At 44.7% G+C, this 144,179-nt stretch overlaps 1 protein-coding gene and 1 long non-coding RNA gene across 15 annotated transcripts; both read left to right on the top strand.

Moving 5' to 3' along the window:
• Window positions 1-16,228: 16,228 nt before the first annotated feature.
• On the top strand, window positions 16,229-79,035 carry EMSY (EMSY transcriptional repressor, BRCA2 interacting). 13 transcript variants are annotated; one of them, XM_043527761.1, is made up of 21 exons: window positions 16,238-16,385; window positions 19,645-19,753; window positions 22,614-22,713; window positions 23,279-23,353; window positions 25,911-26,086; window positions 27,495-27,647; window positions 31,683-31,942; window positions 35,834-36,110; window positions 39,962-40,213; window positions 42,353-42,502; window positions 44,664-44,837; window positions 46,672-46,808; window positions 48,372-48,545; window positions 50,404-50,602; window positions 59,841-60,005; window positions 60,282-60,440; window positions 62,758-62,817; window positions 64,078-64,232; window positions 66,853-67,416; window positions 68,267-68,779; window positions 70,943-79,035. In XM_043527761.1, exons 2-21 carry the CDS (start codon window positions 19,684-19,686, stop codon window positions 71,135-71,137), a joined length of 4,008 nt encoding a protein of 1,335 aa, XP_043383696.1. In that variant the 5' UTR covers window positions 16,238-16,385; window positions 19,645-19,683; the 3' UTR covers window positions 71,138-79,035. The 13 variants fall into 13 exon arrangements, with proteins under 13 accessions (XP_043383730.1, XP_043383696.1, XP_037739462.1 ...); XM_037883348.2 differs by having other exon boundaries at window positions 16,239-16,385; window positions 60,285-60,440; XM_037883534.2 differs by lacking the exon at window positions 42,353-42,502.
• A 3,850-nt stretch (window positions 79,036-82,885) lies between these two features.
• On the top strand, window positions 82,886-92,705 carry LOC119565198. 2 transcript variants are annotated; one of them, XR_006285664.1, is made up of 4 exons: window positions 82,886-83,215; window positions 83,538-83,606; window positions 84,212-84,380; window positions 92,155-92,705. It is a non-coding gene; the product is annotated as an uncharacterized LOC119565198 (long non-coding RNA). The 2 variants fall into 2 exon arrangements; XR_005223842.2 differs by lacking the exon at window positions 92,155-92,705 and having other exon boundaries at window positions 84,212-84,442.
• Window positions 92,706-144,179: the final 51,474 nt, after the last annotated feature.

The raw sequence follows: 144,179 nt of genomic DNA on the forward strand, positions 1-144,179 counted from the left end.
GGCTCTGCCCACACCCACCGGCAGCCAAGCTCCCCTCTTCCCCGTCTCTTACCCCGAGCGCCCACATTCCCGCCCCTCCCAGTGCTTCCCCTGCTGCCGAACAGCTGTTTGCCGGCGCGAGGGAGGGGGAGGCGGAAAAGAGGTGGGGGGGGGCCTTGGGGACAGGGGTGGAATCGGGGCAGGGCAGAACAAAAATGGAGCCCCTGCACTCCCCTACACATACCCACTCCAGCCCCCTGCCGTGAGCCGCTCAGGGCAGGGGTCTGGGAGCACCCTCACGACCCCAGCCCCCTGCCCTGACTCCTGCATCCACCTCACACACCTGACGACCCCATGCTCTGACTCCTTCACCGCCCCCACATACCCAGCCCCCCCACACCCCATGCCCTGACTCCTGCACCCCCCACATCCCCACCCCTCGCACCAAACGGGAGCTCCGGCACCTCCCCCCACATTCCCACCTGCACCCCTCGAACCAAACAGGAGCTGCCCCAGGTAAGCGCTCCACACCCCAACCTCCTGCCCCAAGCCTGAGCCCCCTTCTACATCCTAACTCCTAGCCAGACCCTGCACCCCAATCCCCCAGCCCACTCCTGCACCCCAACTCTCTCCCAGACCCTGCACCCCCAGCCCTGACTCCTGCACCCCCTCACACACACCCCAGTCCCCTGCCCTCCCCGACTCCTGCACCCCCCTCACACACTCCCAGCCCTGACTCCTGCACCCCCTCACACACATGCAGCCCCCTGCCCTCCCTGACTCCTGCAAACCCTGGCCCCCCCACACTCCCCAGCCCCCTGCCCTCCCTGACTCCTCCAACCCCTGGCCCCCCCACACGCCCCAGCCCCCTGCCCTCCATGACTCCTCCACCCTCCCACATCCCCACCTGCACCCCTTGCACCAAATGGGAGCTGCACCAGGTAAGCGCTCCACACCCCAACCTCCTGCACCAACCCTGAGCCCCCTCCCTCACCCTAACTCCTGGCCAGACTCTGCACCCCAACCCCCAGCCTGCTCCTGCACCCTAACTCTCTCCCAGACCCTGCACCCCCAGCCCTGACTCCTGCACCCTCTCACACACACCCCAGTCCCCTGCCCTCCCCGACTCCTGCACCCCCCTCACACACTCCCAGCCACCTGACCTCCCTGACTCCTGCACCCCCCTCACACACTCCCAGCCACCTGACCTCCCTGACTCCTGCACCCCCTCACACACACCCCAGTCCCCTGCCCTCCCCGACTCCTGCACCCCCCTCACACACTCCCAGCCCTGACTCCTGCACCCCCTCACACACATGCAGCCCCCTGCCCTCCCTGACTCCTGCAAACCCTGGCCCCCCCACACTCCCCAGCCCCCTGCCCTCCCTGACTCCTCCAACCCCTGGCCCCCCCACACGCCCCAGCCCCCTGCCCTCCATGACTCCTCCACCCTCCCACATCCCCACCTGCACCCCTTGCACCAAATGGGAGCTGCACCAGGTAAGCGCTCCACACCCCAACCTCCTGCACCAACCCTGAGCCCCCTCCCTCACCCTAACTCCTGGCCAGACTCTGCACCCCAACCCCCAGCCTGCTCCTGCACCCTAACTCCCTCCCAGACCCTGCACCCCCAGCCCTGAGCCACTCCCGCACCCTAAGTCCTGGCCAGACCCTGCACCCCAACCCCCAGCCTGCTCCTGCACCCTAACTCCCTCCCAGACCCTGCACCCCCAGCCATGAGCCCCCTCCCACACCCTAAGTCCTGGCCAGACCCTGCACCCCAACCCCCAACCTGCTCCCGCACCCTAACTCCATCCCAGACCCTGCACCCCCAGTCCTGAGCCCCCTCCCGCACCCTAAGTCCTGGCCAGACCCTGCACCCCAACCCCCAGCCTGCTCCTGCACCCTAACTCCCTCCCAGACCCTGCACCCCCAGCCCTGAGCCCCCTCCCACACCCTAACTCCTGGCCAGACCCTGCATCCCAACCCCCAGCCTGCTCCTGCACCCTAACTCCCTCCCAGACCCTGCACCCCCAGCCCTGAGCCCCCTCCCACACCCTAACTCCTGGCCAGACCCTGCATCCCAACCCCCAGCCTGCTCCTGCACCCTAACTCCCTCCCAGACCCTGCACCCCCAGCCCTGAGCCACTCCCGCACCCTAACTCCCTCCCAGACCCTGCACCCCCAGCCCTGAGCCCCCTCCCACACCCTAACTCCTGGCCAGACCCTGCATCCCAACCCCCAGCCTGCTCCTGCACCCTAACTCCCTCCCAGACCCTGCACCCCCAGCCCTGAGCCCCTCCCGCACCCTAACTCCCTCCCAGACCCTGCACCCCCAGCCCTGAGCCCCCTCCCACACCCTAACTCCTGGCCAGACCCTGCACCCCAACCACCAGCCTGCTCCTGCACCCTAACTCCCTCCCAGACCCTGCACCCCCAGCCCTGAGCGCCCTCCCGCACCCTAACTCCTGGCCAGACCCCGCACCCCAACCTCCAGCCTGCTCCTGCACCCTAACTCCCTCCCAGACCCTGCACCCCCAGCCCTGAGCCCCCTCCCACACCCTAACTCCTGGCCAGACTCTGCACCCCAACCACCAGCCTGCTCCTGCACCCTAACTCCCTCCCAGACCCTGCACCCCCAGCCCTGAGCCCCTCCCGCACCCTAAGTCCTGGCCAGACCCTGCACCCCAACCCCCAGCCTGCTCCTGCACCCTAACTCCCTCCCAGACCCTGCACCCCCAGCCATGAGCCCTCTCCCACACCCTAAGTCCTGGCCAGACCCTGCACCCCAACCCCCAACCTGCTCCCGCACCCTAACTCCATCCCAGACCCTGCACCCCCAGTCCTGAGCCCCCTCCCGCACCCTAAGTCCTGGCCAGACCCTGCACCCCAACCCCCAGCCTGCTCCTGCACCTAACTCCATCCCAGACCCTGCACCCCCAGTCCTGAGCACCCTCCCGCACCCTAAGTCCTGGCCATACCCCACACCCCAACATTTTTTACACTTTTTTTGTAAAGCGCTGTTATCCCAAGCGCTTTACGATCATTAGCTAACGGTACAAACAATATTTGCAAAGATCATTAAGTGGTCTGCCGAGACCCCCAGCGATTTTCAAGTGGTCTGTGGAAAAATAAGCTGGACTACAAGAACAATCAAGGTACCTCACTTTATTTTCATTTACTTGCTATTACTTATAAGAGGAGGATGAAGGAAAAAAGAATGAAAAAACAGTGTGGGGGGGGGAGATCAGAGAATGTTCTTTTTCTTGGCTGGGTCCCAAGGAGGGGACCCAAAAATGAAGCTGAGCACAGGGCCCCACTAACTCTAAATCCACCACTGGGGCTGACCCCTCCCCCACAGCTCCCCACGCCGCAGCCAGGGGCCGACCCCCCACTCCCCGAGCTCTGTTTGCCACTACCAGGACAGGGGCTGACCCCTCCCTCACCCCAGCTCCCCGCACCACTGCCAGGAGCTGGGGCTGACACCCTCCCCACACTGCTGCCAGGGGCTGGTGCTGGCCCCTAAATCCCCCAAGCTCCATTCTACTTGGGGTTGGGACTGACCCCCCCCCCCAAGCCCTGCTGCCTGACACCTCACGTCGCCACCCCGAGGGGGTCTGTCAAGGTTCCTTCCCCACTCTGAACTCTAGGGTACAGATGTGGGGACCTGCATGAAAACCTCCTAAGCTTACTTTTACCAGCTTAGGTTAAAACTTCCCCAAGGTACAAACTATTTTGCCCTTGGACTTCCACTGCCACCACCAAAAGTTTATCTGGATTTATTTTATTAGGAAAGCGTTGTTTGGAAACATCTTTCCCCCAAAATCCTCCCAACCCTTGCACCCCACTTCCTGGGGAAGGTTTGATAAAAATCCTCACCAATTTGCATAGGTGACCACAGACCCAAACCCTTGGATCTTAGAACAATGAAAAAAAGCATTCAGTTGTTGAAAAGAAGAATTTTAATAGAAGTAACAGTAAAAAAAGAAGTAACAATAAAAAAAATCACCTCTATAAAATCAGGATGGTAAATACCTTACAGGGTAATTAGATTCAAAACATAGAGAATCCCTCTACGCAAACCTTAAGTTACCAAAAGACACACAGACAGGAATATCCATTCTATTCAGCACAGCTTAATTTCTCAGCCATTTAAAGAAATCATAATCTAACGCATATCTAGCTAGATTACTTGCTAAATTCTAAGACTCCATTCCTGTTCTGTCCCCGGCAAAAGCATCACACAGACAGACCCTTTGGTTTTCCCTCCCCCCAGCTTTTGAAAATATCTTGTCTCCTCAGTGGTCATTTTGGTCAGGTGCCAGCGAGGTTATCCTAGCTTCTTAATCCTTTACAGGTGAGAGGATTTTTCCTCTGGCCGGGAGGGTACCCTTCCCTTTGTATTTATGACAGGGTCACACCGGACTTTTTTGGTAAACTGGGTATCACGGAGTCCCCAGGCGATTCTCTGGAACTGCTCCCTACGAAGCCAGGCAGGACTCTGGGGAAGTCTCCTTTCTATGAGCAGACTGTCTGCAGGACACACAGCTCACACAACTTCCACCTTCCTGGGTCTGACCTCGGAGCATTCAGCATCTTCTGCCCCTCCGTGCGCTTCCCACAGCGAGTCCGCCCAGGCGGGGTCCTGGGGAAACCAGGGGGCCCTGCACCCCAACTTCGCAGTCAGATGTGACTCTCAGCCAGCCAGTAAAACAGAGGGTTTATTAGATGACAGGAACATGGTCTAAAACAGAGCTTGTAGGTGCAGAGAACAGGACCCCTCAGCCAGGTCCATTTTGGGGGGCAGTGAGCCAGACAACCACGTCTGCACTTCACTCGAAGCCCCCAGCCAGCCCCCAACTGACTCCCCCTCCAGCTCCTCCTCCTCTGGGCTTTGTCGCTTTCCCGGGCCAGGAGGTCACCTGATTCCTTTGTTCTCCAACCCTTTAGCTCTCACCTTGCAGGGGGGAAGGGCCCAGGCCATCAGTTGCCAGGAAACAGGGTGTTAGCCATTCTCTGTGTCCAGACCCCGGCACACACCTGCCCTCTAGGGCTCTGCAACGATCACACACCCTTATCCCACCACCTAGATACTTAAGAACTGCATAGAGGAAACTGAGGAACCCCCACAATATTCAGAGGAAACATTAAGAACAGTCCCGCTTCGTCACACTGGGCATTTGTTCATTTGCTCTTGCCACCTGATCAGTTGGCAAGAGCAAACAGGATAAATGCTTGTTTTTGTCAAAAAAGGATGGCTGGGACAGAGCTTAAAAAGGGATCTGTCCCGGCCAGACGGGGACGTATGGTCACCCTATCTCCAGGCAAATGGGTCCTGAGGGAGTCTGGCCAGGGTGGGGCAGACCCTGCCCTGGCTAATAGCGCCACTCCCGAGAGGCGAGAGTGATTCCCCACCCTGGCACTGGACCGGCCCTGGCTGCACTGCCAGCTCAGCCTGGCAGATGCCGTCACCTTCTAGCAGGGCTGGTGAGTGTGGCCAGGGGGCAGGGTGTGAGGGAGTGGGTCTCTGGAGGTGCGTGAGGGGCTGCTGGCTAGTGGGGAGTCTGTTGGGGGGGCAGTGGGGGAGGTCTATGTGTTGGGATGCTGGGCAGTGGGGGGTCTGAGTGGGGTGCTGTGTCGTTGTGGTGGTGGGCCGTGGGGAAGTGCATTGGGCAGTAGTGGTGTGGCTGTGTGTGAAGGGGTGCTGGGCAGGAGTGGTGGTGCGCAGGCTGCTGTGCATTTGCGGTAGAGAGTCTGTGTGGGGGGCTGCTGGGCATAGCAGTTCCAGGGGACGCTGGGCATAGGGAGTCAGGGGCTGTGTGGCACGGCCTGGCCCCATCCCTGAGGGGAAGGGGCACGCTGGCAGCACAGGGCTGGGCGGGCCAGTGTGCATCTGGCAACTGCCGGTTTGTATACAGTGCCCTTGTACTGGGCTGGCTGGAGCGGGGCCGGCCCCACCATGCTATGCCCCATTGCCTCTGGCTGGCTCCTTGCTTTGGGGACTGACCTCCGCACACCATACTCCCACAGATACGTTTGGCGCCGGGCCCACAAAAGGTTAATTTGGCCCTGACCATAATTTCATAGCCTTGGCTCTGCTCCAGCTAGTTTGCACTGCACTGATGGCACAAAGTAGCCAGAAAACTCGTGAATCAGGCAGTTCCTTATTCCCCACCCATGAGACAATTTACAGGTGATGCAAAGCTGCTATAATGCTTCTTGTGCCAGTCCTCCTCGCCAGTGTATGACTAGCAATCTTACAGTCAAGTGATCACTGGCACACAGAAGCCCAGACTTGTGGGGCAAAAGCCACCTTTTGCTTCCTACTGCACATTCTGAGCTACAAAGCTCAGCTCAAACACAGCCAAGGAGCTGAGTTTAGGTTTCAGTGAGAAGTAACCATCCCAGAGCTTTAATCTTGTGAAGTTATATCACTTTTAACTACTAGATAGAGATTCAAAAAAAGCCTTTAAAACTTTTTTCTCCCCATCTTCAAATAACTCAAACTGGGTAGATATATTTTTGCTAAAAATTAAGAATCTGTGTATTCCCCTATAGGCAGATTCTGAATGACATTGTCCTTACTTGATGTAAGTACTTTTCAGTAGGTATGGACATGTGAAAACAGAGGTTTACTTGGAACTTTCAAAGGCCTATATCCAAAGGGATGTAAGCGTTGCAATGCTCAGTGCCACTGCACCTAACTTTTAGGCACGTAGAAAGGAACAAAACTGTAACCCACAAAGCCTGAGTTAAATGCCTATGTTCTTTGTACAGTGAAGAGGGAAAGACAGGCATGCTACAATGCAACAAAAGCCAGCATGGTTAGGTGGGGAGCTGCCTAAGCTAACCACCGGGACTGCCAATGAGAGGACAGTGTGCTGAGCCCTACCCCTCTCCTGAAGCAAGGCACCTAATTCAGGGATGTAGGGAAGTGCCTATCTCTGCTAAAAGAAAAGGAGTACTTGTGGCACCTTAGAGACTAACCAATTTATTTGAGCATAAGCTTTCGTGAGCTACAGCTCACTTCATCGGATGCGTACTGTGGAAAATACAGAAGATGTTTTTATACACACAGACCATGAAAAAATGGGTGTTTATCACTACAAAAGGTTTTCTCTCCCCCCACCCCACTCTCCTGCTGGTAATAGCTTATCTAAAGTGATCACTCTCCTTACAATGTGTATGATAATCAAGGTGGGCCATTTCCAGCACAAATCCAGGTTTTCTCCTCCCCCCCACACCCCACTCTCCTGTTGGTAATAGCTTATCTAAAGCTATTGATAACACCATCCTGGCCACTATGGATGTAGAAGCCCTCTACACCAACATTCCACACAAAGATGGACTACAAGCCGTCAAGAATACTATCCCCGATGATGTCACGGCTAACCTGGTGGCTGAACTTTGTGACTTTGTCCTTACCCATAACTATTTTACATTTGGGGACAATGTATACCTTCAAATCAGCGGCACTGCTATGGGTACCCGCATGGCCCCACAGTATGCCAACATTTTTATGGCTGACTTAGAACAACGCTTCCTCAGCTCTCGTCCCCTAACGCCCCTACTCTATTTGCGCTATATTGATGACATCGTCATCATCTGGACCCATGGAAAAGAAGCCCTTGAGGAATTCCACCATGATTTCAACAATTTCCATCCCACCATCAACCTCAGCCTGCTCCAGTCCACACAAGAGATCCACTTCCTGGACACTACAGTGCTAATAAATGATGGTCACATAAACACCACCCTATACCAGAAACCTACTGACCGCTATTCCTACCTAAATGCCTCCAGCTTTCACCCTGACCACACCACACGATCCATTGTCTACAGCCAAGCTCTGCGATACAACCGCATTTGCTCCAACCCTCAGACAGAGACAAACACCTACAAGATCTCTATCAAGCATTCTTACAACTACAATACCCACCTGCGGAAGTGAAGAAACAGATTGATAGAGCCAGAAGAGTTCCCAGAAGTCACCTACTACAGGACAGGCCTAACAAAGAAAATAACAGAACGCCACTAGCCGTCACCTTCAGCACCCAACTAAAATCCCTCCAACGCATTATCAAGGATCTACAACCTATCCTGAAGGACGACCCAACACTCTCACAAATCTTGGGAGACAGGCCAGTCCTTGCCTACAGACAGCCCCCCAACCTGAAGCAAATACTCACCAGCAACCACATACCACACAACAAAACCACTAACCCAGGAATCTAGCCTTGCAACGAAGCCCGTTGCCAACTGTGTCCACATATCTATTCAGGGGACACCATCACAGGGCCTAATAACATCAGCCACACTATCAGAGGCTCGTTCACCTGCACATCTACCAATGTGATATATGCCATCATGTGCCAGCAATGCCCCTCTGCCATGTACATTGGGCAAACTGGACAGTCTCTATGTAAAAGAATAAATGGACTCAAATCAGATGTCAAGAATTATAACATTCATAAACCAGTCGGAAAATACTTCAATCTCTCTGGTCACTTGATTTCTGATCTCAAAGTGACTATCCTTCAACAAAAAAACTTCGAAAACAGACTCCAACAAGAGACTGCTGAATTGGAATTAATTTGCAAATTGGATACAATTAACTTAGGCTTGAATAGAGACTGGGAATGCTTGATTCATTATAAAATGTAACCTATTTCCCCTTGTTTATTCCTTCCCCCCCCCACACTGTTCCTCAGACGTTCTTGTTAAACCCTGGATTTGTGCTGGAAATGGCCCACCTTGATTATCATACACATTGTAAGGAGAGCGATCACTTTAGATAAGTTATTACCAACAAGAGAGTGGGGTGGGGGGAGAGAAAACCTTTTGTAGTGATAAACACCCATTTTTTCATGGTCTGTGTGTATAAAAACATCTTCTGTATTTTCCACAGTATGCATCCGATGAAGTGAGCTGTAGCTGACGAAAGCTTATGCCCCCAAAAATTGGTTAGTCTCTAAGGTGCCACAAGTACTCCTTTTCTTTTTGCGAATACAGACTAACACGGCTGTTACTCTGAAACCTATCTCTGCTAAGTGATCCATGAATGGGAGCCTATCTCCTGAGTCAGCAGCTTATGCATCTAAAATCCTTTTTGCAGGAATTAGGCAACTGCCTTGCTCCATACAAAATTGTCTGAAACACACCAAAAAAAAAAAAAAATCTACAAAAAGTGAAAACTAGGTCAAATTACAAACGATGAACAATCAACAAGTATGTAGGAAAAAAATTAGGAAGGTCAAGGCACAAAACGAGATTATTCTACAAATACGTTAGAAGCAAGAGGAAGACCACGGGCACGGTAGGCCCATTACTCAATGAGGGGAGGAAAGCAACAGAAAATGTGGAAATGGCAAAAGTGCTAGATGACTTTTTTGTTTCAGTTTGTACCAAAAAGGTTCATAGCAATTGGACATCTAATGTAGTGAATGCCAGTGAAAATGAGATAGGATCAGAGCTAAAATAGGGAAAGAACAAGTTAAAAATTACTTAGACAAGTTAGATGTCTTCCAGTTTAGCAGGGCCTGATGAAATACATCCTAGAATACTCAAGGAGCTGACTGAGGAGGTATCTGAGCCATTATCAATTATCTTCAAAGAGTCATGGAAAATGGGAGAGATTCCAGAGGACTGGTACTATATTTGCCCTCTTCCAATCAATGAAAAGGGGAATAAGGACAACCTGGAGAATTACAGACCAATCATCTTAACTTCAATAGCTGGAAAGATAGTGGAACAAATAATTAAGCAATCAATTTGCAAACACAAGATAATAAGGTGATAAATAACAGTCAGCATGGATATGTCAAGAACAAGTTGTGTCAAACCAACCTAATAGCTTTATTTGACAGGGCGACAAGCCTTGAGCATGGGGGTGGTGGTGATGGGTCCCACTGGGGTGCCACCAGGAACTGAGGTACAACTGAGCCCTTTTTCACCAATCTGGGTTCCCTCTTGCACTGTGACAAGCTGCAGAGCCCTCCAAGCTTCCACTCACACCAACATCCACAGGCAGGAATCATACCCAGCTGTGTTTATGAATGCTCTAGTCAGCCACTCATGAACCCACAATAGAGAGGCTACAGTCAAAATACCCCCAGCTCAGGACCCCAGAGCTGGGAATCAGAGGTATCTCTTGAGCTGGGTTCAATATGCAAGAGTCAGAGTCAGGGATAGTATCAGCCTGGATTTAGGAGGCAAAAGTCAGGTTGGGATCAGAGATGGCGAGGCGCTACCACAGGCCTGAAATCTGTGTGGTTGTCGAAACGAGTTCCTGGGGCAACTCTCCAAGATTAAATAGGGTGCTTGGCCAATTAGAGGGCTGCAAGGCACTGTCACTCTGGTTTTCTTGGGTGATACTTCCTGTGCTGCCTACTCTCCACAGAGCTTCCTGGGGGGAGCTCTGTATTGTCTTCTGGTGGCACTATGGGACCATTAGCTGTCCCAGGCTCTACAGACCTGGGTTCTAGTCCCTGGATCTTTACAGTATGCAGTTTTGGTTGCCCCATTTTAAAAAAAAGGTAGATTAAAATCAGCAAAGGTACAGAGAAAGACAACAAAAATGATTGGGAGTATGGAATAGCTTCCATATGAGGCGAGATTAAAAAAAATGGACTGTGCCGCTTAGAAAGGTGACAATTTATGGGGGACATAATAGAGATTTATAAAATCATGAATGATATAGAAAAAATGAATAGGGATGTGTTATTTACCCTTTCACAAAACACAAGAACTAGGGTCACCCGATGAAATTAATAGGCAGCAGGTTTAAAACAATCATAAGGAAGTGCTTCTTCAAACAAAGCACAGTCAACCTGTGGAACTTGTTGCTTGGGGACACTGTGAAGGCCTAAAGTATAGATAAAAGATTGAGATAAATTCATGGAGGATAGGTCCATCAATGGCTATTAGTCAAGGTGGTCAGGGACACAACCTATGCTCTTGGTGTTCCGAAACCTTCAACTGCCAGAAACTGGGACTGGATTACAGGATTGATCAGTCAAAATTTCCCTGTTCTGTTTGTTCCTCTGGAGCATCTAGCACTAGCTTGTTGGAAGACAGGCTACTGGGTTAGATGGACTATTGGTCTGATCCAGTATGGTCATTTTTATCCCAGGTGAATGCGCTAATCTCTGGGCTCAAAGTTATAAGGTGGGCACTAACATCTTCCTCCTCCTCCTCCAGCTGGATTTTGAATGGAACCTGATCCAGTAGTGGGCTCTGAGCTTGCCAACCTGATTGAGCACTGCACATGAGATAGGTATTCACTGCCTATCTTCCCTTGGTTCATGGATCTTTCTGGGCTCAGGTGGGAGACTGGCATCCCATCACCCAGAGTGACGCTGCAGAGCAAATGCCCAGAGGCAGAAATTCTTACCCTGAAAACTTAGACGCTGAGTGAGTTTTGGCACCTACAGCGTTCAGCTGGAGTTGTGGAGATCGCAGTGGAGGCTAAAACTAGGATCTTAGGCATCTAAACCCAAGACCTGGCACCTAAGTCTGGGCTTTAGGCACCAAATACCTTTGTGGATAAGAACTAAAGTAACTAACAATAGCATTTACTTTTAAGGCTACCTCTACGCTACATGCCACTTTTGGCAGCTCAGAGGGTATGTCACAGTGAAAAAAGCAAGCTCTGTCCACAGTGCATGGACTGTTACTGTGTGTAGCTGCAGGTGTCAGTGAAAGGCTCTGGGAGGGGGAAACTCTGAGCCTTTCCCCATTGCCTCAGTCCTTATCTGTGGCAGAGAGGACTGCAGCGGAGCCTTTCCCACCTGCCAGAGCGCTGGAGCGTCCTGCTGTCTCCCAGCTGATGGAACTTTTTGCTGCAGCAGGGAAAGGCTCCATCAGCTGGGAGACACCAGGACACTCCACAGTTAAAAATAGCACGCTAGACAGGAAGGCATGGCTTGGGTGAGTAGAAAGCTGAGTAGGGTATATGCTTGCGTACATACCCACACCCATCAGGCATGTCTGTAGTAAGCCATGCCTCACTATGTAGACTGCTACTTAAACCCATGCCGGGGCGCTACCCAAGTACATACCCCACCGAAAGACATGTGCAGTGTAGACGTACGCTGAGGCTCTGGTCCTGCAATTATTCAAGTCAAGGCAAAGCTCCCATTGATTTTAGTGGTGCAGGAACAGACCTTAAGTGAACACGAAGGTTCTGATTATGCCAACGCTTTTTTGCACAAGCTTAACTTTAGGTAGGTATGAGGAATCCCACTGAAATCAAACAAACTATTCATGTGCATAAAGTTAAACATATGCATATTTTCAGGATTGGGATGCTCATCAAGATGTAGTTATTTTTAATGCGTCTATTTCTATTCAATGGAAAGGTAGATCAATTTTTAAAGTCCTGCTTGTTTTCGAAACCTGTCAAGATGATCAGAAACATTTCTTTTCACCACAACTTGAAAAAAATATGAAAATATCTTTTGTAACAGGCTTGGGCCAAATTCTACTCCTATTTATTAGTATGATGGCTTTCAGATGTGAATTTCTTGAAAAGAGGGGGAGTGCAGAATGTACATAGCCCATTAAAGATATTTGTTTCTATTAATGAGGCTTTTATAGTATATGTATGCTGTATAAAAAGCGAGGAAAAAAACTTTATAAACCCTCTAAGTACCTTTAGTATGATTGTTCTTCTATTTTAACAATTAACAGTATAAGACTTACTCAAAATATAATGTTGTTCAAAAAGGCTTTTACAGATGTGTCCACATTCCATTTATGTTTAGTAGGGACTGTTTCGGTCTTGTCATTGTACATATGACACTCTCTCCTTATCCTTTTAAAAAACCTTTTATTAATGAAATTGTGTGTGCTTAGTTCTTAATTATGTTATCATTCTTGAGTTTTCTAACATGTCTAAGGTCAGCATTATTTCACTTTCAGATCTCTCTACGACTTACTAATGGTTGCAAGATAATACTTTAAATGCACTTTATGGGAAATGATCTGGCTGTCCTTCATATCTTTGAGTGAAATCTAGCCTGGTTGTTGTTTTTTAAATTATACTGTTTAAGTACAATAAATTATGCAGGTTTCCTGCTATTAAAATGCAAAGCGTATTTGCAAGAGGAAATCGGAAATCATAAGAAAGCTTTTAGTAGCTTTATTGCTAATCATTATTTATCTCCCGACACAAAAAAGGGAGAAATTCTCTTCAGTGTGCAAGGAGAAAAAGGAGAGCAAGTTAAACTGCAAAGGAGTGCACCTCCAGAACTGTATCCCTTTTAAGATGTGCTCAAATGTGTGGTGGCAGACAAAAATCAACAAACCCTGACATCTGTTGGTTGACCATGATTCTGGTGACACCATGAAAGCAAAAGGATATGGCATATATAAATATGGGAGAGGAGAGTTAAACTTCCAGACTAGTTGCGTAGATAGAATCATAGAAATGTAGAGCTGGAAGGGACCTCAAGAGGTCATCAAGTCTTGCCCTCTGCGCTGAGGTAGGACCAAGTAAACCTAGAGCATCCCTGACAGGTGTTTATCCAACCTGTTCTTAAAAACCTGCAATGATGGGGATTCTCCAATCTCCCTTGGAAGACTATTCCAGAGTTAACTACCTTTATAGTTGGAAAGTTTTTCCTAATATCTAATCTAGTTCTTCCATGCTGCAGATTAAACCCATTACTTCTTGTTTTACCTTCCATGGACGTAGAGAACAATTGATCACCATCCTCTTTATACCGGCGCTTAACATATTTGAAGACTTAACAGGTCCTCCCTTCAGTCTCCTTTTCTTGGGATTAAACATTCCCAGTTTTTTATAGTCTTTCCTCATAGGTCAGGTTTTCTAAATGCTTTGTCATTTTTTGTTGCTGACATCTGGACTCTCTTCAGTTTGTCCACACCTTTCCTAAAGTATGGTGGCCAGAATTGGACACTGCACCAGTGGAGGCCTCACTAGTCTTGAGTAGAGTGGGAGAATTTCTTCCTGTGTCTTACATACAACACTCCTGTTAATATACCCCATGATTTTATCCCTTTTTGCCGCTGCATTACATTGTTGGACATCATCTTACAACATCAGCAGGAAGACAGCAGCTGCAGCTTCAGACAGAACATATTTCAGTATCTTTCTTTTTTATAAAACAATTTTTGGGCAGAAAGTGCCAAATGCATTTGTGTAAAAAAAAATGTATTATGGAAAATCCTTGCTGTCACTGAATGAACCACAAAAGGTTGTCCTCCACCATATTCATAGGACGTTTTGGGCCTGATCTTGCCAAATTGTCTCACTGACATCACACATGAGGATTGGCAGCATCTGGCCCAAAGTTTGCCAGGGCAGGGTAGTGTTGGCAAAGGGAAGTGCAATTTATACCCCCCTGCACTAGCTTTGCTGAATCTAACTGAATTCGTGCAACGTTTAAAGCCAAATTCTTCTTTCAGATAACGTGTACAGGTGGCTCTACTTGCGTGCACTTTGGCTCTTTTCTAATACAATTTTTATTTTTAAAATAAGTGTAGTAACTCTGACCTTGGCATTTGCACCTGCTGCAGCTATGGTACAGCAGCCTCGAATGCTGTTTTGGGGAAAGAAATAGCCCATGAGAGGAGCTTAGAATCTGCATCAAGGGGGTAGTTGGAAGCTGGTTAGAGAAGAAGGTGAAAAGAGACTCTGCTGGGGTGAAAAGGGGCTTGATCAGAGGAAGTTGCATTAATGGAAGCTGGACCATGAAGGGCCATGTGTAAGGAGTCTGGTTGCAAGGGGCACAGAGCCTATGACCAGTGAGGTTAACCACTGGGATGCTGACAGAGGGAAATACAATGGGTGTGGCTCTCCAGATGAGGGGCTGTAGTTCACAGGTGGACCTGTTTGATAAACGTGCAGTCATCGCAGGGTAAAAGCAAAGGAGCATCACAAACCAGATAAAAGTGGAAGCAGGACAGCAGGGGTGAAGCTGGACTTTGTAGCCAGGGAGAGGAGGAGTTGATTCCCCTACGGTGACACAGAATGTTTTAGAAAAAACTTCTTTTATAATGATGGTAATTTATAGTTTATTTTCCTAAGCAAGTACCTTATATTATTCTATTATGTATATATTATTGTTCCTGCCTAATTTCTGGGTTTTTCCTTTATAAAGTTTAAAATTATCTCCATTGTATTGGTTTCCCTCTGCCTCCCCCCACAGTAGGCATAGCCCCTAGCTGAGGCTTGGGTCACTCCATATCCAGGATGAGGGTCTGAAAACAACATTCCTGGCTTTTGGGACCACATGGTCACTGTACTCACAGTTGATAGGCACAGGGAGCCCATAGAATGGAGTACAACTGGGGTGGGAAGGGAAGGAAATTGTTTTATCTTATTTTTTTCATAGGAGAGAGGTATGTGGAGATTTTTTGCCCATAACACTTACACGACTGAGGGTGATTCAACATTCACAGCACCCACATTTTATCATAAATAATGTAAATTTGTGAGACCTACCCAGAATTTCCCATGAACCTAAAACCTATTACCACGGAGATAAAGGAAAAACCATATGACCAAAGCAGTATGGCGAGCCCCAAATGTTCAGAAACCACGCATCAAGCCCACCCAAAATCATGAGATTGACTTAAAAAACCTTGAGATTTAAAAAAAAATAAATTCAGAGTTCTTTTTATTGGCCTCCGGTTGTGGAGTTTTCGTCTTTAGCCATGAGGACTTTTTTTAAAAAAAAAGTGAAAGCGGAGGCTCATACTGACTCCAGGAGCTGAGGGTTTAAGGCAAACAAATATCACAAGACTTGTGAGAGAACTAAGACTTGTGGCAAGGCTGCAGGGCCTTTATTCCCTGACAGCCTCTCAGCCCGGGTACCAGGAACGCAGCCCCCCCTCTCCCCGCTATGCAGAGGGCTCTGGCTAGCGCCTGGGTGCGCTTCGCCCCTGGGTGCCAAGTGGAGCCCCCAGGACAATGGCGCTGGGCAAACACGCTGCAACTTGCTTTGCAGCTCCCCTCCCTTCCGAGCCGAGCCGCGCAACGCGAGCAGGAAGTCTGCCCCCTCTCGCGCTCCGTCGTGCGTTCCAAGCCGCTGGGCGTGGCGGAAGGCTCCTGCCGGCGCTCCGTTGTCACACACAAAGGGACTACACCTCCCAAGCGGGCGCCGCGCGGCGGCCTCAAGCCACCATCTTGGAAGCTGACCCGCCCCTTGTCTCGCGCAACGGCCGCGGGTACGTCGTGACGTCTGAAGCGGGCCGTGGGCAGGGCGTCGATGAGGGGCAACTACAATTCCCACACGGCCCCGCGCGGCCGCGCATGCGAGCTGCTGTTTTGCCGCCATCTTGGCTGGACGGAGCTGCCTGCCGCCGCCACTAAACAAACCTGAAGCCACCCGGGCTCTGCCGCTGAGGAGCCTTTAGATGTTCCCGGAACGGCCGGGCAGGTGGGTCCCCTCCCCGCGGGGGCGGGGGCGGGGGCGGGAGGGCGACTGGCCCCTCCGTGGGCTGGTTGGGTGCTGTGTCCACGTCAGTGAAAGGCGCAGGAGTGGGCAGCTCCCGCTTCCCCCCGCCCGGCGGGCGGAGGGCGACGCGTCCGCCCACCGGGGTGAGGGGGAGGCTTCCGTCCGGCCCCCTGGCTGAGGCTGAGGGAGCCGTGCACCCCCCCCCACACAACACCCCCTGGCTGTGGCTGAGGGAGCCGTGCACCCCCCCACACACAACACCCCCTGGCTGTGGCTGAGGGAGCCGTGCACCCCCCCCCACACAACACCCCCTGGCTGTGGCTGAGGGAGCCGTGCACCCCCCCACACACAACACCCCCTGGCTGTGGCTGAGGGAGCCGTGCACCCCCCCACACACAACACCCCCTGGCTGAGGCTGAGGGAGCCGTGCACCCCCCCACACACAACACCCCCTGGCTGTGGCTGAGGGAGCCGTGCACCCCCCCACACACAACACCCCCTGGCTGAGGCTGAGGGAGCCGTGCACCCCCCCACACACAACACCCCCTGGCTGTGGAGCCGTGCACCCCCCCCACACACACACACACAACACCCCCTGGCTGTGGAGCCGTGCACCCCCCCCCACACACACACACAACACCCCCTGGCTGTGGAGCTGTGCACCCCCCCACACACACACACACAACACCCCCTGGCTGTGGAGCTGTGCACCTCCCCACACGCACACACACAACACCCCCTGGCTGTGGCTGAGGGAGCCGTGCACCCCCCCACACACACACAACACCCCCTGGCTGAGGCTGAGGGAGCCGTGCACCCCTCCCCCACACACAACACCCCCTGGCTGAGGCTGAGGGAGCCGTGCACCCCTCCCCCACACACAACACCCCCTGGCTGAGGCTGAGGGAGCCGTGCACCCCTCCCCCACACACAACACCCCCTGGCTGAGGCTGAGGGAGCCGTGCACCCCCCCACACACACACAACACCCCCTGGCTGTGGCTGAGGGAGCATGCACCCCCCCACACACACACAACACCCCCTGGCTGTGGCTGAGGGAGCCGTGCACCCCCCCCACACACACACAACACCCCCTGGCTGTGGCTGAGGGAGCCGTGCACCCCACACACACACACACAACACCCCCTGGCTGTGGCTGAGGGAGCCGTGCACCCCCCCCACACACACACAACACCCCCTGGCTGTGGCTGAGGGAGCCGTGCACCCCCCCCCCCCCCACACACACACACGCACAACACCCCCTGGCTGTGGCTGAGGGAGCCGTGCACCCCTCCCTCACACACACACAACACCCCCTGGCTGAGGCTGAGGGAGCTGTGCACCCCTCCCCCACACACAGACACAAACACCCCCTGGCTGTGGCTGAGGGAGCTGTGCACCCCCACCACACACACACACAAACACCCCCTGGCTGTGGCTGAGGGAGCTGTGCACCCCCACCACACACACACACAAACACCCCCTGGCTGTGGCTGAGGGAGCTGTGCACCCCCACCACACACACACACAAACACCCCCTGGCTGTGGCTGAGGGAGCTGTGTACCCGCCACACACACACACACAACACCCCCTGGCTGTGGCTGAGGGAGCTGTGCACCCCTCCCACACACACACACAACACCCTCTGGGTGTGGCTGAGGGAGCTGTGTGACACCACACACTCCCCCACAACACCCCCTGGCTGTGGCTGAGGGAGTAGGGAGGTGTGGGGCCCCCCCCCCCCACAACACCCGCTGGCTATGGCTGAGGGAGGGGGGAGCTGTGCCCCCCCCCAGACACAGAGCACCCCCCCAGCCAGCTGAGGGAAGAGGGGGCGATAGTGTATATCTCCCCCGACCCCGTGGGAGCTGTGTGCTCCACCCCTCCCCCACAAAGCCTGCACCCCTCGGGCTGAGGAAAGCGGGAGCAGCTCTGTCAGCTGGGGGTTGAAGGAGCTGTTCCTGTCCCTTCCCCCAGTTTATGGAGGCTAGAGGAGGCATTTCACTTCCTCCATCTTGGGGGGTTGTACTGGGGGTCACTAAGCTCCTGCCCACCCCTTGACCATCACCTCTTGTTGTTTGTGTATGGGATCATTTGTTTTCACTGAGGCCAGGACAATTACAGGGTAGTGATAATAGGCACAATGAATTTGGGAGTAGGGGTAGGTGCATCCTGGTTCTGCTGTCACAGTTTCCTGTGCGTGCTCTGCCAGATCATCTCGTGCAAAGTGTATGATGCGATCGATGCTTTGTTTTTGTTCATGTTGCTAAACACAGAACCGTAATCACTGCTCTGTGGCGCTTCAGTCTAACGGCCCAAGTGCAGGACAAGTATTGGCACGGTCTTGCACAAGTCTGTTAACCTGTCTGCCTCTGGCGAGTAATTTTTTTAGTGCGTGGATAAAATCATTTTAATGAGCGGTTTTCATCGTTGTCAGGATGTGGTTGGACAAGCTAGATACTGTGCCTGTATTGTGCCTGAACAAGTACATTTTCATGATGTTTTTGCCAGTGTGCAACATAACAGACAAATGCCAAACGCATTCCCATGGATTGTAGAGTCACTGTAGCTGGAAGACTTCCTATAATAGATGCTCTGTGCATAAGGAGAGGGAGGGGGCTTTTACATCAATTCAGAGATAGTTCCAGATGTAAGAGAGAGCATGGCATGAAAGAAGGTCTGAGAAAGATATAGGCATCTGTCGGGAGAGAGGCTAGGATGACCCTCAGGTGTATCTACACTAAAGAGACTATACTAACATAGCCCTCTGGTAGAGCCATACTGGCATAGCCCCACAATGTAGATGCAACCTACACTGACAGAAGAGGTTTTTCTGTCAGTGTAAGAACATCACTTCTCTGAACATTAGCTCCCTCAATGGAAGCACTCTTCCATCGATATAGCTTTGTCTGCCTGGGGGTTATGTTGGCATAGCTACAGTGCTCAGTGGTGTGGTTTATTCACACCTCTGACTGACGTAGCTATCCAGTATAATTTTCAAGTGTAGACCTAGCCTGAGGAAATGGTTATAGGAAGTCAATGTCTGGAGTGAAGTTGCAGAATTCTTTTATAGTGAAATGGCAAGCCTTTTGCAGGGGTTCAGGCAGGGGAATACGTGGATGGAAAGGAAGATGACCTTGGTGAAGTTCTGAGCAGGCTGGAGGAGGGGAGAGATTGCACTAATCAAATTCTAAGATGTAGAGCATGGACTTTTACTTACAGTATTTGTATTCTTTTTCAGGGAGGTTGAGCTCTGTAGGAGCACAAACACAGGGAAAGAATGCCTGTTGTGTGGCCAACCCTTCTGGATCTTAGCAGGGATGAATGCAAGAGGATTCTTCGCAAACTGGGTACAATTTGTGGCTCTCTGCTTCCTCCATCCACCTGGCTGCTGGAACTTTGTGTATCTATCTCTGTTTAAAGAATTTCCAGCCCAGTGTCTTCATTAAACACTTTCATATGTTTGCAATCAACATATAAGATACAGAAAGTGATCAGTAGGTGTCAGTGTTTGTTTTCACAGCTCTTGCTTTGATAGTATTTGGTAGGGGTGGATGCTCTTTATGGATTCAATGAATAGAGCTGGTTTTAAACCTAATTTCATAGAATCATTTTAGTTGGATGGTACCTACACTGCAAATTATGATGTTTTCATGCACATTAATGTGTAATAGGAGACATTTCTGTCAAAAGTGAGTAACTCCTCAGTTTGCTATGTCTGATTAATTTCCTACCTCCTTTTTTGGTTTTATATAGAGAAAACATATGAAGGTCAAAATGAATCTTGCAATGCTACCCATGTTTAGTTGTCACAATGGTTAGAGTTACATCAGTAAAACTACTGTAATGCAGATTCTTAATGAAAGAAAATGTTCCGCAATACAATATTTCCAGTCTTCAATTACAGGAGGACAGGAACTGGCTGGGAGAGGTGAAAACAATCTCAATTAGTTTAATGGTCATAACAATAGGAGCCTATTGAATTGCTGTAGCCATGCGTCGAATTCTGGATGCTTTGCCCAAATGAAAAGGGCTATCTGTAAGAAAGTTTCTGGGAATTACATCCGTAATAACATGAATATGTAGTAAGGCAATTATACTTAATAGTTTTTAATAGCATTTTAATATTGGAAGAAGAAAAATCTTAGTTTTCTTTTTAGACTTTCATTTAGGCAACATAGTCTAGTGGTTAAACACAGTAGAGGGAGTCGAGATTTGATATTTGAGACTTTTCTTCTGACTTCCTGCGTAACCTTGGGCAAATCACTTAACCTCTCTGGGCTTTATTTTACCCATCTATAAAAAAAGTGAAGTACTGTACTACATACCTTGCATCAGAGGCATGAAGATTAATGTTGTAAAGTTCTTTGAGGTCTTCAGATTATGCTATAAAACTATTATTATTAGAGAGAGAAAGGGGTGAAACTATTTTCTCTCATCTTGCTCGGTTATCGTGGGGAGGGGGTTCTGTTTTTAAGAGACAGCACATTGAGTATAGAATCTGAACCATTATTTTTATTATTTAAAAATGTATTACTTGTATTGTGGTAGCACCTAGAGGCCCTAAATGAGATTGCAAGTGTACAAACAGAGACAGAGGCTTATGCTATCTGAAAGAACTTTGTCTAAATAGACAAGATAGACAAGGGAGAGGAAATGGAAGCACAGAGAGGTGAAGAGACTTGCCCTGTCTCAAGGTCACAAAGCAGGTCAGTGGTAGAGCAATGCATATAGCCCATGTTTCCTGACTTCCAGTCCAGTGCTCTATCCATTAGACCACTCTACAAGGCTCAGATACTCCATAGTAAATTAAACGCCATAGCAGATTTTAGAAAAATGTGTCAATACTTAAATCATATCTTAGTGTGATATCTAGCACTGCCCTGAGACCTTTGCAGTACATAGCTGAGGAAGCATGAAATATGGGATGACGTGGCAGCCTTAAATTTGAATTTGCTTGTTTTCATTTGTTTGTTAAACCTAATTTTATACCTTATTTCGGCCATTTAACTGGATTTCCCTTGACTGAACAGAGACTGCACCGGTTACAATTTGTCTGTACTACTTAGGGATAGGAGTGAGGAAGGTGGTGACATAAGAATGGCCATACTGGGTCAGACCAAAGGTCCATCCAGCCTAGTATCTTGTCTTCCAACAGTGGCCATGATATTTTCTGTCTTATTATCTATCCATCCCTTTCTTAATGATTCCCAACATTCTGTTCGCTTTTTTGACAGCCGCTGCACATTGAGTGGATGTTTTCAGAGAACTATCCACAATGACTCCAAAATCTCTTTCTTGCGTGGTAACAGCTAATTTAGACCCCATCATTTTATATGTATAGTTGGGATTATGTTTTCGAGTGTGCATTACTTTACATCTGTCCTGTGATCTTCACTGTCTGCTATAATGCTAAAACATACAGTTCAAGGTCTTAATATACTGGCTCTCCATAAAAATACAACACCCTTAACTCAGACATCGAGTGATTACTGAGTAAAGTAACTTCAGAGTCTAAGCACAGAAAAATACTGTAGTATCTCTCGTATTACTGTGTGGTACCTTAGCAAATGTTGACTTTAAAGACAGCAATTGGGTTTGTATATAAAATGCTTTATTATCTAAGCCTTAAATACTTAAGCACTTGTGTGTCTTCTCTGTTTTCCCCTAGGTTTTGTCAGAACTGGGCTGGGTGCAGGAATTGTTTTGGGCATGGTTCTCTGGTTTTGTAATTTGGGTCCGCTGGACTCACTTGCTGACAGCTTTTGAAAACAATGCAAGTCTTGCTTATTTTGGAAGCTCTTATCTGACTGCTATCTGTGCACTAGTCGGTCTTTTTTGTTACTCTTTCTGTCCCTATTAATACTTATTTTTATGTTAACTGGGATTTGATTTTGTTGGTTTGTATAGCTATGTATAGTGTGGAAAGGGTTTAGATTGCTAATTTAAAACAAGATTTTCAGTCACACTTTTTTTTGTGAAATGTTCAATAACTAGAACAATAAGTCATTCTCTCGATGTCTGAGTTAAGGTTGTTGTATTTTTATGCAGAGCCAGTATATTAAGACCCTGAAATTTACGTTTTATCATCTTAGCAGATAGTGAAGATCACAGGATAGATGTAAATCTACTGAATTTAAACCCATGATTTTATTTTTCCCTTTTTGCTGTTAATGGTTAAGAGCTAATCATATTTCTATATTTCCTTAGAACTGGAGGCATATGCTGGAGTTATCAGTGCCTTGCGTGCACAGGGGGACCTTACCAAGGAAAAGAAAGACCTTCTTGGAGAACTCTCCAAAGTGCTTAGGTAAACCTCACACTACTTATGGTAAATGTGGTGAGTGTATAATTGGTTTATGGCCTGTTTTCTTTTAAAAGCATTGCACGTACTTCCTACCAGAGGCATCTTCAGCTCTTAAAATGAATTCATAATCAAAAAAGAGACTCCACAAACAATATAGCGGAGATTCCATATTTATTTGGAACCCGTATTTATTTTCCTTTCAATGATTCCTGGTCGCATTTGCTTAACTTGCAAATGAAATTTTTTTCCTCACTTCCATCCTTGTAAGATTGGAATCCAGAATTGGAAATCCCGCCATGTAGCCACTAATGTAATGTCTGGTAACTATGGTGAAATCCTTTCTATTCTCTAGGCCAGAGAATTATCTTTTACCTTCTGAATAGTAAAACACTTCATTTTCACTGTCACAGGGGAGAGAAGCAAGTGGCAATCTCTAAAATGTAAATGCTGACCCCTCCATCCACCAGAGTGGTGCTGTTTCTAACATTTTCATTTTTGCTAACAGGATCAGATAAATATATTTGTCTTTCCATATCTAAAATATATTGGCTGCTTTCTTTTATGACAGCATTTCCACTGAGCGCCATCGTGCTGAAGTTCGGAGAGCCGTAAATGATGAACGGCTAACAACTATTGCGCATAAGTAAGCTATTACTCATACTGAACATGACTTCCATAAGTTAGCAAATAGTCTTCGCATTGGGCAGTCCTTTATCTTTTAAACCAAATACTAGAGATTTTAAACCACTAGCAACCTTGAAGGAATAACACAGCTGACAATTGTCGTAGTACATGTAACTATACCCTCAGCTGATGCAGATCTGTAGAATGTACTACAGGAAAATGTGTGGAAGTTGTTGAAATCTGCGGTTAATGAGTCACTGTTTTGTTCATTAAGGTAGTGCTTAGGAGGCAGCTGAAAATGCGGCCCTATTGTGTCGTATATAAACATAGTATAAGAGAGAGTTCCTGTCTTGAAGAGCTTACAGTCTAAATAGATAAGACAAACAGAACGTAGGGAAACTGATAAAATGTATATGGAGAGTGAACAATGTGATGGCTGCAAGCTTCATGTTTTGCCATGATTTTAGTTTTGTTTAAATCCTTTTGATTGGGTTACGTTAGGAGAGGATTAGCTAAATGGAAGGATAAAGGATCTTTGGTGACCTTGAGGGAGGGGGTCAGAGAGGGTGGAGCAAACAGCCAGTCAACACTGGGGAAAATGTTTGGAGTGAAAATTTCAGAAAGCAGTGTGACATCATCACTGTCCATTACTCCCTGCTTGAACTGCCCTATGCAGCTGCTGTGGCAGTGTCAGTTTTGGCTGGCTCCTCCCTGTGTTTTCTTTCCCAAAGCTCACAGTTGCTATGGAGAAGGGGATGCCCCCTGGGTCCTAGTGCCCTAAGGGGTGGGGAGTGGTATCAGTTCTGGGTTCTGGAGGGAAGGGTGGCCTGGCTGGGCCATATTTATCCCCCAGTTCAGCAGGACATGGTTGAACTGCTTTCTGCAACTGTTGTGCCAGTTTCAGTCTCTAGCTAGCTCCCTACGGTTTTTTCGCCAAAGACCACATGATTGGGGGAGAGAAACTAGTGGTCACTTATCTTTAAGTGAGATGCTTAGTACTCTTAGTATCTAAAAGTAGTTTTCAGAATGAAATAAATGGCTTGAGAGATTTTATTTTATTTTAAGGGGGAAAGAAATGCCTTAAATTATTTAATGTTCAGCTAGAGTATAAGAATTTCTCTTTATTTTCATAAATTAATATAAAACAGCTATTGATTTTAAGTGTGAATCTTACAATTCTGAAATTATAGGGGAAAAAGCAATAAAACAATCATGTATAAGGAGCCTATCATATCAGTTAGCAATATTTTGAACTGAGGCTTACCAAAAGGCATATTCTTTTGTAAACTGTCATAGACCCATAGATATTAAGGTCAGAAGGGACCATTATGATCATCTAGTCCAACCTCCTGCACAACGCAGGCCACAGAATCTCACCCACCCGCTGCTACGAAAAACCTCTCATTCAAATGTTTCAGGTTTAAAGGCTTGGAAATAGTCTGGCCTATTAAACAACTACATAGCATAACAGTTCAGATTTTTTTCTTTAAAAAAAAGTGAATAAGGAATAGCTTATTTAATAAAACAATCAGGATTGATTTCTTAAATTGAATTTCCTGTTAAATGCTGATGATGATGTCAGCAGTTTGCAAAACTCATCCAGTTTCTACCTCAAGGGGATTAAAATCTAGAACACACAGTAGGAAACCCAAAGGAGGTGCTAGTTTATGGAATGCCATATCTTTTTGTAAATCTCTTTTCTATCTTTCACATTAAGAAATAATATAGCAGAGAGCTCATTTGACTGATGTGGATTAATTCTTAGTGATGCTAGGAAAGTGCAGTATTGCCATTAGATATACTGGAGTTAGCACTCTTAATATAAACTCGTTTGCAGTTATTTTCAACAAAAATTCTACCTCAACTGATGCTAATCAGTAAGTACTGTAAGAAAATTTATGGAAGATGCTGAAACAAATCTGGTTTTAACTGAGAAATAGACTAATTAGCGCTAATCTTTTTACTAGTTACTTAGTACTGTTAGCCAGAGTTAAAAGTAGTTCTTCAGTATGTGGTAATAAGTTAAATGAAACTCTCATTGAAAATTATAGTCTACAATTCTGGCTTCATTGATTCAGTGAAATGGTCATACAAAACAGAAGCATTTCTGCCTAGCAGAAAAAGGGGACAACATGATTCTTAAGTATTCTATTTTGTCTTCAAACTTTGAGGCCAATTAGAAGTTAAGACCAGGTGGTTGGCCTCTGTTAAGGGAAATGCATGAGCTGAGTCATCTGACATGTTGCAATCTTGTTTGGGCTATTGTGATGGGGCTTAGAATATTTTTAATTAAGTAGAATGAGATCTGCCTTAGAAACGATTATTTCTATAGCACACTTAGTTTGATGGCTGTTTCATGAACATTGTGCTTCTGATATTTTTAGCTAGTTAGAGGAGTATAATATACACTAATTTGCAAGTCTACTTTTTTAGTTATGTTTTACTGTACATATTCTAGGCTGTCACTAGAAGAGAAATCCTGTTATCTAGTAGCTTTTCTCTGTTGGAAAAGCATATTTAGTCAGTAAATGTGCTGGATAAGAGAACACTTTCACATAATATGCATTTCTGTTTAGTATGTCTGGACCGAACAGCTCTTCAGAATGGTCTATAGAAGGTCGTCGACTGGTGCCGCTGATGCCACGGCTGGTTCCACAAACAGCCTTTACTGTAACAGCTAATGCTGTTGCCAATGCAGCTATTCAGCACAATGCATCTCTTCCAGTTCCTGCAGAAACTGGGAACAAAGAAGGTGAGGGAATCCCAGTATTTTACTGCAAGTAGTGAGGATGTGAGAAGAACAATTTCACATTTTAAAGGGACACCATAAGCTAGCTTAGATCCAAAGTGTGTAGGTTATATTTAAAATAAAAAACAAAAAAACCCCTTCGTTTTCATACAATATTAATAGAAATGTTTTCATGAAATCTGATTGGATTTGAAGTCCCTTTTGGAGTTTTTGCAACCTAAGGTGTCGCAGCTCAGGTTACAGGCCCCCTGCCTGGGGCTGAAGCCCTTGAGCTTCGGCTTTGGGCCCCCCACCCAGGGCAGCGGGGCTCAGGCAGGCTCAGACTTCAGTCCCCCCTCCTGGAGTCATATAGTAATTTTTATTTTCAGAAGGGGGTCGCAGTGCAATGAAGTTTGAGAACCCCTGTGTTAGTGCATTAGGAACCGGAATATGAAATTGACCAAAAGCACAAAGGAACTTGACTGGTTCACTATCTATGCGAAGGAAAAAGCAAAAATGTAAACCACATATGTTTTAAATGTTCGGAAGATGTAAAGTAGTTGCAGTTGCTATAAATGGTGCAAAGTTAAATTCCTAAAAATGAAAGAAATAAAAAAAGTTGTTGTTACAGGCCCCTTTAAGGTACAGTGATACTCAGAAAGGTGACTTTGCAAAATGACGTGGATCTCCATTCTTATTTTGTCACTCCAGATCAAATGTTCTAAATTAACAAGTCAAAAGATGCCTCCCCCATCCTGCCCGTACCCCCTACAAACTCCATCTAAGCTGCAAAGTTTTATTTTACTTTGTTTTATGGGTTTAATTACAGTATATTTACACAGTTACAGAAAACCTAACACTTCTTGAATTAGTTTTTTTCTGACAGATTTGGGAAACGTTATACCACCTGCTTTGTCTTACTAATGCTTGTAAACATCAATGTTACAGCAATTAAACAAGGAAAGCTATTTTAAAATACATTAATCTGTCTTAATTTAAAGAGGGTTTTCAGATTGATTCTAGGACTGACATGCCACTGAACACAATGCAATAACAATTTTATATTTATATTACTGATCTACGCTAGAGTCCTAAGCACATTAAAACAAAGTTAATTTAAATACTAAACATGTATAAGATAAACTATAATATAAAACACACAGTCAGTAGAGAAGAAAATAATATCAATGGTGTCTCTAAGGTCTTCTCAAATAAAAACGTTTTAAAATCTGCTTTGAAAGCAGCTAATTCTATGGTCATTCTTGGGTCAGAGAGGACACCACTCCACAGTAGCAGCACCGCAGAGGCAAAAATGTGGATAGTGACCCAATAAGCCTTAGGCTTTAATTTATCTTCAAAGCTGTCAAAATAGTGCTAGGATAATGGAATTATTTACTGTAGTTATGTGGAAGGTGTCTTCTCTCCTCTTCAGTGGTGGTTTGCTATTCCTACACAAGTACCACTTCAACCCCAACATCTACCCCTGTTCCAAGTGGCAGTGTAGCAACAGTGAAGTCCCCCAGACCTGCCAGTCCAGCCTCCAATGTAGTCGTCTTGCCAAGTGGAAGTACTGTTTACGTCAAAAGTAAGTGATACCAGTAACTTTGATTAACAAAACAGAAAGGGGATGGTCTTGTGGTTAAAGCACAGGACTCTGACTCAGGTAATCTGGGTTCTAGACCCAGCTCTGCCTCAAATTTACTATGTGACTTTGGGCAAGTCACTTTACTGATAAATACACTAAGGCACAAAGATGTTAAAGTGGGATTAATACTTCCCTTCCTCAGGGTATGTTGAGGCTCAGTTCATTGATGGAGATATTTTGATGTCTGGGATAACAGAAGTGCAAAGTATGAAAAATAAAACCTAGGAATTGCCATGCAATAATGGATCATTTGTCCATCTAGTTTGGAATTTTGCCTCTGATGTGGTCATAGCTAATGCTTCAGAGGAAGGTTTCCCTTTCACCTCTTCCCCAAAGTATGCACCTGGCCGACTGCTGTCATTTGAGGGAGTGGGAAGGAGGAGAAACCCTTTTTCCCTTCTCAGATGAGCAGGAGAATTTCTAGGAATATCATTTTCCTATAAGCAGTCATGTGCCCTAAAGCAGCAAGTGATATGGCATGTCAAGGTAAAGTGCCAAATCCTTACCTGATCTAAATCAGGTAAGGATTTGGCCCTTTATGGATATTACCAAAAGAATATAAATTTAAAATAATATTGTTTTCTTGCTGTTTTTTTCTGAGCAGTAGCTGAACTTTTAAACAAACTACACAACTAACCTCACCCAGGGATTCTATTACAATTTACTTGCACAGTGCTGTGGCTTGCATACTCCCATAGTTTTGCACTGTGTTGGGAAGTACAGGCTTAGAAACCAACTACATCATTTTACTATTCCTACTGTCACGGCGGATAAAAATTGATGACTTCAAAATAATCAGAAATCAGATTTTTTTATTTAAATGTATATACAGTTTTGTTTAAAAAATAACCCTATCTAAAATTAAATTTGAAATTGATAACCTGTGTTAGAGTGTCAATGTGCTATAATCTACTGAAATAATTTAAATAGAAAATATGCTGCATCAGTGAGCCCTCCTCAGATTTTTATTCTGTTTTTAATTACATACAGAATCAGAGAGAAAACAGCTTTTGAGGTCAACTCAAGCTTTATAAATGTCACAATGTAATGTAATTAAGTAATTATCTGTTGTTGTTTTCAGTCTTTATAAAGGAGTGAATGCAATTTACATTTTCCAGAAAAGCTTTAGCTGTAACTAAACTGAAACCAAAGGTAATTAGCAAGTGCAGAGAGAATATTTTCTTCATTTTGACTAGTTCAGTCAAAATTTAGAAACTGATTGGGAGTTGAAAAAGGAGGAAAGTTTGTCTAAAAATAAAAGCCAGATGGGAGATGATGAGATTAATTCTAAATACTTGAAGGATATGAGGTCAGATTTTCAAAAGTATTTAGGTACCTGAAGATGCAGGTAAGTGTCTGCTGGGATATTCAAAAATGCCCAAGCAGGTTAGGCAGCTAACTCGTACTGAAATCACCTTAGAAAGGCATCTACACATCTTTGCAATATTTGGCCCATGGTGACCAGAAACAAGCCGTCAATTCACTAACAGTTAATATTTCCTTTGCTTAATAAATCAGTTTAAAATGCAAACATGTTTTGGTAAACTTGTTTTCTTATGTATCCAACACATTTAAGGTAATTTTACTTAACGAAGTAACAATTTAAAAATGCTGCTTCTGTACAGTTTTAATTTAATTCCAGATTCCATTCAAGTGTAGCATCAATAAGATTGCATCAATTCACCATTTTCTAACATTAAAAAAAAAAATTAAAATTAAGAATTTGAATAAATGTATGTTAAGCCATATGAATACTAAAATAAATGTACAGATATAGTATATCCTCCTGGTTAGCAAAAAGAAATACCAAATTTAGTCTAAAGGTTTTATTTGGTGGGAAATCAACATGTTTTAATGCTTATATCAACCAATGAGAATAAACCTTTCTTTAGGAAAATAATTGAAAAGTACAAATGCAAATGGAGATTAAAACTGATTATTTAAATCAAGGTTTCCTACTTGCAGTTGTAAATTACTTGGATTTAAATCAATCTGCCCGACCTACTCTAGAAAGGTACATTATTTCAGATGTAAGATATAGAAAAATTGATGTTCTCTTAGCTCAAACAACTGAAATCTAAACCTTAAAAAAATGCTATCACATAGTAATGACTCAGCCTATGATTTGGTCATGAAGGTCGCGGAAGTCATGGAATCCGTGAATTCCGCAGACCTCCATGACTTCAGCCTGCAGTGGCTGGGAGCTGCAGCGCACCCCAACTGCCTTTGGTGGCCGGGAGCTGCAGGGTACCCCTGCCGCCCAGAGTGGCGGGGGCCCTGCAGCTTCCCAGCCCCACAGGTGCAGGGGGGAATATCCCAGAGGTCCCCAGTCTCCGCAGGCGGGGGTGGGAGGGATCCCTGGCAGTTCCTCAGCTGCAGGCAGGGGAATCCCCCGCAGCTCCCCAGCCTACAAGCGGGTGGCAGGGGAATCCCCCGTAGTTCCCCAGCCTACACATAGGCGGCAGGGGATCCCCGGCAGCTCCGCAGCTGCGGGTGAGGGTCCCTCCCAGCCACTGGGCAGGGGCCGCAGTTCCAGCCACAGCAGGGCGGGTGCTGGACCCTCCTTCCTCCCCATTTTGTCGTGGACATTTTTAGTAAAAGTCAGGGACAGGTCACGGCTTATGTGAATTTTTGTTTATTGCCCATGACCTCTCCGTGACTTTTACTAAAAATGTCCATGACAAAATCATAGCCTTAGTAATGACTATAAGACTGGTCTGGATTCAAACAAATGATACAGGGATGAAAAAATCTCATCAATCCCCAAAATCATCCAATCCCTCAATTTTTTGCATTTGAATTTTTACTGAGAGCAGATTTAATTCTTCTTTTGCAAGATGAGGGTCTGACCATGAGCATCTCCAGTCATCTTGTACAAAGGTGAACTGCAGGCATTTAGCATGTTTTTCAACTCATCGCCTTTGACTTATGTTGTTGCCCATAAGCGGCATCATGGCTGTATGCGATATTGTCAAAGAGGGTTACAATACACCTCCATGCATATAATGTCTGACATTCTGTGACCCTTTTGGCCAATTGAAGTAAGACAGTCTTGGACAAGGTCTAGTATTTTATGAAAGTAGCGCCATACTGCTTATCAAGATCAACAGAGCATGTTCTAGAAAGCTATTGTCAGTGGTTCAGCGGAGTGTTACAGCAGATATATTTTCTGCACCTGAGGTAGGTGATTGTGGGGGTGAAGAAACTTTTTTGAGGCAAAAAGTTTCTTTTGCAGGATTGCATATTGGTAAAAGTTTCAAAATATGGGTAAATGTGTCAAAATAGTCACTGCTTCAAACTGCTAAAGGCACAAGTTGACAAAGTGGGATGTGGTCTTGGCATCAGGAATGCATCTCATGATAAATAGATCTTCAGAAGGTATTTGAAGGAGAAAGGGATGCTGCTGAAAATGTACTGGGTTGCATTAAAGAAGGCACAAGGGGTAAGGGGGCATGGTGTGATGAAGCAAAGGGGGAAGTTTTAGTTACATGTGGAAAATTGCCATAGATGAAAACTGCTAGAAAAGCTGAATGTGGAGTTCTGAACAGGAACGCACTTGAAAAATGTCTTCCCATCCCCCTCACACATGTGCAGTCTCATTAGTGTAACTTCTGCCATTTTTACACAGAATAGCAAAAGCCCCACACATTCTTTTAATTTCTTAACCAGAATTAAACTGCAAAATTACTCAATACCCTTGGTGTTCTGGTTTTTTTAAGAGAAATTCAGTATTATGAGAACAAGTGTGATCTGTGGGAGGGAATTGGAACACCTGATTCTGTTCTCAGGTCTGTCATGGACTTGCTGTGACCTTTGGAAAGTTTTATCTTCTCTCTGCCTTGTGTTTTCCTATTTGAAAATAGATGTACGACTTAACAAGCTTAATGTTATTAGAAAGCACTTAATGTTATTAGAAAGCAGGGAGAGATGGTCAGAGGAAAAGTGCTATAAAATTGAAAAGTCCTGTTCTTCCAGGTGTCAGCTGCTCAGATGATGATGAAAAGCCCCGTAAAAGACGACGAACTAACTCTTCTAGTTCCTCTCCTGTTCTTCTGAAAGAAGTGCCGAAAGCAGTCACTCCTGTCACTAAAACTATCACGGTGCCTGTAAGTGGCAGCCCCAAGATGAGTAATATCATGCAGAGCATTGCCAACTCCTTACCGCCACACATGTCTCCTGTGAAAATAACATTCACTAAACCCTCAACACAGACGACAAACACAACAACACAGAAGGTACGTGGGGGAATTCGCCAAGCATTACGTAATTGTATTTCTGTCAATGAATAAGACATGATATTTAGCTTTTTCCTTTCTACAAAGTGTCAAGCTATATTTTAAGGATTGTTCTTTGGGTAAGATAATCCCTCTTTTTAAAACAAAAATCTGGTGTGACTGTAGTGCACCTTCGCGTGAAGGGACCTGGATTGACAGCCCTGGAGACTGAAGCCCTTTTTTTATCCACAGAACAGGCACAGCACAGACAGTGGGAGTGCAAGCTTCCCCCACGCTGCCCCACCAATGTGCATCAACCCTGACCTGAAGGGATCACTTCTAGGGATGAGAGGGAATTTAGTCTCCATGCTCACTCAGTTATTGGCCTCTCTGGTGAGACTGCCAACAAGTTGCCAGTTAGTACCTTTTGTGGTATTGGGTTTTGTGATATGGGCACTAGTCCACTGAGAACTGGATCACATAGGCCAATGAACAGCCATCAGATGGTAACAACTTTTGGTCAAAGGTAATCTTTCTTATTTCTCTTTTCCTTAATTTAAATTATTCTACTTTTGCAGTAGTAAGACCGCAGGAAACTGGGCTTGGTCTTTCCATGGCCCACTCTACTTCATGTAGGAGATCATGCCTCCAAGGAGGCATTAGATTTCTCTTTGGGCCCAGCAGGACTTGTTGCTAGATCTGAACAGAGATTGTGGGGACGTTATTTTCCTCTTCATTCTACTTCCTTTACATAGTGTTGTGGCAGTTGAGATCAACTGAGGTACTCAAACTAACAGTGCCCAAGTTTGACCATAATGGGGCTGGAGGCAAGCAGTCCTCAGCTGTAGAATATTTTTTAAATGGACCCTGCATTTGTTGATTTCCAGATCATGCTGCAAGACCTACTTGTTCCCTCAGGCTTTGGGGGAGGGTTTTAGATGTTGGACTGGCCCTCCGTGACATTTTGTTTTTGATTTTGTGGGTCCAGAGTATTGGCTGGATGTATTTTAATTAACTAAAATAAATCATCTTTAAATTTAAACACAATAGTGACAGTGGAAATACTGCAAACCAAATTCATCTTTGGCGTATGTATTGATTTCAGTAGATTTACATGAGAGGTTAATTTGACCTTGACACAGAGAGCATTGATTTAGATTGGCCTCTAGAAAGCATTTCTCAAATAATGAGAGATTCTTGACTTTTGAGCCCAACCTCCCCACCATAATCTTTGTGTCAGACTCATAAATTTACTTTCTAACTTTATGTGGATTAGCACACTTCCCATGTCCTGATTTTGGACGCTTAGTTCAGTGGAGTAACTTCCTACATTTTAGTGTGCAGATAGTGTGTGTGTTCCTGGCCTTTCATAATGTCTGTTCAGTTGTGTAAAATAGGGGATGCTTTCATTTAGTTCCCTGAAGTCCAGCAGTATCACTGCTCAAACAAATGTCTGCTGGAAAAGCATTCTGGTTAATGGCATGCAAATGAGCATGAGCACATCAAATATAAGGTCTTGCTTTCCATGCTGCAAATATTATTTGGATTAAAGTCTGATTTAACCGGTGACAGAACACTTGTCTGGATGAACACAGGTTTTGCGTTGAAGTAATTTATTGTTTGTACTAAATATAACTAGCTTGAAGAAAAGTGGGGGGCTTGGTGTACTCATCTACATATCATTATCCAGGTTTTATTCATTATCCATACTACTTATACAGCTTATTCCTTTTTCAGAGCAGGTGCTTTGAACTCTGTAAATACGCAGAGTTTTAGCCTGTGCTTTAGTATCCTTTATATTCAAAATGAAATTGAAAAGCATAGATTATAAAGGAGGATGTAGTAGTTCAAGATGAAATAGACCTGCAAAGGCAAGGTACAGGCACAAGATAGGACATTAACCTATTACAATCTGATGATTCACTGTCCTTTCTGAATGGAACAATAGGTGCCATCTTTTTGAAAATGGAAATATTGTTAATTTTATCTTCTTTCACTCAGGCCTTTACAGAAAGGTATTTGTCATTTGTTCTCAAAAAACCTTCAAACAGATAATATTTCTCATTTTGCTTTATATGCACGCTTCAGTTTATAAGTGAAATCTCACTCAGGTCCCATGCTAATTCACAATGACAAGATCTAAACCTGTTCTAATAGGAAGTGTAGTAGTTTTTGTATATTGCATAATTTGTTACCATGATACTCTTTTAAATTGAGTTTGTATATCATACTTTCCAACCAAAGTGATAATGCTGCTTTAGTAATTTTAAAGGGTTATTGAGGTTTGGGATTAGGCTTGAATTTGATATGCAGTTCCTTAAACAATAAGTGATGTTGAATGTGGTTCTTGAATTCTTTTATACCAGTTTTCAGGATTGTAGTGATATTTCAGTAGGTTGGAGGAAAATTCATAGATCCCACTGAAAGATATCAATGCTCTTCCATTTTTCTATTGCATAAAGCTTTATACAAAGGAGGACAATCTAGTAACTACTCTTACTAGTCAAGTCCAGTGGCAACTGTTACCCTCACATCTTTTTTCAATACCTCTTGACAAAGTGATTAGAAGACCAAATTTTTGGCATTTCTCAAAACTGCCAAGATTAGCTTCAGTATATATTCAATAAATGTCTTTAACAAAATAAACAGATGTTCCTCTTAAAAATCTGAATAACTTATAGTTGGTCAGCTAATCAAATAACCTTTTACCAGTGGAAGGATGCTATGCAATTTCAGTATTCCTCCCTAGATTCATTTTATCATCTTTACATATTAGAGAAAATAGTATCAAAAAGTATAATCGTTTGGACTCTCACTCCTTAATAATTGTACTTTAGAGAAATATTCTGCTTTCTAGTGTCCCACTATATAGGACAGATGAGTATTCCTTAGGTTTTATGTGGCTTATACAATATATGTTTCTATTTTAACTTGTGTGTACATATGTAATATATAGCATGTAGTATATTGTGTATGCACATACACAGTAAGATCAAAACAAAATGTTATGTGTATGTATATGTTATATATCTGTATCCAGATCATAAAACAATCAGTTTCTCAAACCAGACAATTGCATAAGAGTAAAATCTCTCTCTTGAAAGGTCAAAATGAATTCTAGGTATTTCAGTGATCAGTCAGTCAGGTGCAATTGTAATTCACTAGGTATAGCTTTTTTTTTATCTGCAGACAAGTGTTGCCCCGAGAGGAAGGAATTTCCTGTCTATTTAAAACATCCATAAATAATCAGATAAATTGCTTCTGATCCCTAAAATGGGTTGTTCACTGATAAGTATTAGGGAGGGGCAAACTTATTGCACTGATGGGAAATGTAATAATCATTTGAAAAATAGTTTTTGATCCATATAGCTAAATGATCAACTGTTGGCAAATAGTTAAATAGGTTATTAAAGGAAGAATTTATGCTTCTTGTGCTCGTTGCCAGATCTTGGGATACGTGCAGGTTTGGGAGAATGAAGGTTAAAACCCTCCTGAAATTCCAGCCATGGAGCAGTTTTGAGTGATGGTGACAGTCAGGCTTCAGACTTTGTGCCCCAGTGAGATGAACTGGGTCAGTTCACACCTGTCTTGTTTCAATTTGTCGGCAACATCAGATAACACTACTTTAGCCACATACATGCTGTTTTCTTCTTAACCAAAAAGCAAAAACATATCCATTTTAAATGAAAATATAGTCCCTTCAGAAACTGATGGATTAGCTGCCCGGCCCCCAACCAAGATAAACTTTTTATTTGTTGCTGGCAAGTGTATTCAGATTTGGAAAAGGAACTCTAAACTAAGATCACTAAAACTAAATACCTGTGTGTGTGCGCGCGTAGTGTAGTGTATTACAAAGTTGCTATAAAACTTCTGAATACATGTGAGTGATGAATTAATTTTTTGTTGTTTCAGGTGATCATAGTAACCACCTCTCCAAGTTCAACGTTTGTACCCAACATTCTCTCCAAGTCTCACAACTACGCAGCAGTCACTAAACTTGTTCCAACGTCTGTCATTGCCTCAACTACTCAGAAGCAGCCAGTGGTTATAACAGCGTCTCAGTCCTCTTTGGTCAGTAGCAGCGGTAATGGCAGCACCTGTTCCACTCCCTCTTCCACTCCAAATACCATTGCTGTGACTGCTGTGGTGTCATCGACGCCGTCAGTGGTGATGTCAACGGTAGCACAAGGTATGGCCGTTGTTATGTTTATCAAAACTTTTACTGGTACAGTAGTCCTTGTTTGAGCTTCCTTTATTTCCCTGTCAGCTTGATGATTTTGTTTATTGCCTAAATGTTAATTGAGCAGAGCACACATTCCCTTTGTTTGAGACAGACTTGTTTGCCGCCAGTCTCGGTACATATACTTTGTAAAGTGCATGGAACATGGAAGACACCTCTAATTCTCAATGCAGCCAATCCACTGTATTCTGTAACCGAATCCTTAATCCAGATTTCTTCTCTTCCCCCTCAACAATTAATATATGCAAATTGTATAGTTCCAAAGAGAATCTTGTCAGAAAATATTGTATAGGTTTCCACTGTGAACGTGACTTAACTGCAGTATTAAAAACTTGTAACTGCAAACTGACTTGTATTAACCTTTAATACACTCTCTGTGATAAATGAAGTGGGGGGATAGCTTCTTTTTATGGACAGCCAGCCAGCCAGTTAGCTATAAAATCCCTGTTAGTAGCTGTTCTCTACTTGCTTTACCTGTAAAGGGTTAAAAAAGTCCACAGGTAGAGGAAGGGAGTGGGCACCTGACCAAAAGAGCCAATGTGAAGGCTAGAACTTTTTAAAATTGGGAAAAAAACTTTCCCTTTGGGTCTGTTGTTGCCCTCTGGGGAAGAGGGGAACAGGGCAGCAGTTATGCTGTGAGAAGCTGACGGCCAGGTATGAAAATCATCAGAATCATAGCTAGAATTGCTTATTTGGAACCCAGATATGTAAGTAGATCAGAAAATGTATAGAAAGATGCGATTAGGTTTATTTTGTTTATTTCTTATGGCTTGTAGATTCTTCTGTGTTAACCCCAAATACTTTTGTTGCTTGTAACCTTTAAGCTGAACCCCCAAAAAACTATTTTGGGTGCTTAATTTTTGGAATTACTCTTTTAAAAATCTAGCAATAGCCTGAGTTTTCAGATGTATTTTCTTTTTGTTTTTAATAGAATTTACCCTTTTTAAGAACAGGATTTGGATTTTTGTATCTTAAGTGGTTTGTGCACATGTTTTTTAGTTAGCTGGTGGCAACAGCTGATTTCTTTGTTTTCCTTTCTCGGCTCTTCCCTGGGGGGCGAAGGGGGGGCACTAGAGGGTACCCCTCAGGAAGGAATTCCCAAGTGCGCCTTCCTGGGTTCCAAGGAGTTTTGCATTTGGGTGGTGGCAGCATCTGCCCATTCAAGGTCAGAGAGAAGCTGTAACCTTGGAAATTTAATACAAGCCTGGAGTGGCCAGTATTAATTTTTAGAATTCTTGCAGGCCCCCACCTTCTGCACTCGAAGTACCAGAGTGGGGAATCAGCCTTGACACTCCCCCTACCCATCCCAGATATGAAAAATAACTAAGTTTTCTGGGGGTAATTTTTTGGGGAAATTTCTTTTTGTTTAGACAGGCTCACAAAATGAAACCCAAAAATAGATATATCATAATACTTGGCATATCTAGTCTTCAGATTGCTTCTTGAGTTTTTACCAGTTAATCCTCATAATGTTTCTATGAGGTGGAGAAGTATTTATAAAATTTATCCCCATTTTAGAGGTAGGGAAACTGAGTAGAGAATGGGTTACCCAAGGTCAGAGGGAATCTGTCGGAGCTGGGATTGGAAATCAGGAGTTGCTGGCTTCTAGTCCAAACTAAATATGCTAGATCACACTGGCTGTCATAAAGTACTTCTTCAAGGCCCATATTCTTCATTTTCTTTCCCTTCCCCATTCTCTCCTAAGAGTGTTCACAGCCTCTTTTGGAACCCAAAGATTCCCCTGCTGTTTCCCTGCATTTCCTACCTTATCTTTTCCTGTATTGCCATGAACTTTTCTTTTGGTGTAGGACGATTTGATATAGGTTCTTCTATAGTTCGTCTGCATTCTTAATTTTGGTCAGAGAAGTTCAGAAGATAGTGATACAAGGCATTTTTTTTCTCTTACAATATTTCTGAGGAAACCTTTCCGTTTATTATTTTAACTACTTGAAGCAGGAAGATAATTTTCACACTCCACTTCTTGCATGGCACAGTAAAAAAATGTCTGATGACCTCCCAAAGGTCTGGCAAAAATGTGTTGCCTAGTGGAGGTGGTCTTTAGAATTATAGATTGAGCCAGATTCTACTGGAAACCTGGTGGGAGGGAGGAATGGAAATTCTTTAAAGTGATTGCTTAAAATTGGAAGGTGGGATTCTTATTGCAGGCTTTGTTTTAATCACTATTAAGGCTGCGAATCTGTCACAGAAGTCACGGATTCCATGACTTTCTGGGACCCTCCGTGACTTCTGCAGCAGCCAGTTCAGCTGGCCCAGAGGCGACCTGAGCAGCTCAGGCAGCCCCTAGGCCAGGCGCACTGGCCATTGCTGGAGAGTACCACCATGCCCCGCCCCCAGCAGTAGCAGGAGTTTGGGTGTGGGAGAGGGTTCAGGGAAGGGGGTTGGGATGCGGAAGGGGGTGAGGGATCTGGGTAGTGCTTACATGAGGGGCTTCCCGGGAAGCAGTGACACGTCCCTTGGCTCCCAAGCAGAGGCGTGGCCAGGCAGCTCTCATTGGCCCCCTGGCTGTGCCTCTGCCTAGGAGCTGAGGGACATGTCGCTGCTTCCGGGGAGCCACATGAAGCCAGGAAGGGAGCTTGCCAGCCCCCTTGCCTCCCCAGCTGCGGGGGTCCTGGGTGTCCCCCCACCCCAAGAGCACCCGTGGTGCCCCTGACACCCTCCCCGCCCGCCCGCAAGTACTCAAGATTTAGTCGGGGTATATAGTACAAGTCATGGACAGGTCACGGGCTGTGAATTTTTGTTTATTGCCCATGACCTGCCCATGACTTCTACTAAAAATACCCATGCCTAAAATGTAGCCTTAATCACTATTACTATACAGGATTGTTATACCTTGATAAGTAGACTTGGATTTGCTTACCTTGGTCAAGACTGCTCCTGATTTCCAAGTTATGTATTGCACGCATACAGTGAAATAGAGGGCGTTAGCTGGTTAGCCTTCCTAGGACTACCACACACATTGTCAAACATTCTCTGTTAGTGTTAATGCTCTTGATGTCCCCATATTTTCTTTCAATCTCTAACAGTTTTTATTGCACTATAAATTTTTTATTGTCTTGCAGTTTAAAAAAGATCAGCCTTGAAAGGGGGTTATGTTAATTATACTACAAAAAGTACACAGTAGACTGCAATATTCTCTGCATTAACTATCTCAGTGGTTCTCAATCTTTGCAGACTACTGCACCTCTTTCAGGAGTCTGAGTTGTCTTGCATATCCCAAGTTACACCTCACTTAAAAACTACTTGCTTTTACAAAATCAGACATAAAAATACAAGTGTCACAGCACACTATTACTGAAAAATAGCGTACTTTCTCATTTTTACCATATAATTATAAAATAAATCAATATAAATATTGTACTTACATTTCAGTATTTTGAGCAGTATAAACATCATCTGTATGAAATTTTAGTTTGCACTGACTTTGCTAGTGCTTTTTATGTAACCTATTGTAAAACGAGGCAAATATCTAGATGAGTTGCTGTATCCCCTGGAAGATCTCTGCATACCCCTAGGGGTACGCGTACCCCTGGTTGAGAACCACTGAACTATCTTTCCCTGTTGTGCTCACACATTGATAACTTCTGTAAAGTTTTCTTTGTCTCTAAATTCGGATACTTTGGAATTGAAAGATGGTACTGCATCTTGTCAGATCCTATGCACACTTACACGTGCTTTTCACAATAGTAAAGGCAATGGAAAAGTGGTTGTGTTGCATTTAAAGAACAGAAATTTGTTCACTTGTTTCATTGTTAAATCCACATTTGTTTGTTCTTTCACAGGTGTGTCCACGTCGGCGATTAAAGTTGCATCCACCAGACTACCTTCCCCAAAAAGCTTGGTGGGGACCCCAACCCAGATTCTAACACAGTTTCCCAAACAGCATCAGCAGACCCCAAAACAGCAGCTGCATCAAATACAACAGACCCAGCAGCAGCTGTCACAGTCTTCTCCAGTAGCACATCAGCAGCAATCACAACAGTGTCAGTTGCCACCTGGCATCAAGCCCACCATTCAGATAAAACAAGAATCAGGTAGCTGGAATTAATCGTGGGCAATATTAGTAATGAGTGAAGTCTGACTACCATACAAGAACTAAGGGCTAAATTCTGCCCCAAATGTGCACAGGCAGCTCTCGTTGACTTCAATGGGAGGCACTTCAGGGCAGAATTTGGCTTTGAAACTGGAAAAGGTGGTTAACAGGGTATGTGTAGGTAATAATTTTAGTTTACGTTTGTGGAAAAGTGTTTGTGTTGTTCTGTCCCGTCCGCCCCCAGTAGAAAAGAGAATGAACTCTTATTAAATAGGAAGTTTTCTTCCTACCTTTAGAGATTGTAAAGAAAGGTATACACATGCCCTGCTGGCAACCTGGAAGATGGCAGTTTTCTGAAGATTTAAACATTTGAGCAAACAAACAGCTTTTCAGCTGTATCACTTAAGCTTAAAGGTAATCCATCCACCCATCTCTTACTGCTACTATTGGTTCAAAAACCAAAAAGTTACACTGACTTTTGTCATAGCAAATGCAGTACTTAGAATCCAGTCCAACTTTCAGTTCTGTTTCCAACACTGATTCCTTTGATATTTCCAATTCTGTTTCTAGCTCTAGTTAATACAGTTGACTTTGGGCAAGTCAGTCTCTCTGCATCAGTTTGATCTGTTTGTAAAATAGTTTACTAATACCTACCTCATGGGGAGTTGAGAAGTAATGTTTGTAGAGCTCTTAGAAAATTTTAAGGAAAAGTGCTATAAAAGTGCAACGTATTATTCTGTCCTTGTTTGTTTTATATTAATGCACATGAAATCAGCACTGTAGTAAGGGAACATGCATTTTTTTCAGTTCTAGACCTTTTAGGTCAGAGTACCTAAAAAGATAGGACCGCAGGGTGGTGGTGGGAATCTGTGATAAAATGTCTCGTGAATTACGAGACCATCGCTTAGATAAAAGTTCATTAATGAACACTATAAAATGCCTCCACCTTACAGTCATTGCTCACCACTTAATCAGTAACTATCATTTTTGTGTCTGCTTGGTACAAAGAATTGGTACAGAAGGAGTAGCAATTACAAAAGAAGTTCAAATTTAAAATAGCTGCATTGTCTTTTGCTTCATTCTTTACCTTTTACTATGCTTTTAAACTCAAGATTGTTATAACCTTTTAAAATCACTCACGTATAGTCACCTTTAGCCTACCTTCTAATACTTATTTGCTCTGGAAAGCTTAGGTCAGATGTTTTAACTGAGATTTTGCTTTTTATCTAGTTTTCCCTCTGTATTGACTCAATGAGGGTCAAATAACTCAGCCAACAACACAGTGCATCTACTTAGCACAGAGCAGAACTCAGGACTCACTTGGCTCGGATAAACTCTTGCTCTGACTTCTAGATCATTACTACTTGAAACCTTTGGTTGCAACCCAAAAGTATATCCCAAATCGGTATTTGCTGGGTCGTGCCCCACAGGTTAGGAGTAGGGAAGGGAAGACAAATCCTCCTAGACAGTAGGGACCATTAGAAGGGGAGAGGAGTGACTTGCTCACTCCCTCACTCTTTGTCTCTGGTCAGTCCCTGTCCCATCCCAATTCCATAGCAGCTCCAAGGCAGCACCAGCTCAAGAGATGAGTTCAGAATGGGAGGGAGAAGCATCCTCACCCCTAGCTCCTGAATCCAGTGTCACCATCACTCCCTTGCTCCAAACGGCACTCTCATTTTTACATATTTTTGATTACTATCAAAATGAAATTTAACAATTCTTAATAAAGTATATGATAATGAAGAGACTTAACTGACAAATGTGTGGATGCATTTTTTAGATATTTCATTGGTTTTGGACCAACTTGATATTGATTAACATAGTGGGTCCTGGGGAGATATATTTGGTCACGGACCAAAGAAGGTTAAAAACCTCTGCACTAGATCACATGACTTAATGGTGCCACAAGCACCTGTGGTGATCGGAGTAGTTTGGAAGTGGTAGCAGGCACGTGAAAGGTGAAGGTGGTGGTTGTCTTGGTACTAGCAAAAAATCTAAATATTTTCAGGCTTCGGAATATATTGGCTCAAAAATAAAAGCCTTGTGCAGCTACTTGCCCATTAGGGTTTGGTCTGGGGAAACATTTCAGCAAGTAACTTTTTGTGCCTGTATGTTAACAGTGACCTTTCTCCTTTCCTAGGTGTTAAAATAATCACTCAACAGGTGCAGCCCAGTAAAATCCTACCCAAACCAGTTACAGCGACTTTGCCCAGCAGTAGCAATTCACCTATTATGGTGGTTAGCAGTAATGGGACTATCATGACAACTAAACTGGTCACTACTCCCACTGGTAAGTTACTGTTCTTAGAAGGGAAGGGAGGGTAAACCCAGCAATACTGATAATAAATCCTGTTTAGCAGGGTTAAATAGCATTTTGTTCATTGTTTATTTAAAAAAAAAAGGGTATAACAGCAAATTTGTAAACCTTTTGATAGTCACATACTAGGTTAGGACATTTATCCTTGTCATACACTAAAATGCTGTATTATAAACTCAAGTTTACCATTGAGTGGTCTTTTATTTCTCTTGTACTCTCTTTGACTTGACACACACAAGTATAATCATTCCTTTCCCACTGGTTGAGAAAGAAATGTCACTGAAACCGATGATGATGATACTTTGCACTTCTGTAGCACCTTGTATTAGAGGATGTCAAACAAATGAATTAAGCCTCTCAACATCCCTTGAAGGTAGGTAAATATCATTATTCCTGTCTTATGGATGGGGGATTTGAGAGACAGTTGAGTTTCTCAGGGTCTCACAGTAAGTGCATAGAGGAGCCAGGAATAGAACCCAGATCCCTCAACTCTGTTCTGTGTATTCACCAGTAGATACACTTCCTTTCTATATCAGTAATGTTACAGACTGATGCATTAGGGTAGTGTTGGATGTATGAAGACGATTTAGGGGCAAGGCTGAATTTCTTTAAAGTTTGGTCAAAATTCATTTCTTTGCTAAGTGCGCCACACATGTTGGGGTAGGTGGTATAAATCTGTGCTTAACTCAATTTTTAGTCCAACTTTTCAGTTCACCTTTAAATTCTTTACCCAGATAAAACATTATCCTGATATATTTTAAATAAGTGAATATAATTTTTTGGGAGGCTTTTTTCATGTTTAATTGGTAAATCTTGACTAGGCCATTTGCTTTCTCTCTTCAGACCAGTTCTGAATATTAGGGTTCCCAATTAAATCTAGCTGTTTTGTATAATAATTTTTAGCAACAAAGCTCTGCAATGCTTAGTCTACAGTATGTGCAGAAGTACAACTGGAGTAGAAAGTTACCCTTCCTTAACTAATACCTGTTAATCGTAGTGGTTGAGAGGACTGAGCATAGGACTGGTAGTCAGGAATTGAGTTCATATTCTACCTCTCCCACTGACTCACTCTGTGACTTTGGGCAAGTTCCTTAACCTCTGTGGGCCCTGTATTGCTCCCATTGAAGTTAATAGGAGAAAGGAAACAAACACCAGGTTTATGTATCTTTTGGGTATTGAGAAGATTAGCTTGAATTCATAAATACTTCTAAAATGTATAGTTGTATTTATTATTGTAGCTATTGTATTCTAAAGAGTGATGGTGTAACTTTCGCAAAGCGAAATTTAGGCTGGTTGTCGATTCTGTTAAGCCATTTCTATTGGCTTATGTGCTCTCTCCCCACTCTTCTTAAAGAGGAAAAGATCGCTTCTAGCAAATTCCATCCAATAAATCACACTTTGGCAGGTAATAAAATAAAGGACAAATATTGAGGGAGAATCTAAACACCTTTTGAACAACAGAGCCATGAACATAAAGGACATCAGTTTATGAAGAACAAATCCATTACAAACTAGAATGGTTTTAACTTGAAACATGATAGACAAAACATTTGACGGTGCTTTATGAAATCTTTAATTTAATTTAAATTGGCATGTATCTGAACGTGATGCGGACTGAAAACTAGCTGGAGGATCTTAAAGGGTAATGATAAACAGTATCCAGTCAAAGGCTATATGGGGATATGGTTGCTCTCTATGAATACATCAGAGGGGTAATGGCAGGGAGGGAGAAGAGCTGTAGAAGCTAAAGGACAACGCTGGCCCAAGAACAAATGGGTATAAACTGGCCATGAATAAATTTAGACTGGAAATTAGAAGATGATTTCTAATCATCAGAAGAGTAAGGTTCTGGAACAGCCTCCCAATAGGAGTAGTGGGGGCAAACCACCTAACTAGTTTTAAAATGGAACATGATAAATTTACGAATAGGATTGTATGATGAGTGTGCCTGTGATAGCAATGGACTGGACTTGACCCAGGTGATGTCCCTTCTTCTCCTCTGTTCCTATGTTCAATTTCTTATAGTGGAACTAAATACTTCTCTTTGATCTAAACCTTCTTTCACAATTTGCAATACTCATGGTGTTTCGTATTTTAATTGCAAGCCTGTTTTTATTGTTTTACTTTGAAATAGGGACACAGGCAACATATACTCGTCCAACGGTAAGCCCCTCTATTGGGGCTCGGATGGCTGGAACTCCAGGCGCTGCCACTTATGTGAAAACCACCAGTGGCAGCATCATTACGGTAGTGCCGAAATCGCTGGCTACACTGGGAGGCAAGATTATAAGCAGTAATATTGTTTCTGGTAGGTGTATTGATATAAAGTCTTATCTGAGATACAAAACTTCTAGAGACATGCAAATACTTTAGGCCTCACGTTTGATTTATCTCTGTGGGTACAAAGACAAATTATTTTGTTACATGTTTGAAAAATATTTTTTCCATTTAGGACCAATTATTGGAAAAGGGTTATTCTCCTTTATACATATCAGAAATGGCTGATTGATAAGAGAGGAACAGGTTAGAATTGAGAGAAACCCTACTTTCACCATCTTAGAATTATTTCCCTTTCTCAAAATTGGTACAAATTAAATGAATTTTTAAATCTGGAATGTGTTATGAGGTAGCTGCCAGGCATCAATGATGGGTTGAAGTTGATGACCAGGATTCTTTGTTGGCACGCACGTCAGCAGCTAGGTATGATGTCTTTACAGATAGTTGGAACTATTTTTAGGGAAAAACAGAAGTGGTAGTTATCTGAGCAGAAAAGTAATTATTGAAATGGGCAGATTGATACCACTGGTGACTTGTATGTTCTGTTAGCCATTGTGAGGAGCTGTTTAGAAAGGGTCATTGTAAATAAACAAGAAGCCACTAAAGGCAAGTTATTATATGGTAGGAGGGAAGAACAACAAAAAGTTCATCAGTAGAAAAATGTCTTCTGAACTCTGGGCTTCAAAAGGAAAGAGGTTTGTTGTTGTTTTTTAAATAATGCTGTGAAAGAAACCACAAGTTTGTCTTATAATTCCAGTAACAGAATTCTGTATTCCCATACATTAGCCATAGTAAAAACCTGGCTCCCTTTGTGGAAAAGAGAGAAAATAGTGTTAATGTGTTCTCAGCATATGAACAGCTTTCCACTGAATGGGAAACCTCCCTTTTATAAGATGTAAACTCTAAGATTTTTCTCTTGCAAAATCTGCTACAGATAGAATTGCTTGATCTACCATTTTCAATCTTTATTTCTATTTGAAGTAATTTATTTGGTAGACAATTTTCTTTTAGCACAGGGATGCCCAAAATTTGCAACACTGAGAGCCAGAGCTAATGCGCATATTTACAGAATATGTCAAAGATAAATGCACACAACCATAATATTTGTACCTATACCTTTCGTGGTAGTTGTTCAGAAATTGTCCTTTGGTTTGTATCAACCATAAAAACTGTTCAGCTCTGTGCTCCCCACACAGCACGAACAGTTGTTGTGCACCCTACGGGCCACACGTTAAATGTCGTGTCTTTAGCAGTTTAACTTTTTTCAGTTGCATTTAAACTTGCCATGATGGTAGGATTATCTTTAGGGCTTCTGTTTTTCAGAGTTTATCCATTTCATTTTTCAGGGTTTATGTTTAGCAATTTTCAAATTTTATGTAGCTTTCCAAAAATCAGGGGGGTTTCAGGACTTTCTCTTTGTACACATTGTAATGAATCTCTTTATAATGTCCCTTAGTGTTCTTTAACATAGTAGCACTATATTAAAGCACATTAAGGAACCTTTAGTGCACACCAGCAGGGCCTACCTGGACCACATAATGTGCAACATATTAGCATGTTTTAGAAGTCACATCCCTTGTCCGTTTTACTGCTCTGTACAAACAAGCCCTTATATACAAGTAACCATTTCTGGTGTTTTTCCAGTGTTTATTGGATAAACACTGTTTTCAATTTTTTTTTTGATATCCGGGGTGTTTTATTGGTGTTTACTGATTAAAACTGAAAATCAGAGCCCTAATTATTTTCCTTATGCTGCACCCAAAGCGTGTTTATAAAGATTCTAGAGTTGCATGAAATATATACATAAAAATAACTGAGCATCATCACTTTTAACCCAGGCCTCTCTTCTTCCCACTTGCTTTAAGGAACTACAACCAAAATTACTACAATCCCAATGACTTCCAAGCCCAATGTGATTGTTGTGCAAAAGACTACTGGAAAAGGAACAACTATTCAAGGACTTCCAGGCAAAAATGTTGTTACAACATTGTTAAATGCCGGGGTAAGCAAGAGTTTTAAGCTTGGGCCTAGGTCAGGGATGATTGAGGGGCTAGTATGCTCTTTGGGACTAGAGCAGTTAACAAAAGCGGGGGTTCAATAGGGACTGTTAAAGTTGGGTTAAAGCCTCATATCTTCTCCTTCTTTGTGTTCTCTGTCCAGCTGTCTCTGGGTTACAGAGGCTGTCCCGTCCAAAAAGGGTGGAGTCATACAAAATGACTGGAATCTTGTACCAGTTCTTTTAATATGAGAATGGGATTGTCTGATCCAATGTGTGAAGGGAGGGTCCTTTTTCAAATATTCTGCACGTTTAACATAGTTTGTAAAATTTGATATCCATCTGTATATCTGTTAATTATGTATGCCCTTAACTTCTAAGCTTTTCAGGGCAATTCTGAATTAGGATAAAAAGCTGAACACTCAGATTTTCACTAAACTGAAATCCTACAATATTTTGGAAACACCAGAATGTGATGTTCCAAAACAAAATATGCTCCCCAGCATCGCCTGCAGCAGAGCTAGGGACCCTGGAAGCCCTGGCAGCTGCTGAATGAAATTGACAGGATTCTTGACAGTTTTACTGCTTCCAACCACTAAATGGCAGCAGTGAAACTGAGGAGACTTTTGTTGTCAAGTTAGCAAGAGTTTCGTCTGCCTGGGGTCCTTTGGAAGTTCACTCAAATAGAACCATTCCCGTGAAAAGGTTCAATTTTGACAAATCAGCATTTTCTGATTTAAAAAAAAAAAACATTTTGTTGGAAAATTCCTGACTAGCTGTACTGGATACCCCAGTGATAGGCATAATAATGTAAGACAGATTAAAGAACAAACTGTCAAAAAATTGTAAACTCCAGATTTAGGTTTGGTAAAATTCTTTATAAAAAATAATGTTAAAAAAGATTTGGTATTTTTTTAACTTTCTTTTAAAGCATGTTTGCAAATGAGTTGCAAAGGATTCTATTTTCTGTTCTGTGAATTCTTTGAAGCAGAGATTATCTTGATAGCTATCTTATATAGCATCTGTATGTGCTTAACCAATTAAAAGTGAACATTTGCTTGCACTGCTGAAAGCCACCTTTTCCCTTCACCATACCTAAAAGAAAACCACACGAGAATTAGAAATAAAACTGGCCAAACTAGTTTCATTGTGGAAACCAAAATAAATTCATAACAGCACAAATTGTAAAAGGTAAATAAAATAGTAAAATATTTCCAGTTTTAATAATCTAAGATGTTGCTACTGACAAAAAGCAACTCTTAAAAGTTTTGAGTATACCTTTAAACATCTCATACAATTCTACTTTCCCAGAGAAGAAAGAGTTTTTTTTCTTAATGCCACATAAACTCTTACTAGTCTTTATTTTTGTGCTTGGTTTTTGAATTTACTTCCTATTAAATGCACCTACTCCTTGAAACCAACCTGATGATGAAAGAAATTGGTTGGCATGTTACAGAGCAACTGTACTGCCTCTTATGTGAATTTTACCTATGTTTAGATAGGAGGGTGTTATATATCACTGAAGAAATTGCATTGCAAGTTAACATGTACATTTTGCCTTTACTTCAGGGGGAGAAAACTATTCAAGCAGTGCCAGCAGGAGCAAAACCTGCCATCATCACTGCAACCAGACCCATCACAAAAATGATTGTCACGCAGCCAAAAGGAATAGGATCTACTGTCCAGCCAGCCACCAAAATCATCCCAACCAAAATTGTTTATGGGCAGCAAGGGAAAACACAGGTACAGCAAGGACTCCTTCAGTCTTATGAAAAACACTTAGATTTCTATAAAAAGAGAAACAAGCCTTCCTGGTGTTGGCAGTCCTTTGCACTTCAAAGCCTTTGGTGTGGCGTGAAATTGATCTGGTTATAGTAATGTGTATCTTATGCACTTCATGAAGTAGGTCTCTCCCTGGAGCCTAACATAGATTGGCAGTTTGGTGCTCCATTAGCACACTAGATGGGTATTTAAGCACATTACTTTCCAGGGGAAGAAGCCTAACTCACCTTTGAGGCCAGAGCCTGTATTTGTAAAGCTCAAGCAGAATATTTTAAGATTGAATCATTCCGGAAGATTTATACAGTTGAGCAAACATTCTGTGCAACAAAGGTCCCAAAAATCAGATAAGGCATGAAGCTATAATGAGGAGGAGAGAGGATTACAGGTATGGAAGGGAAGGTTATTCCATATGAGGAGAGATTGAAAGGACTGAGATACAGTTATATGGTAGAAATATATAGAGAAGGCCAGTCAAGCACTATTCAGTCTTCTGTTTTATGATAGAAGACATGCATGATGAAATTAAAAGGCAACACATTTTAAACATTAAAGGAAATACTTATTAAGCAATGTGTGACTAGCTTGTGGAATTCACTGCTTCAGAGTAGTAAGGCAAATCATATATGGCTAAAAATGGCACGTGCAAGAACACGTTTTGTGTGGAATAAAGATCACCTCATTCTTCAGGGCTGCTCATATTCCTGAAGGGAAGCTACTGCTTTGAACTGTAGCCTAAAGAAAATACGTAGCCAGGTATGAGGCCATGAAAGATGGGAGGAATCGCTCCATAATCTGTCAACCTGAGGGACTGGGAAGAAGCAGGGTGAATCCTGCGCTATGGAGTGACTTTGAAACATCTGGCATCAACAGGATATCAGAGTAGTTAGACTCTTAGTCTGTTCTGATATGGTGGTAATTATCTTCCTTTTGTCTGCCAGAACCTGTTCAAAACAATCTGATATGATGATTAGATGTAGGAACTTAAGTACTGTGAAGATAGGTGCCATAAAATTGTTTGTTACCTTTTTTTATGATGATTATGTCTGAATTTACTGCTCATAAAATTGATGGCTTAATAGCAGTGGCTTGAGCCAAGTACAAAGTAGGCAAGGTCCTTGCAAACGTCAATTCTTCTAATGAACCTTAGTCCTGACTCCTGCTATTCAGGTCCTTATGCCATTGAGTACAGATTGACAACTGTAGTACACAGGCATGTAATATGGTCACTAGGCTTCTCAACTTGAAGTGTATATTCTAAAGTTTATGCCTAAAATTAGACTGTAGAGTTAAAAGACTAGTATGTTAGCCCTCTGCACCCTGTGTTATTGAATCTATCCTAATTCTGGGCACTCTATACGTCTAAACAGAGTTCAAGTTTAATCTTGTATCAATAAATGAAAGAAAGTTGTATTCATATACAGGCTTTCCGAATTTATCTGAATTGGTCAGAACTAGAAAAACCTGTTTTATGTCTAAATAAATTAGTGCCCAATCCCATAAATCACTTGTGTTAAGCACATGCTTAAGTACTTTACTGGATTAGTTCCTTATAGCATAATAATCAGTAGCTTGTGACCTTAATAATAGACCTTAAATTAGATGATCTATATAGTTCTTAGTATTCACAGATGCTAAGTGGTTGTGTAGGAATTTGCCATGCTCCTGTATGGACAGGAACATACAAAAGAGGATTATATAGAGGTTGTATATGCTGTCTTGATTACATATCAGGAGACAGTGCACTCAAGAAACCCTGATAGGTGTTTGGTCCTTTCTTGAGTGCTCTTACTGTAAATAGAGAAATTGTTTTTTCTCTTAGGTTCTCATAAAACCAAAGCCTGTGACATTTCAAGCTACGGTTGTGAGTGAGCAGACAAGGCAGTTGGTAACTGAAACATTGCAGCAGGCATCCAGGGTGGCAGAGGCAGGAAACTCTTCTCTCCCAGAAGTGAAAGAAGAACCACAGAGCTACACTGATAGCAGCTCCTCTTCTACAGAGTCCTCCCAGAGCTCCCAGGGTAAATATAATCACTTTGTTTGCTAAGTAATAAGCTTTGATTCCCTCTCCCAAAGACGTAAGCTAGTTTTTTATAACCTGTTGTATCTCTTTATTATGTTTTAAATGCATGGTCATCTGATCTGGTTAGGTGACTGGAGATCAGGACTTCTGAAAATTGCTTCCAAATACTGACTTTTTGTGAGTCCTGTAACCCCTTGTCTCAGTTCCACATCTGAAAAATGAGGATATTACTACTTGCAGGGGTGTTGGGGATTAACTTCTGAAAGCATGTTGAGATTTGTTGATGACATATTCTAGAGAAGTATGTAGTATTAATCAGAAATGTTTTACTTTTCACCTCAAAATCATCAGTTCTCTAAATATCAAATTTACTTTTTTTAAAAAAAAATCAATGGTTCAGGTCTTCCTTTGATCCCCAGCTAACCTGGGCAGTGACATCCATTGTAGCATTAGGAGATTTGCGCACTCATTAAGAGACTGGATACACAAGTATTTTTAAGCATGTTCTTTAGATAAAAACAAAATGGTCAGTTTATATCTGCAAACACCTTTTATCTTTTTCATATACATAGCCCTCCTTTTCCATTCATCCCTTCAATGTAACTTTTTAAAAGTTGTTGTTCTTTGTGTAGTGTCCCTGTGGATGTTCCACTTCAGGTGCGCCTGTGCCTTAGATTGGAGATTTTTGGTGGTAGTTCCCGTTGGGCCCAGCCATGCGCCTCACCCATGTTTGTGCTCCACACCAAGGCTAGAAGAAGCTGCACAGGCAAACTGCCCCTCAGTTCCTTCTCAACCGCAATCAACATGAGATGGCATTTACCTGTGCTTGTTCTCTCTAGTATTCAGCAATTAGCTAGCTAGTTAGCATATAGTCTGTGACCTTTTAGTGTTTTTAGTTGTTGGAACAGGTGTTCCCCTTTTCCTTTCACTGAAAAAAAGAAAAACAACACCTCCTCCCCCCCCCCCAAATTATTCATAGATACAGTTAGATGTTAAGATTTTTCCCCTTTATAGGGGGTCAGTTTTTGTTTGTTTGCTCAGGAATGCTGCGCTCCCAGGAATTCAAAAGGTGCCTATCCTGCCATGAGGCTACTCTAATCAGTGTCTGGCATTCTCAGTGCCTCCACTGTCTGGGTGGTGCTCATGTCCCCAGTAAGTGCAAGATCTGCACTTCCTTCAGGGGTAGAGCCCAAAAAAATTGGGAAATCAACTTTAAACTCCTGATAATGGAACCATCTTTATGACCAGCTTCGGATCCAGGGGGTGGAGGAACCTGTGTACATAGACCTCCTGGTGTAACACTAGTGCAGCATCCACATCAAGATCTTGGTCAGTGGAGATTAGTCTCAATATCTGCTTCTAAGCAGAAGGAGGCAAAGAGTAAATCTCCAAGAAAATCTGTCACCAACACACAAGATGACTACAGAGATCTTAGGTCCCAAGGGGAGTTCCTTGCAGTGATGCCAGTACCACAAAGGTGAAGAGGAGTCAATCATCTAAGCCAAAGTCGGTACTGAGTTCCTAGAGTGGCAGAGATGCAGTTGAAAAGAGGCTAAGCACATCCCCGAATAACATTAGAAAGTAAGTGGTACCAAAGACTGCTCATATACCTTCTGTTTACAGGTTGAGCCTATTCAATCCCATGCCAAGCACTTGGTACCAACTGCATCAGTACTGAAGCCATCCTCCACAGGTTCTCACTCGACCCAGTCTATGATACCTTTGGTCCTGCAAAAATTTAGGTAACCTGAAGACCTGATAACATCTTTGGAGCCAGAGTCTCCTCTGTTTATCAGCCTCAAGACTCTCTCGGTCACAGACCCCTCTATCTCCTAGAGTGCCATATTCACCCTTGCCTAATTCTCAGGCAGAACAACTATTCCCCTCCCACCCTTTTCCCTTGGAGCATGTGGAAGAGCACTCCTCAGACTCTCAAATATTGATCCAGGGTTCCCCTGGGATTCTAGGTCACATCCCTCTCCCTCCTACACTGACATATTTCAGGAGGATAGATCTCAAATGACAAACCCATGGTGGGGACACAGATGAATGCCTCTACCTATGCCATTGGTCCAAGGGCCCTCTCAGTGGCCTTGCTGGGGCATGTAGGCATTCTGTTGTCAACAATTTTCAATTAAGTCTCCATACTGCTGGAGGGAGCAGAGAAGGGCCCACTCTCCTCAACGTCCTCTATCACCACCTATGCCAAAGGAAGAGACCTTTGAGGAGCAAGAAACAAGGGTGGATAAAGAGGTGACAACTCTTACTAATATTGCCTCCTCATCACCTAATGAAACTGATGCTTCCACCACCTTCTATGGCCAATGACTTCAAGCAGTTTCAAGAACTGATGAACCAAATTATTGACCTGTTACACATTCCCTCAGAGGAGGTTCAGGAGTCCCACTATAAACTCCTAGATATTTTACACACCTCCACATCTATGAAGATTGGAAGCTCTTCTGGAACCTGCTAAGACTGTTTAGCAAACCCCAACTACTGCACCACCTACCTGCAGAAGGATGGATAATAAGTATTCTGTCCCTGCCAGAGAGTCAGAGCTTCTATTTTCTCACTCATCTCAAAATTCCCTGGTAGTGAAGGCCATTAATGAGTGTGGCAGACAGCATAGCTCAAAGTCCACCCCGTACAGTAAGGACCACAAGAGGCTCTGTCTTTTTAGTCGCAAATCTCACTCTTCATCTACACTTCAGTTCAGAATAGCGAACCATCGGGCATTCATGGCCAAATACGACTGTTTGAATTACAACAGATCTAATTCCTTTATTGAACACCTGTCAAAGGAACTGACCAATTTAAGGCGATTATACAAAGACATTGCTCCAGGCCTCCTTGGAGGCTGCAGATACAGCAGCACAATCTATATCCACTGCAGTGGTCATGAGAAGAAAGTCTTGGCTGCAGCTGTCAGGCTTTCCAAGAGAAGTTCAGAGCACTGTCAAAGGCCTCCCTTTTGTTAGTCGCAAGCTCTTTGCAGACTCGATGGATACATCTCTTTGAACTTTAAAGGACATGAGAGCCACACTGCAATCTGTAAGGCTCTATACTCCTGTAAATAGGAGATCATTAGGTTTCAGATGGTACAGAGAGCACTCCTAGCCTTATATTCAGCTTACCATAGACCATCCTGCCATAGCCTCTATCTGAGCCACTATCCAAGAGGCCAAGATACTTTAAAAAGAAACCCCCTTCAGCTACATCTGCATCTTCTCAGCCATCTGCAACCTCCAAGCAACAGTTTTGATGGATCTGCTGAGAGTCTCAACCATCCAATCAACAAGGTTTTAAAGCTGCAACATTCTCCCTCCTTTTAGATGCCACCTCTCCCATTTTCAAGCTGCATGGGAGAATACAACATTGGACAAATGAGTTTTGGAAGGCATAACATCTGGTTACACTATCCTTCCTACCCATTCCTCCTCCCAGTCTCTTTTCAGGGACGTTTCTCATGATCAATTACTGGTGCAAGAGGTTGCCTCACTTCTGTGTTTAGGAGCAATAGAACAAGTTCCTGTACAGCATGGGGGAGGGAGATTCTATTCAAAGTACTTCCTGATCCCCAAAAAGAATGGAGAGTGGAGACCAGTTTTAGACTTCAAGTTTATAAACAGATATGTAAAACAGTAGGGATTTAGGATGGTGACTCTTCCAGCAATAATTGGCTTGTTAGAATTAGGAGATTGGTTCATGACAATCAGCCTGCAAGACTCATATTTTCATGTTGCTATTTACCCTTAACAAAAAAAAGTTTCTTTGTTTTCTAATCAACAGTGAGCAGTACAAATACAGGGTGCTCCCTTTCAGCCTATCTTCTGCCCCAAGAGTATTATCAAAGATTCTGGAATTAGTTGCCGCCCACCTATGTCATTTGGGTGTAATAGTTTTCCAGTGTCTGGATGATTGGTTGATCGGGGCAGATTGTATCATGAAGTGTTAATGGCAGTGAAGATGATGTGTTCTCTGTTTCACAGCCTGGGCCTTCAAATCAATCTCAAAATCCATTTTGACTCTATCTAGACATCATAGGGGCTTCGCTGGATGCACTGACAGGCAGAGCATACCTTCTCCTCAGAAGATTTCTCACATTAATGAATCTCAAGGATTCGGTGCAGTTCTCAAGTAACAATAGGAGATTGTCTTCAACTACTGGGACACATGTCAGCTTGCGTCTTTGTAGAGCAACATGCCAGGTTACATCTCAGAGGCCTATAGGGATGGCTTTGAATGGTTTACAAATCACAGAATCATAGAATATCAGGGTTGGAAGGGACCTCAGGAGGTCATCTAGTCCAACCCCCTGCTCAAAGCAGGACCAATCCCCAATCAAATCATCCCAGCCAAGGCTTTGTCAAGCCTGACCTTAAAAACTTCCAAGGAAGGAGATTCTACCACCTCCCTAGGTAACGCATTCCAGTGTTTCACCACCCTCCTAGTGAAAAAGTTTTTCCTAATAGCCAACCTAAACCTCCCCCACTGCAACTTGAGACCATTACTCCTTGTCCTGTCCTCTTCTACCACTGAGAACAGTCTAGAACCATCCTCTCTGGAACCACCTCTCAGGTAGTTGAAAGCAGCTATCAAATCCCCCCTCATTCTTCTCTTCCGCAGACTAAACAATCCCAGTTCCCTCAGCCTCTCCTCATAAGTCATGTGTTCCAGACCCCTAATCATTTTTGTTGCCCTTCGCTGGACTCTCTCCAATTTATCCACATCCTTCTTGTAGTGTGGGGCCCAAAACTGGACACAGTACTCTAGATGAGGCCTCACCAATGTCGAATAGAGGGGAACGATCACGTCCCTCGATCTGCTCGCTATGCCCCTACTTATACATCCCAAAATGCCATTGGCCTTCTTGGCAACAAGGGCACACTGTTGACTCATATCCAGCTTCTCGTCCACTGTAACCCCTAGGTCCTTTTCCGCAGAACTGCTGCCTAGCCATTCGGTCCCTAGTCTGTAGCTGTGCATTGGGTTCTTCCGTCCTAAGTGCAGGACCCTGCACTTATCCTTATCGAACCTCATCAGGTTTCTTTTGACCCAATCCTCCAATTTGTCTAGGTCCCTCTGTATCCTATCCCTGCCCTCCAGCGTATCTACCACTCCTCCCAGTTCAGTATCATCCGCAAATTTGCTGAGAGTGCAATCCACACCATCCTCCAGATCATTTATGAAGATATTGAACAAAACCGGCCCCAGGACCGACCCCTGGGGCACTCCACTTGACACCGGCTGCCAACTAGACATGGAGCCATTGATCACTACCCGTTGAGCCCGACAATCTAGCCAACTTTCTACCCACCTTATAGTGCATTCAGCCAGCCCATACTTCTTTAACTTGCTGACAAGAATCCTGTGGGAGACCGTGTCAAAAGCTTTGCTAAAGTCAAGAAACAATACATCCACTGCTTTCCCTTCATCCACAGAATCAGTAATCTCATCATAGAAGGCGATTAGATTAGTCAGGCATGACCTTCCCTTGGTGAATCCATGCTGACTGTTCCTGATCACTTTCCTCTCATGTAAGTGCTTCAGGATTGATTCCTTGAGGACCTGCTCCATGATTTTTCCGGGGACTGAGGTGAGGCTGACTGGCCTGTAGTTCCCAGGATCCTCCTTCTTCCCTTTTTTAAAGATTGGCACTACATTAGCCTTTTTCCAGTCATCTGGGACTTCCCCCGTTCGCCACGAGTTTTCAAAGATAATGGCCAATGGCTCTGCAATCACATCCGCCAATTCCTTTAGCACTCTTGGATGCAACTCGTCCGGCCCCATGGACTTGGGCACGTCCAGCTTTTCTAAATAGTCCCTAACCACCTCTTTCTCCACAGAGGGCTGGCCATCTACTCCCCATGTTGTGATGCCCAGCGCAGCAGTCTGGGAGCTGTCCTTGTTAGTGAAGACAGAGGCTAAAAAAGCATTGAGCACATTAGCTTTTTCCACATCCTCTGTCACTAGGTTGCCTCCCTCATTCAGTAAGGGGCCCACACTTTTCTTGGCTTTCTTCTTGTTGCCAACATACCGGAAGAAACCCTTCTTGTTACTCTTGACATCTCTTGCTAGCTGCAGCTCCAGGTGCGATTTGGCCCTCCTGATTTCATTCCTACATGCCCGAGCAATATTTTTATACTCTTCCCTGGTCATATGTCCAACCTTCCACTTCTTGTAAGCGTCTTTTTTATGTTTAAGATCCGCTAGGATTTCACCGTTAAGCCAAGCTGGTCGCCTGCCATATTTACTATTCTTTCAACTCATCGGGATGGTTTGTCCCTGTAACCTCAACAGGGATTCCTTGAAATACAGCCAGCTCTCCTGGACTCCTTTCCCCTTCATGTTAGTCCCCCAGGGGATCCTACCTATCCGCTCCCTGAGGGAGTCGAAGTCTGCTTTCCTGAAGTCCAGGGTCCGTATCCTGCTGCTTACCTTTCTTCCCTGTGTCAGGATCCTGAACTCAACCAACTCATGGTCACTGCCTCCCAGATTCCCGTCCACTTTTGCTTCCCCCACTAATTCTTCCCTGTTTGTGAGCAGCAGGTCAAGAAAAGCTCCCCCCCTAGTTGGCTCATCTAGCACTTGCACCAGGAAATTGTCCCCTACGCTTTCCAAAAACTTCCTGGAAGTTTTCCTTTCAAGAAAGCACAGCCTAGGGAGATTACAGTCTGTTTCCCAATGGGTTCTACAGTCACGCAACTGGTGGAAGGACTGACCAAAATCTGTGAAGGTGTGACATTCTTTCAGAATCGCCCTCCTGTAGGGATAACATAAGACACTTCAGTTTTGGGTTGGGGGCACATCTGAAACCTTACAAGGTTCAGGGCAAATGGTTACTACCAGAGTAGCTTCTTTATATCAATGGTTTGGAATTGGGACCAGTCAAAAATGTTTGCCTACACTATTTTATCTCTAAACAGATAAATGTCAGTAAAGATAGTGACAGACAACATGGCATGAATTTATTATATCAATCCCCAGGGAGGAGCGGAGCACCTTCACCATCTCTCTGTGCTCTCAGAGCAATAAAACTCTGAAATTAGTGCATTGCCAAATCGATTGTCATCTCAGCTTCATACCTGCCAGGTATTAGAACACCAGATGACCTCAGCAGCAATTTCTTTCTAAATTATGAGTGGGAACGTAACTCTTGAGGAGTCCTCAACGTGGTATTAACTTGACGGTTCCTGGAGGTCAATCTGTTTGCCACGGCAGCCAATGCAAAATCCATCAAGTATTGGTCCAGAGGTGGTCTTGATCCCCAATCCCTGGAAGATGCTTTTCTCATCTCATATGCATATCCACCAACACCATTACTATTGAAAGTTCTCAACAACATCAGGCCAAAGTCATATTCATTGCACCAACGTGGTCAAGACAAGTTTGGTATCCCTATCTAATCACTCATCTCTTGCCCTCCGGGGCATCTACGGATCACTCCTCACCTACTGACTCAGGATGCTGGTCTGGCACTCTCACCCCAGCCTGCAGATTCTGGGTCTCCAAGCGTGCTTCCTCAATGGCTCTCAGGAATAGAGGGATCCTGGTCATCAAAGGTACACCTTTTTAGAAAAGAACCTGCAGGAATACTTACCTCCAGAAATTGATGAGATATTGTCTTTGGTGTAACAGTTGTCAGATTTCACTCTTTTCCCAGGGGTACTGGATTACCTGTTGGAATTGAAAATGTTGGGTCTTTCTCTGAACTCCATTAGGATACCCTTAATGGCAATAACAGCTTTTCACACACCCATAAAGGGATTTTTGCTCTTTGCTCGAGGTTTGTCGAATCTCTCCCCACAAATAAGAGATCCTGTGTCTAGCTGGGACCTAAGCCTAGTCCTTAATTGCTTTTTAAAAGCATCCTTTTGAGCCACTGGCTATGTGTTCTTTGTTAAACTTATCAGTGAAGACAGCCTTTCTGGTAGCTATCACTTCTGCCTGAAGGGTTGGAGAATTGGGAGTTTTAATGGCAGATCCTTTCTATTTATGGTATTCACCAGAGAGAAATTCTCACTATGGGCCTATCGAAGATTCTTAACTAAGGTCATGTTTTTGTCCCAAAGCCACATTGGACTAATGAAGAAGCCATATTCCATACCCTAGATGAGAGGAGGGCATTAGCTTTTTACCTAGATAGGATCAAACCTTCTAGAAGATTTCCTAGACTATTTGTATCCATCGCAGACAGAAACAAGGGTTTGGTAATTTCAAAACAGGATATCAAAGTGGATCTCTGAATGTATTAAGATCAGTTATGACCCAACTCATGTTCAGCCCCCTGTGAGACTGATAGTGCTCCTGTGGAATATACTATCTGCATCTATAGCCCAATTTAAGGACGTACCAACTGTATACATCTGTAGAGCAGCAACTTAGTCCTCTTTTCATACTTCTGATCACTATGCCTTCTTGCCTGCTGCAAGATCAGATGCTATAGGCAATGAAGTTCTCTCTCCTGTATTGGACTCTACTCTGAACCTCTTGCCTCCTTAGCGGATGCTCCCCAGGAGTCACCTGAGGTCAGGAATCCACAGGGACACTACTCAAAAAAGGAGAGGTTACTCACGTTTTTGCAGTAACTGGAGTTCTTTGAGATGTGTCCCCCTGTGGGTGCTCCACTACCTGCCCTCCTCCACCTCTGCTTCAGAATCTCCTTTGGGGGACTTTGGTGGAAAAGGAATTGAGAGTGATTCGCCATATAGCCTCAGCACAGGGCACTAGGATGTGTGGGGCACATACACAGGCCGAACAGGCACTGCTCCAAAAATCTCCAATCAAAAGCGCAGGACGCATTGGCACCCGAAGTGAAGCACCCACAGGGGGACACATCTCCAAGAACTCCAGTTACTGCACAAGGTGAGTAACTTCTGCTTGCACATTGATAGTGTTTTTTGGGAACTCCTGGTTTTCAAGGAACTTAATGTGATCAAATTTAAAGAAATTAAGGCTTGTTTTGTTCAATATTCGAATATTGAATAACTTGAATATCTGAACAGCTGAAATTTTCCAAAAAAAGTCAGCTTGAGGCAGACACTAAGAAAAACTTCAGTTTGAATGGTTAAAGTTTGGCAAGGTTTTATAAGCAACTGAAAATAATATTTTATAATGGAAAGTATTAGGCAACCTTAACAATAGGTGTTGCTACCACCACCGCCTGTAATGAACACTGAATAAAAATGTTATAGTTGGTTGATTTGATTTGTCCTCATTTTTCTGGGTAACAGATTCCCAGCCTGTCGTTCATGTGATAGCATCTAGAAGTCAGGATTGGTCAGAACATGAAATTGCTGTGGACACCAGCCCCACAATAATTTATCAAGATGTATCCAATGAATCGCAATCAGCTACTTCTACAATAAAAGCACTGCTGGAACTTCAGCAGACAACAGGTATGTGGATGTTTGGGATCACTTTGAATCATGTTAGTCAATTGCATTGTTAAAATAACTATATTTTACATTTTTGTAGATGAAAATTCTGTATTTTTGCTCCTGCAAGTGTTCAGCTTGGAAGTACGGTATATCTTGATTATGTCCCACTTTCTTGGGACGGTTTGATTCTCTTATCTTTCTGTGTATTTAACTTTAGTTGGAATCTATTTTACTAAAAGGTGCATTTCCTCTTCTCTTCTCCCCCCCCTCGCCCCCCCCCCGCCCATCTTTAAGCAGTGAAGGAGAAGTTAGAATCAAAACCAAGACAACCTACCATTGACCTGAGCCAAATGGCAGTTCCTATTCAGATGACTCAGGAGAAGAGGCATTCTCCAGAAAGCCCTTCCATTGCTGTGGTAGAATCAGAATTAGTTGCTGAATATATCACAACTGGTAAGTGGCTACAAAACATACTATGAATGCTAGAATTAGGATGGCTGGTTTTCAGTGGAAAGCCTTTTTGTTGTTTTTATTGTTGCATGTGGGGCAGGGGATCAGTATTTTCTGTCTTCCTTTCATTATAGTATTTCTGTATAGGAAATTCATGCTAGTCTTCTTCCACTACTTTGAGGACACATCAAGGGGCATGGGATGCTTTCTACTCTTCCCTGGTAGATCAGAGAATGTGCATCTTATCTATTTCTGGTGTAAAATGAAACAAAAGATCATCGTTTCAAGGCATATCATTTAAACATACTCTGATCTGGTGGTGAAAGGGCAAAGTGCCCTTGTTGATGTCTTTGGGGAAAACTCTTGGGAAGGAAAAGTAGAAAATGAAGCTCAGGATTCATTATATGGCGTATCTGTTGTGAAAGGGTAAAAGACTTCTTGCAGAATTAGTTCACCCAACTTTGTGGAATTCAACTCACTTAATGGTACTGAGCAGGTAGCCTTTTTTTGGCCAGGTGGGCATTTTCCATTATAATTGCCATCCTCATGATATAGTGGGTAAGTACATTTTGTGTTTGGGCTGGTAAAGTTTTCTTTATCTGTTTTGCAGTGCCAAATTGCAAGTTTTAGGCAGAGAGTAGGTCAGTTAAGGTTAGCGAAAGCTGAATCCCAATAATAAGTGTGATGTGCCAGTTTGAAGCATCTTTCTAGTCCTCATGTTGCATCAATCCTTCAGTGTTTTTCTCTGGACATGTGTCTAATTAAACTACATCTCCCATAAACTGGAACACTCTCGTCTGCCCCTAGACATTTGCACCATTTAATAAATTCAGTGTGAAAGGGTTAGCATGTTTAGCTTCTTAAATTCAGCACTTGAATGAATACTCTACATGCTTGCATTTTGCTTTTCCCAATTAAGTTTTAACTGTGGTGAAAATGTCTGTTTAAAAACAGGATAAAGCTTGTTTATATTCAAATATATTTAAAATATGATTTCAGTGTTTTTAGTATTCAAGTCTAATCTGGTATTTCCATTTTTCATTTTCCCCTCCCTCCTTCCCCCTCCACTTTTGCCCCCTGGTATCCAGATTTAAGTTGGATGCGACTTTTTTTTTATACTGCTTACTGTATCTGGCTTCAATTGTGAGTGAGAGAGTCATAACTCCAATGGATCCCTGGTGGGAAAGCATTGACTTAATATTAAAATGTTGTTTGAATAACAAGAAGTATAATAAGTATTTAATAACAAGTAAGCGTACATTATAACATTATTAAACTGATCACCAGTTGTTTGAAGGTCAGTCATATTCCCTGACATCACCATACACTGTGTGTTGTACGTTGTATTCGAGTTTCAGAGTAACAGCCGTGTTAGTCTGTATTCGCAAAAAGAAAAGGAGGACTTGTGGCACCTTAGAGACTAACCAATTTATTTGAGCATGAGCTTTCGTGAGCTACAGCTCACTTCATCGGATGCATACTGTGGAAATCGCAGAAGACATTATATACACATATATATATACACACACACACACATATTTCATGGTGTCTGTGTATATAATGTTTTCTGCGATTTCCACAGTATGCATCCGATGAAGTGAGCTGTAGCTCACGAAAGCTCATGCTCAAATAAATTGGTTAGTCTCTAAGGTGCCACAAGTCCTCCTTTTCTTTTTGTTGTATTCGAGTGTTCAGTTTCCTCCAAGATCTACGGGAAAAGTCAAGTTGAACTATGTATATATTTTAAGTCAGTGCTTATAAAAGATCCCCATTCAATATTCGTGTAGTTTGAAGTCCTCTTTATGCATAGATCCAGGATAACAGATGACAGCAATTAACGCTTCCCTGAACTTAAAATAATCAGTAACTTAAAACTGGGGTTTTTTTTACAGAGCTCAAAGTGATTTACAGAATTACAGGGAATGTGCATGGTAGGGGTCATTTGCTTTTCCTACCAATTAAATGCAACCAACCATGGGTTGGACAGCAGCAGCCTTCGTAACAGCATACAACTACAGTTACTTCACCAGTTCCTTCCCATTTGAATTTAAGAAACGGGGGTCATTGAATGTGTATATGAAACAAATAAGTATGCCACTAATCCCACAATAGGTAGATTTTCTGCTAAAATGATAAGCAGTGAAATAATGTACTATACTGACAGTTATATGTTGTGAATTTTGATACATGCACCTAGAGCAAAGGTTTTAGGTACATTTTAAATAAATCTAAATAGCTGTTGGGCTTCAGTATTAACACCCATTGAATTGAATGGGGCAGTTCACACCTCTTAGTATTATCATTTTTTGTCTGTCTGCAGACTCAGGAAGACAACTCTGTATTGGTTCACATTCGGAAGAATTTCTACACAACCATATAGGTTAGAAACTTTATTTTTAAATGAAGTTTTAAATTCTGTAGAAACTGTTGGGGATATCCAGTAATAGCTGGTACAGCATGAAAGGCAATGCTGCGTTTATCCAACCCCATCTCGGAGTGGCAAGTTAACTTTCCATATTCATCCAAACTTTGGCCTCCCTTCTAACTACCAGAAAATATTGACTTCTAGTCACTGTCAGTTAATGTGGATATAATCATATTCCTCTGAGCCATCCAGTACCATACCATATTTTCCAGTACCTGATGCATTTAGGAATAAGTTAATTAAAGCAGGTTTCAGAGTAACAGCCGTGTTAGTCTGTATTCGCAAAAAGAAAAGGAGTACTTGTGGCACCTTAGAGACTAACCAATTTATTTGAGTATGAAGTGAGCTGTCGCTCACGAAAGCTTATACTCCAATAAATTGGTTAGTCTCTAAGGTGCCACAAGTACTCCTTTTCTTTTTAATTAAAGCAAATATCTACATAATGGTATGAGTTGGTATAAGCTAATTTGGGTTCTTCATTGATGCTGTTGTCTTATGCTGTTGACTGTTTTGTTAGATAATAGAATAAACTGACTTTAGGACTATTTCACTTTGCCCACCCATCTGGTTAATTATGGAGCCAAAACTGTAGCCCCAACGTTGATGTGGTTCTAGTCTGATAAGTGACTCTGATATGATGGGTCTATGTTTGTTGTCTCATTGACTTCTGAGAAAATTTGCTCAAATTCTTTACAAGTAAACACTTTCTAATTGCCAGCCCTGTACATTTAATGTAAGGTTTGAGAGTCCTAAAGTTCTCTCATTCTCACACGTGATGAGTAATTTTCTGTAATCACATTTTGGCATTTTCAGTTATGTCTGTGCAACTGCATTGCCTTCAGTGGAGTTACAAAAATGTAACAGCATAATTTGGACTCCAGAATGGTCCATACTGATGATGTATGAAAGAACCCGGAGCACAAATTTAGTTTGCAGGACTAGCATTTGGGAGGCGGGGGACATTTTAAAACTGAGCTCACACTTGCTCAGAAATCACTGAAACAAACACCAGACCCCATGATGCTATTTTTAAGATCCTTCTCATAGTAGATCTACACTTTAAGATTGAAGCTAGCATACAGTAAAGGACTTATTTCATACTCAGATTTTTATTTCATCCATATTTGCTTTCACTTGAAGGTAAAACAACAAAGCAAGTAGCTTTAGCTACTACAGTTAGTTCTGGGGAAGTGCCATTGACCTCTTTACTTTCAGTCAGTCATCGGTCTCAGCCCCACCAGCAGTCATCCCAGCCCCAGAGGACTCTGCTGCAGCATGTGGCTCAGTCGCAGACAGCAACACAGACTTCTGTTGTGGTGAAATCTATCCCTGCATCTTCCACAGGCGCAATTACCCATATCATGCAGCAGGTTGTACCTTTTCTTTTCCAAACAGTCTGTGAACATAAGTAGGCTATGTGAATTATCTAGGGCCAGGTTTTGATTTGAATGCACGTCATGTTGGTTTGTCAGTGGAAACCCAAGCATAAGGACAGAATTTGGCCCATTGTGAGTTGCTGTTCCTTGAGTGTGGGACTAAAAAAAAGACTATCTAAGAATATCTTCCATGGTTGATTGCAATGCTGATGTAGCCATGTTGGTCCCAGAATCTGGGACAAGGTAGGTGGGCTAATATCTTTTATCTTGAAAGCTTGTACCTTTAACCAACAGAAGTTGGTCCAGTAAGGTATTACCTCATGTATCTTGTATAGTAAGCGGAGGAGTTGTTTTGTATATGCTACATGTTTGCTGTTGGCCATTTTGAAAGGATGTTGCTGCCTACATGAGCCCTCCCTGTTTGTGTGGAGTCCATTTGACAGCAGTGTAGGACTTGCCTGTCTCTGTACACAGTAATGAAAGGGGGAAGGGCCCTAAAGGTTCTATGTTAGGCCTTGTCTACAGTACAGAGTTTTGTCAGCAAAAGGCAGCTTTTGCCGACAAAGCAGTGGAGGTGCACACACTACAACGCTACTTTTGTCGGCAAAATAAAACCACCTCAACGAGAGGCATATAGAGCTTTTTGCGATGAAGTTAAAGCGACAAAGCGTCATTGTAGACGCTGCCATTCGTTGTCACCATAACTGGCCTCTCCCAGTATCCAACAATGCCCACCATGATGCCTCTGCTCGCTGTTTTGAACTTGGCTGCCCTGCATTCCAGCTACACAGGCATGCGGCTCTCCCCTTTCAAAGCTCCGGGAAGTTCTGAAAGCTGAGCATGCTGGCAGCAAAGAGCAAATCATTAAGTGGAATTCTGCTCTTCCCCAGCACTAGGAACACAGCAGCAGGCAGGGGAGGTGGTGTGTGAGTGACTACAGTGCTGTGCAGAGCCAGGAAGGGGGGCAGAGGCTGATGGGGGTGTCCCCCTCCCCGTGTCTCAGGACTGAATGTTTCCGGCCACTGTCTGAACTTCGAGACAGCATGCTGACACACTCACTCTCCCACAACCCACTCTGTCTCTCTCCCACACCACACATACCCCGTCACGCACAGTCGCTCCTCCCACACACATTTCAGTTGAAAAGCTGCTGGCAATCTAGTAGGATTCCCATGGAATGATGGGATTGAGAAACCTGCATCATGTGGTGCTGTACCTGCCCCATGAGGCATTGCAAACCCTTCCCAAAGCATTCTGCAGCCAGCTGCAAAGTGGGATAGCTACCCACAGTGCTCTTCTCTCTGTTTCAGTGTGAGAGCTGCTAGTGTGGATGCACTCTGTGAACACAAGGAGCACAGTGTGGACATGCAACAGTGGTTTAATTAAAGTGGCATAACTTTTGTTGACAAAACTCTGTAGCTTAGACAAGACCTTAATCTTGAAGCAGGGGAAGGAGAAGGAGCAGAATTGGAGACCATAAAGAAGCAGGATGCCTTTGATTTGGAGCTTGGCTTTGTAAGGTGCCAAACTGCAGAGGCCTCTGGCAAATTCTCAACTTGCGAATTCGCAACTGAGAGACTGCTTTAAAATGTGTGGTGAACAGCCCAAGTGAAAGGGACAACCCAGTAAAAAGCAGAGGAAGAAGCCTGTGGCGTGTTCTTGTTTAAATAGTTTAATTTTCTTATCTAATTCAAGAATTAGCATTTCTGTTATCTGTCAGCAGTAACAAAAATAAAGCTACTCTAGTTTTGTGAGGTCCCCTGGGTAAATGTACACCACTCACTTTTATATATAGTTCATATTTAGATAAGGTCTGTCGCAAAGCCTCTGCAGAGAGCATCTATAGAGGTAGAATTTTGCTGAATGAGGCTACTTAGTTATTATGTAGGATTGTGTACACAACATGTAATAAGACAGTGTTTGTGTCGTCCCCCCCCCCCCAGGAACTTAGTCCAACTCTAATGTGATATACGGGACTGTAGTTTTGGTGTGTGTGAAGGTACAGACATGGCAGTGGTGAGGAAATCAACGCAGGAAGAACTGGGTCTGAAAAGGAGAGAGATTATGCTTTGGTGCATGGGAAATGGGGCATGTTCCGTGTGTAAAAAGTAGTGTAGAAGAAGTCACCAAGAAGCATGAGAGGAGACAGTGTTAGGAAACAGAATCAAAATCTCTTAAGATAATAGGTTCTTGTTAAAGCTAGGAACCATCTATTCACCAACCTAAGATCTCTGTTGAATTAGCCAATCCTTTCCATTTCCCATTCAGACATCATGGAGTTTGAGGTGATCTGAATCTTAATCTTTCAAATGTAAGAACAACCTAAGCTTCACTGAGGGCAAGACATCTACAGTTAAAAGGCAGGTAGTGGGTGGAACACCAGGGCTTAGCTTGTTATGGTATAGAAATAGCCATTGAAGTGCTATGGCTTTGGGAACTCAGCATCTTAGGTATTTCTGCTTTTATACATGAGTTGGATGCCTGAAGTCCTGTGACCTATTCTGCTTTTAAAACAGTCCAGTTTAAATATTCTGTAATGTCACTAGATTTGTGTATTCTGCAGTAAATTAGATGATGTCTCATAACTTTTTCATTTGTAACTTTTTTTATTAAGGCTTTAAGCAGCCACACTGCATTTACCAAACACAGTGAACAACTTGGAACTGAGGAAGGAGAAGTGGAAGAGATGGATACCCTAGATCCTCAGACTGGTCTGTTTTACAGATCTGCCCTGACGCAGTCACAGGCACAAAAACAGCAGAAACTGAGTCAACCACAGCTGGAACAGACTCAACTGCAAGTGAAAACTCTGCAGTGCTTCCAGACTAAACAAAAGCAGACCATCCACCTGCAGGCTGATCAGATCCAGCACAAACTCCCACAAATGCCCCAGCTTTCTATCCGGCATCAAAAGCTAACCCCACTTCAGCAAGAGCAAGCACAGACCAAACCAGATGCACAGCACACCCCACACCACATGATGGCCAAAGAAAGGCAACTCCCCACCTTAGTGGCACAGCCACAGCAAACTGTAGTACAGGTGCTTGCAGTAAAAACCACGCAGCAGCTGCCCAAACTGCAACAGGCACCAACGGCACAAAAAATCTACGTGCAACCCCAACCCCCCCAGAGTCAATTGCAGCTACCTGCCTCTTCAGAGAAACAGCCCGCCAGCCAGGTAACAGAATATTGATAGCATGCAAAATAAAACGTCGCTGTTCAAGGAAAAATCCAAACACCAACCCAGTTGCTGTAGCCGTGTTTTCTCCTGGCAAGAGAGAACTCCTCATTACGCTGGTATTAATTTCCCCATCAGAAGGTTGACACTAGGAAAGAGAAGCACATGTTGTTATATAGGGAAAAAAATCCATAGAGCTCACAAGTCAATTTTGTTGGACAGTTTTTTGTGAATTTCTGCAACCAACAGTGCATGGAATTTGCCCCTAATTTCTTTTATTTTTTTGGGTATAACATATTATTGATTTCCGTTCCCGTAACATTTAAAAAAAATGCGGTGGAAATAAAGACGAATACAGTGCAGTCTCCCAAGGATCTCCATTGTACGTCTTCCTTGGTAGTTTACATCACCATCACCCTTCAGTTAAATAATTTTACCTAGAGGAGCAATTTTACTTTCCTTGGGAGGGGAAGATGTAAAGACTGAGGAAAATGAAATACTGTATATGTATTTTAATTAACTCCAAAAACCTACTACTCCCCAGCCCCTTGAAGCATATATAAAATAATAAGAAGGGATTAATATACATCACATGGGGATATAAATCCCAAAAGAAAATGAGGCTGCTGTGATATTCTGCTAGAAACTTTGTCTAGCAGTCCAAACACTACCTTCCCCAGGCTTCAATTAAATGTTATCATATCACTGCTGATTCCTTTCTTAAAACACTGAGCTTCAACTGTCTTCCTAATAGCAAGTATGTTGTTTGTGCCGTATTGTCCAGATAAATATTGATTAGGTTTAAATAAAAAAATAGCTGTAACATGCACAACAAAAATTTGATTTTCAGGTGCAGCAGCCAATTATAACTCAAGGATCCACTGTTACAAAGATAACTTTTGAGGGGCGACAGCCTCCTACTGTTTCAAAGGTAGCAGGCGGCAATTCTGTGCCCAAACTGGCATCGCCAGTTACAAGCCTATTTCCCATGCAGGCATCTGTGAAGACAGCAGTAGCAGACATTTTGAAAATGTCTATGATGGAAGCTCAGATTGACACAAACATAGAACATATGGTAGTGGATCCCCCAAACAAGGCCATGTCCACTAGTAAACTCGCTAGTGAAGCAGAATCATCACCTTGTATCCAGGTGCCAAGGGTGACTGCAGTAGGCATGACGGCAACTTCCATCTCTCAGCAACTGAAATGTAAAGAGTCCTGTGCAAGTCCTCCTGCTGCTGATCCTGCTTTAACAGAGAAGAAAATGGACGCACAAGGAGTGCCTTCAACAAACCAGTTTATACACATTCAGAATATATCCCAAAAGAAAACTGAAGAGATTTCATCTGAAATTATTATCCAGGTAAGAGAAGAGCAGAGAAAATAAAGGTAAAAAAAAAAAAAATAAAGCAGCTATTTCTAGGTTTACGTGACTAAAGCCTACATAGCATCTGAATAATGTTCAAGTATTTTTTTTCCTTATTTTGGTTCTCCTCCACTCCAAAACAGTACGTGATTTAAGAATATAAAAATGTTTGGCACTTGTTTATTAAATTGGCAATGAGTTGTTAAATACAATTTCTCAAACATGCTGGTCACTGCATTCCTATTGTCTGTCTCCTGAGCATTGTAAGTGTTCTGCTTTGCTTTCCCATTAAGGAAACAAACCAAACTTGCTAGATATTCCAAATCACCTTCTAACTGAAATGCTTGAACATGCAACTTTTGCTGTTACCATGGAGATATGGTTTGTGCCCTGTTTTTTTTACAGTGTCTAATAGTCTTACCTGTTTTTTAGTGTAAAACTTTCTTCAGCATAAAGGCGATATAGTAGAATCTCATTAATTCAAACTGACTGGGAGACCTTTTGCAAATTAGTAAATAAGGGCCAGATTCATCAAAGCACTTAAGTACATTATTAACTTTATGCATATGAGTAAGTCTCATTGATATGAAGTCAACAGGACTACGTACATTCTTAAATTAAGCAGATGCTTATGTGCTTTGATGAATCAGGACCTAAGTGAACAAATGTGAAAATGTTCATTTATTCAAATTTAGTTTTATTTTAATACTTTTTAACGTACTATTGTATTCCGTAGTCTAGATTGTCAAAGTATTGAAATTTTAAAAATCTGAAATCTCACTTACAGCCCCCTAATTATACATAAGTATAAGTACATAAAAGGTTGTTACAAGGAGAGGGAGAAAAATTGTTCTCCTTAACATCTGAGGGTAGGACAAGAAGCAATCTACTTAGTGGCAAGGGTAATTTAGGTTGGACATTAGGAAAAAATTCCTAACTATCAAGGTAGTTAAGCACTGGAATAAATTGCCTAGGGAGGTTGTGGAATCTCCATCACTGGAGATTTTTAAGGGCAGGTTAGAAACACACCTGTCAGAGATGGTCTAGATAATACTTAGTCCTGCCTTGAGTGCAGGGGACTGGACTAGACTAGATGACCACTCGAGGTCTCTTCCAGTCCTACACTTCTATGATGCTATGATACTGACTCATTGCAGAGAAATGGACAGAATGCCATTGTGTTTTTATGCAGTGTTTGAATTAAGATTTTATTGTATATTATATACACTTGTTATGGTGAAAAATTGTAATGAAAACAAATTTGCCAGCTTTGATTTATTTATAAATTTTACAAATGTTTTGAATTATTTTGTAATATTTTCCTTGAAACTAAGTAGTTTTTCTAGGAAATACTCAGGTTTTTGTATCTCTTGAGGTGTGAGGGCTAAGAGATTGATTATTTTACTCTACTACATCTGAATATCATAGATACTATGGTGATTAGCATCATATAAATATTTAGGTGTGGTTGTGATGTCTGGGTAATTTCAAAATCAAAATACCTATCTGATGATCAATTTAATAATTAAAATGTAGATATATTTTCCATATGATCTAGAAATTAAAAACAAAAAACAATTTAGCCATTTATTATATTCGTTTGTTACCATAGTACTTTTATCAGTCTAAATCTATTATTCTTTCTTTGTATTAATCCAACCAGTTTCAGGAACCAATTGTGCAATATGTTGTACATACAACAGTCAGAGAAGTCTCGACCCCAAAATACTTAGTCTAAATAGACAGAACATACAGAGAGTGAGTGTGTGTTACCCCTATTTTACAGATGGCCCCGATAGCAAAGGGATTAAGTAATTTGTCAAAGGTTACACAGGAAGTCTGGCAGAGCTGGCAACTGATCCCAGATCTTTTGAGTCCCAGCCAACTGCCTTAACCACATGACTATCATTTTTTTAACTGTAATAATTTCAACTTATCCTTCAGTGAAAAAATCCTGCAAAATGATCCTTTCATGCTACATTTAATTTAGCAATATTGTAACAATAGGGTGAAAACAAACTTATTGACTTTGGGAAAGTGTTTCTGGGATTCTTACAACTGTTTAATAGGCATGAGTATCTTTTTTCATTTAAACATACAAATCCTTAACTCACTTAATCCAAAACTGCATATTAAAACTTCATTTTTTCTTTCCTTTAGACTATCCCTCAATACTCCATCCCTTGTCACTCCAGCTCCAATGTGGTAGTGGAACCCAGTGGGCTCCTGGAGCTCAATAACTTTACTAGTCAACGTCTTGATGATGAGGAGACAGCAATGGAACAAGATGTGGACAGCAGTACTGAGGAAGGCACTGAGCCCAGCCCTTCTCAAAGTTCTGCTGAACAATCCTAATGAATTGGGACACTGGAGTGCACTTTAAATTCATCTTGGCAATTGCGTGTCCAAGATGTCCTTGTATTGTGATGTATTAGAGCACTTTGCCTATTAGAGTTGTTCATTGGACCCTTGAAGCATCAGTGTGTTTTAACAAGACAGTATTGCAGAAACCACATCTTAAAATTGTTTCCAAAAAGATGTAGTTACCAAGATATGGTAAACCTGTGACAGTGGAATGTATGTCTTTAAAAAAAAAGAAAAAAAAAAAAGGCAAATCTACAGTGAATTGAAAAGATTGAGTAGAAGTTCTTGCTATGAAGCTCTTGACCAGATACTGAAACTTTTCAGTAAAAAGGGACCTTTTACTTTGCCGTGTCTTTCTTTTTGTAGCTATTGAGCGAAACACCATCACAAAGAATGTTTAGTGGATATTTGTATTTGTAAATAGCATGTGAGATAAAAGGTATCTGACCGTACTGGAAAAGCCCCAAGAATTTCTGAATTGGTTAGTGTTCTTGCACTTGAGCTCAATTAATGTTCATATTTTTAATAAGCATAAAATATAGTTTATTTTTTTAATTACTTGTTGGTGAATGTTTGGACATAAGCAAAATCACTAACAGGTAACATGGTTTAGTGGATTTTGTTTTCATATATTGCAAGAAATATGCTAGTTTAATGTACAAAACATTTCTTTTTGTGTCACAAGCACATGAAATGCCCATTTAGTCTAATTAATTAACCTCTGATAATTTATTTAAATGCAATGATTTAAAACCAGGCCAAGTTGCTTAACTAGTTCCTGTTAAACAGGCAGATGTTTTCATTCTAATGCTGTGGGGTAGCAGAAATGTATTATGGTTTAAAACAAATGTTTAGAGTTTGGGAATATTTGGTTCATTATCTCATAACTTCAGCCTGTTGTATTCAGATGCAAGCTGAGGCTTTTAAAGATCTATATTTTACTCTTACATGCTGTTTTTTAAATGACCATTTTGGGGATTTAAAAGCTTAAATTGATTAGTTCTATGTTTCAGAGGTAATCCTCAGCCTTATGACTTGACTTGTTCAAGCAATATGTTGGGTTTTTATGATAGTTACAAGCCACGGAGAGAGATTTGGGTGCAGGTGGAATGACAGGAGAGGCTGTTTTAATACGTTCTGGTAATGAAGACAATACTTTTCTTTTTTTAAAAAAATGTATATAGAAAAGTTTTTTTAACCATTTTGTATAGATTTCATTATAAATAAGCATTTTAAGACTTTGACATCTCATTCAATTGTACATACATCTATCAGCGTAACTGCCCATTTTTGGTGCTGAAGTACTACTGTAAGTATAATTCATCCAAAGTATAATACAGGTTTTGCGTCAGTCTTTTTTAAGATGTGATTTTACTGTTGATATTGTAGTTTTTTAAATTCCAATAGAAGAAATGCTCATCAGACTAAAATACAAAGCCTAAAAAGATTAACATATTTGTCCTGAACATCTATGTACATAACAACACTGCAGTCTCCTGTAGATGGTGCTATTGGTTCTCCTTTTAGCCACTGTTAGCAGTTGCTTCATTTATAAAGTCCTTGTGACTTTCATTTTTGTTCTGTTTTGTCTGTTAATTATAAGCCTAAATGGCAAATTTTTATCTTTTATGATGGCAAAGAGAAGTGTTCAGTCTGAATATTATGGAAAAGCTGTACATAGTTGGGTAAGAATTGGATTGTCTTCTCTGCATCACCTACATGTTACAACATTGAATACTGTGACAAGCACTTGTTCCTCCACTTTATTTTACATAACATTAGAAGCACTCAGGTTGGAGAGAAGAGAGAATATATGAAATGGAAAATACCTCACGCCTTTTTTTCTAGTTAAAAATTAATACAGAAATATTGTCAGTCATTCTAGATGGTATTTCGGTTTTAATAGCTGTGTGTGTTTCTAGAACTGGGGTACTTAAAGTATGGCCACAGCCACCAAAGGCTGTGACAACAGAGCTTATCAACTGCAGATTTTATTGCTAGTAGATTCAAGCAAGCTGTCTTTTCTAGTCATCTGGCATTGAAGGGGTTAGTATGAGCCTGTTCTATATATTTACTGTTCATAAAATGGATGTAAAATTCTGTGCAGATGAGATGAATCACTGTGGCTTGTGCCAAGCTGTTGTCACTCGTGGTCTTACAGTATATTGGATGTCCCTGTCATAGGCCGAACTAAAGGGAGGAAAGAAGAAAGCCCCTGTCAGTATTTCTATTGCCTCACTACAAAAAGTTTACAACTTTGCCATAAAGTATGGCTCCACGCTTAAATTCATTGTCTCTATGTAACTTTAGATGGCTGCTCTCCTTTCTACAAACAGATTTTAAAAAATCAAATGAAGTGTTAAATTTATCAGCACTCATAGCATATTACACAATTGAAGTTCTGGCCCAATTGTGGTTTCTTGACAGAAAAGTTTATATTGTGGTGGTCTTGTTTTAAGATAGCTGCAAAGAAGTTTTTAGAGAAGCCCATGAAACAGGGTTATATCTATAGTGAAATTATATTTTGCACTTAGAGTGTCATTTCCTTTCATTGAGCCTTTACAAACATGAAGACTCTCAACACCTCTGTTATGAGAGGTAGATACTTTACAGATTGGTAAACTGAGACACGTGTTAACTGCCTTGCCCACAGATATACACAACGTCTGTTGGGTAGACAGGAAAAGAATGCTGATATCCTAACTCCCACCTTTATGCATTAACCTTCAATTCAGATTGCCTTCTTTCCTAATCCTTTCCCAAACCAGTTGTGAATTGAGGCCCAAAATTGTTTGGTTTATGATCTTTGGTGAATATGCTGGAATTGGTAATAGTTTCATTACAAAGAAATTTACAAGTTAACAGGCTTTGATTCAGCACCTAAAGTCCAGACTATGTTTTGTGTTTCAGCTACAGTAGCTGAAAGTAGAGTGTCATCCATTAAATTTCCTTTGCTTTCGTGGTTACTCTTCACATCCTTATCATAGCTATACTGAAATAAAACATGTACTCTTTAAGTTGCCATGTCCAACAAACAATCGCTGTCGCTACCTGCCAAAGGTATATGCTTGAAATTATTTTCAGTTCACTCTTGCCAGATAAGTTGCATCTTCCTTAAATGGAAGAGATTTGATTTCCTGCCTGTCTTTTGCAATGGAATAGCTCAAAAATGAGCTGTGTAGAATTGCTTATTTTTGTTTATATTAATAATTGGTGTGTTGTAATCAAAGGAATGGAAAATTCCTTACCAAATTTCCTTTCTGCTAGGAGTATCTCCCACAATTCTGCTACACATGGGCTGTTTCCCTCCTCTCTGGAGTTCGCAGAGGTGGTTCAAAGCTGCAGCCCAGTGTGTGCTGGCCATCCCCCACTTCTCCTGCTTGCTGCCAAATTAGTCGTTCCAAAACTGTAAAATTCATGAAAGACTATTAATAACAATAACATCATGCCAATTCATTATGTACAGTAAATGACTGCCTACATAGTAATAATCCATATAAAATGCTGACCTTTGGCTGTAAAGCTATCCACGGTGGGTAGAATTGTGGGAGATGATGCTGCTAATAGAAAGGAAATTATCAGGCAAGACATTTTCCATTGTGCCGCATGGTGTCTCCCACAATTCTGTCTCAAAAGTGTGCCACAGCTTCTTGGTCAGCTGCTGTGGTTTTTGAGCAGAATGAAGGATAACCTCCTGTCAGGTATGAAAAGGAGGTTTCATTTTGGGGAGAAAAGGTCCTGGCGTTCTCAGCACCACTTTGTCATTGTGGAATATACAGTAATGTCCCTGCACAGGTAAGTCTGCCAGCTCAGAAACTTGCTTAGCAGATGCAATGGCAACCAGAAAACTGGTTTTGATGGAGAGAAGAATGCTGATATTGAAGCCAGAGGCTCAAAAGGGTTGAGTGGTCAGGGTGTTCTGTGCTAAGGGTAGATCCCAATTAAGAAAGATTGGTCTGATGGCTGGTCTGGCCAGTCTGACTGCTGAGAAATCTAGAAACCTGGGGGTTCGCTACCAGGGATCCTGAGGATCCTGTGAATAGAATGCTAGTAACCACTGATACCTGGAGTGCTATGGTGTTGGGTTAAAGACATTAATACACACCCTTGGAAAAAGCCCAGGATAGCTGGAATCCCTGGGTCTGTGTGCCCCTGGCACCAGATACTGAATTTGGTCCAGATGGAGAAATGGGCACTTAAGGTGGAGATTCCTGGATGAGAGCGAAGCCCCAATCACCCTGGAAGACAGGCCAAGTGCTACTGATGTTTTCCTTTCAAAAGCTAGGCTGTTAGATGAAGATGGTCTGGGTCCAGGTGGGGAAATAGACCTCACAAAAAGAAGTCTGGTATTGCTGGTAGCCATGACAGTGGTTCCAGTTCTATCAGATCAGCAAACCAGGGTCTCCTTGGCCAGTATAAAGCTAACACTGTCATCTTTGCTTGTTCCCACTTTATCTTTTGGATCATTTGCTCTGTGAATGGGAAAGGGGAATGAATACAGCAAGCATCTGTTCCTAAGAACTTAGGGTATGCTTCCTTGGCAAAGTACTTCAGATATTTTGCATTCGGGTGCTGGAAGACCAAACAACTGCAAGATCAGTTTGAAGACTTTCTGGTTCAAACGCCATTCTGAGTTGTTAACTTTGCATTTGCTGAGCCTATCTGCCTTTTGGTTCAGCTCCACTTTTATGTGAATCGCTTTTAGGGAAGGGACAGACTTTTCTGCCTTATCTCATTATTTCTGCATGTAGTGCTGGGTTCCCTGTTCTTATAACCTACTTATGTATGCAACTGGAATTATTTTGTCTGACTGGACCGGGACATGATTTTCTACTAGATGGTTCTGGCACCTTCATAGGGGCAGTCTGAAGGCACAGAGCTCTAGGAGACTGATCCCATGGTCCCTTTCTCTGGTGGTTCCAGATGTTTTGAGTGGTTCCAGGTCCCAGATGTGCTCCCCAGCTCTACAGGCTGGCATCAGTTGTGTGAACCAGAGGGTCTGGAAGGCATATGGGAATGCGCTTGTGAGCATTCCTTTGGACTGCCCATCATTTTAGGGAGTTGAGTACTTGCTTTGGGACCAGCATGTGATCCTTCATGCATTCTAGGGAGTGGTCCCATACTTTCAGTAATATGTCAGACACCTTATGTGCAGTCACACTCTTGGGATGATCCCTATGCATGTTTATGCAACCAGGGGGCCCACTAACTGAAGACAGTTGAGCATTTGTTGGCCTCATGCACTTTTGCAGTATAGATATGAGATACTGGATCTTCTGGAATCTGTCAAATGATGGGTAGACTTTGCCTTCAAGGTGTCTGTGTTCACTCCCAGGTGAGTTATCCTTGTGGAGGGAATCAAGGAACTTTTCTTGATGTTTATTATAAAGCCATGCACTTACAGGAGATCCAGAATCCAAATCATAGCATTGTGCTCTCCAGCCTGGGTCGCAGCTCTGATCAGAATGTTGTCCAGAAATGGGTAATGGTGAGTACTCTGCAATCTGAGTCCGGCTATGATCACCACTAGCATCTTTGTGAAGACCCTCAGGGGTAATGAGAGACTAAATGGCAGCATTCGGTACTGGCAGTGATCTGTTCCATAAGCAGATCTCAGTAGATTGTGGAGCATTGGCATATGGGAACACTGAGATATGTATCTGCCAGGTCCACTAAGGTTAGGAGGTCCCCTTAAATTAGGGATGAGACTGTGGAATCTAGGGTCTCCTTGCAAAATTTTGTTTTCTTCCACTTGTTGAATCTCTTGAAGCTGATAATGGTCTCTCTACCCCCAGTGCACTTCTGAACAATAAAGATGATGAGGTAGATCCTGGAAAACCTTTCTTCTAAGGGAGTTCCTTCTAGTGCTGCTATGTCCAGGACATCTCATTCTGGACCAGTTTGTGCTTGGTGGAGTCACTGGAGCTGGGAAACTGGATAAAAAGGGGTGGGATGGAGCCTGTAGTTTATGGAAGTATTCCTGATTCACTCTCCCTCTCATCCATTGGTCTATAGTCAATGCACTCCTGTCCTCTGAAAAGTGGGAAATTCTGCCTCCTAGATTCAAGTTGAGCCAGAGGCACATTTCCTCGTCATGCTGGGCTCTTGGGCATTGTGAGACCAACTGTGGGTTTTCTGCTCAATCCTGGGTTCTGAGACTTGCCCTTGATAAATCTGCCATTCTTCCTCTGGTGGTACTCTGAGGAGAATAGGCGAAAGGAGTGTCTCTGCCTAAAAGCAGGTTTGTACTCTCAGAGCACTCTGCAGAGAGGGGAGGACCTAGCTTAGATTTAGCAGCATTTTCTGCCACTTTGTAATCTAGTTTTTCTCTAAAGAGGAGAGATCCTGTGAAATTAGAGGAATGTAGGACTTGTTTGGAGTGAGCATCTACTTTCTAGGGGTGGAGCCATAGGTGTTGCATGGCTGCTGAGCAGGATGCTATAGCCAGGGCTGAAAATTGCATCCACTGAGGCATCAGCCATGAGTACTGTTGCCTGGGAAGTTTTCTTAAGAATGGAGCTGATGCCAGGGTGATCTCTGTCCTCCAGGTTCCTAGGGTCCTCCAGCCAGGATATTGTAACTCTCACAAAGCATGTGGCTGTGAGAGCTGTGCTGGTGAAGCTTCGAAGTCCCTTTGTTAGGGTAGCTGCCACCTTCCTGTCTGTTGGGTCCTTAGGAAGAATTCTTCCTTCTGATGGGATAAGCATGTCCTTTGGTAGGGTGCTACTGTGTCATCAACCTACAAGGGCAGCACCTGCATTTTGCCTTCTCTCCAAGGGCTTTGACCAGTATATTGCCTGTAGTTATAAGTTACCATACAGCTCCTTCTAAGCAGGCATATTTATTCTCAAGGTCAAAGTATTACAGAAAAAAACATTAAAACAATTTTTAAAAAACTACACACCAACAAAAATGTCTACCAGAGGGTACCCCCCAACTCCAACCTCGGGCTCTGGTAGGTTTTAGTCCTTCAAAACCCACAATTCATTTTTTTCTCTGGTTACAAGTTCATCCATCTTAGATCCAGAACACAAAGCTGGCCAGATCTAAGGCCTTTCTGCGGACAATGACCCTTTCCTCACAGCATAGCTTCCAAAGGCAAGGTTTTTGCATAATTGGAGATCATTTGCATTAACCTCTCCCTAGGGATTTTCCAGGAAATCCACTTAACACCTATTGTCCCAAAAGTTCATATTTGTTTGGAGCATTTTGAATATAGTCTTTTGAATTCCCAGGTTTCACCTCTGTCACATCTTTCCCTAGAGGGATTACATACAATCCTGGCCCACAATAATATGGAAACTTCATACAATAAGGTCTTCTGAGGATATTGCAGGAAACTGCTGTATCTGTCACAGTTCTGACCACTGCATTACTCAAAACCCAGGCAAGGAGGCTTGAATTAAAAATAACACTCACTCCTGGCTGAAAACAGCTAAAAATAACAAATATAAAAGAAAAGGATGGGAGCAAAGTGAGCTGCCACTTTGCTGCTGTGGAGGCAGAAAATCGGGTGGCAAGTGGGAGAGGGGGCATGGCCAGTTTTGAACAACCTGCAGGAACTGCAGTGCAGAACGGTCCACGTGTAGCATATCTGTGGGAGGTGCTGGGCTGCAGAAACTTGTTCAACAGGAGCTAGTAGAAAGTTGGAATTTTAGTGAAGCTTAGCGTTCGTAATCATGGGCCACTTGGATTCAGCATCTTATGGAAATTGGATCACAGACGGCAATAGTTACCAAGTATTTAATTTTCAAGAATACGGTTTAGGGAAATCTGGTGGAACATGCAGCGGGCAAAAGTATTAAAATGCATAAATGTGGTCGAGATCTGGAGAATTTTAAGACACCATGTTCAAGCCACAAGAGCCTGCATTTCCTCTGAACTTTAAATAAAAAAAAAAAGTAGCAAACATGGCTGAATCAGGCTCAAAACATTTTTTTAATGGATTGCTAAGGGGCGGGGGAGGAAGGTGAAAGGAATGAAACAAAGGTTTCTAGGAAAAAGAAAAGGTCTGAAAAAGTTACTTGAAGTGGGGTAAAGACTTCCACAAATCTATTGGGAAAGCAAAAGTTGGCTGATTAGCGAATAAAGGTGGGGAAATAAAAGAAACAATGATTAAATGGGTGGGATACTGAATGTGTGCTTACGACAGTGTGCAGATGAAGGCTTTCTGTTCCGATGAGCATACATTGAATACCAACAGTACCAGTTGGGCATGGTGTACTGGATGATGCAGAGTACAGCTAAAGCTGCAGCTAGGCCATGTCTACAGTTACCGGTAGATTGGCACTGCTGTAATCGATGCAGTGAGTGTCAATTTAAGTGGGTCTGGTGAAGACACACTAAATCGATGGGAGAGCACTCTCCCATCAATTTGTATACTCCACCTCCCCAAGAAGCGTAAGGGAAGTTGACAGAAGACACTCTCCTGTCGACACAGCACAGTGTAGACACCGTGGTAAGTGGATCTAACTACGTCTACTTCAGTTACATTCACTGTTCCCTCTAAGCTGTGCGTGTGTACCCGCACACTGCAAAATACTGCACGCTCAAAAATTTGCACAGAAGCGCAACAATCTGCACAGAAGAATTTTTTTGCGCACATGGCCTGTCAAAAATTTGCACAGGAGACATGTTTTGCGCACACGGACTGTCAAAAATTAGAGGGAACATAGATTACGTTGTTCACGTAACTGAAGTTGCGTAACTTAAATTGATTTACCGCAGTAGTGTAGATTAGCCCAACTACCAGAAAAGTCATGTTATTGAATAAATATTGACTGCATTGGTAAAATAACATTCAGTAGTTAGTGCTATTTGGCCACTACAAAATACAAACTTAGTTGGTTGAACAGCGTATTCACTGTATAGTATTCAAACATCTCTAGTTCAATTTTAATTATGTTTTTTAATTAGGTAGGTTACCAGTTTTTTTCCTACTGTGCTGACGTGCTTTGAAGAAGGAATTAATGTTCTCAATGATTTATTTTAAATCAGAGAAAGGAGAAAATACCAAATTCAAAAAAGCCAGTGTGGTACTACTGATCTTACAGCTGATCTGTCAGTTGTTATAGGTAAGTCCAACTTTGTTCCTTAAAATGGAAAATGTGCCTCACAAGAGCTAGATATGTTTAGTGTATGAAAAGAGAATGTTTGGAAAGAGGTGATGGGATATCATGGTCTACAAGGAGAAGATAACTGGTATTCAGGACCCTTTAATCTAGCAGATGGACATAAGATTCAAAGACTGGAAATTGAAATTAGAAAAATTCAAATTGAAAATAAGGTAGAGAGTAACTTTTAGAATAGGTTTCCAAGGAAAGTGATAAATTCTCTATTGCTTTGTGTCTTTAAATGAAGATTGGATGTCTTTCTAAAAGCTATGCTGTAGTTCAACCACAAGTATAGGAATTACTGAGTGAAATTCAGTGACTTGTGTCATACAGAAGGTAAGATAGGTGATCATAATGGCACCTTCTGGCCTTAAATCTATAAAAAAATATTAGAACCAATATAAGGAGAAATTTATAAACAGCTAGAAGTGACATAGTGAGCAGCAGATGTAAGGAAACAGCAGATGTAATATCTTAGTAAAAACATTCAGCAGTCTCATAATTTTACTTGTAGAATTCAAATGGGGCTCAAAAGTTACTGAAAGTCTGTAAATAAGGGGTAATAATTAAACGACAAATATATCACATTGAGGTCAGTTTGGATACCCCAAGGATTTGTTGGGTCTTAATTAACAAATGGTTTCTAGAGAGATGAATATCTGGGCATCATTGGATGGGATTGGAGGATTAGGTGATAGCTGAGAGTTTTTGAAAGTGTTATTGGAAACGGTGTCAGCTTGGCTCTAAATCATTGTTAGAGCTTATAAGGCTGGTCTAGATAATATTTAGTGCTGCCATGAATGTCAGTAACTCCTGCTGTAGGTGACATTCCCCTCCCAATGCCAGGAACTGAACCCAGGAATCCTGATTCCTATTATTCTGTTTCTAGCAAATATTTGTGTAACCCACAGGCAATGTATGTCAGGTCCCTTTTAGCGACCATGGGCCATATAGGGTCAGATACTCCTTTTGCTTAGTGATAGAGGCCTCTCGTAGGTCTAATTTGCAAGTCCAATATGTAAATCTTGATGATGACTCATAGAGATTCTTCTGTTTGCAAGAGATGGAACTTCTGTTATTTCCCCCCTCCCCAGTTTCTTTTGTAATAATATTTGTGGAGTTGGTGTTCCACCATAAGAGAAGATACATGAAAAAGGAAGTAGACTTGTTTCAGCAGGGTAAGTAATGATGTTAGCAAGGACGATTTGGGTTCAATTCCCAGCTCTACCACAGACTTCCTGTGTGACCTTGGACAAGTGACTGAGCCTCTGTGCCTCTGTTCCCTATCTGTAAATGGGGATAACCTTTTTATACAAAGGTGAGGTGAGGATACGTACATTGAACATTGTAAGGTGCTCAGATACTGCTAAGATAGGTAGGTGTAAATCTAGGTGTGTTTCCAGGTTTGTGTCTTTCTTCAAGTGCACTTCTTTGAGGCAGTCTGCAGAAGTGCCCCCGAGTGAGAAGTACATTGAGATTGTAAGATCTTTGGTGCAGAATTAGCTGTTTGCTCTTTTATCTCTCAAAAGGATCTCTCAAAACTGGGTGACTGGGCAACAAAATGGCAGATGAAATTCCATGTTAATAAATGCAAAGTAATGCACATTGGAAAACATAACCCCAACTATATATATAGAATGATGGGGTCTAAAGTAGCTGTTACCACTCAAGAAAGAGATCTTGGAGTCATTGTGGACAGTTCTCTGAAAACACCCACTCAATTTGCAGCAGCAGTCAAAAAAGCGAACAATATTGGGAATCATTAAGGGATAGATAATAAGACAGCAATTATCATATTGCCTCGATATAAATCCATGGTATGCCCACATCTTGAATACTGCGTGCCTGTTGCATCACCCCATCTCAAAAAAATATATTGGGAAAAGGTTCAGAAAAGAACAACAGAAATGATCGGGGCATGGAACAGTTTCCGTATGAGGAGAGATTAATAAGACTGGGACTTTCCAGCTTGGAAAAGAGACGACTAAGGGAGGATATGATAGAAGTCTATAAAATCATGACTGGGGTGGAGAAAGTAAATAAGGAAGTGTTATTTATTGGCCACTGTCAAAGACATGATATTGGGCTACATAGGCCTTTGATCTGACTCAATATGGCCGTTCTTATGTTTATACAGCACTCTAATAATTAATTAATGATGATAATACTGTGTGAACTTCTTTGAGTGTTGGTGTTTACATGAGTGGAGGCATGTCTGTGTGCCCATCTGCATATGCTTTTTATTGTTGCATGCCTGGGGGTCTGCAATGAGGGGCAGGGAGTGGAAATAGTTCAGATCAATCCACCCCAGACAAATATTCATTCCCTTTCACTGTCCCCTGTGCAGTAACAACAATGTGACTTTTAGAAAGAGCATAAAGCCAGGGCAGGGCAAGATGAGAAGACACCCCTCTGTGTAAATCCCTTACGGGATCCCTCTAGGTTGTAGTATTGATCATAGGGGAGGCTTCTGGATGGCCCAAGATATTTGATGGTGAAGATGCATGATCCCCTAGAACAGTGGTTCTCAAACTTTTGTACAGGTGACCCCTTTCACATAGCAAGCATCTGAGTGCGACCCCCACCCCTTATAAATTAAAAAACCCTTTGTTGTATATTTAACACCATTATAAATGCTTGAGGCAAAGCGGGGTTTGGGGTGGAGGCTGGCTGCTCGCGACCCCCCCCCCCATGTAATAACCTTGCAACTCCCTGAGGGGTCCCAACCCCCCAGTTTGAGAACTCCTGCCCTAGAATATCTGGGGACAATGACCCATTTCTTTGAGTCTCCTGACCTCCATTTTGTGCTCTTCGTTTCAGCTCTTGCCTATTTGCTATTTGACGAAGAACTCTCAATTGGTAGAGATATCTTTGCCATCTTTGAGGAGATGAACTGGCCTGCACCACACAGACAGTCCTCCACACTGAGAAGTCACTTCTACTACTGCTTCTCATGGTAACTTTAAAAGAATGGCAGCTGTTTAATCCGTCTGAGGGGAGTCACTGTTGAGCCCCTCCAAGGTATTGGAGTAGCTGACAGTGAGGATACAGGGGGGCACTTGGGCTATGTTGTGTTTAGATCACTGTGAAAAGGAAGAGGGTATTTCTCCTAGAGATTTTGGGGGTCTTTTTGCTTTAGTTCTGACCTATATTTCCTCTTTGTTACCACTCAAGGGTTTGTAATTTATCCTGAAACTCTGTCCATCGCACCTGTACCGCTACACATTTATACTACACTCATTATTGTAGTATCTGAACATGCCCTTTGTTTCCATCAGATTGGCACAGGAAGCCAGAAGGAATTGGACAGTCTGTCTCCTGAAAAGGCTCTCCTCCTGCTTCTGTTGGTAAACTTTATTTCATGCATTGTAAATGAGTAACATGCATTAACAACAGCACCAATTATTGCCAGCATTGCCAGAACTTGTCTAGTTTATTTGTCAGGAAGGTTTTGCTGTAGTAATCTAAAGTCGAACCAAGGATTTATCATAGACATATTCTAGTTGAATTGCTGTAGAATCAGGCCTAGAAGTGTTTTGACAAATGGCTGCGTGCTCCCCAAAGCATTCTAATGCATTCTACTTGAGCTCATTTCCCAGACCACTGCCTCATTCCTTCAGTGCAGCTGCAGGGTGAGCCCTGAGGGGCTCTCGCTTCTGGCTCCAAGTGCCTGGCACATGCCGGGCATGACACACTCCAGTGTCAAGTGGGGAGTTTGACTGGGGTGGTAAAACTGCCAAAAGCTAGTGAAGGTGTCCGAAGGCAAGCTCAGGGAGGACAGAAACCTTCCATGGAGCAGAAGGGCAAAAAGCTCAGTGTAGCTGCAGACACGCCAATCCTGGTGCTCAGCATGTGTGTTTAGATTAACATTGTTCATTTGTTCTCCTATAAACCCTCATTCATAAGAGGATTCTTTCCCCTAACAGTGTCTCTTATATTAAATCTTCTCCAGACCAGGGAACAACCACCATGGAATACCCGCACATGGGGGAGTCAGCCCTGCCCCCTATTATAATGCTGCCTCATCACAGAATGTAAAGCAAGAACATCAGTGTACAACAGAAGGGGATGGACTGTCAACTTGCCAGAAGGCTGGTAGCTGAAATTTAATTTATAGATAGGTTTGTATAAACTTTTGCACCTTTCTGATTTTTAATAAAACATGCCCTATTTATTTCCTTAATTTTGCTAGTTGTGGTGTTGATGTTTGTGATGTGGACACCCGTCTTTATTTAGAACTAGACTAAGATCACCAACTCAAACCATGAGTTGCTACTGTAATAAAAATGATAAATAATTTCCCTTAGGCCACCAGTTGTCAGAGGCAAAGACTTTTTGCTGACCTGGGGCAATCTGCCAGATACTGCAGGGTCTGAAATTCTCTCTATCCTGTTGCCAGTTCCCTTCCTACCAGAACCCTGGCTTAACCCTCTGAGTTGGGAGTTAAAACCCTTCTAATAATTTCATTGTTATGGAAGACACAACTCAGTGGCATTCTCTGCATATGAAATAAGTAGGTGGTTTCAGTCTGGTTCCCACTGGACAGATAGGTGAACACAAGAACAGCGATACTGGGTCAGACCAAAGGTCCATCTAGCCCAGTATACTATCTTCCAACAGTGGTCAATGCCAGGTGCCCCCAAGGGAATGAACAGAACAGGTAATCATCAAGTGATCCATCCCCTGTCGCCCATTCCCAGCTTCTGGCAAAAAGAGGCTAGGGACACCATTCCTGCCCATCCTGGCTAATAGCCATTGATGGACCTATCCTCCATGAACTTATCTAGTTCTTTTTTGAACCCTGTTACAGTCTTGGCCTTCACAACATCCTCTGGCAAGGAGTTCCACAGGTTGACTGTGTGTTGTGTGAAAAAATACTTCCTCTTCTTTGTTTTAAACCAGCTGCCTATTAATTTCATTTGGTGACCCCTAGTCCTTGTGTTATGAGAAGGAGTAAATAACACTTCCTTATTTATTTTCTCCACACTGGTCATGATTTTATAGACCTCTATAATATCCTTCCTTAGTCGTCTCTTTTCCAAGATGAAAAGTCCCAGTCTTATTAATCGCTCTTCATATGGAAGCCGTTCCATACCCCTTATCATTTTTGTTGCCCTTTTCTGTACCTTTTCTAAGTGCAATATATCTTTTTTGAGATGAGGTGACCACAACTGCATGCAGTATTCAAGATGTGGCATACCATAGATTTATATCGAGGCAATGTGATAGTTGCTGTCTTATTATCTATCCCTTTCTTAATGATTCCCAACGTTCTGTTAGCTTTTTTGACAGCCGCTGCACATTGAGTGGATGTTTTCAGAGAACTATCCACAATACTCCACTTTCTTGAGTGGTAACTGTTGCTTTAGACCCCATCATTCTGTATGTATAGTTGGGATTATGTTTTCCAGTATGCATTGCTTTGCATTTATCAACATTGAATTTCATCTGCCATTTTGTTGCCCAGTCACCCAGTTTTGTGAGATCCTTTTGTAGCTCTTCGCAGTCTGCTTGAGACTTAACTATATTGAGTAGTTTTGTATCATCTGCAAATTTTGCCACCTCACTGTTTACCCCTTTTCCCAGATCATTTATGAATATGTTGAATAGGACCAATCCCAGTACCTTTCTCCATTCTGAAAACTCACCATTTATTCCTACCCTTTGTTTCCTATCTTTTAACCAGTTACCAATCCATGAGAGGACTTTCCCTCTTATCTCATGACAGCCTACTTTGCTTAAGAGCCTTTGGTGAGGGGCCTTGTCAAAGGCTTTCTGAAAATTCAAGTACACTATAGCCACTGGATCCCCCTTGTCCACATGCTTGTTGACCCCCTCAAAGAATTCTAGTGGTTTGGTGAGGCATGATTTCCCTTTACAAAAAAAAAAACCATGTTGACTTTTCACCAACAAATTATGTTCATCTATGTGTCTGACAATTTTATTCTTTACTATAGTTTTAACCAGTTTGCACAGTACTGAAGTCAAGCTTAGTGGCCTGTAATAGCCGGGATCACCTCTAGAGCCCTTTTTAAAAATTGGCATCACATTAGCTATCCTCCAGTCATTTGGTAGAGAAGCTGATTTAAATGATATGTTACAGACTACAGTTAGTAGTTCTGCAATTTCACATTTGAGTTCCTTCAGAACTCTTGGGTGAATGCCACCTGGTCCTGGGGACTTGTTACTGTTTAGTTTATCAGTTTGTTCCAAAACTTCCTCTAATGACACCTCAATCTGGAACAGTTCCTTAGATTTTTCACCCAAAAAGAATGACTCAAGTTTGGGAATCTCCCTCACATCCTCAGCCATGAAGACAGATGCAAAGAATTGTTTTAGTTTCTCCGCAATGACCTTATCGTCCTTGAGTGCTCCTTTAGCGTCTTGATCATCCAGTGGCCCCACTGATTGTTTAGCAGGCTTCCGGCTTCTGATGTACTTAAAAAATTTGCTATTACTTTTTGAGTCTTTGGCTAGCTATTCTTCAGATTATTTTTTGGCCTTCCTAATTATATTTTTACACATCATATGCCAGAATTTGTGCTCCTTTCTATTTTCCTCACTAGGATTTAACTTCCACTTTTTAAAGGATGCCTTTTTGTGTCTCTCTGCTTCTTTTACTTTGTCATTTAGCCACGGTGGCACTTTTTTGCTTCTCTTACTATGTTTTTTAATTTGGGATGTCCAAACAACTGAATAGGCCATGGACGCTAAACCCCCGTCTAACATCTAGAGATGGCCCCTTCTTCTCTAGATAGATGTATGTTGGTGGGGGAAGCTTGCGTTCGTGCTGCCTGTACTGTCAGCATGTTACCACAAGATTTCATTTTCTGGTACTATTCGTCTGGCACTGCACTAAAATTCACTTTTGAAAAACATTGTTTCTCCATTCAGCTGGTCTCTTGTCTGACTTCCATTTATGAGCCTGGTCCCCGTAGGTCTCACTAGAGCTATCGGGCTATTGGAGAAGAGCAGTGTTAAGGTCTGATCCACATTATGGTGCTTTGGAGTTTGCAGCCACGCCATTCAGCAGCAGCCTGACCAGAACAAAAAGAAGGATCGATCTCACAGTTTTCTTGCTGCTATCTTTGGACCTGAAAAGTTGTCTTGTAGGAGCAGCCACAGCAGTAACTCTGGGAATGGAGGCTCCCTCTTGCCTCTGGCAGTAAGTGAATAAAAATGTTATCACCTTATCCCCATGACAAATGTTCTGCATTAAGCAGTGTCCTATATCTGGGCTGAGTGGGATCTTCTCCCCATATTTTTGCCTCCCCTTCTGCTCCTGCTACATTTCAACCCTCCTCATGCCCATGCCACGCTCATCACAGCAGAGCCGGGTTGTGGAGAGGGACTTAGAAATGTGGCTAAGCAGAAGTTTTCCCCTGTATCCCCTGTTGGAAACTGGGATGAGTCATACTTAACAGACTGTGACTTTACTCCCTTCTGTGAAGGGGTCAGAGGTTTTCTCTCCTCACCATAAGCCAGAGTCTTCACTCCCCATCTCCAAAAGAGGGGCAGGAGAGGTTCATCCTGGTGACTTACAGGCCAGTGGGTCTTAGAGTAAGTGAACTCATCATACAGCCGCTGCTGCCTGTTCTTGCTCTGCAGAACTGGTCTAAGTGGACCAAGCTGAACATGAAGAGTTTGGTTATCACTGAGCCCAGGCCAGCCCTATGACCAGTGCTAGATGCCAGTTCACCGAATACCCATCTGCCTCATCTGAACCCAACTCTGTCAAACAGAAATAAATGCACTTGACTGAATTGCTCAGTGAGCAACTCTAGGGAAGTACCCCAGCAGCTTCTGTTTGTTAAACCCTCTGCTCTAGCCAAGGGCAGATGAATCTCTATGCTGAACAGAAGGGCTACACTCTGGGCTGTTCTCAAAGATGGTTGAATGATACAGAGGACAGGGTAGCTGTGGCTCCAGATAGCCAAAAATGTCCTGGGGAGAATACCTTGAGGATGCGGGGGTATTTGGGATATTGCGGGTAGGTGGAAATAAGGAAACGTGTAAGCAGAGTCAGGATGAGCTCCACCCTGACATCTGGTGGTGAGATGTGGCAAGTTGTGGAAAAGAACTTCAGGGGCTGATCTCATTTGCATAGGCACACCCACCCCGCCTAGAATGAGGCCATAGCTGCCCAAGTAGTCACTTTGGCTGCTGTGGGATCCCCAGTCTCTCTGTTATTGGGGCAGGAAGAATAAATTGTTATTACCCTGATTATGGGAATCAAGGACAGTGGAACTGTACTTGCCCTTTTGTTATGATGGAGGGACTCACCATCAACTAAGTAGCACTCGCTAGGCAAGGGACATGAGTTCCAAAACTCTGTGAATTGAGAGAGGTTGGGAACAGGTATTAATACCTGGTGGCATGGGCCCCCTGGTGAGGGCCTTACATGCTAATTGCACTTCCTCCTCTCTCCACTGTGGAATATCAGAGCTAATTTTGATTCCATTAGGAGTCTAGTTACAGGCTGCTGAGCTGAATTCACTTTGGGCTAATGGTGCACCAGCACTGTGGCTCCCCTACTACAAGCTGAAATCACAAAAGAGCTGAAATCACTGAGTGTTGTGTTAAGTAGTGGGGGAGCCTGAAGCTATATGGTAGAGCTGTTTGCAGCATGGTGAGCGGAGCGGCTGGCGGAGCAGTTCAGTTTGCGGGACGGCGAGCGGAGCGGAGCCGTTTGCGGGACGGCGAGCGGAGCGGGACGGCGAGCGGAGCGGGACGGCGAGCGGAGCAGAGCCGTTTGCGGGACGGCGAGCGGAGCAGAGCGGCTGGCGGAGCAGAGCCGTTTGCGGGACGGCGAGCGGAGCAGAGCGGCGGGCGGAGCAGAGCCGTTTGCGGGACGGCGAGCGGAGCAGAGCGGCTGGCGGAGCAGAGCCGTTTGCGGGACGGCGAGCGGAGCAGAGCGGCTGGCGGAGCAGAGCCGTTTGCGGGACGGCGAGCGGAGCAGAGCGGCTGGCGGAGCAGAGCCGTTTGCGGGACGGCGAGCGGAGCAGGACGGCGAGCGGAGCAGAGCCGTTTGCGGGACGGCGAGCGGAGCAGAGCGGCTGGCGGAGCAGAGCCGTTTGCGGGACGGCGAGCGGAGCAGAGCGGCTGGCGGAGCAGAGCCGTTTGCGGGACGGCGAGCGGAGCAGGACGGCGAGCGGAGCAGAGCGGCTGGCGGAGCAGAGCCGTTTGCGGGACGGCGAGCGGAGCAGGACGGCGAGCGGAGCAGAGCGGCTGGCGGAGCAGAGCCATTTGCGGGACGGCGAGCGGAGCAGAGCGGCTGGCGGAGCAGAGCCGTTTGCGGGACGGCGAGCGGAGCAGAGCGGCTGGCGGAGCAGAGCCGTTTGCGGGACGGCGAGCGGAGCAGAGCGGCTGGCGGAGCAGAGCCGTTTGCGGGACGGCGAGCGGAGCAGAGCGGCTGGCGGAGCAGAGCCGTTTGCGGGACGGCGAGCGGAGCAGAGCGGCTGGCGGAGCAGAGCCGTTTGCGGGACGGCGAGCGGAGCAGAGCGGCTGGCGGAGCAGAGCCGTTTGCGGGACGGCGAGCGGAGCGGGACGGCGAGCGGAGCAGAGCGGCTGGCGGAGCAGAGCCATTTGCGGGACGGCGAGCGGAGCAGAGCGGCTGGCGGAGCAGAGCCGTTTGCGGGACGGCGAGCGGAGCAGAGCGGCTGGCGGAGCAGAGCCGTTTGCGGGACGGCGAGCGGAGCAGAGCGGCTGGCGGAGCAGAGCCGTTTGCGGGACGGCGAGCGGAGCAGAGCGGCTGGCGGAGCAGAGCCGTTTGCGGGACGGCGAGCGGAGCAGAGCGGCTGGCGGAGCGGAGCCGTTTGCGGGACGGCGAGCGGAGCAGAGCGGCTGGCGGAGCGGAGCCGTTTGCGGGACGGCGAGCGGAGCAGAGCGGCTGGCGGAGCGGAGCCGTTTGCGGGACGGCGAGCGGAGCGGGACGGCTGGCGGAGCGGAGCCGTTTGCGGGACGGCGAGCGGAGCAGAGCGGCTGGCGGAGCAGAGCCGTTTGCGGGACGGCGAGCGGAGCGGGACGGCGAGCGGAGCAGAGCGGCTGGCGGAGCAGAGCCGTTTGCGGGACGGCGAGCGGAGCAGAGCGGCTGGCGGAGCGGAGCCGTTTGCGGGACGGCGAGCGGAGCAGAGCGGCTGGCGGAGCGGAGCCGTTTGCGGGACGGCGAGCGGAGCAGAGCGGCTGGCGGAGCGGAGCCGTTTGCGGGACGGCGAGCGGAGCAGAGCGGCTGGCGGAGCGGAGCCGTTTGCGGGACGGCGAGCGGAGCAGAGCGGCTGGCGGAGCGGAGCCGTTTGCGGGACGGCGAGCGGAGCAGAGCGGCTGGCGGAGCGGAGCCGTTTGCGGGACGGCGAGCGGAGCAGAGCGGCTGGCGGAGCGGAGCCGTTTGCGGGACGGCGAGCGGAGCAGAGCGGCTGGCGGAGCGGAGCCGTTTGCGGGACGGCGAGCGGAGCAGAGCGGCTGGCGGAGCGGAGCCGTTTGCGGGACGGCGAGCGGAGCAGAGCGGCTGGCGGAGCGGAGCCGTTTGCGGGACGGCGAGCGGAGCAGAGCGGCTGGCGGAGCGGAGCCGTTTGCGGGACGGCGAGCGGAGCAGAGCGGCTGGCGGAGCGGAGCCGTTTGCGGGACGGCGAGCGGAGCGGGACGGCTGGCGGAGCGGAGCCGTTTGCGGGACGGCGAGCGGAGCGGAGCCGTTTGCGGGACGGCGAGCAGAGCGGGACGGCGAGCGGAGCGGAGCCGTTTGCGGGACGGCGAGCGGAGCGGGACGGCGAGCGGAGCGGAGCCGTTTGCGGGACGGCGAGCGGAGCGGGACGGCGAGCGGAGCGGAGCCGTTTGCGGGACGGCGAGCGGAGCGGGACGGCGAGCGGAGCGGAGCCGTTTGCGGGACGGCGAGCGGAGCGGGACGGCGAGCGGAGCGGAGCCGTTTGCGGGACGGCGAGCGGAGCGGGACGGCGAGCGGAGCGGGACGGCGAGCGGAGCGGGACGGCGAGCGGAGCGGAGCCGTTTGCGGGACGGCGCGCGGAGCGGTTTGCGGCGAGCGGAGTGGAGCCCCATGGAGAGGTGGGGCCATCAGTGTTGGACCACATAAGGTGCCTCTTAACACCCCCCCCGCCCCCCAATCTCCATTCAGGTTGGGAGGTAAAAACTCTGCAGATAAACTTTTGAACTCTGGGGCTGCCAAGGACAGAGACTTTTGGGTCGTTGGACTTTTCGGACTTTGGGTGATTTTGGGTTGCTGGACTCAAGAACCAAAGGGAAAGGACATGCCCCAATTTGCTTGGGGTGGGTTTTGCTCGTGGGTTGTGTTATTAATCCTGTTGGTGATGTTTCCCCAACATAATGCCACATTGTTTCTCTCTGTTATTAAAAGGCTTTTTGCTACACTCAGACTATGTGCTTGCGAGAGGGGAAGTATTGCCCCTTGGAGGCGCCCAGCGGGGGTGGTGTATATATTTGTCCCAGGTCACTGGGTGGGGGCTCGAGCCGGTTTTGCATTGTGTTATTGGAATGGATCCCCTAGATACTGAACCTGGCCCTTGTTGCTGCCAACCCTGACAGGCAGAAGGGTTACACATGGATATCAAGAGTAAAAGCAAGTGGACATTAGAAACTTGCATTGGTGCAGCTATGCCGCTGTAGCGCTTCTGGTGAAGATGCTCTAAGCCAACAGGAGAGAGAGCTCTCCCATCGGCTTAGCTCCATTTCCCCAAGATTTTTCACACCCCTGAGCAACATAATTATACTGTGGTAAGTATGTAGTGTAGACCTGGCCTTAATGACAGTAAGTAATGCAGGGGCATAACATCAATAGGTTGCATTGAGCAGGTGAAGGCCGTTTCCGCATTGGACTTCTCTTGTTCTTTGTGCAGTGGTTTTGACCTGTGTTGTGTTTTGTTTCAGCTATTGTATAACCTGTTTACCACAAGATAAAAATAATCACAACAGAACATGAATATAATAGAAGAGAGACAGCAGACGTGGGTATTCAAGAAAGACAGAGACGCATTGACTGGATGCTTCAAATTCTAAAACCAAGATACGTGACTTTCAAGGGAAATGTGGAAGTGAGGAAAAAATGGCTTAGGTATGGAAATTTAAATTAAATGTAATGGAAATACTATATTTCCAAGATCATTTATACAAATATTTAATTGGTATTGCAGAAAAATAGAGTGAAATAACTGTCATAGGTTTCAGAGTAGCAGCCGTGTTAGTCTGTATTCGCAAAAAGAAAAGGAGTACTTGTGGCACCTTAGAGACTAACAAATTTATTTTAGTAACCTATATGAAGTCAAATAGAAATCAATTAAAGTCCTTTCAGCAAGTTTCGAAGCCCGTTCTTGTTACACAGAAATTATAAGCCATCTACACAGATGTTACTCATGAACTGTAACTGGTAAACCATTAAATACCAAGCCAGAACAGAACATATTACATCCTCTCGTAAACAAATTTCCATGTGAAAAGCAATAAAATTTAACTATCACTCTGTTTTGTTACTGCTTGGGCCAAAAGTGGCCTGTGACCATTTTCAAGATCTCTTGCAAAAGAAAATGTCACAGCTTCATCAAGTAATTACAAAAATATTCCTAAATTTATTTACATTTATTTACATTATTTACATTGTTTGCTAAACTAAACTCATATAGACTCTTCATATTGTTCTCTGACTAGCAAAAATGGAGAGAATGGAACACCTCTTTAAAGCTGAATTTGTAGCTAAATTATGTAAATAATAATCATTTTATATAGTTCCTAGTGCACCTTGCAAACTGTACAGAGGAACGATGCCACCATCACATTCTACCCCTAGTTTCTTGTTCTGGTTCCCATTACAAAAGCGTCTCAGTGACTTCCAGGAGTAAACAAACAACAATGATCCCCCACCCCCTTCCTTGCTTGTGAGAGGCAGGCTTAGTTTTTATACAAAATCTGTAACTGTTTAATGGTACAGAGCAAAATTTTGCAACTGTTTAATAGGAGTCTTGAAGAATTATTATTATTATTTCAAAACAGGCATGTAGAAAACAGAATGCACTGAGAAATCCACAGCTGAGGATTCATTGGTGGTTTTTTTCCCCCCATAATTATTGTAATCTGACTTCTTGTGCAAATGATTTGAATGAGGAGATGATGGCAGCTTGGTGTAGTGGAATAGGGCTCCCATTCTAAGCACTCGGGGCAGTGTGGAAAAATGTATAGACATGTGAGACAGGAACAAATGGGATATCAAGACTGGCTGAGCAAAGAGATCTTTGAATCCCCTGAATTTACCATGAATTTATATAGGCAGAATTTAATTGCTCAAACTGAATTTGGTTAGGACACCACTTCTCTCATGAAGAATGTAATGGGATCTTTGAGGAATGAAACTAAGCAAGGGAAAATTTATTAGGCTGAATATCCGGAAGTATTTTCAAAGTGTGAGAGCTATTACAGTGGTTCTCAACCAGGGGTCTGGGACTCCCTGGGGGAATGCGAGCAGGTTTCAGGGGGCCCGCCAAGCAGGGCCAGCTTTTGACTTTCTGGGTCCCAGAGCAGAAAGCTGAAGCCCCACCACATGGGGCTGAAGCCTGGGGTCCTGAGTCCAGCCGCCCGGGGCTAAAGCTGAAGCCTGAGCAACTTATCTTCACATGGCCCCCTGTGGCATAGGGTCCCGGGCAGTTGCCTTGCTTGCACTCTGTAGAGAGCAATCTACAATCTTGCTGTGGGCCTCAGAGATGGGCTTAGTGCCCTTATAGGTCATTTCCATATTTGATTTCTAGGATTATGGATATACAATTCTACTGGAGGAGAAAGCAATCGAGAAGACTCTTCTGGAGAGTCAAACATCTGCTGGGAGCAAGGAAGAGTGGGGAGGAAGGGAAATTTCAGACTCATATGGAGGTTAAGTGTAACCCATGCTTTTTCATTCTCTAGTCGCTAGACTCTGTAGGGAAATTTATGAGTAGCTACTGTCTTCGTGCTGGTAGACTGTCCTTTTGTCTGAGCAGCAAGAGATCTGTGATTTTTAGAACCAGAGGTCCTGGGTTCAATTTCAGCACAAGTATTGAACCTGCCCATTTCTAAACCTGCAGAGAGACCCTGCTGAGTTTGGGGATGTTGGCTGAGAATACCTTGCAAGAATGGAACTGTTCTTGTGGTGTAGCGCAGCGGTTCCCAAACTTGTTCCGCTGCTTGTGCAGGGAAAGCCCCTGGCGGGCCGGGCTGGTTTGTTTATCTGCCGCGTCCGCAGGTTCTGCTGATCGCGGTTCCCAGTGGCCGCGGTTCGCTGCTCCAGGCCAATGGGGACTGCGGGAAGCAGCAGCCAGCATGTCCCTCAGCCCCCGCCGCTTCTAGCAGCTCCCATTGGCCTGGAGCAGCGAACCGCGGCCACTGGGAGCCACGATTGGCCGAACCTGCGGATGCAGCAGGTAAACAAACTGGCCCGGCCCGCCAGAGGCTTTCCCTGCACAAGGGGCAGAACCAGTTTGGGAACCACTGGTGTAACGTATAGGAATTGGGTAGTATTTCTTTAGTTTGATAGCCCTTTAGTGGGCCTCCCCTTATCTTTGATTGCAGAAGCCACTGCAACATAACAGTGCAGTAATATACATATGTAGCTAAGCCGTGTGTGTATATACACACACACACACAAATTAGCGGGGTAAATACCAGGCAGGGTGAAGAGCTATTTAAGCTAAATGGCAATGTTGGCACAAGAACAAATGGATATAAACTGGCTATGAACAAATTCAGACTGGAAATCAGAACAAGGTTTCTCACCATCAAAGGGCTGAGTTTTGGAAGAGTCTCCCATCAGGAGTTTCATGTGCAAACAGTTAGATTTTAGAGAGAGGTGGACATGTCTGAGTGTGATTGTATTACACAGTTGCTCATGATGGTAGGGGGCAGACCTCAGCAGCCTTGGGGCTCACTTCCAGTTTGTCTTATATTCCTAAAAGCTCATGCTTCAAGGTTTCAGCTGGCCACCTGCAGGTTTCCCCTTAAATGTGTTCTGTTTTTAATCTCCTTCTTCTGAAACATCAGGGATGGCCACATCTGGAGATGGGACATTGGATGGGGAGGACCTGGGCTCTGAGGTGGCACCAAGCATTCTCTCTCTGATGCTTGGCTGGCTAATTCTTGTTTGCATGCTCAGGGTACAACTGATCACCATATGTGGGATCAGGAAGGAATTTCCCCTCCGGTCAGAATGGCAGTTACCTTTGGGGTTTCTCACCATCCTCTGCAAGGTGAGGGTGCTGGTTATTTGCCAGGATTATCTGGGTATATCTCACATACTTATTTCCCTGCCATTGTAGGGGGCCTTGGATACTGGTGCACATGGGTCCCTCTTATTCTCTGCCTGTGGCACATATTAGTCTAGTTTCTTGTACACTGTAATACTTTGATTTAATTTCAGTTGGTTTAGTGTGCAGGTGTGGGGTAGTGATGGTGGCCTGTGATATGCAGGAGGTCAGACAAAATGATCTGGTGGTCCCTTCTGGCCTTAAAGTGTATTTCTCTATATAGTTAAACACAGTTATTTGGAACCCAGCTCTGTCTGTGTGGTTTCCTCATATTCTTAATTTTTACTCTGAGAGCAAAAATACAAGATATATGGGATCAAGGGAAATATGCATGTGTTAACATGGATAAACAAATATAATCTACTTCCTACTAGTGCCTGGATGCCAGGAATTCCCATCCCTCCTACACTTCTTTCCCTCCCCAACAGAAATGGCACCCTGAAATGTCAAGATTGACAACTATTTCACTGCTGATCAGTCTAGCCAAAACATCCCCCAAACCACCCCCTCACCTTCCCTGATGCCAAAAGCCCCAGCTGTCCCAGCTTCCAAAACATAAGCTTTCCTCTCTCATTTGCCGTATAAAATTCTGCAGCACACTGGAAATTAATGATTTAGGTGCCAAGTAAAGTTATGTGACCACTTTTTGACAAGAGTGGCCAGTCAAAGTTTGGGGCCCAGTTAGTATCGGAAATTGTTGATGGAGTCTGGTATTTTCTTTGATGCAATCTTGTTTATTTACAAGGAATGTACAAAGTCTTGCTTCTCCAAAAAACAGCAAGAACCACAAACAAAATCAGTAATTTCTTAGTTTACGCGCCCCCTCCCCCCCACCCCCCTGAACCTCTCTCTTGACTTCTCCCAAGCCTGCACTGTGCTTTCACGTTGCTGTTCGGCTTTCTTCCTCTGCCTCTGAGTGTAACGATGCTGCCTCTGGCGGAACAGAACTGAGAGCATCAGTTCAGGACAAATTGCTTAGAGCAGGGCAGTTACAGCCCAAAGCTGGAGTTCCTTTAGGCAAACCAGACCAGCCAAACAGAAAAGACTTCAGTCTCACCCCACTGGCTAACTATAAGTCATACAAGCAATTCCCTTAGACGCTCCAGTTTCCACCACCAGTGTCACTCATTATGGGGACAACTGGTTATGAAAACCAATAACCCAGTAAAAGAAAAAAGGTTCTCCCGATCCCAAAGGACCAAGCCCCTGACCGATGTCAATATACAAGTCAGATCTTACCCACAAATCATGCTGTTGCCAATCCTTTTGCATCTAAAGGTTTATTCATAAAAGGGAAAAAAAAATGAGAGCTAAAATTGGTTAAATGGAATCAGTTACATACAGTAATGGCAAAGTTCTTGTAGCAGTGATGGAATAAACTGCAGGCTCAAATCAAGTCTCTGGAGTACATTCACAGCTGGAATGGGTCATTCAGTCCTTTGTTCAGAGCTCCAGTCAGGCAAAGTTCCTCCAGAGGTTAGAAGCAGGATTGAAGACCAAATGGAGACGATCCAGCTGCCTTTTATAATCCTTTTGCCATGTGGCTTGTGCTTCCTTTGTTCCAAACACAAGCTACCCAGCACATGGCACGGAAAAACCTTAGAGTTCTGGCCAAAGGCATGTCCCTGCATGCCTTGCTGAGTCACAAGGTGTATCTGCCTTCTCTCAAGGGGTCAGTTGTATAGTTGATTGTCTTTAATGGGCCATCAAGCAGGCTAGGCAGTGTTGATGCCAAATTGTCTGGGGCGTCACCCAGAAGCATGGCACAAGTTTGAAATACAGACAGTGTAGAGCCAATACTTATAACTTTAAATACAAAAATTATACATGCATACAGATAGCATAATCATAACCAGCAAATCATGACCTTTTCATGGACGCCTTATGTGACCTTCTTTGTACAAGATTTGGTGCCATTATAGGACCTTGGTTGCAACAATGATCTATATGATCACAGTTCGTGTCAATAACATCACACCCCCAATGCAAAATTGATGCAGGAAGGGATGACACAAACATTGCTGACTGCATCCCAAGAGCTCCCCATTCTTGGTTCTCTCTTACTACAGCTAGTATTGGGTTAGAAGCCATATCAGAGTATAACAGAAATGGTTTATCAAAGTCATGTTCAATAACATGATTGAATCTCTTTACAAACTCAAGGTAAAACTTGGTTAGAACAATAGTGGATTGGACCTGCTCTTGCAGCATGGTTCCTGTATGTCTCATGTGATCCTGCCAAGAGCTAAAGAACATAGCTACTTTATCCATACAAGCTCTGGCAAATGTTTGGAACCCAATTAATAGAAAGACAATGTAGATATTAATGTTGTCCATAGTATAGGAATATTGGTATTTAGCCATGAAAGCAATATGATAGTGTGCCTCAGTTTCCCTTTGCATACAACACCTAGCTCCTGCACAGCTGCGCCTCTGCTGGCAGTGTGGGGATCCACAGATCCCCATTTTGTCATGGATAATTTTAGTAAAAGTCACAGACAAGTCACGGTTTCCGCAAATTTTTCTTTTTTGCCCATGACCTGTCTGTGACTTTTACTAAAAATATCTGTGACAAAATCTTAGCCTTACTTATAAGTTCACTGTCCAGTACATGAACTTGGCAAAGTTGTTGCTAGTGTACTAGGCACTAGATATTTATGTAAATATATTCCAGCTAGTACAGTGTAGCACAAGATAAGATGGTTTGACAGAATAATGAATAGGGATATTTTGTTTAAGATATCAGGAACAAAGGGAGGTAACAAACATACGTCATGAAATACGTAAGGTGGTGTGTAAGTTGTGTATTTTAGTTGTTTGTTTTAGCCTATAAATGTCAGGGTACTTCACCATAATCCTTTGTGTGGCCTAGGGACAGCGGAGACTTCCACTGCTGATTGAGCCATGCCTTGCCATGGGGCACTCGTGTTAGCGTACCTGTAACCACAGAGCCAGGGTGCTAGGCCTGTGCCTCGAGGGCAATAAACCTGGCTGAGTGCGTTTGTCACCGAACCGTGCCTGTGGTGGTTGTTTGTGAGTAATGTGGAGGTTTGCTGAATGAGCGGCTGCCTTATCTGCTGTTGATAATAATAATAATAACAATAAATTAATTAATATTGGGGCTCCAAGGACAGCCTGAACAGCGTTACTAAGGCATCAACATTCCAGCCTTCAGCACTTAACAACACTGGGTAGTACTGTCGAGTTCTGCTAAACCAGCTATCTGCACGGCGCTCGACAGCATGCTGACAGAACACACGAGAGCCAGCTGACAAGCAGGACTTCCATGTCACTTCACTTCGTCAGGAAACTAGATTAACTTCTTCCCAAACTGGCTGCTTGATAAACAAAGTCATGGTCGCTTTGCCGGTGTGTAACTGAGCAATCCCACCATCCTTCCAGAGCCTTCTTTCTGGTCTCTAGAACATCTCAGATTAACTGCCAGTATATAATAGATTGACTGCCACTTCCTTCCAGAGCCGCCTTCCCAGTCCTCTGCAACATCCCTGACCAACTGCCATCGCCTTCCTAACCCTTCCCGCTAGCTTCTGTGACACAGCTGACTAAGTTTCAATATGTAACAAACTGACTGACTTCCAGGATTTTCCCCCCAACTTCTCTCTATCATCTCTGAATAGCTGTCTGTCACTGACCATCTGCCACTCTTTTCTAGAATTTCCTCTGGCTGCTAGTTTGTCGATTAGGAATGCTTGAAAATTTTCTGTCAAAACTGTTTTTGTCAGAAAATTGGGGTTTTGAGTAAAATTTCAGTTTTTTGTTGAAATATTTTGAGAGAAAACTGAAATATTTTGGCTGAAAATTGGAGTTGTAGAGCCTTATGGTAATTGTAGTTTGTCCTTTGGTCCTCATTCTTCTCTATGGGCTGGGATCCACAGCTGGACTACATCTCCCATAATGCACCGTGGCCAGGGACTCCAGGAGCCACAGATTCCTCCAAGAGGGGAGACTGTGATGCATTATGGGCAATGTAGTCTAGCCCTACAAGAGCCTGGGGACACAAGGAGCAAATAGCAACTTTCATTTTGGACCAAAGTACTTTTGTTTTTTCAGGTTTTAGACCAAAAAAAATTGAAATTTTCCACAGAAAACTTGGGGGAAAAAGTATATTTTTCATTTTTGTTGAAAATTTTGATGGAATTTCTTTTGGATGAGCTTTGGTCTTAGTGGCTAACTGTCTTCATCTTCCAAAGCCTTCCCACCAAGTCCCTGGATCGTTCCTGAATAATTACTAGTCTGTCACTGACTAAGTGCTGTCCTTGAGAGGCGGAAAACCCTTGTGGTTAAGCCACTGGACTGGACCGGACGTTACAAGTCTGGGTTCAGTTCCTCGCTCTATAACAGGTTATGTGACTTTGGACAGGTTACTTAATCTACACTGTGCCTCAGTTCTTCATCTGTGAAATGGGGATAATACTTTCCTACCTCACAGGGGTCTTATGAGGATAAAATCTATTAATGAGTGTGAGATGCTTGCATACTATGGTGATTAGGGCCATACAAGAGCCTAGATAGGCAAATCCTCTCCTAGAATCTTCCCTCAGATCCCTGTAATATTCCTGATGTAACTGACCAACAGCCACCCTCCTGTAGGGCCTTTCCTCAGGCCTGACTTACACCCCTAAGTGCCAGTCTGTCACTGACCATCTGGCATCCTCTTTCAGAATCTTCCCCTACGGCCCTGTAACTTCCCTGACTAATTAGCTGCTTTTAGTCAAAGAATGGCCACCCTCAGGTCCTTGCACATCCCTGGCTGACTGCCCAGCTGTACCATACTGACTGACACCTTCATCCAGGGCCTTCCCACAAGGTCTCATAATATCCCTGACTAACTGTCCTTCTCACTGACCAACTGCCACCCTCTTCTAGAATCTTCCCTCAGGTCCCTGTAATGTTCCTGATGTAACTTCCCATCAGTCAGTGGCCACCTCCCCAGTGCCACTACCACCTCCAGAGCCCTGACTAACTGCTGGTCTGTCACTGACCATATGACATCCTCTTCTCGAAACTTTTCTCCACCTCACTGTAACTTCCCTGGCTAAATGGCAGCTTTTAATTGACCACCTAGTAGCCTCTTCCAGAACATTCCCTCATGTCCCTATAATTGCTCTGACTTCCAGTTTGTTGTTGACTGACACCCTCTTCCAGAACATTCCCTTTAGTTCCAGTAACATCTCAGACTAACTGGCAGTCTGTCAATGACCATGTGCCATCCCCTTCCAGATCCTTCCCCCCCAGGGCCTGTAGTCCCCATGACTGACAGTCCGTCTGTCACCAACCGTCACTTGTCTTCCAGTGACTTTAGGTTGGTGGAATGTACTTGCCCAATTAAAATTTGTCACTATTCTTATAAAGGATGCCATGTAATCAATGACCACCTATGTTCAGGATCTTGGTTTTAAGTCTTATTAAAAAAAAAATCATCCCTAATATTCCTGCGGTTGCCTGGTACCGTTATGTACCAGCTCCTGCTACTGAGCGAGCTATTCCCAGTTTTCCATAATTTAGGGTAAGTGAGGGGCCATTTTATCTATGCTAAAGGTCATAGGCTTACTATACCTATGCTAACTTGCTTAAGCCAATGTCTAACAGGCTACAGGCCTGTAGGTTCTTGCATTACTGCTGAGAAAAATAAAAGGCGAAGCTAGCTCTCTGGGCTACAGTTCCTGTCCCCTCACACCTTTTGTAAAAGTAAACACTAGTTTCCTTTGCTAGATTTTCCTTCTCCTTCTCATTGTCATACTATACTCTGGCTGGGCTGCCACCTCCTACCCCAGAGAGTCTTCATTTCAGTGGTGCTTTCTGTATCCATTCAGATCACATATTAACTGTTAGGGGGCTTATTCCTTCACCCACTTACTTCCCTGGTCCTTCTCGCATGAACAGAGAGCAACAATACCCGAAGTTCAAAGGTGCAAACAATTCAACGTTTATTGGGGAGAACTTCCAGCAAACATGATTCCAGTTTCCTTCCTTAGTGTCCCCCTTCCCAGCTCTGACACCACAGAGCCTTACACTTGTGTCCCTGTTCCCATTCCTGCCCTTAGCTAAACATGATTCCAATTTCCCCACCCCCATTCCCTGTTCCCATTTCCCCCCCCCCCACACCCCCACACACTTCCTGATTGACTGCAGACTATATAGTAAAACTTGAGTTCTGCTTAGCTATACCTTAACCAATCATTTTCCTAAAATTTAACTAACCAATCCTAACATATTGTAACATGATTATGTAACCAATTATATCCCACCACCTTAATTAGTTTACACCCAGCAAAATTAATTATTACAGCAGACAAAAACAATCACAGAACCAGACAGAGATTATACGGACAAACAATAGGGAAATGGGGACTACAGTGATAGAACAACAAAGAAATGAGGATTTCACATCCCAGCTATTGATAAGTGAGTTCTTGCCAGACAGGATGCTATCAAACTGTTTCCTTTTACATCTTCTAGGCACTTCCCTTTCTCTGGAGGCGATAGACATACAAGGATTGATAATGCCTAATAGCCCAATAGCACCTTATTTCAATGTGACTAGTTTGGAATGTGAGGATCTGACCATTCGCTTCCCAGCTTATGGCTGCCTCTGCTGCTTAGCCAAAGATCTTAGCCTAAGCACAGGGCCTCAGACTGTCACAGTAAGAGAAGGACCTTACACTGGCAGACAGTGATTTTGATTCTTTCTTTTATACCTCTATAACTAGCTAAGTGATAAGAATACACCTAAATTCGTAGAGTATAGGCCTTTACAGACAGGCCTGAATATCTATATCCTAACATTAACCTACTCACGTTTCCCACTAAAAGTAAATAGATTAAGGTCCCAGACCGACTGTGGAGCATAGTTAGGGTGTCTTCCCACTTTATCTTCCTTCTAACAATCTGGCTCAGTCTTTCTTGATCTGTTATAGACACAGCTTGCAGACATGGTGTCCCAGTAGATGTTGGTTATATGTTTATATCATTATCAATTGGCTGGAGCCACATTTCCGTTCATAAGTTATTCATATTTTTTCACTCATTCCGTTCTTTTACTCTTCATAAGAGGAAATTGCACTGGATTAGAACTCAGGAAACTTGGGTTCAGTTCCTGGCTTTACCACTGAGCCAGTCACTTAATCTCTCTCTGCCTGTGTTTCCCCTCCTACTCTTTATCTATTTAGAGGGTAAACTCTGGGACAAGGAATTATCTTTTGTGTGCGTGCAGTGCCTAGCATAATGGGGTCTTAATCTCAGTTGGAGTGCTGAGGCACTACTGTAAAGAAGAGCTTTGTGTGGCTCGAAAGCTTCTCTCTCACCAGCAGAAGTTGGTCCAATAAAATAAATTGTGACAGAATATACCTGTGTCCATACCCTACACACTATTGTAATAATATTTGTATAAGGTATGCCTTGTGAGGTATCCTTTAATAACTCCTAATCTGCTGATCAATAATATTATGGCAAAATGCACGTAGCAGCGTTATATGTGAAGTTATAAACATAAGATGAGATCGTGACTAAAAGTATGTTTTCCAGATAAGTCTGGGGAGTGGCCAAACCAGTTCCTCAGAGACAGGGGCCAAGCTGATGCCTCAGCCAGGTGTAAACAAGAACCTGCTAAGTGGAAAGGAGGCAGGGGCAAAATTCTACATTTTAGCAAAGAAACAGCATGGAGTTTCCTTCCACACAGACTGCTTGTTGCTTTGCTCCTCGCTGGAAACATTTTTCAAGCGGGGTACTGGAACTATAAAAAGAAGGGGCAGACACCCCTCTCTCTTTCCCTGCCTATCACATTCTCTGCACCTGAAAAGACAAAGCAGCCATTGGACTCTGGGGGACGGGTCATGACCTAAAAGTTTGGTCAGTAACGCTGTTGAAAGCACATGGTGAGAAAATTTTGCTTTGAATCTAATATAGTTTGTTAGGCACCAGTAAGTGTTTTCTTTATTTTTTTCTTGTAACCATTTCTGACTTTTATGCCTCGTTACTTGTCCTCGCTAAAATCTCTCTTTGTAGTTGATAAACTTGTTTTATTGTTTTATATAATCCGGTATATTCAAGTGGAAGTGTCTGGATAACTCCATTTGGGGGAACAAGTTGTGTGCATATTATTCCCTTAAAGGAATAATGAACTTAATCTATTTGTACTGTCCAGGAGAAGGCAGTACAGGACATACATTTCAGGGGGCAGGGGGAAACCTGGCTTGGGAGTGTATGGGCATCATCCTGTGGTAATCTTTAAAGCTGGTAAAAGCCAAGGTATGGCTGGCTGACTGCAGCACACATACAGACATCACTGGGAGTAACTTACATGCTGGAGGGTGTTTGTGAGCAGTCCAGGTTGGAGGCTACAGCAGCAAGCAGGGCCGGATTTACACTTTATGCACCCCTAGGCACAGCATCTTCAGTGCCCCCCCTGCCAACAACGGACCTTCATGTTTTCTGTAAAAAGTGAAACTTTTAACCCATTTTTAACCTTTAGGCGCCCCCAGGCAGGTGCCTACTGTGCCTAATTGGAAATCTGGCCCTGGCAGCAAGGCATTGTAAAAGGCACCCCAGGTTACAGGGCAGGGGTAACACAGCTACTCATTGGTCTGGATTGTACTCTGGTATGTCACAATTACTTCACCCAACTTGTCTCTCTACTTGAAGTGAGGAATATGATGATATACCTCTCAGTAAAATATTTTTTCCAATACTTATTTTGTGAAGAAGCAAGATCCTGAAGTTGGAATCTAAGCCTGGGAGTGATAAATTAAAAATCCTAGCATTTATTTTATAAGGAAAACCACTTCCTCTACAGTTTGCACTCCAAGTCTTTGTTTGAGCAGTTAAGGGTCTTCGCATGGGACAAAAATGCAGGTGACAAAGATGGTACATAAAACAAAGGATGTGAAAGGAGTTAGTACTAATTACGCAACATGCATTTTCTTCACTGTTGTTGTCATGCTGTCTGGAGTGACTCATGACTGAATGCCAACCTCAGGGCAGACTGTGAAAAGCAGGGCAGACACCCCAAACTGGTTATGTTCTGTTTCAGAGTAACAGCCGTGTTAGTCTGTATTCGTAAAAAGAAAAGGAGTACTTGTGGCACCTTAGAGACTAACCAGTTTATTTGAGCATGAGCTTTCGTGAGCTACAGCTCACTTCATCGGATGCATAGCATATCATGGAAACTGCAGAAGACATTATATACACACAGAGACCATGAAACAAAACTTCCTCCCACCTCACTCCCCCGCTGGCAACAGCTTATCTAAAGTGATCCTCAAGTAGAGCCATTTCCAGCACAAATCCAGGTTTTCTCACCCTTCCCCCCCCCCCCCCACACACACATACAAACTCACTCTCCTGCTGGCAACAGCCCATCCCCCTTTGAAACCCCTCTTTATAATGCGCATGATAATCAAGGTGGGTCACCTCCAGCACTAATCCAGGTTTTCTCACCCCCCCCCCACCCCCACCCTTTTTTTCCAAAAACCACACACACAAACTCATTCTCCTGCTGGCAACAGCTCATCTTACAATGTGCACAGCAATAATCCAAGTTTAACCAGAACGTCTTGGGGGGGGGGTTTGCAGGAAAAAAACAAGGGGAGACAGGCTACCTTGCATAATGACTTAGCCACTCCCAGTCTCTATTCAAGCCCAAATTAATAGTATCCAATTTGCAAATGAATTCCAATTCAGCAGTTTCTCGCTGGAGTCTGGATTTGAAGTTTTTTTGCTTTAAGATAGCGACCCTCATGTCTGTGATTGCGTGACCAGAGAGATTGAAGTGTTCTCCGACTGGTTTATGAATGTTATAATTCTTGACATCTGATTTGTGTCCATTTATTCTTTTACGTAGAGACTGTCCAGTTTGACCAATGTACATGGCAGAGGGGCATTGCTGGCACATGATGGCATATATCACATTGGTGGATGTGCAGGTGAACGAGCCTCTGATAGTGTGGCTGATGTTGTTAGGCCCTGTGATGGTGTCCCCTGAATAGATATGTGGGCACAGTTGGCAGCGGGCTTTGTTGCAAGGATAGGTTCCTGGGCTAGTGGTTCTGTTGTGTGGTATGTGGTTGTTGGTGAGTATTCGCTTCAGGTTGGGGGGCTGTCTGTAGGCAAGGACTGGCCTTTCTCCCAAGATTTGTGAGAGTGTTGGGTCATCCTTCAGGATAGGTTGTAGATCCTTAATAATGCATTGGAGGGGTTTTAGTTGGGGGCTGAAGGTGACGGCTAGTGGCGTTCTGTTATTTTCTTTGTTAGGCCTGTCCTGTAGTAGGTGACTTCTGGGAACTCTTCTGGCTCTATCAATCTGTTTCTTCACTTCCGCAGGTGGGTATTGTAGTTGTAAGAATGCTTGATAGAGATCTTGTAGGTGTTTGTCTCTGTCTGAGGGGTTGGAGCAAATGCGGTTGTATCGCAGAGCTTGGCTGTAGACGATGGATCGTGTGGTGTGGTCAGGGTGAAAGCTGGAGGCATGTAGGTAGGAATAGCGGTCAGTAGGTTTCCGGTATAGGGTGGTGTTGATGTGACCATCGTTTATTAGCACTGTAGTGTCCAGGAAGTGGATCTCTTGTGTGGACTGGACCAGGCTGAGGTTGATGGTGGGATGGATGTTCTATAATTAGATTTTACCAACCCAGTCACAAATGTGAATGGATCACTGTAACCATCTTATCATGGAATCACAGACCGTCCCCTTGAGCACTCCTGTCTATCTTGCCACCAGGCAAACTGGATAAATAGTGATAAATGGTCACTAACACTAAAAATCACAAAATATTCAGGTTGCTCCCAGTACTAAAAGTCCAGCCACTTACCTGACTTCAGTTTGTACCTTAGCTCTCACACCAAAGACAACACTGGCAGTTGGCGGTGGGAGGTTCCTTGTCCTCCTCCCTCCCCCAGCATAGCTCCTGTGGTGGGGGAGGGGATGTTCCTCTCCCCTCCCAGCGTGGCTCCTGCTGGGATTGGGGGGCTCCTTTCCCCTCCCCCAGCGAGGGCTTCTCTTCCCCCTAATCCACCACTGCACACACTAGCCCTAGCCTAGCTGGGTTCCCTTGGGTCACCTGACACCTGCTGTGGCTGGAGTGGAGCCTGGCTGGGAGGGAGAAACCATACAGATGGATGCCATGGCCACCAGCCCAAGAGGTGCGGGGGGCAGCCCCAGGTGAACAAGGGCTTGCTACACAGCTGCTGATAGCCCTGCGCTCCCACCCACCCCGAACCCTAAGGCATGTGTTGAGACTCACTCAGTCCTTGCTGGAGCAGGGAGACGGGAAACAGCTGATCTGAGCCTGCCCACCAAACAGCTGTTTGCAGCTGCTGCGCACAGGCCGCCCATTCCAAACAGCTCATCTGCCAAGGCACTTCTGTGCAACAACTGATCCCTGGCTGCCAACAACTGGTCATCCCGGTGGGTGCTGAGCACCCCCTTTTTTCCCCATGGGTGCTTCAGCCCTGGAACATCCACAGAGTCGGCGCCTATGCCTTGTAGTGTGGGGTACAGACATTACAAGTAAGATTAATGCATGCAGCAACATACCAGCATTTCATAGAATCTAAACACATTTTTACAGGTTCAACACCTCTCTTGAACAATAGTAACACATAGGTGAGCTGGCCTGGTTTCCAACTATGAATTTATCAGTGCTCAGCTGACAGCTACAGACTTGACGAGAGCTGGAACCTGGCTTTACCAGCCTCACAGTTATATCCTACCATTAGATGTAACAATAACATTCTAGGGAAAATGGGAAAATGTTTTTTATTTCAGTCATGTAAATATACTTTTGTGTGCGTGCGTTTGGACGTGTGTACATGTGCACACCCAAACAAATGCTTTGGATCCATTAGATTATCATCTGATTCTCCTTTCTAATTTCCTTTCTTTCAAAATGTCTAGCACCTTCTCTGTTCTTTCACACAGGGACTTGAATTTTGGCAGTGGGGGTCACTCTAGTGTCAGAGATGTGTTTTTGTTGTTCCAGGGAAACCTTGTCTGTCCTTTTAAAATGTATCTTTTCTGCAATTGGTGGAAAATCTCAATTTTTTTCAGAAACACTCTGGAGAAAAGCCACCTTTAATAATATGAATTGAGTTTCAACAAGAACTAACATCTCTCACTGTTAAAAGCTTTCCTTTAAAGTTAATATATTTTAAATTTCAGAAAGGGTCTAAGTTTTTAGTAACAAGGAGTCCAGTGGCACCTTAAAGACTAACAGATTTATTTGGGCATAAGCTTTTATACCGGACTCCTTGTTGTTTTTGTGGGTACAGACTAATATGGCTACCCCCTGATACTTAAGCTTTTAGTGCAGCTTTTCTTCACTTGAGATACTCAGCCCATATGTAGGAATTGCAGACTAAGCTGTAGCAGCTCATATCATTGGGATTTTCTACCCCAGGGGTTGCTTAGGACCCCACTCTTACCCTGTTCACTCACCGTCTACTGCCTTAAAAGGAGCTGCTGTGAACATGAGCTGAACTCCATGCAGGGAGCGCATCCCCTTGCACAGACTGTCCCCTGCTCACACCCATGTGCAGCAGAACTGCACTAATTTCTCTACCAGAGGGGACGAGAGATGGAAATCAGTTGTCACAATCTGAACTGCTGGTGTTGTGAGAACTCACCGTCTACTGCCTTAAAAGGAGCTGCTGTGAACATGAGCTGAAGTCCATGCAGGGAGCGCATCCCCTTAATACTTTGCATTAGCGTAAATGGTTAAATAAGGTGCAGAGAATTGATGAATGGGGTCCCAAGTTGCTCAGATTGGGGAACTGAACCCTAGTGAATTCAACAGGGGACCCCAGCACTTGACTTGGCACTGAAGTGACACTCAGGTATGGAACATATCAGGAGAGAAGGGAAAGGAGGTGATGTTGGCTGCAAGCTGCTCAGATACTTCTAGACCCACCTTCTACCAGCAATCTACACAGTGACATTTCTGTAAACCTTGGAGGAAGAACACATGAAGTCTGCGTCCTACCTGGTTGGATGTGTGTGTCTTTGTAACAGAATTTTTCACCACTGGTTGTTTCTGAGCAAATTTATAAAAAAGGCTCTTCTGTTGAACCAGGACTCTTATCAGTAACAAGGATAAGCACTGCATGTGCTAATATTCAGGTCTCCAGGAACATCTGTTACCATCATCTCCAAGGGTTTGTCTACACTGCGAAATTGTCGACAAAATGTTTATCTTTCACGGGTACTTAAAAAAGCACTCCCGCAAAAGACAAAACTTTTGCCAATGCAAGTGGCAGCGTGAACATGGCTTTGTCGGCAGGAGTGCTCTCCTGCCGACAAAGCTAACGCTGCTCGCGGGGCTGGAAGTATTTTGTCGGCAAAAGTGCCGACAAAGTACTGACAAAGAGCGTTTACACACGCTGACTTTTAGCAACAAGGCTGTGTTGACACAGCCTTGTCGCTAAAAGCTGCGTGGTGTAGACAAGCCCCAAGTGTCTTTGGCCCCCTGTCAGTTCTGCCTCCTGACACCAAGGAGGTGGCACTTCAGCCTCTCTGGTCACTCAATTTCAGACCTAAAAGTTGCAATTCTCCAACAAAAAAACTTCAAAAACAGACTCCAACGAGAAACTGCAGAACTGGAATTAATTTGCAAACTGGACACCATCAAATTAGGCTTGAATAAAGACTGGGAGTGGATGGGTCATTACACAAAGTAAAAACTATTTCCCCATGCTAATTTTTCCCCCTACTGTTACTCACACCTTCTTGTCAACTGTTTGAAATGGGCCGTCCTGATTATCACTACAAAAGGTTTTTTTTTTCTCCTGCTGATAATAGCCCACCTTAATTGATTGGTCTTGTTACAGTTGGTATGGCAATACCCATTTTTTCATGTTCTCTGTGTGTGTGTGTATGTGTATATATATATCTATATCTTTCTACTGTATTTTCCACTGCATGCACCCGATGAAGTGAGTTTTAGCCCACGAAAGCTTATGCCCAAATAAATTTGCTGGTCTCTAAGGTGCCACAAGTACTCCTCATTTTGGGGGTTTTTTGTTTTTTGTTTGCTGATACAGACTAACACAGCTACCACTCTGAAACCTGTCTTCTTATAGTGAGTTAAGCTGTGAATAGAAAAATCCCTCTAACCTTAGCTTGAGTTGCATTTGCTGCATCTGAGCCAACAGGCCAGTCAGTTGAACAGGCAAACATCTGTGAGAGTAACAGAAAATAGACTTCAGGGGAAGTTTCTGTCTTGGGGCTTGTCTGCACATGGAAACTAACCAGAACTGTTATTCTGCAGTACTTACAATAACTCCTTGTGTGAACATACTTATTATTCCAGAATAAGAGTGATTTTTTTTCCAGTTTAGTTTAATCTTCTTTGGAAGTGGATTAAAATAAACCACCAATAAGCACTTTATTCTGGAATAAGAGTGTCCACTTAGGAAGCTATTCCGGAATCACTGCCACACTTTAAATGCACACCATATCTTACTCCAGCAAAACTTCCCAGTGTTGATATCTTCTCTCTCTAATATCCTGGGACCAACACGGTTACAACAATACCGCACACAATGATATAATGCCCTAACACTCTGTTACGATAGCCCACATGTCACTCTCAGGTTTAGAAATAGGCCATTATCTCGAAGTGAACCTTTCACTGGGTATTTTTAAATGTGTCTCTTGTGTCATGCATTTTAGTGGATAAAACACCATTTTTTAGAAACAGTTCTGCAGAAAATCCAACTTTATTAAACACGAGTGTAAAGAAAATGTTGCTGAAATTTAAAAGGGAATTACATTTCTCATTGTAAAACATTTTTCCTAACCTTCAAAAATATTTTAAACTTTAGAAAAGACTTTTAAACAGTTTAAGCTAATTTTTTCATGTTGCTTTTCACTTAAAATACTCAGTCCTTATGTAGGACCTGAAAGTGTAGCAGCATCAGCTAGTATCACTGAGGCTAGTTTGTGCACATTGGATTGTTTAGGCCTCCCATCATGTCTGTACCTACATTCTATACATTGGCATCTAGGGACCTGCTGCGGAAATCAGTTGTGCTCCATGCAAGTGCACAGTCCAAGGTGGCATGGCATATATGTACCCAGACTTGAACCATTTCTCTTCATTTGTAGGAGTGTTTTATTGTAATGTCAAGGTTTGGTTGCAGAACCTTCATTCTATTTTAGTGTTGAGAGGCCTATGCTAATTACACAGACTAGGTTTCAGTCAGTTCCTGCTTTCAGATTTCTAGGGGAAATTTGAGGTTCTTTTTCATTCTAGCTTTCAACAATGTAGAGCTAATTTGAGATGAATGTTAGTAGTATATATGTGGCTAAGTATAGAGCCACAGCGGTATGGTTTAATCAAATATGAAGGTATCACACATTTTAAATGACCCATCTTGATTTGCTGTGTAGGCTAATACCATCTGTTCATCTCCTTTTCTCTAATTTGAAAACATTTCCAGGTGACTCACCTAGCGAGCTTAAGTTTCTTAGTGCAACTTTCATTTTATCTGCCTTTGTCACAGCCTGATTTGAAAGGTTTCAAGACATTCCTTGAAGTCATGCCATGGGCAGGTGACATCTCATATTCGTAGAGGGGAATTGAAAAAAACCCTATTTTTAACATAACATCCTGCCCATCTCCTTTGACAATCACAGAAGTGTGGACTTGGGGGGATGGTAATGAACATCAAAACTTTTTGCTTCTCTGGCCTCTTAAGTACATGTATAGCTTAAGCAGATGATGAATCCCACTTAAATCTTTGCTAGATTAGGGCCCAAGTCACTGGTTCAAATTCTGCCCAAGTAGGTAATAAGCAAATGTGGCTGTTGTTCTGACGGTTTTTTGGTGGCCCATGTGAAATAAGTTGGATAGGTGTCTATATAACATACACAACAAACAAGTGACCCCTAACATAGGTGGCCCTATGTGGCCACCTTGTCCAGTTTTATACTGGACAGTCCTCTTTTTGGCTGATTTGTCCCCCATCCGGTACTGAGGCAAAACCAGATGTGGTTTTGTTTAGTATTAGACCGGGGACGCCATTTTGAACAGTGTGCAGTTCCACCCCCACCAGCATGGCCTTGTACACACACTGCATGCAAGGTCAGTCTGTTGGGGGCAGGGTGGGATGCTCTTGAAAATGGCGTCCCCGGCATGACGTGACCTCACATGCACTGTGTGTGTAGGTCGTCACGTGGAAGGGAGAGGGGTGGCACGGTCATAAAAATGGTGTCCCTCATGCAGCATGATCTTGTATTCATAGTGTGTCCAAGGTCTCACTGGCAGGTCTGGGGTGTCACAGGCAGGGGAAGGCCCACTCTATTCCTGGAAGTGCCGGAATATCCAGTATTGAGGGAACATGTTAGTGGCCACCCCACTGTAGTGGGTCAGTCTGATAGCCAGTTGGCCTACTGGTTAGGCAGTGGCTTCACAGTTCTTTTCAGATTGCCCATCTTGGAGGGAGCCCTGCAGAGTTATATATGTCAAACCTCACTCTCTCCTGTATGTCCCTGCTTCTGGCCTTCAGAGGTGGAACAGAGGGGATCGGTACAGGGAAGAGGGACCCGGTCCCTCCCACTCCACCAGGTTCTGACCTAGGGCCCTAAAGGGAGGTTGCAGTGTCTGAACCATTCATTAGCCTACCCTAAATTACTGGGCTCTGTTTGGGGCGGGGTCACAGTCTTAGGACATGTCTACACTTAAAATGCTGCATTGGTATAGCTGCACCAATGCAGCTGTGCTGCTGTAGCACTTTAATGAAGATGCTGTAACCCAACAGGAGAGAGCTCTCCCATCGGCTCTGTGGTAATAACTTCTGCATTTGTTGATCTGAGGGGTATTGTCTCGGGGTAGCATGTGGAATGGTACATAGTCCCCAAAATATATTGGTGTCCTGCTGAGCTCTTTTCCAGGGGGCCTATTAACTCCATTCCAACCATTACTAATGGCATCCTGGAACTAGAAGGGCCTTAGGGACCTTTCTTGGGCTTGTCCACTGACATTCAGGGCATAAAGTGCAAAACTCCCACACTTCTTGTGGATGTTGGGCCAATAAAACCTCAGTCACTATTTCAGGCACTTTTTCCCATGTGAGGTGTCTTCCACAATGTATTGTATGGACCAGCTTCAACACCTCCCTTTGGAACTGCTTGGGGCTGAGGAATTGCAACCTGACCTCCCTGAAGTATTTCACCACTGGGTATATTTTTTCCCCTTGCAATTCAAAATGTGGCCATTAAGAACATAAGAGAGGCCATACTGGGTCAGACTAAAGGTCCATCTAGCCCAGTATCCTGTTTTCTGACAGTGGCCAACGCCAGGTGCCCCAGAGGGAATGAACAGAATAGGTACTTATCAAGTGATCCATCCCTTGTCGCCCATTCCCAGTTTCTGGCAAACAGAGACTAGGGACACCATTCCCGCCCATCCTGGCTAATAGCCATTGATGGACCTATCCTCCATGAATTTATCTAGTTCTTTTTTGAACCCTGTTATAGTCTTGGCCTTTGCAACATCCTCTGGCAAAGAGTTCCACAGCTTGACTGTGTGTTATGTGAAGAAATACTTCCTCTTCTTTGTTTTAAACCTGCTGCCTATTAATTTAATTTGGTGTTCCTAGTTCTTGTGTAATGGGAAGAAGTAAATAACACTTCCTTATTTACTTTCTCCACACCAGTCATGATTTTATAAGCCTCTGTCATATCCCCACTTAGTCATCTCTTTTCCAAGCTGAAAAGGCCCAATCTTATTAATCTCTCCCCATATGGAAGCCATTCCATAACCCTAATAATTTTTGTTGCCCTTTTCTGAACCTTTTCCATTTCCAATGTATCTTTTTTGAGATGAGGTGACCGCATCTGCACGCAGATGCATTGGTTCCTTTACTTCATTGTTGACCTGAGTGAGGCTCATAGGCTTGGCTCAGGGTCAAATTGTTTTGTTGTTCTTCAGTGAAATCAACTTGGCTTGAGAGCAGGTCGATGTCAGGGGGTGTAGTATGTAGGTCCCTGGCTCGAGTCCCCGTAGGGTTTGGGGCACCATTGGGGTAGGACCATTGACTGAAGACGCAGATGTTCCTTCCCCTGGATCATCATCAGTGGAGGCAGGATCCTTAACTGGGGACACAGATGTTCCTTCCCCCAGGTTATTGTCCTTCCTCACCTGACCATCTCCTGTCTCCTTTTACTGTATCCACAAACTCACCCCTTTCTTTCTCCAGGGCTTTTCCTCACCCTTCCTCTATCAATTCCCAAAAGAACTTCCAGTTCCACCCAATTATCACAGAGTAGGCTAGGTTCATGGCCCCCCTATGCAGGTTGTGTCTGTGTGGTTCCGTATGGTTAACTGCACCTATGATGCACATCCCTGTGGATGCATTATAGACATACGACTCTCCCTCAACCCCCGTGAGGTATTATCTGACCCCTGTCTGACTACACATGAAGTCTATTAAGCCTTGCACCCGAGCCCCATTAATATGCATTGGGATCACAAATTTTTCCAGTCCCTTCTGTGGACTCTAGATTCTGCCACACAGACCTACCCATAATTGCAGTACATATATGGGCAACCCCATTGGAAGTGGCCTAGTTGTCCACATGCGAAGCAGTGGCCTGACAGCAAAGGGGCCTTGGCTGCTTGTGCCCCCACATTTGATGGTGTTCCCAAGGAGGAGCCTCTCACTAGGCTGGAAACTCCCTTCCGTCTCATCTCTCCTTTGGGAGTTTAGTTGGTCATCCCTGCCTTGGGCTAAGGAACCAAGTTTCTCTTGCACCTCCCCTCTTTGCCCTTCTTCTGGTTGTCTGAATTGGCTGTGATTGGGCCAGGTCCCCCCTTGGTTTTTCTCAGACAGACCCAGAAGATGGCTTGTAATTCTTGGTCAGTGTCACTGCTTGACATAGTCTCTGGTCAGTGTTTTACCACTCACTCCCATACTCCGGGTGGGAGAATTTGGGGAAACTGCTCCAACACAATCCTCTCTTCTACCTGTTCTCCTATTCTTTCCCCGGTCTGAAGCCACCTCCAGCAATGTTCCTTTAGAGTCTGGGCTACTGCTCTGGCCAAAAATCTCTCCCACCAGAACCTCTGGCAGTGGGTCTCATCTAAAATGCCAAAAGCATCTAGGATGGCCACCTTAAGCGGAGTATAGTCCTACACAGCCCTTGCATCAAGGCTTTGGTATATATCCTGGGCCATACTTATCAGGTATGGGGGAATCAGGACTGCCCAGTTCGCCACCAGCCAACAGATTGCCATGGCGACTCTCTTGTTGCTAGGGTCACTTCAGGCTTGGTGTCTAGTCCCATTTTTGGCAGTTGCAGAGGGAGGTTTGGAGCTGGGTTGGTGTTAGCCGCTCCCACCGGCGTGTTAAAAGGCATATTTTGCCTCCCATTGTACCAGCTGTTGCTGCCGCTCCTTGTGTTGTGTAGCCAACTCTCGAAGAAGCTGCTGCTTCTACTCTTGTTGCTGTTGTTGTATTGTCAGTTGTGGCAGTAACTGGGTCTGTTGTTGCTGCTCTTCTTGGTGATTCTCCACCACCCATTTTAGTAATTTGTTGAGAAACATCTCTACAATCCCCTTCACTTTTTTTTAATTCCTCAGGCTCCCTTCAGGCCCAAGGACGCATTGCTTGCATTCTCCCTGAATTTTATAGTGGGTAAGTCTGACAGCCAGCTGGCCTAGTAGTCAGGCAGTGTCTTCACAGTTCTCTTCAGTCTGTTTGTCCTGGAGCGGGTCCTGCCAGGTTGTATACCGCTCTATGCCTTGCTCTGGTTTACTATGAGGTAACATCATCACAGACACCCTCTGTCGGTCACCTGAGCCGAAAGGCCACAATTGGGATGTACTACAAATAAGGTTTCCACCGTTCGTTCAAATGAGAACAAAAGGGCTAACTTCAAAACGCAAAGCAAACCTCCGTCCAAACTATTGACACATCTGCTTTCAAACCTAGTCAGCCAAGGCTCACTGAAAACTGAGCCCAGGTTCATTCACATCCCGTAGTTCACAAACTTCTCAACAAACCTTCCAGTTAGTAAATTCTCCTTTTTTTCGGTTTTGTTGTGAACGTTTTGAAGTGAGGTCCCAGAGGACTGGAAAAGGGCAAACACAGAACCTATTTTAACAAAGGGGAACAAGAGAACCTGGGGAGTTATAGATCAGTCAGCCTAACTTCAATACCTGGAAAGAGAATGGAACAAATTATTAAACAATCAGTCTGTAAACAGATACAGGATAATAGGGTTATAAGTAATAACCTGCATGGATTTGCCAAGAGCAAATCATGCCAAACCAATCTACTGACAGGGTTACTGGCCTAGTGCAGCAGTTCTGAACCAGAGGTCCACGGACCCCCAGAGCCCTTTCACAGGGGCCACGGGGCCCCATGGCTGAAACTCAATGCCTTGAATCCCAGCACCCCTTGTGGAGCTGAAGCCGGGACCCTTGGTGCCCCCCTGCGGGGCTGAAGCCAGGAGTGGCGTGGGGCTGAAACTGGTGCCCCCCCCGCGAAGCTGGGAGCAGCGCAGGTTGAAGCCGGTGCGCCCCCCCCGCCCCCCAAAAGCTGGAAGCGTGCGGTGTTGAAGCCGGGAGCTGCATGGGACTGAAGCCCTGAGCCCCGGCGCTCCCGGATAGTGCCAGGTTTACAATGGCGCCAGTGGCTCCATAGAGCTGGGCCCATGCTCAGAAGGGGCCCCGGGCTGCTCTGCTTGCATTGTGCTCCAAGACCCCGCTCCTCCCCCTGTACACCACGTGCTCCTCTTGGCCTACCTGCTGGCTGGCTGAGGGCTCCTCTACGCCCCCTGGCCCCACCCCCCGCTCCTCTCGGCCCCCTGGCAGGACCCCATTGCACCCTGGCTCCAGGCCTGTGGGGCCCCGCCTGCCTCCCTAGAGCTGAGCTGCCTGGGACTGGTGCAGAAGCCTGGCCAGTCTCAGCCTGGGGGGGCACACAGTGAGGGGGGCTTGGCTGGGCCCCTCCAGGCAAGGGCATCTTGAGGGAGCCCGGCCAGGGCAGGCCTTGGCCTGGCTGATCACACCACTCCCGAAGGGACAGAGCAATTCCCAGCCCTGGGACCAGCCCTGGCTGTGCTGCCGGCTCAGCCCAGCAGACACAGTCACCTCCCAGCAGGGCCAGTGAGTGCAGCTGGGAGGCAGGGCATGGAGGAGTGGGTCTCTGGGGAGTCTGGGGGAGGGTGCTGGGCTGTGAGGGGGCGGGGAAGATGTGTGTGTTGGGGCAATAGGGAGTGGGGGTTCTGTGCGGGGGTGCTGGGCAGTTGGGGTGGGGCTGTGAGCACAGGAGTGCTGGGCAGGGGTGGTGGTGTACAGGGCGCTGTGCATTTCTGGGGGAGGTCGGCGGGGGAGGTGCTGAGCATAGTGGGTCTGGGGGGGCTCTGGTCATAGGGAGTCGGGAGGGTGTTGGGCAGGGGGCTCTGTAGCGTGGCATGGGCCCACCCTATGAGGGGAAGGGGCATGCTGGCATCACAGGGCCACTGTGCGTCTGGCAACTGCCGGTTTGTAAATAGTGCCCTCGCACTGGGCTAGGCGGAGCGAGGCTGCCCCTGGCTGGTCCCTCAGTCTGGGGACTGACCTCCCTGTGCCATGCTCCGTTGCCTCAATGGGGGCCCACAGATATGTTTGGTGTCAGGCCCACAAAAGGTTAATCCAGCCCTGCTCCCAGTGGGCAGAAGCCCTGAGCCCGTGGGCAGAGTTGGGGGGGCACAAGGGTGTTGGCCCCCCAAACTGCAGTGCTTTACCCAGAGTGGGGCAATCTAGGGGCAGCTCCACTGCCCTGCCCCATCATAAGGCCCAGCCGCCTGGTCAGGTTGTAGGTGGGAAGCCAGAGCCAGGCGGTGCCGGGCAGCTGCTCCTCTGGCTGGTGGTGCCATGGAATGGGCAGCTGTGGCATCCCCCATCTACTGCTGGTGCCTGGGGTTGCGGCTGCTCCTCAGCTCCCAGCTGCCTTTGATTGCTCACACAGCCGGTAAGAGCTTCCCGGGTGGGGGGACCTGGCTCTGGGGCCAGCAGAGCCCTCAGGGAGCAGCCACTGCAGGGGGAGCCCTCCTGGCACACAGCCCCTAGCTGCCCCCTGCCTGTACTGTGAGCTACTCCCCCTAGCCCATGTATTCCCTAGCTACCTGCACCCTTAGCTGCCTCCTGCCCGCACACAGCCCCTAGCTACCCCCTGCCTGCACCCTGAGCAACACCCCTCACTGCACACAGCCCCTAGCTACCTCCTGCCTGCACCCCAAGCAGTTTTCAAACTTTTTGAGCTGAATCCTCACTTTGATTTATATTTTTTGGTTGTGCCCCTCCCCCAACCCAAACAGGTGGGTGACCTGCTGAGGTGAGTCAGGCGGTGGAAGTAGTGCTCCCTTCCCGGACCCCACTGTGTGGAGCTGGCCCAAGCCCCGCCAGCCTTTGCCCCCTGCAAAATAGAAGGCAAACTATGCCTATGCAAAAGGGTTCCTCCCCCACCCTGCCCCGCTGGGCCCTGGAGTTTTTATAGCATGTTGAGGTGGGGCCTCAGCAAGAAAAAGGTTGAGAACCTGTGGCCTAGCAGATAGGGAGGAAGCTGTAGGCGTGATATATCTTGATTTTAGTAAGGCTTTTGACACAGTTCCACATGACGTTCTCATGAGCAAACTAGGGAAATGTGGTCTAGATGAAATTGTAAAGTGGGCACAGAACTGGTTGAAAGGTTGCACTCAAAGATTAGTTATCAATGGCTTACCGTCCAACTGTCGGAACGTATTTAGTGGTGTCACACAGTGCGTCCAGTACTAATCAACATTTTCATTAATGACTTGGATACTGGAGTGGAGAGTATGCTTATGAAATTTGTGGATGACAAACTGGGAGGGGTTGCTAGCATGTTGGAGGACAAATCAGAGGGTTGGTCTGAGATCAACAAGATACAATTCAATAAAGACAAGTGCAAAGCACTGCACTGAGGAAGGGGAAAATCAGGCTCTGAACTACAAAGTGGGAAACATTTGGCGAGGTAGCCATGTGCTGAAATGGAGCTGGGGATTACAGTGGGTCACAAACTGACTATGAGTCAACAGTGTGATAAAGTTGTGAAAAGGGTTATATTCTGAGACGTATTAACAGGACACAGGAGGTAACTATTCTGCTGTATCAGGCATTGGCAAAGCCTCAGATGGAGTGCCCAGTCCAGCTTTGAGTTCCACGCTTTTGGTGTGAACAAACTGAAGAGTCCAGAGGAGAGCAACTTAAATGGTAAAAGATTTAGAAAACCTGAGCTATAAGGAAATGTTAAAAAACTGGGCAATGTTTAGTCTTGTGAAAAGGTGACAGACGGTATGTCTACACTGCAGTTTAAAACCCACGGCTGGCCCATGCCAGCTGACACTGGCTCCCAAGGCTCGGGCTGTGGGGCTGTTTAATTCCAGTGTAGATGTTTGGGCTCAGGCTGCAGCCTGAGCTCTGGGACCCTCTCAACTCGCAGGGTTCTAGGGACCGGGCTCCAGCCTGAGACTGAACGTCTATACCACAGTTAAACAGCCCCTTAGCCCAAGCCCTGTGAGCTTGAGTCAGCTGGCACATGCCAGCTGCAGGGTTTTAATTGCAGTGTAGACATACCCTGAGGGTTTGTTTACATTCCAGTGTCAATTTAAATTCCAGCGTCAACAATGCTGTCCATATGACTGTGACTTCTGTGCTGTACATAATATTTGAGGTGAGCTGTTTCTCCCTGACTGGACCTATGTCGAAGAGAAACCACTGAGCCAGTACACTCAGCCAGAAAGTTCACCTGCCACAGCTGAAGCTGGATATACCTGGGCAACAGAAATCAGGGATGCTTTGTGCTCCCCTATTATGGACTTGCATGGGCCAGTGGAAGAGGGAGAATAGTACCTTTATCAATGTTCCTGGGGGAGGTGTTTGTTAGGATATAGATATTCAGGCCTGTCTGCAAAGGCCTGTACTTTAAGAATTTAGGTGTATTCTTATCACTGGCTAGTTCATAGAATCATAGAATATCAGGGTTGGAAGGGACCTCAGAAGGTCATCTAGTCCAACCCCCTGCTCGAAGCAGGACCAAGTCCCAGTTAAATCATCCCAGCCAGGGCTTTGTCAAGCCTGACCTTAAAAACCTCTAAGGAAGGAGATTCTACCACCTCCCTAGGTAACGCATTCCAGTGTTTCACCACCCTCTTAGTGAAAAAGTTTTTCCTAATATCCAATCTAAACCTCCCCCACTGCAACTTGAGACCATTACTCCTCGTTCTGTCATCTGCTACCATTGAGAACAGTCTAGAGCCATCCTCTTTGGAACCCCCTTTCAGGTAGTTGAAAGCAGCTATCAAATCCCCCCTCATTCTTCTCTTCTGTAGACTAAACAATCCCAGCTCCCTCAGCCTCTCCTCATAAGTCATGTGTTCTAGACCCCTAATCATTTTTGTTGCCCTTCGCTGGACTCTCTCCAATTTATCCACATCCTTCTTGTAGTGTGGGGCCCAAAACTGGACACAGTACTCCAGATGAGGCCTCACCAATGTCGAATAGAGGGGAACGATCACGTCCCTCGATCTGCTCGCTATGCCCCTACTTATACATCCCAAAATGCCATTGGCCTTTTTGGCAACAAGGGCACACTGCTGACTCATATCCAGCTTGTTGTCCACTGTCACCCCTAGGTCCTTTTCCGCAGAACTGCTGCCTAGCCATTCGGTCCCTAGTCTGTAGCGGTGCATTGGATTCTTCCGTCCTAAGTGCAGGACCCTGCACTTATCCTTATTGAACCTCATCAGATTTCTTTTGGCCCAATCCTCCAATTTGTCTAGGTCCTTCTGTATCCTATCCCTCCCCTCCAGTGTATCTACCACTCCTCCCAGTTTAGTATCATCTGCAAATTTGCTGAGAGTGCAATCCACACCATCCTCCAGATCATTTATGAAGATATTGAACAAAACCGGCCCCAGGACCGACCCCTGGGGCACTCCACTTGACACCGGCTGCCAACTAGACATGGAGCCATTGATCACTACCCGTTGAGCCTGACAATCTAGCCAACTTTCTACCCACCTTATAGTGCATTCATCCAGCCCATACTTCCTTAACTTGCTGACAAGAATACTGTGGGAGACCATGTCAAAAGCTTTGCTAAAGTCAAGAAACAATACATCCACTGCTTTCCCTTCATCCACAGAACCAGTAATCTCATCATAAAAGGCGATTAGATTAGTCAGGCATGACCTTCCCTTGGTGAATCCATGCTGGCTGTTCCTGATCACTTTCCTCTCATGCAAGTGCTTCAGGATTGATTCTTTGAGGACCTGCTCCATGATTTTTCCATGGCCTGTAGTTCCCAGGGTCCTCCTTCTTCCCTTTTTTAAAGATTGGCACTACATTAGCCTTTTTCCAGTCATCTGGGACTTCCCCCGTTCGCCACAAGTTTTCAAAGATAATGGCCAATGGCTCTGCAATCACAGCCGCCAATTCCTTCAGCACTCTCGGATGCAACTCGTCCGGCCCCATGGACTTGTGCACGTCCAGCTTTTCTAAATAGTCCCTAACCACCTCTATCTCCACAGAGGGCTGGCCATCTCTTCCCCATTTTGTGATGCCCAGCGCAGCAGTCTGGGAGCTGACCTTGTTAGTGAAGACAGAGGCAAAAAAAGCATTGAGTACATTAGCTTTTTCTACATCCTCTGTCACTAGGTTGCCTCTCTCATTCAGTAAGGGGCCCACACTTTCCTTGGCTTTCTTCTTGTTGCCAACATACCTGAAGAAACCCTTCTTGTTACTCTTGATATCTCTTGCTAGCTGCAGCTCCAGGTGCGATTTGGCCCTCCTGATATCATTCCAACATGCCTGAGCAATATTTTTATACTCTTCCCTGGTCATATGTCCAATCTTCCACTTCTTGTAAGCTTCTTTTTTATGTTTAAGATCCGCTAGGATTTCATCGTTAAGCCAAGCTGGTCGCCTGCCATATTTACTATTCTTTCAACTCATCGGGATGGTTTGTCCCTGTAACCTCAACAGGGATTCCTTGAAATACAGCCAGCTCTCCTGCACCCCTTTCCCCTTCATGTTAGTCCCCCAGGGGATCCTACCCATCCGTTCCCTGAGGGAGTCGAAGTCTGCTTTCCTGAAGTCCAGGGTCCGTATCCTGCTGCTTACCTTTCTTCCCTGCGTCAGGATCCTGAACTCAACCAACTCATGGTCACTGCCTCCCAGATTCCCATCCACTTTTGCTTCCCCCACTAATTCTACCCGGTTTGTGAGCAGCAGGTCAAGAAAAGCGCCCCCCCTAGTTGGCTCCTCTAGCACTTGCACCAGGAAATTGACCCCTACGCTTTCCAAAAACTTCCTGGATTGTCTATGCACCGCTGTATTGCTCTCCCAGCAGATATCAGGAAAATTAAAGTCACCCATGAGAATCAGGGCGTGCGATCTAGTAGCTTCCGTGAGCTGCCGGAAGAAAGCCTCATCTACCTCATCCCCCTGGTCCGGTGGTCTATAGCAGACTTCCACCACTACATCACTCTTGTTGCACACACTTCTAAACTTAATCCAGAGACACTCAGGTTTTTCTACAGTTTCGTACCGGAGCTCTGAGCCGTCATACTGCTCCCTTACATACAGTGCTACTCCCCCACCTTTTCTGCCCTGCCTGTCCTTCCTGAACAGTTTATAACCATCCATGACAGTACTCCAGTCATGTGAGTTATCCCACCAAGTCTCTGTTATTCCGATCACGTCATAGTTCCTTGACATCACCAGGACCTCCAGTTCTCCCTGCTTGTTTCCAAGGCTTTGTGCATTCGTATATAAGCACTTGAGATAACCTGTTGATCGCCCCTCATTCCCAGTATGAGGCAGGAGCCTTCCCCTCACAGACATTCCTGCCTGTGCTTCCTCCCGGTATCCCGCTTTCCCACTTACCTCAGGGCTTTGGTCTCCTTCCCCCGGTGAACCTAGTTTAAAGCCCTCCTCACTAGGTTAGCCAGCCTGCTGGCAAAGATGCTCTTCCCTCTCTTTGTAAGGTGGAGCCCGTCTCTGCCCAGCACTCCTCCTTCATGGAACACCATCCCATGGTCAAAGAATCCAAAGCCTTCTCTCCGACACCACCTGCGTAGCCATTCATTGACTTCCATGATTCGACGGTCCCTACCCAGGCCTTTTCCTTCCACGGGGAGGATGGACGAGAACACCACTTGCGCCTCAAACTCCTTTATCCTTCTTCCCAGAGCCACGTAGTCCGCAGTGATCCGCTCAAGGTCATTCTTGGCAGTATCATTGGTGCCCACGTGGAGAAGCAGGAAGGGGTAGCGATCCGAGGGCTTGATGAGTCTCGGCAGTCTCTCCGTCACATCGCGAATCTTAGCCCCTGGCAAGCAGCAGACTTCTCGGTTTTCCCGGTCAGGGCGGCAGATAGATGACTCAGTCCCCCGGAGGAGAGAGTCCCCGACCACCACCACCCGCCTCCTCCTCTTGGGAGTGGTGGTCGTGGAACCCCCAACCTCAGGACATCGCATCTCATGCCTTCCAACCAGCGGAGTCTCCTTCTGCTTTCTCCCCCAAGGCATATCATCTGGTCCACTCTCCGCAATGGTACCTGTGGAGAGAACATGAAAGCGGTTAGTTACCTGTGTCTGTGTTACTGGAACCCGGACATTCCGCTTTCTTCCTCTGGAGGTCACATGTTGCCAAGCTTCTTCACTGGCCTCTTGGCTCCTCTGTGCAACCTGCTCTATATCTTTAGAGCTTTGTGCCCCTAGAAGCATATCCTGAGTTTTGTCCAGAAAATCCTCAGTTTCTCGTATGCAACGCAGTTCTAGAGGTATAAAAGAAAGAATCAAAATCACTGTCTGCTGGTGTAAGGGCCTTCTCTTACTGTGACAGTCTGAGGCCCTGTTCTTAGGCTAAGGCCTTTGGCTAAGCAGCAGAGGCAGCCATAAGCTAGGAAGCGAACAGTCACATCCTCACATTCCAAACTAGTCACATTGAAATAAGGTGCTATTGGGCTGTTAGGCACTATCAGGACAGGATTGTATTCCTATCACCTCCAGAGAAAGGGAAGTGCCTAGAAAATGTAAAAGGAAACTTAGTTTGATAGCATCCTGTCTGGCAAGAACTCACTTATCAATAGTTGGGATGTGAAATCCTCACTTCTGTATTGTTTTGTCATTATAGTTCCCACTTTGCTATTGTTTGTCTGTATAATCTCTGTCTGGTTCTGTGATTGTTCCTGTCTGCTGTATAATTAATTTTGCTGGGTGTAAACTAATTAAGGTGGTGGGATATAATTGGTTACATAATCATGTTACAATATGTTAGGATTGGTTAGTTAAATTTCAGGAAAATGATTGGTTAAGGTATAGCTAAGCAGAACTCAAGTTTTACTATATAATCTGTAGTCAATGAGGAAGTGAGTGGGCGTGGGTGGGAGGGGATGGGTGTGTGGGTGGGGGAGATGGGAACAGGGAATGGGGGTAAGGAAATTGGAATCATGTTTTGCTAAAGGGAGAAATGGGAACAGGGAATGGGGGTAAGGAAATTGGAACAATGTTTGGCAAAGGGCAGGAATGGGAACAGGGACACAGGTGTAAGGCTCTGTGATGTCAGAGCTGGGAAGGAGGATACTAAGGAAGGAAACTGGAATCATGCTTGCTGGAAGTTCACCCCGATAAACATCGGATTGTTTGCACCTTTGGACTTCGGGTATTGTTGCTCTCTGTTCATGCGAGAAGGACCAGGGAAGTAAGTGGGTGAAGGAATAAGCCCCCTAACAGTGTTGATTGCTTGTGTGGGAGAGAGGGTTGTATGCCATGTATTGTCCTTGGAATGACATGACCACTTATGAAATGGGGTGGGGAGGGGGAAACAGGATAGATTGATTTAAGTAACTGATGTATGGATTGATATGTATGGCTGTACTGAGACCTTGGTTTTGCATACAGCCTCCCAGTTGCCCCTGATCATATCATAGAATCATAGAAGATTAGGGTTGGAAGAGACCTCAGGAGGTCATCTAGTCCAACCCCCTCAAAGCAGGACCTAGCCCCAACTAAATCATTCCAGCCAAGGCTTTGTCAAGGTGGGCCTTTAAAAACCTCTAAGGATGGAGATTCCACCACCTCCCTAGGTAACCCAGTTCAGTGCTTCACCATGCTCCTGGTGAAATAGTTTTCCTAATATCCAACCTAAACCTTCCCCACTGCAACTTGAGACCATTGCTCTTTGTTCTGTCGTCTGCCACCACTGGGAACAGCCTAGCTCCATCCTCTTTGGAACCCCTCTTCACGTAGTTAAAAGCTGCTATCAAATCCCCCCTCACTCTTCTCTTCTGCAAACTAAATAAGCCCAGTTCCCTCAGCCTCTCCTTATAAGTCATGTGCCCCAGACCCCTAATAATTTTTGTTGCCCTCCACTGGACTCTCTCCAGATTGTCCACATCCTTTCTGTAGTGGGGGGCCCAAAACTGGATGCAGTACTCCAGATGTGGCCTCACCAGTGCCGAATAGAGGGGAATAATCACTTCCCTCGATCTGCTGGTAATGCTCCTACTAATGCAGCCCAATATGCCTCCTTGGCAACAAGGGCACACTGCTGACTCTTATCCAGCTTCTCATCCACTGTAATCCCCAGCACCTTTTCTACAGAAATTCCGCTTAGCTAGTTGGTCCCCAGCCTGTAGCAGTGCATGGGATTCTTCCATCCTAAATGCAGGACTCTGCACTTGTCCTTGTTGAACCTCATCAGATTTCTTTTGGCCCAATCCTCCAATTTGTCTAGGTCACTCTGGACCCTATCCCTATCCTCCAGCGTATCTACCTCTCCCCCCAGTTTAGCGCCATTTGCGAATTTGCTGAGGGTGTAATCCATCCCATCATCCAGATCATTCATGAGGATGTTGAACAAAACCGACCTCTGGGGCACTCCTCTTGATTCCGGCTGCCAACAAGACGTCAAGCCATTGATCACTACCTGTTGAGCCCGATGATCTAGTCAGCTTTCTGTCCACCTTACAGTCCATTCATCCAATCCATACTTTTAAAACTTGCTGGCAAGAATACTGTGGGAGACCGAATCAAAAGCTTTGCTAAAGTCAAGGCATATCATGTCCACCTCTTTCCCCATAGCCACAGAGCCAGTTATCTCATCCTAGAAAGCAATCAGGTTGGTCAGGCATGACTTGCCCTTCGTGAATCCATGCTGACTGTTCCTAATCACCTTCCTCTTCTCCAAGTGCTTCAAAATGGATTACTTGAGGACCTGCTCCATGATTTTTCGGGGGCCTGAGGTGAGGCTGACGGGTCTGTAGTTCCCCGGGTTCTCCTTCTTCCCTTTTTTAAATGTTTAACTTTATTATTTGAAATACACATTATATGTTGTGTTGCAGTGATGACAACAAAATGTCTTTGATATAAAAACCTTTATATCAGCTGCCATTAGCACACCAAAACATCAGCAACACCAAAAGCTTTACAAGTAACCAAGAACAAAGTGCATAAACAAGTGCAAACAGGTAAGCTACGTACTAGACACCCCGCCCCCCACACTATTGCTTGTCCCTTGGCCCTCCATTCTTCTCTCCCTACTTCCACGTTTGCCATGCACTTGGCACTGGGACCGGGGGATGGAGGCGTCCACGGGAGAGGACTTCAGAACTGAGGACTGTATGGGGCACATTTGCCTTGTCCAGCCGTTCACAGGGCCTGACTGCACAGGTCACCCAACCATGGCATTGTCTAAGCTGTTCTGAGAATGCAGGCCAGGGTACCACGGAGGGGACGCAGCTTGTTGTGTGGGCACAGCAGCTGCTCAAATGTTCTTTCTTTTGTGCTCTATCTTCCCCCCTTAACCACCATTCCTGTTTCAGGACCTGTAAAGTGAGTGCCACCCTGTCCCCAAGCTGTGAGGCCAGCCTGAGCCTTTCCGCTTGCCTCTGGGCCTCTTTTCTCTTGCTGCAGGTCCCTTTGCTTTTGGTACTTGACCTGCTTGTTGGCCCTGTCCAGAACTCAGAAACGCTCCCTCTTGGAATGGTCCATGAAGGTACACAGAGCCAGGCTTCTGCACTGTGAGCAAGCTGTGGAGTCTGGAACAGGACAAGACACAGCGGGTTTTTGTCTTGAATAGCTCAGAGAAGGAGCACAGAACAAAAAACGTTCCTTTTTGAAACTGAACTTCAGTAAATGGGCAGAGGGCTGCTTCAGACCGCAGAAGCTCCCTGGACACAGCAGAGTTACTCAGAGCGAAAGACGTGCTGAGAGAACGGTAGTCTAAAAATCACAATTAAAAAAAAAAAGTCACTAAAATGGAGTTTGGGGGTGGGTCAGTGGCTGCATCATGCTACACAAGCCACCGTTCTCATATCAGGCATTGCACGTTTTGGAGGACATAACAGTTCTCGTGGTGCCTGACTGGCAGAGAGAGTTGTTATTCCAAACTGCCAGTGGGAAACCAAGTGCGTATGCCATCAAAGTATTCAAATGTACAGTGACTGAACAGCACATCTACAAGTGCAGTGGGCTGGTCAGCTACCGAGGTAGCCCTGGAAAATATGCCCTCCCAAAACAGAGACTACCTAGCTGGAGTTCCTATTGCAGGAAACATTTGCAGCTACCAGCACCTGGGATTGGGTCAAAATTCGTGAAAGGAAGCAACAGGACACTGCGCTGGCTTTCACATAACTTAATATCTCCCCACAGCTTCCTATATAGCCTGTTAGGAGTGCATGCAAACACCCCCTTTCTCCACCTGGCAAATTTCTGGACTGAATTCAAACCCCAATCATATCTTGGAGTAATGGCTTTGTCATCTATGGAATGCATGGACTACATGGAACAGAGAGCGACTACAATTGAACCCCTTTCCCCTCTCCTTCTGCCCCTCGCCCCCTACAGCTGAGTATTTCCAAGTGGCGCGTTACACTGTTGGGTTAGTACCAAGCAGCGTATGTACAGGGAAAGTAACACAAGGTTCTTATTTTAACAAACGGGAATGAACTAGCAAAGACATGCACCTTCCTAGGAAAAGCTTGTTTTACTGTTTGTGTTTCGCAGTCCCCATTTTGAATCCCACGTGGTGGGGAGAGGACAGGAGATGCCAAGGCCCTGGCATGCGATCTGCCATTAGCAGATATATGCTGCTAGCCAGGGCTTGCACACTGCTTCATAGAGTAGAAATCCATACGTCCCTGAGGATTGATTTAATCAGCAGAATCACTTCATTTGCCTCATTCGGCATCTGCTTCTGGCTCCCATCGATTCCCACGCTGGCTTCTGGCACCAGCGGGGCGCCACCCCTGCTGAGAAGGTCATAGTCCGCTGCTGGTGGCTCGGTGATGGGTGCAGTCCCTCGCACCCAGTCAAACTCATCATAAAACGGGAACTATGTCAGCAAGTTGCCAGAGGTGCAGTTGTGGTCCCTGGTTTTCTGGTACTCAGCCCTGAGCCTGCACTCTGCACCCCCTCCCAGAGTTTGCACCCCAACCCCTTGCCCTAGTCCCCTCCCAGTGCCTGCACCCTGCACCCAACCCGCTGCCCAAGCCCTGAGCCCCTTTCCAAAGCCAGCACCCCGCACGCCCTCCCACACCCCAAACCCCTCCCTCAGCCCTGAGCCCCCTCCTACACCCAAACTCCCTCCCAGAGCCTGCAACCTGAACCCCCTCCTGCACCCCAACACTCTGCCCCAGGCTCAGCCTGGAGCCCCTCCCACACTCCGAACCCCTCGGCCCCAGCCTAGAGCCCACATCCCCAGTCACAACCCAACCCCCTGTCCCAGCCTGGTGAAAGGGAGGGAGGGAGGGGGGATGGTGTGAGTGGGGCATGGGCGTGGCCTCGGAGAAGGGGCAGGATAGGTGGTGGGGCAAGGGTGTTTGGGTTTGTGTGATTACTGTTGTTTCTGTGTTTTCTTTGACATAAATCCTGGGTTGCACTTAAGCACAAGATCACTTTTTGAATTTAATAAGGTTGGAGACTACTGTCCTAAGGTGTGTTTGCAGCTTGGTGGTCAGAATAAAATGGAAGAGTTAAACGCTGAGCTGTTGCACTGGATCAATGGGGGTGCTTCTTTTTCTCTGGAGTTGACTGGCAATTCTTGGGAGAGAGAGGGCAAAGGAAATCGGCCCACAGCATTGTGGGATGCTGTAGGTGGACTCCAAGGACCCAAGCCCAGGAGGGCAGCGGGCTGTGTCTACACTGCAAAATGATGGGGCTCCAACTGTAGGTCCTGCCTCGACTTGGGCTCAGACCTTCCACCTTCATGAGGTGCTAGGACCCTGGGTCTGAGCCCAAGAGATGAGTGTGTAGATGGGAGGTGAGTTAGGGCCTTGAGCCTGTGTCTGAGCCTGGGCTTACATTGTAATGTAGACATATCCTGAGGGGGGACCTGATAACAGTCTTCAAATATGTTAAGGGCTGTTACAAAGAGGATGGGGATCAATTGTTCTTCATGCCCACTGAAGGTAGGACAAGAAGTAATTGACTTAGTTTGGAGCAAGTGAGATTTAGGTTACCTATTAGGAAAAACTGTCTAACCATAAAGATAGGTAAGCAGTAGAATAGGCTTCCAAGGGAGGTTGTGGAAGCCCTGTCATTGGAAGTTTTTAAGAGCAGGTTAGACAGACACCTGTCAGGGATGGTTTAAGTTTAATTGGTCCTGCCTCAGTGTAGCGGGCTGGACTAGATGATCTCTCAAGGTCCCTTCCTGTCCTACATTGTGTTGACCTGAATTTATAGAGCTAATTTTTTACGGCTCACCAATGATCTGACCAGAAAATACTTAGGTCTTGTCCCAAATTCAGGCTACAGAATCAGAGAACATCAAGAGTTCAGTATCTTGTACGGACCCTTGGGGTGTGTGGCAAGGACACTCACACTGAGGACAAAACCAAATTTTCAAGATCGTTATTAAAATAAATGAGAGAGTAATCAAACTATAAACCACAGCACCACAACTAAGTAATACAGTTCTATAGTCCCCGGTTGTAACATCCCTTTTATAAAATGCTACTTCAACTAGCATATTCGCACCCTTCCTTGGAGACCTGGTAGTGGGAGACAGAAGACCAGCCTCATCTCTGGCATGCCCAATGAGTTCAATGGTGCAGGCTTCTCAATCCCAGCCTGGTAGAGATTAGGTTTCAGTGTTCAGTTGCTAAACTATATTGCAGAAACTGAGCTGATAGCTTCACAGACGATAACTAAGGGAAAGAGTGACTACGCTGCATGGTGGTTGGCCCTCTTATAGGGTCCTGGCACTGCCCTGAATATTCATAACAATGCCCAACCTTCCGTGCCCAAATCTTATTTCCTCACTCAGATAATTCTTCAGATACACTTACTCTATAGGTTAGAATATTCTGACATACTAATACCATATTCATACATATTAATATCCATTATCTCATCCTCAAACCAGTTACCTTTGGCCTAGATCATTACTTCCAAGTTCTGCGGTGTACCTTGTGGTTACTGGTATGTTCCAGAATTATGGTAAACCCATTCAGTTTTCTGTTCAGTTCTCCGTTCAGTTCCCCAAAGTCGAAAAGGGTAGCCAGTAGGCTATATATCTATGCCAAAGGTTACAAACACTTTGTTAACTTGCTCTAGCTAATCATACAGGATGTAGGCCTGTAGGTTCCTTGCGTTACAGCCAAGTATAATGAAGTAATGTATACTGGGATTATTCAGTACAAATCATAAACCAAGAAAATAATATAATCAATCAAACCAATGAAGAAAACAGATTATATAATATAGCAGGCTAGCCCCATGGGCTCCAATTTCTATGATTCTGTGCTTTTTGCACAGCTTTGGCTTGTGCACATAGGGCCTTATTTTTATCTCACGCTAGTTTTACACCAGTGTAACTAACAACTTCAGTTGAGTTATTCCTTATTACACTAAAACAACAAGGAGTCCGGTGGCACCTTAAAGACTAACAGATTTATTTGGGCATAAGCTTTTGTGGGTAAAAAAACCCACTTCTTATCTGTTAGTCTTTAAGGTGCCACCAGACTCCTTGTTGTTTTTGTGGATACAGACTAACATGGCTACCCCCTGATACTTATTTACATGGGTGCAAGTGAAAGGAGAATCAGGCACTAGGGTCTGACCCAAAGCCCCTCAAGTCTATTCTGTTCTATTTTAGAGTGGACGTATTGGATAAGATAAGGAAGGAGGAGGCTCAGTGCACTCTTGGAAGGACCAGACATTATCTAGTCCTGTCAAATTAACTCTCTCACAAACTCCACTTTTAGCTCAAGCTGTGTCATCCCAATGCACACACAGAATACAAGGAGGCTGATGAGGGGACTTCAAGAATGTCAGGTACAATGGGTATAAAATGTTGTAGGGGCAAGGACAAAAGGGGCGGGGTTCAGAAAAGAGCTATAAAAATGATACAAACTTCGGAAAACCTATACTATAACAGATGTAAGAAGCTCAATCTAATTCAGGGGTGCTGGAACAATTTGGTTCAATGACTCTCACTCCTCCCCCCGCATACAAACTGTAAGCCCTGTATATAATGGAAACCACTTCAAGCCAAGGGGTGCTGCAGCAGCCTCAGAACCCCTTGTTCCAGCACCTATGATTAAGGCCCTACCAAATTCACGGTCCATTTTGGTCAATTTCATGGTCACAGGATTTTAAAAATCGTAAATTTCATGATTTCTGCTATTTAAATCTGAAATTTCAGGGTGTTGTAATTGTAGGGGTCCTGACCCAAAAAGGAGTGGTGGGGGTGTTGCAAGGTTATTGTAGGGAGGGTTGTGGTACTGCTACCCTTACTTCTGTGCTGCTGGTGGTGGTGGCGGTGCCTTCAGAGCAGGGAAATTGGAGAGCGGCGGCTGCTGGCTGGAGACCAGCTCTGAAGGCAGAGCCGCCGCCAGCAGCAGCGCAGAAGTAAGGACGGCATGGTATGGTATTGCCACCCTTACTTCTGCGCTGCTGCCTGCAGAGCTGGGCCCTCAGTCAGCAGCCACCACTCTCCGGCCGCCCAGCTCTGAAAGCAGCAGTGTAGAAGTAAGGGTGGAATAGTAAGGTCTTGCCACCCTTACTTCTGCACTGCTGCTGGTGGGACGCTGCCTTCAGAGCTGGGCGCCGCTGAACAGTCGCCACTCTCCAGCCACCCAACTCTGAAGGCAGCACAGAAGTAAGAGTGGCAATACTGTGACCTCCCTAAAATAAGGGGTCACCTCCTGCAACTCCCTTTTGGGTCAGGACCCCCAGTTTGATAAATGCTGGTCTCCCCTGTGAAATCTGTATAGTATAGGGTAAAAGCACACAAAAGACCAGATTTCACGGTCTGTGATACGTTTTTCATGGCCGTGAATTTGGTAGAGCCCTACCTATGATCTAATTCAGGGGTTCTCAAACTTCATTGCACCACGACCCCCTTCTGACAACAAAAATTGCTACATGACCCCAGAAGGGGGCACCGAAGCCTGAGCCCACCCAAGTGGTTGGGCCAAAGCCTGAGCCCCAGCTGTCCAGGACTGAAGATCTCGGGCTTCAGCTTCAGCCCTGGGTGGCAGGGCTTGGGCTTCCACTCCAGGCCCCAGCAAGTCTAACGCCAGCCCTGGCACCCTCTTTAAAACGGGATTGCAACCCACTTTGGGGTCCCAACTCACAGTTTGAGAACTGCTGATCTAATTTATTGTAGAGAAGTTATGAGGTGACTTGTTCATGATCTATAAATACCTACATGGGGAGAAAATTTCTAAAAGTGGAGGGCTGTTAAACCTAGTAGACAAAGGCTTAACAAGATCCAATGGCTGGAAGCAGAAGAGACACAAATTCAGACTGGAAATAAGTTTTTAAAAAGACAGTTTGGAACAAATTACTCATGAATGTGCTGGACTTCTTGTCTCTCGAAGTCTGTAGGTAAGGTTTGGGTCTTTCTAAAAGATGTGCATTAGCGAAATGAGGGGCTTGATTCAGGGATTGCTGGGTAATGATCTATGGCCTGTGTTCTGGTCTTCACGTGGTCAAATCTATGAAAAACACAAGGGACAAAGCTCTGCAGAGCTCCAGTATTTTCTAACTGCCCTATATTTGTATGATGATAGGGCTCCACATCACTTGGGGGAGGGCATCATGCGTGGGGTTTATATGCCATTAGAGAGCAAGAGTACAAAAGCGGGGACATAAGATTATAACAGTGCAATATACAGTTTGGGCCTATGGGTGGCACTGCTCATGCAGTGGCCAGGGCCAAGCATCAGACAAGGTGCAGCATGTCCTGTTACCCTCCACAGAAACTCCTGTGATAAGCACAGAGGCTAACCTCAGGGTTGTCAACTCCCATGGTTTCATTGCAATGTTAATGTGTGTGTGTATGTGTGTGTGTGTCCGCACGCATGCATTTAAGGTTTCTCATTATCTCCTGGTTTCTGGCATCAGATCTGCAAAATTTTTCCCTTCATCCAAACAACCACCGTTTCCAATTGTGTAGAATCACAGAATATCAGAGTTGGAAGGGACCTCAGGAGGTCATCTAGTCCAACTCCCTGCTCAAAGCAGGACCAATCCCCAACTAAATCATCCCAGCCAGGGTTTTGTCAAGCTGGGCCTTAAAAACCTCTAAGGAAGGAGATTCCACCACCTCCCTAGGTAACCCAATCCAGTGCTTCACCACCCTCCTCGTGAAAAAGATTTTCCTAATATCCAACCTAAACCTCCCCCACTGCAACTTGAGACCATTACTCCTCGTTCTGTCATCTGCTACCATGAAGAACAGTCTAGATCCATCCTCTTTGGAACCCCTTTCAGGTGGTTGAAAGCAGCTGTCAAATGCCCCCTCATTCTTCTGCAGACTAAATAATCCCAGTTCCCTCAGCCTCTCCTCATAAGTCATGTGCTCCAGCCCCCTAATCATTTTTGTTGTCCTCTGTTAGACTCTTTCCAATTTTTCCACATCCTTCTCATAGTGTGGGGCCCAAAACTGGACTCAGTACTCCAGATGAGGCCTCATCAATGCCGAATAGAGGGGAATGATCACATCCCTCGATCTGCTGGCAGTACTCCTACTTATACAGCCCAAAATGCTGTTAGCCTTCTTCGCAACAAGGGCACATTGTTGACTCATATCCAGCTTCTCACCCACTGTAACCCCTAGGTCCTTTTCTGCAGAGCTGCTGTCTAGCCACTCAGTCCCTAGTCTGTAGCGGTGCATGGGATTCTTCCGTCCTAAGTGCAGGACTCTGCACTTGTCCTTGTTGAACCTCATCAGATTTCTTTTGGCCCAATCCTCTAATTTTTCTAGGTGCCACTGTATCCTATCCCTACCCTCCAGCGTATCTACCTCTCCTCCCAGTTTAGTGTCATCTGCAAACTTGCTGAGGGTGCAATCCATCACCATCCTCCAGATCATTAATGAAGATATTGAACAAAACTGGTCCCAGGGGCCAACCCTTGGGGCACTCCGCTTGATACCAGCTGCCAACTAGACATGGAGCCATTGATCACTACCCGTTGAGCCCAATGATCTAGCCAGCTTTCTATCCACCTTATAGTCCATTCATCCAGCCCATACTTCTTTAACTTGCTGGCAAGAATACTGTGGGAGACCATATCAAAAGCTTTGCTAAAGTCAAGGAACAACACGTCCACTGCTTTCCCCTCATCCACAGAGCCAGTTATTTCATCATAGAAGGCAATTAGGTTAGTCAGGCATGACTTGCCATTGGTAAATCCATGCTGATTGTTCCTGATCACTTTCCTCTCATCAAAGTTCTTCAGAATTGATTCCTTGAGGACCTGCTCAATGGTTTTTCCAGGGATTGAGGTGAGGCTGACTGGCCTGTAGTTCCCCGGATCCTCCTTTTTCCCTTTTAAAAATATTTTTTTAAAGATAATAGGACGGAAGTCACACGTTGTCCACAGTCAAGATGCCCTGCATTTTCCAGTAGTCATCAGATGTGACGTGAGGTGCCCTTAGTAAAGGTGTTGGCCATCTACCATTGTTTCTATTAAGACTGGGAGATATGGGTTGCAGGTGAGAGATTGGGCGGGGGAATGTGGGGAGTAAGATGAGAGGGAGTGAAGGCCGGGAAAGGGAGAGAGACTAAAAGGGAAGGGAACTGTAGGGAGCCTCTGGAGATTAACAGAGACTGTGGGGCAGAGGAGGAAAGCAGCTGGAGGAAGCAGTCTATGCTCAGGGAGAAGCTCAGCTCCCCACTCCTAATTGCACCTGGGCATCTCTCATATGGGAATCACAGGTTGGGCAAAACACAACAAAGTTTGATCAGAATTGTCTATGTGCTAACATGTGAAGAAAGCCTGTGTTGCCTGATGAGACATAGCACTAGGTGGAGCCTCTGGGATCAAGGTGTGAACCCCAAGGCCAAATCCCAGCCTGGGGCTGCACCTCCCTTTAACACCATTCTCTTTGTGGCATGAACAGTAGATGCGACTCTGTCCTGTCACGTCACCTTTTCCAGGATGAGCAACCCACCCTTTTCCCCTCTGATCATCTCCCGCTCTACAGCCTGGATTGCGTCCCAGAGGCCTCTGCTTATATTTGCTGAGCTGCAGTGACTCATGCCCACCACCAGGCAGTGCTCTCCCAGCCCGTTCCACACTGACGGTCCTCCCGGGCTGCAGGGACCTTGCTGTGGCTGCCCTCACTCTAGGCTTTTCTAAGGCCACCGTCCACTGGGTGAAGCCCACTGTAGGGGGTGGCTAAGTACCTGCCTGCGTATAAAAGGGGAGATGCAGGCTGCTGCTCCTGAGCCCTGCAAAGTTGGGCGTCTGCCTGGGAAACCAAGGTGATGTCCAGAGGTGGTACTAACCCACCGGGGGACTCTAAGCAGGAATATTTTTGCCCCCCCCCAACACATACTAACAAAGTGAATAGGGGGTCCCCTTGAGCTGCTTGGGGCCCTAAGCAATTGTTTAGTTTGCTTGTGCCCACAGCACATATGGTGGGGGCGGTGGGTAGGGTGCATGCAGCTCCTGCCCTGCAGTGGAAAGCAGGCTGTGTCCGCTCTGCAGAGTGTAGGCGGATCAGTGAAAGGCTATGGCAGGCGAGGGGGGGCAGCGGGAAAGACTCCACAACGGGGAGCTGCCAGTGACTTTCCCTGAGGCCTCCCCCTGCCAGGGCCCTTCCCCATTGCCAGAGTCTGTCACTGCAATAGGGAAAGACACCAGCAGCTGCGAGGCAGTGGGGATACTCCCCTGCTAAAAATAGCAGTGTAGACAGGGCATGCTTGGGTGTGTAGAGAGCCGTGTAGGGGACATACGTAAAGATTCAGGTGTGTCTCCACTCTATTTGCCTTAAGCAGTGCCTCACTATCTACACTGCTGCTTATATGCATGCGAGGGGTGTTTGCGGTGTACGCACTCTACACCCCACCATTAGGAATGTGCAGTGTAGACCTAAGGCCCTAATGCGATTGGGAGGGAGAGGAGAAGGGAGGGATAGAGGGAATGTGGGTGCAGGGCAGCAGGAGGGAGAGTGAAGGGAGTACAGGGGACTGTGGAAGCAGGAGGAAGCTGAGGAGAGAGAGTAGAATGTGGGAGCTGCAGGAAGGGGGGCGGATGCAAGAAAATGTGGGGGAGCAGGAGGGAGGCTCAGGGTTACAAGGAAATAAGGAGTGCTGAGAGTCAGAGTCCAAGTGTCAGGGGTTATAGACTGGGAGGGGAAATACGGGGGTTGGTGAAATTAGAGCTGGGAGCAGAGACCTGAAGTGGGAATGAGGGCAGGAGACTGTGGGGTGGGGGAAGGGAGGAAGCCAGGCCAATGATAAGGGAGAGGAGCAGAAAGGCAGCTCTCTATACAGAAGGGAACAGGCAAGGGTAAGAGGAGTCCCACTCCGAGCAGCCAAAGAGGGGGAGAGGAACCACATTTGTGTGCAGTGTGTGTGCATTGAAGGTTGAATTTTGGAACCTGAAATGATCATACACACGAAGCACCCCCAATGATCATATCATTATTTTATATTCTTATTTTAATCTTCTTATCTTTAACCAAGATCATTATTTTGGTATGTCTAACTCATGATTTTTGAATGCTGGTGTCAGCAATGCTGCAGCTGAATCCTGTGTATTCTTCCCCTCAGTTATTTCCAGAAGCAATCTAATAGAAATCCGGTTTAGTGATTTGAGGACCCTACTGGGAGTCATTCCCCATGTTTTACACGCAGCTGCTGTGGGCCTGAAGCAAAGACTCTGGATGGGTTAAAGCTCAGCTGGTCAGATTCTCTGAAGACCACATGCACAGTGATCTACTAAGAAGCATTCCAAGCGTCTCCCTGGGAGGGTTAACAGTGATTTTTCTGAAGCAGAGGAAAGGCAGCCAGACCTGCCTATGTGTTTCTGCAGATTGTTTGAATTTTCTATCCTGAAAACCACCTCCTAGACTCCTCTATCAATCCCAGGGCTTCTCCCTAGAATCCCCCTTATGAATTCCTACTTCACAGAGAATTTCTGCCTTCACTCTTAGGCATCTTCACTCTTAGGCAAGGTTCAGAAAAGAGCAACAAAAATTATTAGGGGTATAGAAAGGCTTCCGTATGAGGAGAGATTAATAAGACTGGGATTTTTCAGCTTGGAAAAGAGGCAACTAAGGGGGGATATGATAGAGGTCTATAAAATCATGAGTGGTATAGAGAAAGTAAATAAGGAAGTGTTATTTACTCCTTCTCATAATACAAGAACCAGGGGCCACCAAATAAAATTAATAGGTAGCAGGTTTAAAACAAACACAAGAAAGTATTTTTTCATGTAACGCACTGTCAACCTCTGGAACTCCTTGCCAGAGGGTGTTGTGAAGGCCAGTACTATAATAGGGTTCAAAAGGGAGCTAGATAGGTTCATGGAAGATAGGTCCATCAATGGCTATTAGCCAGGATGGGCAGGAATGGTGTCCCTAGCCTCTATTTGTCAGAAGCTGGAATTGGGTGACAGGGCATGGATCACTTGATGATAACATGTTTGTTCATTCCCTTTGGGGCACCTGCCATTGACCACTGTCAGAGGACAGGATACTGGGCTTGATGGACCTTTGGTCTGACCCAGTATGGCCGTTCTTATGTTCTTATTTTCATCCATACTCCTCTGGACCAAATGACCTGTTTCCCCCATCTGATGCTGTAACACACCAGAGAGGCCACCTTCTCACCCTGTCATTTCCCTTTGAAAAACAACAATTCCCAGCACGTTCAGGAACAGTTTGTTTGCAGATGAGACCATAAAATCATGGCATTGATAGTTAACTATCCCAAAGTTACACTCAGTGGGCGAGGGGTTTGCCTGGGTGTCACTGGCCTAAATTTCCTCTCTCCCACTATGATGCAGCAGGCTCTGTGCAGTTTGCATTCCTAGGTCCTGCCCAGTCACCCCAGGGGAGTACGAGGGAAAGGGTTCTCTCTATGTGCAGTTTGGGGAATGTGTATGGAAAAAGTGTCGTATGCATGTGAGAAATTATTACGGCTCCCCACCTCATCACAAAGTACACACAGCTGGGGCGATAGTCAGGGAATATTTTCAGCTGGCCTCATTGCCAGCAGTTTAATTCGGGAACACACAGGAAAAAAACCACCCAGACTGAAAACTGTTTTCCCTCATACAGCAGTAGGCTAATAAAAGAGCTATTAGGTGGCCGGGATTATCCCTTCAGTACAATTCTAATGGTTTTTTGTCCAGTCTGTTATAATGACTGAACCCCTGGAATCCCTGGTGAGGGACTCTTCCTCGCTCTAATAGGCCTCCCCCTTTAAAATGTTTCCCTGTTCTTTATCCTAAATGTTCTCTTGCTGGATTCCATCACTCCTCATTCAGTCTCTTTGTACCATTCATCCCTGCTTAGTGTTCGCACCCTCGGGACACTTGCAGTGGATACTGTAAAGAAACGGACATGGTGCAGGGCAGAATCTCAATTAGGGAACTTTATTGAACTCTTTTCTCACAATGTAACTTTTCACTGAAGTGATATCCTTGCAGCTTGTATAAACTGTTGGTTAACACATGTTGCCACTGTACACTCAGTTTGTGCATTAATCATGAAGTTCTAGTGTTTTAAGCTAATAATATCCTTGCTCCATACTTGTCAAAAGGAGCATACATTAAAAACAAACAGAACAACCCTTGGAATATCAAATAACAAAGCAGAAATTAAATGATAACATAACAAACATCTCCCGATATCCGTTACTAGTACTGTATTGTAGATTGTGACACAGATAATGGATGTAGACTTCTCAGTTCAGGAAAATCTAACGACTAGGGTATTGGAGTGGGAGCGAGGAGACCTGGGTTCTAGTCCTAGCTTTGACACTAACCTTTGTGACCATGAGCAAGTCACTTCCAGTTTTTGTTTCCCCTCCTACCTTTTATCTGTTTTGTGTATTTAGACTGTAATTTCAAGGCAGGGACAGTCTCTTCACAGTTCTTGGTTTGGATTTTCCAGAGAGGCACTGTGTTTCTTTGGAAGGTTTCTACTTTGTCCACCCCATTGAGATGCTGGGACTTCTGCTTGGCCAGTAACCATGGCTTTTTACATGAGAATTAGCTGTTGAAAATGTCTTTCTCTGTTTTTCAGGCAACTGTTTACCTCTGTGGATGACATTGTAGTTGGTTCTTTGTTGCTGTTTTGTTTGTGCATCTTTCTGTTAGACATCAATGCTTCTGGTAGTGAAGTCTGCAGTATTTGGCATATTTTGGACTTTTCCATTATTCTTGGTTGTGGCTTGACACCACTCCCCACACTGATTGAAAGGCCGTTTAAAGGCACTTATTTATGCACTAGTTCCCTCTGTGACTTTTCAGTACCACCTCAGCTCACAAAGTTTGTGACATGACTAACTGTTGATGGGCTTTCAAATATTCTCTGTACCGTGAAAATTCCCCTTGACTCTTTTTCACATCCTCCTGCTCCTCCTTCTGACAAGGGTGTGTTAAGTGGAGCTCTACAAAGGGAAATTGCTTTTGCCAGTATCGTTTTTGGTGCATGTAATATTTTTGTAGGTACAGTAAATGTGACGAAGGAGAAACCTGGGCTTTTTTGGAAAATGTATCCAGAAAGCTTGATCCAAGAAGGACCAACCAAGGCTTCTGCTCTTATGTGATAGTGGACTCCATACCCAACCAGAAAAGCTAAACATGTTGACATTCCTGTGCAGATTTTCCCCCACAGTATACAAATACTGCTTCTCTGCTTCTGTTAGGCATCAGGAAATGATTGCAACATGATTCTCCTCTCTCTTTTTTGTTAACATTGCTAAAGAACTGCCCCAAAACCATACAATGAGACATCTGCCACTGCCGTCTCCTGTGCCATAACATCATACTACAGCAGAATAGGGGAGTCATTAGCTCTCTGAGAGGCTGAGTAGCATGTACAAGCATGTAGGATGAATTTGCATGACCTATTTGCTCTTCTCCTGGAGTCTTCTAGTTACTCCTGAATTTTCTTGGTTTGCTGGAAAGTCTGTAACCATTTTATTCTTGCCTAGATCAGATTCAATCAAATTAGGAGCACTGATCATGTTTCTCATATCTGATTTTTCCCTTGTGAATCTATTTTTTTATTCAAGATCAAATGAAGAACCCATGTATTACAGTCCTTTCTATACTGGGGTCCCTTATGAAACTAGTTTTCTCTCTCTTTCTCTCTTTCTTGATGAAATTGCATGAGAACTGTCCACAGGCCATACAATGTGGAATTTGACACTACCACCTCCTTGTCACCTCATCACACTATTGTGGCAACATACGTGGAGTCATTAGCTTTCTGAGTGGCTGTGTAACTTGTACGAGGTTGGGTATGAGTTTTCTCAAATACACACACATTTCCTGGACCTTTTTATCCTGAAATATTACTGGAAAGTTTGCTGGAAAGTCTGTGACCATTTTTTTTTTGTCTCAGAAAAAATGGAAGCTCAGTACTTATTGAACATGTCTTCCTCAAATCTGATTGCTCTTTTTGATTCAATTTTTTATTCTGGATGAGGTGAAGACTCCAGGTACTGAACTTCCAAATGCACCGGAATCCCTTGTAACTTTTCACTAGAAACGTTGCTAGAAAGAATCGCTTTTTGGTGTGTCATCTGCAGATGTTCTGCCATGGTTATATTCCTCCTCATAAAAGATCGGACACACAGAGAGTTCTGTCTTATGTTCCCAGCCTCTTTTGTAAGGTCTGGGATGGGGGGATTCACAAGTTGCTATTGTCTGCATTTTGAATAACCGTTACCAGTTGCAATAGGGTGGTGGATTGTGGGATAATCTCTGTAAGAGTCAACATGCCCTGGGACTCATTTTTCAAGGTCCTCTTTTTCCTTTGTAAGGGCAATAGCTGTTGATAGCATTTTTTTTTTTTGGCAAAAATAGTACTGCAGTAGGAAAAATGCAAGTGCCTAAGATGAAAACTTTTAATTTTTTTAGGCAGAACTTCATCCCACCATTTCTATCAAAGAAGGGCCAACTGATACTTCTCCATTTTCATAGTGACTCCTATGCCCCTGAAATAAAGTTAGCCATGTTGGTACAAGTCAAGCACTTCCCCCCACCGCCAATATACACTTACTGCTACTCTGCTTCTGTTATGCCACAGGAAACTAAGGAACTTATTGACACACTCTATTTTCAACATCGCTTAAGGACTACCCCAGGCCATATAATGCAGATTCCACCACTAGAGCATCTGCATGTTGGCACCTATAATGCCATATTGGTTGGAATCATTATCTCTCTGAATGGTTGCCTCACTTGTACAAGACCGATATGAATTGTCTCAGATATCTGCTCATCCCCTGGAGTCTTCTGATTATTCCTGAAGTATCTTTCTTTGCTGCAAAGTCTCCGACCAATTTTTTTTGGTTTAGATCATGATCAATCCCATTATTATTATTATTATTATTATTATTTTTCCTATTTGTCTATATTGCAGTAGTTTCTGGAGCCCCAGTGATGATCAGGACCTCTCTGGCTTGGTTTCTTAAAGGAAGTCCCGTTCTTAAGAGCTTATGCTCTTAAAAGTATGGATAAAAGAATTGGGGACAGGATACAACAGTCGAAAAAGTGATCTGGGTGAAGAGAGGCACACAGCTTGTTAGTTCAGTTTCTCTCCCTGAGCCCCCAAGTCAAACAACAAGAGGGATTTGGGAGAGGAGATATAATAAAAATATATATTATATACGTCGTATATGTATTTTTATTTCACATCCAACCTAACCAGTGTTAGCTAGAGCGTCCTTATAAGCTTACAAGGGCTTACAAGCACTGAACATGTGTTCCCCTGCTCTGTTTGCATTTTGGTGAACTTTTTTTTTTTTTAAATTTAGGGTGGCTGTGACATCAAGGTGCTCCAAGAATCTCAGTCAGCAGGTAAGTGCTCTTCATGTAACTGACCATCGTCCCCTCTCTCCAGCCCTTTGGTACATAAATACCATTGCACAGGGTGCTTTGCCTTTTCACTACTTTCTTTTCTGAAGACGCTTGGGTGCCTATGAAATGCTGCAGAGAATCCCGCTGAAACAGTGATTCACAAAGCAAGTCCTGATACTTGTTAGTGGTGTCCTTTCTTTGACCGATAGGTTTTTACAAAGGCTGGCAGGAGCAATAAGCTGGGAATACATATGCCACAGGAGAACTGTACAATCATTTGAATCTGTCTGTTGCTTGACCTGCAACATTGCTGTACACGTGAGAATTTAATGACCAAAGAGACTGTCCTTGGCTTAATTCAAGCAGCTTCCCACTCTGTGGAGGTCATTGAAGTTAGTCCCATGTTGTTTTATTTCTGCATCTATTTTAAAATCTAAATTTAACCATTGGGCTAAAACTGTTTTAAAGCAGCAGGTAATGGATCAGAGTCTTCTTCCCATGTCAGGTTCTGCTGGAGACACTAGAGATCCCAGCAAAATTGGCTTGTGTGCTATTAAGTTCTTTTAGAGGTCTCCTGACTTTCTTATTGATGTTGTAACATTCTCCTTCTTCCTAATTTTCCTCTCCCCAGCCTCTCCTCTCCCCCATGACTTTGAGGGAGGTACACATAGCTGGTCGTAGAGCTGTAATCAAAATCTTTGTCCAAATTGCTGCAGACAATTGGCAATCAGTATCTGACTCTGATCTTTCGACCACTTCATGTTGGTCAAGGATGGATCTTAATTTCTGAATGATACGTGGATTGTTTTCTCCACTACACCTGTTTTAATATATGTAGAAACCCTCTTTTTTACAAGAAGTTGTGTTTTCTCCTTCTGGAAGAACACATTTAATGTCACAAGCTGCTGAGGAGTTCTTCACATCACTGCTCTTCACTACTGAGTTTGTAGTATTTTGCTCATATGTTTTGCACCATTTTTCTGAACTGTCACCAGGCCACCTGGTAACTGAACAGCCCAGGTAATATGCTCTTTTGTGCAGTGGTGGCCCTGCAGTGGTGTGAATTATTATTAGCAACTTTGTTAGCAAACCCAGGTATTACTTATTGCTGTTGCGTATTTGTCAACCTTTCTTTCTTTCTTTCTTTCTTCTCTTCTCTTCTCTTCGCTCTACTGGGATCTACTATGGGCTGATCTTGGAGATGATTATTTCCAGGATGGAAGCTATCCTGCTGATTAGACTGCAGGCAGTCCTGGCTTTAAATACTCTCTTGTGGGGTCTACACTATGACAGGCCCACAGAGAATTAAGCCTGTACTGTGTACTAGTATTATGTACCACTGTGGGCCTGTACTATGATCCTTTTAAGGAATCATGGGATAATCATGTTCTGTAAAGGAACCCTACATTTCACCGGAAGCAAACTCTGAAGAAAAGCCAACTTTAATAATATTAATTAAATGTCAGCATGAAGGTTTTTTAAAAGACTGTAAATTTCTCACCATGAAAAGCTTTTCCTCAAACTTAATATGTAAAGCTAATTTTCTGAAAGTAGCTTTTATTCATTTGAAACACTCACTCAGCCCATACATGGGATCAGAAAGTAGAGCTGCAGTAGTTTGTATCGTTGGCACTTTTTGCCCTGGGGATTAACTGAGCTTCCAATTTTGTCACAATTTAATCCTTCAGAGGAAAATAAAGGCTTAATTCACTGTGGGCCTGTACCTTGTTCAGTCATTTACACCAGTGTAACATAGGTGTAAAATGCTGCCAGATTAGAATGGTAGTAATTTTTACCCACTTTGGATTTGTGTGAAGGTCTAACCAAGGAGCAGGGCAATAGTTAGTGAAACCCCAAGTTCCCCCAAGTTGAGAACTGAACCCTAGTGAATTCAACATGGGACCCCAGCACTTGACTCAGCACTGAAATGACAGAGTCAGGTGTGAACTTTGGAGGAAGAATGCATGAAAGCTAAGTCCCACCTGGTTGGATGTGTTTGTCTTTTTGTTTCCTTCAGCTTGTTCGGGCTTGGGGGGAAGTGGTTTTGAGGGACAGAAGGAACAGAATTTTTCACGACTGACAGTTTATGAGCGAATTTGTAAGAAGGCTCTTTTGTTGAACCAGGACTCTATGAGGAACAAGGATAAGCACTGCATGGGCTAGTATTCAAGTCCCCAGGAACGTCTGTTACCATCCAAGTGTCACTGGAGCCCCTGTCAGTTCTGCCTCCTGACACCCAGGAGGTGGCAGGAAAGTTGTCTTATTACAATGAGTTAAACTGTGAATAGAAAAATCCCTCTGACCTTAGCCTGAGTTGCATTTGCTGCATCTGA

This window comes from Chelonia mydas, chromosome 1, assembly GCF_015237465.2.
Source record: "Chelonia mydas isolate rCheMyd1 chromosome 1, rCheMyd1.pri.v2, whole genome shotgun sequence".
NCBI classification, from domain to species: domain Eukaryota; kingdom Metazoa; phylum Chordata; order Testudines; family Cheloniidae; genus Chelonia; species Chelonia mydas.

Bases quoted from the DNA above. Each gene is read 5' to 3' on its own strand.
- EMSY (XM_043527761.1), top strand. From the start codon at position 19,684: ATGCCTGTTGTGTGGCCAACCCTTCTGGATCTTAGCAGGGATGAATGC. The intron at 46,809-48,371 runs GTAAGCAAGAGT...CCTTTACTTCAG, and splicing joins CAACATTGTTAAATGCCGGG to GGGGAGAAAACTATTCAAGC. The intron at 60,441-62,757 runs GTAAGTGGCTAC...GTCTGTCTGCAG, and splicing joins TGCTGAATATATCACAACTG to ACTCAGGAAGACAACTCTGT.